The following is a 133,598-nucleotide window of genomic DNA, read 5'->3' on the forward strand; positions in this document are numbered from 1 at the left end:
GTCATGGGGAAGGGAAAAAATAATAACTTACCGGTAATTCAATTTTCCAGATCCATGACAGTACCGCACTAATTCCCGCCCTATCTTGGTAATTGTTGTGTGATGCACAAAAAAAAGTAAAAAATTATATATAGTATATCTAATATATAAAGCTGAATGTGTGTGTGTGTGTATGTATGTATGTATGTATGTATGTATGTATGTCCGGGATTGGCATCTGAACCGTCGCAGCTACAGCCACAAAATTTTGCACAGTCACACGTCTGGACCCCGAGAGCGTCATAGGCTATGTTGTGAGGTGAAATTTTAACCCCGCGCTTTCCAATTCACCAAACAATTTTGCCCCTATCGACATAATGGGGAAAAAGTGAAAGGAAAAGTGTTGGAGGCGTCGCAGCTACAGGCACAAAATTTTGCACAGTCACACGTCTGGACCCTGAGAGCATCAAAGCTATGTTGTGAGGTGAAATTTTAACCCCGCGCTTTCCAATTCACCAAACAATTTTGCCCCTATCTACATAATGGGGAAAAAATGAAAGGAAAAGTGTTGGAGGCAAATTAACAGCTGCCAGATGTGAACAAGGGGGACTTAAAGAATGACAGCGATGGCGCCAAAGAGTATATACTGTACAGTTGCTAAGGTGGGGCCCCAACATGGGATAATCACCACACCACCACGGGGATATGAACACACACACAAAATGCGCCACATACTACCACGTGCTCGAACACATATACCACCCTCAGCGCACATTTCACCACACATACACCAACCTCGCCACATAAAAGTAGAAACACAAAAGTCGCCGCTCAAAACTCGCCACGCGCAAAACTCTCTACATGCAAAACTCGCCACACGTGCAAAACTCACCTCATGGAAAACTCGCCACACGCAAAACTTGCACACGCAGAAAAATTGCCACACGCAGAAAAATTGCCACATGCACAAAAGTTGCAACACATGCAAAAGTTGCCTCACACAAAACTTGCACATACTCAAAAGGCACCACACATAAAACTCGCCACGCGCAAAACTCGCCATGCGCAAAACTTGCTGCACACAACGCTAACCTGTCACATGCAACTCGACACACAAAAAGTTGCTACACGCATGTCGCCACACAAAACTCATCTCACAAAAGTCCCTACATGCATGTCGCCACACGCAACTCAACACACACAACTTGACACACGAAACTCGCCCTAAAACACACACAAGTCTGGTATTATCCTTCAAAAATAAAAATCTGATTAATAAGCAGACAAACTACAAGAGCAACAAATGTACCATATAGGAATCCGGCAGCTGTCAGTCACATGACCAGTCTATTATGTGTATGTGTGAGCTAATATATACTGCCAGGGGGTGGGCTTACTGTTGGCTGGGGATTTATCAGGCTGCCATTTTAGCTTACAAATACTGAGGTAAAAATACTGACCAAATAACGTGTGAACGAGGTCTAATACAGGAGGAGATGACATACAGATATATACTATATACAGGAGGAGATGACACACAGGTATATACTATTTACAGGGGAGATGACACACAGGTATATACTATATACAGGAGGAGATGACACACAGATATATACTATATACAGGAGAGATGACACACAGGTATATACTATATAGAGGAGGAGATGACATACAGGTACATACTACATACAGGACGAGATGACATACAGGTATATACTATATACAGGAGGAGATGACACACAGGTATATACTATATACAGGAGCAGATTACCTACAGGTATATAGTATATACAGGAGGAGATGACATACAGGTATATGCTATGTATAGGAGGAGATGACATACAGGTATATACTATATACAGGAGGAGATGACACACAGATATATACTATATATAGGCGAGATGACACACAGGTATATACTATATACAGGAGATTACATACAGGTATATCTAATATATAAAGCTGAATGTGTGTATGTATGTATGTGTGTATGTCCGGGATTGGCATCTGCACCGTCGCAGCTACAGCCACAAAATTTTGCACAGTCACACGTCTGGACCCCGAGAGCGTCATAGGCTATGTTGTGAGGTGAAATTTTAACCCCGCGCGTTCCAATTCACCAAACAATTTTGCCCCTATCTACATAATGGGGAAAAAGTGAAGGGAAAAGTGTTGGAGGAAAATTGACAGCTGCCAGATGTGAACAATGAGGACTTAAAGAATGAGAGCGATGGCGCCAAAGGGTATATACCGTACAGTTGCTAAGGTGGGGCCCCGACATGGGATACTCACCACACACGGGGATATGAACACAAACACAAAATGCGCCACACACTACCACGTGCTTGAACACATATACGACCCTCAGCACACATTTCACCACACACACACCAACCTCGCCACATAAAAGTCGAAACACAAAAGTCACCACTCAAAACTCGCAACGCGCAAAACTCGCTACATGCAAAACTCGCCATATGCAAAACTAGGCTCACGCAAAACTCGCCACACGTGCAAAACTCACCTCATGGAAAACTCACCTCATGCAAAACTTGCACACACAGAAAAATTGCCACATGTACAAAAGTTGCACCACATGCAAAAGTTGCCTCACACAAAACTTGCACATACTCAAAACGCACCACACATAAAACTCGCCACGCGCAAAACTCGCCATGCACAAATCTTGCTGCACACAACTTGCTACACTAACCTGTCACATGCAACTCGACACACAAAATGTTGCTACATGCATGTCGCCACACAAAACTCATCTCACAAAAGTCGCTACATGCATGTCGCCACACGCAACTCAACACACACAACTTGACACATGAAACTCGCCCTAAAACACACACAAGTCTGGTATTATCCTTCAAAAATAAAAATCTGATTAATAAGCAGACAAACTACAAGAGCAACAAATGTACCATATAGGAAATACGGCAGCTGTCAGTCACATGACCTGTCTATTATGTGTATGTGTAAGCTAATATATACTGCCAGGGGGTGGGCTTCCTGTTGGCTGGGGATTTATCAGGCTGCCAATAGCAACCAATCACAGCTCAGCTTCTATTTTGCTACAGTTAATTAACCTGAGCTCTGATTGGTTAATATAGGCAACAAAGACATTCTCAGTATAACAAAGCTAATATATGTTGTGAAATGCTTCTATTAGCTTAGTTTTTGCCTTTTAATAATTACATTTCTATCTATTTGTTTTGTGGTTTTTGTGTGCAGAATACATTTTTGTTAACACATTCTATTTTGCTAACAGCAGTCATTAACCCGGGCGAAGCCGGGTAGTACAGCTAGTATATTTATATATATATATATTCATAAAAAAGGAACAGCACAAATCTTTTAACTTATCTCTGGGTGCAAATCCTCCAGGTAACCTGTCCACTGGTTATCTCGAATGCATAAAGTTCAAAAAAGAAGGCAGCACTCCATTTTCCAAATAGCTGTGCAAAGTTTAATCAGATCCACATGTCTGGGCGGCAACGTTTCGGCTCAAATGAGCCTTTCTCAAGCAGTTGATACATCATCTTTGTGCATATATATACCTTTTAACATTATCCTTAATTAATGCCAATTGTGCTCAATAAAATGCAATACAATGTAATATGCTTCACCTGTTCCATTTACCCTCTGGTGGTAACTTTATAAAGTGCATGCGTGCTTATGTGCAAAATAAGTGTTCTTAATAGTTTAATCCAACCAAACTTTATACTGTACATGGTATATTCATATTTCGCTTGTTCTTACCCTTGAAGTGACCTGCTGTTAATGGAGGACAACATTTTCCTCGGCGTTCCTACAGATCAACTGCGCATGTCCGGCGCGTCATATAACTATGTCGGGCTGTAGACCAATCCTAAGTGTCAGTACACCGGCACACGCACAAAAGCGCTATGATTCGCCATCTTTGTAGTGGCCTGTCTATTCTCTTATGTTAATCCAGCATATACTCTGAGACTGGCGCACGCATCGTCAATCTGTTGAGAAAGAAAAAGGATGACAAGGGACAACCCTGGCGAGGACCCCTCCTGATCAGAAAAAGCCCTGAAAAGAAGCCATTGTAGCGAACGTAAGCTGAAGGGTAGCTATAGAGAGCTCGGACCCATGAAAGAAAGTGGTCCGGGAACTGCAATGTTTGCACAACTGCAAACAGTTACGGCCAAGAAACGGAATCAAAAGCCTTTTTAATATCCAGCGATAAAAATATACTCGCTATGCCACGTTGCTTACAGAGGTGCAGTAAATGGGAGACTCTACGTATATTATCCGAGGCCTGTCTACATGAGACAAAACCCACCTGGTCTTTGTGTATTAAAGATCCAAGGCCAGAGTTTAGGAGTTGAGAAAGGATTTTTGCTTAAAAAAAATAAAGGTCTATATTAATGAGGGATATTGGTCTATAGTTAGACCATAGTAAATGGTCAGAATTCGGTTTTGGTAGCATAGATATTGCTGCCGTTAACCCCTTCACCCCGAAGCCTGTTTTCACCTAAGTGACAGGGCCAATTTTTAGAATTCTGACCACTGTCACTTTATGAGGTCATAACTCTAAAACGCTTCAACGGATCCTGGTGATTCTGACATTGTTTTCTCGTGACATATTGTACTTCATGATAGTGGTAAAACTTCTTTGATATGACTTGCATTTATTTGTGAAAAAAACAAAAATTTGTCGAAAATTATGAAAATTTAGCAATTTTCAAACTTTTAGTTTTTATGCCCTTAAATTAGAGAGTTATATCTCATAATATAGTTAATAAACAACATTTCCCACATGTCTGCTTTACATCAGCACAATTTTGGAAACATAATTTATTTTTGTTAGGGAGTTATAAGGGTTAAAAGTTGACCAGCGATTTCTCATTTTTGCAACAAAATTTGCAAAACCATTTTTTTTACGGACCACCTCACACTTGAAGTGACTTTGAGGGGTCTATATGACAGAAAATGCCTAAAAGTGACACCATTCTAAAAACTGCACCCCTCAAGGTACTCAAAACCACATTCAAAAAGTTTATTAAGCCTTCAGGTGCTTCACATGAATTTTTGGAATGTTTAAAAAAAATTGAACATTTAACTTTTTTTTCACAAAATTTTTACTTCAGATCCAATTTGTTTTATTTTACCAAGGGTAACAGGAGAAATTGGACCAAAAAAGTCGTTGTACAATTTGTCCTGAGTACGCCGATACCCCACATGTTGGGGTAAACCATTGATTGGGCACATGGCAGAGTTCGGAAGGGAAGGAGCGCCATTTGACTTTTCAATGCAAGATTTGCTGGAATTAAGATTGGAACCCATGTCGCGATTGGAGAGCCCCTGATGTGCCTAAACAGTGGAAACCCCCACAAGTGACACCATATTGGAAAGTAGACCCTCTAAGGAACTAATCTAGATGTGTGGTGAGCACTTTGAACCTCCAAGTGCTTCACAGAAGTTTATAATGTAGAGCGGTAAAAAAAAATTCATATTAATTTTCACAAAAAATGATATTTTTGCCCCAAATTTTTTATTTTCCCAAGGGTAACAGGATAAATTGGACCCCAAAAGTTGTTGTGCAATTTGTCCTGAGTACGCTGATACTTCATATATGGGGATAAACCATTGATTGGGCACATGGCAGAGCTCGGAAGGGAAGGAGCGCCATTTGACTTTTCAATGCAAAATTGGCTGGAATTGAGATCGGAACCCATGTCGTGTTTGGAGAGCCCCTGACGTGCCTAAACAGTGGAAACCCCCACAAGTGACACCATTTTGGAAAGAAGACCACCTAAGGAACTTATCTAGATGTGTGGTGAGCACTTTTAACCCCCAATTGTTTCACTAAAGTTTAGAATGTAGCGCTGTGAAAATTAAAAAATCATTTTTTCTTTCCACAAAATGATGTTTTAGCCCGCAATTTTTTTTTCCCAAGGGTAACAAGAGAAATTGGACCACAAAAGTTATTGTCCAATTTGTGCTGAGTACGCTGATACCCCATACATTGGGGGGAACCACTGTTTGGGCGCACGGCAGAGCTCGGAAGGGAAGGAGCGCCGTTTGAAATGCAGACTTAGATGGATTGGTCTGCAGGTGTCATGTTGCATTTGCAGAGCCCCTGATGTACCTAAACAGTAGAAACCCCCCACAAGTGACCCCATATTGGAAACTAGACCCCCCAGGGAACTTATCTAGATGTGTTGTGAGAACTTTGAATCAACAAGTGTTTCACTACAGTTTATAACGCAGAGCCGCGAAAATAAAAAATATATTTTTTTACACGAAAATTATATTTTAGCCCCCACGTTTTTATTTTCCCAAGGGTAACAGGAGAAATTAGACAACAAAAGTTGTTGTCCAATTTGTCCTGAGTACGCTGATACCCCATATATGGGGGGGAACCACTGTTTGGGCGCACGGCAGAGCTCGGAAGGGATGGAGCGCCGTTTGAATTGCAGACTTAGATGGATTGGTCTGCAGGTGTCATGTTGCATTTGCAGAGCCCCTGATGTACCTAAACAGTAGAAACCCCCCACAAGTGACCCCATATTGGAAACTAGACCCCCCAGGGAACTTATCTAGATGTGTTGTGAGAACTTTGAACCAACAAATGTTTCACTACAGTTTATCATGCAGAGCCGGGAAAATAAAAAATATATTTTTTTCCACGAAACTGATATTTTAGCCCCCACGTTTTTATTTTCCCAAGGGTAACAGGACAAATTGGACCGCAAAAGTTGTTGTCCAACTTGTCCTGAGAGCGCTGATACCCCATATGTTGGGGGAAACCACTGTTTGGGCGCACAGGAGAACTCGGAAGGGAAGGAGCACTGTTTTAGTTTTTCAAAGCAGAATTGGCTGGAATTGAGATCGGACGCCATGTCGCGTTTGGAGAGCCCCTGATGTGCCTAAACAGTGAAAACTCCCCAATTCTAACTGAAACCCTAACCCCAACCCTAACCCCAGCCCTAACCCTAGCCCTAACCCTAGTCCTAACCCTAGCGCTACTTTCACACTAGCGTTTTTTTGCATACGTCGCAATGCGTCGTTTTGGCGAAAAAACGCATCCTGCAAAGTCATCTGCAGGATGCATTTTTTCCCCATAGACTAACATTAGCGACGCATTGCGACGTATTGACACACGTCGCAACCGTCGTGCGACGGTTGCGTCGTGTTGTGGCGGACCGCCGGCAGCAAAAAACGTTACATGTAACTTTTTTTGTGCCGACGGTCCACCATTTCCGACCGCGCATGCGCGGCTGGAACTCCGCCCCCACCTCCCCGCACCTCACAATGGGGCAGCGGATGCGTGGAAAAACAGCATCCGCTGCCCCCGTTGTGCGGCGCTTGCACAGTATGCGTCGGTACGTCGGGCCGACGCAGCGCGACGGCCCTGTACCGACGCTAGTGTGAAAGTAGCCTAACGGGAAAATGGAAATAAATATATTTTTTACAATTGTATTATTTTTCCCTAACTAAGAGGGTGATGAAGGGGGGTTTGATTTACTTTTATAGCGTTTTTTGGGCGGATTTTTATGGTTGGCAGCCATCACACACTAAAAGACGCTTTTTATTGCAAAAAAGTTTTTGCATCACCACATTTTGAGAGCTATAATTTATCCATATTTTGGCCCACAGAGTCATGTGAGATCTTGTTTTTTGCGGGACGAGTTGACTTTTTATTGGTACCATTTTCGGGCACATGACATTTTTTGATCGCTTTTTATTCCGATTTTTGGGAGGCGGAATGAACAAAAACCAGCAATTCCTGAAATTCTTTTAGGGGGGGGGCGTTTATACCATTCCACGTGTGGTAAAATTGATAAAGCAGTTTTATTCTTCAGGTCAGTACGATTACAGCGATACCTCATTTATGTAATTTTTTTATGTTTTGGCGCTTTTACACAATAAAAACTATTTTATAAAAAAAAATAATTGTTTTTGCATCGCTTTATTCTGAGAGCTATAACTTTTTTATTTTTCTGATGATGATGCTGTATGGTGGCTTTTTTTTTTGCGGGACAAGATGAAGTTTTCAGCAGTACCATGGTTATTTATATCCGTCTTTTTGATCGCTTGTTATTCCACTTTTCGTTTGGCGGTATGAGAATAAAGCGTTGTTTTTTGCCTTGTTTTTTTTTTTTTTTTTTTACGATGTTCACTGAAGGGGTTAACTAGTGATATAGTTTTATAGGTGGGGTCGTTATGGACGCGGCAATACTAAATATGTGTACTTTTATTGTGTGATTTTTTTTTAATTTAGATAAAGAAATGTATTTATGGGAATATTTTTTTTTTTTCTTTATTTAGGATTTTTTTTTTTTTTTACACATGTGGACATTTTTTTTTTAAACTTTTTTACTTTGTCCCAGGGTGGGACATCACAGATCGGTGATCTGACAGTGTGCACAGGGCTCTGTCAGATCACCGATCTTGGAGGCACGTTAGAGGCTTGCCGGCGCCTGCTATGAGGAATTCTCAGCAGGCGCCGGCAAGCAGGGTCATCTCATGACCCGGAAGGAGTCCCGCGGCCATCTTGGATCCCGGAGCAGCAGGGTAATAAGAATGCATACAGCAGTGCCTTTTGGTAGACTACAACTGGAGTTGGGGGAGACATCTTGGAAAAAGTTATATTGGTTAGAATCACTCGGGTGAATGAACGGGTTAGAGAATTGAACATAGTGAATAAACTGTTTAATTCAGGGTAAGGGAAACTAGTAGAGGAAAAGGAAGCATCCTGAAGTATGGCAAAGCACAAAATGCTGAGCTGCAGTGTATTATAACACTGTGGGGTCATGTGAGATAGTCAGGGACAACGCAGCGTAATTTAGACTAAATAGAAGTGAAAAAGGATGGATTAAGGGAAGCTGGATTTAGAAAAGGACAAAGCTGTTGAAGGGAGCTATATACGCAACTATCGGGAGTTTTACGCCACTATAATTTGTTTCGTATTGATAGGACGCGGAATATGAGAGGTGAATCAGACCAAGACTCAAGACGCAGAGAGTTGAGAATGGGCCTGACACAACTATAAGGTTAAAGACTTCAACATAAAACAATGCTTTCACTATGTGACTATAATAAGCTACAAAGGTTATAATTAAGCAGAAAAGAATGTCAGATAAAGTCTTGAGTGTCCAATTGCAAAAGTCCATATATTTATCCGTCCTGAAGGTAAGAACGACAAGCGAGAGGCAGACGTAGGCTTGGAAGAAAGCTGGAACTCTCGTGAGAATGGGAATCCCCAGCGGTATTTGATGTTGTTAGAGCGGAGGATTTCCAGGTATGGTTTCATTGCCCAACTCTTTGCGATTGTAGGAACCAGGTTGGGAAAGCATTCATAAGAATGGCCTTGAAATTTCAAAGGAGCTGAATATTCCTTGCCGCCTGTAGAAGCTGCTCTTTTGTTTTGTAAAAGTGTAGTTTGAGAATAATGTCTCGTCGAGGACCATCTTGTTTACGCTTATTCAGGGCTCTGTGAATCCGGTCCATTTCAAGACGTTCAATGGAAGTTCCGTGTAAAAGCTCTTGGAACAGAGCCGTCGCCGTGGACTGGAGGTCGATGATGGATTCAGGCAGCCCCCTAATACAAATATTGCATCTGCGAGCGCAGTTTTCAAAGCCCTCTAATCTGTTGTTGAGAGTGTCAATCTCATCATGGAGCATCTCTATTTCCTTTTCTTGGGTGGAGAGGGTTACTGAAGTGGAATCCATTTTATCTTCGATGTCAAAAGTACGATTTCCCAGTTCTTTAATCTCTTTGGAAAATTATTTCTGACATTTTAGATAGCTCCAAGTGTAGGATGGACTGGAATTGTGAGAGCAATGCTGCTTGGTCCAGACAATTAGTGTTTGTAACCCTAGTTGTAGAAGCCGGTATCATTTTTGAGTCAGCACCGTCGGGTACAGAGGAACTAGATGATTCAGTCGGAGAGCTGGGTCTAGAAGGCCCAGTAAGGTTTAGTTCCATTAGTGAAGAGGACCTATGGCTAGGATTCACGGGGTTGGTTTTCCGTGGCTTAGGTATGAGGACAAATTAGCACTGTAAGGGACTCCGATAGATTATATCCAGCTAATGGTGAATGAACTCAAAAGAAAAACATATTTCGCGTTATCGCTAACAAGGTATAGGGGTGAGTTTAAGACATTTCAAAAGTCTCCTAACCTAGGGCCAAACAGGTCCAGTATGGGTAGCTTGCTTAAATACAATATAGTAATTTTAATATGACAGCTGAGAAAGTTTAACAGGATCCTGAAGTAAATTGATGGTGTAGTAACAGCATGTCGCCACAAGGTGTCAGTAGAGTACTATTCATGCAGCTGAAGTACATATTATGGCTCTGTCTGCTCAAATAAGTTGGTCAGAGCTTGTCTCTACTGCCCCCTCCTGGATCACTCTCGGAAGGAAATTACTGCTCCAATCACCCTCTTCAATATGGCGTAGGAAGGAAGCCCACCACGTGGGGCAGCCGACCAGCGCTTCCCACGCCGCAGCACCACCACCACCGCCGGGAGAAGCAGCCAAGACCAGAGGGATCCCCGTGGCTGGCACAGAGGACCTGAAAAGTCAGCTCCAAGGGAGCAAAAGGTATATGGCTGGGTAGGAGTGAGTGGTATAGTTGGAGGCAGGGCCACACAGGGCCGGAGGCAGAGAACAGACTGCAACTTCAATGCTGCAGACAGCTAAGGCAGCCAGGAGGGCCCGTTGCAATAGAAGGGAGTCCATCCAAGGGTCACGAGAGACAGCCGCAGCAACCAGCGCACGTACTGGTAACCCGCTGGGGATCTCCTTGTGCGTGCTGTGCAGGTCAGGGCTGAGGGGGGGGAAGATGGCGCACAGCTCAGATTGTGTTCTCCGAGGTCTGCGTTCCCAGCACCAAGGAGACCTCGTGGAACTGAGCGGTTAAAGCCAACCACTTGCGGAATGGTCCAGGAGTTTATAGTCTAAAGTCTGGGAGGGTATTTGAGCAGAAAATGGTCCAGAAAGGGAAAATATTGGCAATACAGACGGAGCTCTGGTGTCTTGCATCTTCTCTCTCAGGCTGCCAGGTCACGCCCCCCCCCTGCCACCTGTTATTCAACTGGGTATTATACACTCACCGGCCACTTTATTAGGTACACCTGTCCAACTTCTTGTTAACACTTAATTTCTAATCAGCCAATCACATGGCGGCAACTCAGTGCATTTAGGCATGTAGACATGGTCAAGACAATCTCCTGCAGTTCAAACCGAGCATCAGTATGGGGAAGAAAGGTGATTTGAGTGCCTTTGAACGTGGCATGGTTGTTGGTGCCAGAAGGGCTGGTCTGAGTATTTCAGAAACTGCTGATCTACTGGGATTTTCACGCACAACCATCTCTAGCGTTTACAGAGAATGGTCCGAAAAAGAAAAAAAATCCAGTGAGCGGCAGTTCTGTGGGCGGAAATGCCTTGTTGATGCCAGAGGTCAGAGGAGAATGGGCAGACTGGTTCGAGCTGATAGAAAGGCAACAGTGACTCAAATCGCCACCCGTTACAACCAAGGTAGGCCTAAGAGCATCTCTGAACGCACAGTGCGTCGAACTTTGAGGCAGATGGGCTACAGCAGCAGAAGACCACACCGGGTACCACTCCTTTCAGCTAAGAACAGGAAACTGAGGCTACAATTTGTACAAGCTCATCGAAATTGGACAGTAGAAGATTGGAAAAACGTTGCTTGGTCTGATGAGTCTCGATTTCTGCTGCGACATTCGGATGGTAGGGTCAGAATTTGGCGTAAACAACATGAAAGCATGGATCCATCCTGCCTTGTATGGAGCATCTTTGGGATGTGCAGCCGACAAATCTGCGGCAACTGTGTGATGCCATCATGTCAATATGGACCAAAATCTCTGAGGAATGCTTCCAGCACCTTGTTGAATCTATGCCACGAAGAATTGAGGCAGTTCTGAAGGCAAAAGGGGGTCCAACCCGTTACTAGCATGGTGTACCTAATAAAGTGGCCGGTGAGTGTAGATGTATCAGGCCTAGATTCCGTTGCTACACAGGCGGCATGGGCGATATACCATGTATACCCTTTTCTCCCTTCATCTTTTCTTTCCTTCCCTGAGTCTTAGAAGGGTCATCTAGGGCTGCAGGGAGAGCCGAGAAGCGGGGGCGCCATTATTTTTGTGTTCCCTAGGGTGCCAACCTCCACTGATAGGCAAGAGGTAATATAGGGCATAGTGTAGGGCATTGGTAGTAATATCCCATTTTTGAAAATCATTTTGTCTATGTGTATGTTGTCTGTTCTCTAGGATGATTATGTCCTTTTTATATTCAATAAAGATTTGAATTTTTTTTTTCTATGATAAAACACTATATGAGAGACAGCACTGATCTTTTCTGGTTAGATTCTTTCCATATAGATAGTAAACATGACATGGCTGGAGTCAGTGATCTGACCACTACTTATTTGGTGCTTATTGGTAGCTATTGCTTTATGGATTTTATGTTTTCCATAACAGTGTTTTATAGTCAAAAATCTATGGTTAACTGTAAAGTAATTTTCCTTTCTTATTTAATTATACGACTGTCTGTTATATCTTTTTGTACAATTTGTCAATAACATTGTTTCTCCCCTTCTGAGTTATTTTTGAGGGTCGATAAAATATGATTTTCCAGTAATTCATTTTTCAAGCTATAGGTATAATGAATTTTCTCTGTGTGGCATTTTCCAGCAGTGTCGGCACTAGCTTTCCTGGGGTTCATGTGAGGTTGTTACATCATGTGAAACTTGCCACCAATCAACACTGGTGTCACCATCCCCACCTTCGGACAAATCAATCATCACAAAGTCGGAGAACAGCTGACCACCCTGGCTTCCAGTTGATATTCAATACGTCCAAAAGGGGAAGAACAGTAAAGCTGGCACTTATTGGGAGCAGGGCTCGTGTGATTCAACAACCTCATGTGAGCCTCGGGAATGTGAGTCCTGACACCACTGCATCTGCACAGGCACGGAAGCGGAGATGAGTGTTTTATTTTACAAACATGAGGAATGACAAGGGGTTTGCTGTTGGTTAAATCACTTCTAACATAATGAACATTAAAAAAAAGCTTCTCCCCTGTGTGACTGCTCTGATGTTTATTAAGAGTTTATTTTCAAGCAAAATAGTTACCACATTAAGATTATAAAAAAAGGCTTCTCCCCTATGAGATTTTTCTGGTGACTAAGAAAAGATGATTTCTTCACAAAACATTTTCCACATTCTGAACAGAAAAAGGTTTCTCCCCTGTGTGGGTTCGCTGATGTTTGTGAAGACTTGATTTCTCTGAAAAACATTTCCCACATTTTGAACATGAAAATGGCTTCACCCCTGTGTGAGTTCTTTGGTGTCTATGAAGTTGCGATTTCACGTTAAAACATTTCCCACATTCTGAACATGAAAAAGGCTTCTCTCCTGTGTGGGTTCGCTGATGTTTGATAAGACATGATTTCACGTTAAAACATTTCCCACATTCTGAACATGAAAATGGCTTCTCCCCTGTGTGGGTTCGCTGATGTTTGAGAAAACTTGATTTCACTGTAAAATATTTTCCACATTCTGAACATGAAAAAAGCTTCTCCCCTGTGTGAATTCTCTGGTGTTTGAGAAAACTTGATTTCTCTGAAAAACATGTCCCACATTCTGAACATGAAAATGGCTTCACCCCTGTGTGACTGCTCAGGTGACCAAGAAGAGATGATTTCTTCACAAAACATTTACCACATTCTGAACATGAAAATGGCTTCACCCCTGTGTGAGTTCTCTTATGTGAATCAAGATTTGACTTAGCTACAAAAGATTTCCCACATTCTGAACACACAAATGGCTTAAACCCTGTATGAGTGCTTCGGTGTCTATCAAGATGCGCTTTCCGGGTAAAACATTTCCCACATTCTGAACATGAAAAAGGTTTCTCCCCTGTGTGGGTTCGCTGATGTTTGATAAGATTTGATTTCCATGTAAAATATTTCCCACATTCTGAACATGAAAAAGGCTTCTCGCCTGTGTGGGTTCGCTGATGTTTGATAAGACATGATTTCGCTGTAAAACATTTTCCACATTCTGAACATGAAAATGGCTTCTCCCCTGTGTGAGTTCTCTGATGTGCGATAAGATGTGATGTATTTGTAAAACATTTCCCACATTCTGAACATGAAAATGTCTTCTCCCCTGTGTGAGTTCTCTGGTGACTAACCAGATGCAATTTCTTGTTAAAACATTTCCCACACTTGGAACAAGAATAGTTATTCTCTACTTTGTGAATTTTTTGATGTTTAAGAAAATATTTTTCGAAAGGAAAACCATTTCCATATTCTAAACATGAAAATGATATTTCTGCTTTATGAGCAGTTAGTTTTTTAATGCTTATTTTGGGACTTTGATTTTCCTTAGTAGTCGGTAATGAATCAGAAGACAGAAACTGTTTGCTAGAATCAGATGAGAGATCATCGCTGTGAAGGGATGATGGTATATCTGGAGTAATGGCATTCACTTCAATTGTATCCTGTGGAATCTCAAGGTCATCTGATTTAAAAATTGAAGATGTCAGCTGTCCCTCTGTTCTCCTGGTACAGTCATCTGCCAAAAATAAAATTAATTCTTTATTTTGAATAAAATATCCTTGACTTATATTTTTGAACATTTCTACTTAAACTGTCTGTAAAAATAGCAAGTTATGTAAAAATATTGATTTACCAAGACAATAACAGTTTATAGGCTAATTGAAAACCTCATAAGATGCACGAGTAGATCATGGTGCTCAACTGTTTGCTCACTCTGCTTCCCAAATATCGAATAAAAAGCCACCAAACTGTGTTGTAGGCAAAAATACCAATAAAATCTCTAGTCATCTGAAAAAGTGCCCACTCAGGTCCATCATCTGTTAGTGAAAAAAACACGTTTCCTCATTATTAGTGGCTCAAAGTCTTTTGAAACACAACATGACTTCGATAAACCAATCCAGCAATATCGGCTTTGCCGGAAGGTGACAGATACAACATGTTCTCCTCTGGTTCAGTCCTCTGTGCTCAGCTCCAGTCTTCTGTATTAATTAGCTGTAGTGACGGTGGCCCATTTACTGACTACTCCGATTTCACATATTTGCCTTCCAGGTTCTGACCTGGCAGCCTATTCTTCCCATCTCACACAACAGAAGAGCAGGTAACAATGTGGCTCAAGCCTAGAGGTCTCTGAGTAAGTCCAAATCCATGTATATAATTTAAAGGATGATGAGCAAGGCAATCCGTGGGATATGGAAAATGGAGTAGATAGCGCCAAGTCTGTTCGTACTAGACATCTTTTGAGCTGCCAGGTGATCATGAACAATGCCCCGAATACATTGTGTCTCCAAACTATTCCAGCAAGATTTACATTCAAATAGCGCTTCTTCCCTTATTAACCCTGCTATGTGCCCAGACAGTTGATTACAACCGTATATAGGGTACTGTTGGATTCAAGAGAAGTTGAAAAATAATTTGTAATTCACTTTATGATGAATTCCAAAGTTATCACCACATAAAGTGAACCATGTCAAATTTTAAATATAGGACCTGATTAGGAGGATAAAACTGGCTGCGGGAAAATATCAAAATATTTGGTGAACTAACTACAGTAGTCAAAAACTGAGTAGAGACAATAACACATCTACTGAAATGATCAAACTGAACAGTCTTCATCAGTAAAACATGAGTAACAAATTGTGAAACTTCTCTGGAGTAATTACAGTATGTGGCTTGGTAATCCTCACATTTTTTTTGGCTAAGGCTATGTGCACACGTTGCAGATTTAGATGCGGATCCGCAGCGTAATGCACAGCCAATGTTAATCTATGGGAAATGGAGATTTGTTGTGCACATGCTGCGAAAAAATCCAAGCAGAACCGCGTTTTTTTTTCTGCAGCATGTCAATTCTTTTTGCGGATCTGCAGCGTTTCGGCACCCATTGACTTCCAGTGAGTCAGGCACATCCACAGCAAAACTGCAGATGTAAAAAAAGATCTGGGGATTGCTGCGGATGTGGGTGCTTGACAAGCTGCAGATCGGGAGGAGGGAAATGTGTGGGCGGAGTGTGGCAGAGCTATGGGCGTGTATGTGTGTGTGCCGGTGTCTGTGTGAATCTGTGTCTGTGTGTGTGTGTCTGTGTGTAGGCAGGCATCATCCGATGGGACTACTAATCCCATATGGCTATGCCTGCTACAATGACACCATTAGGCAATGATGGGAAAGTAGTCCCGTCATGCAGCTAATGTGTTGAAAGTTAAAAAAAGAACACATATAGTACATACCATATACACCTAATCCCCAAAGCCATCGATCATCTGCAAATAAAATTAAAATAAACTAACAATATACTCCCTGTGTCCAACGTAATCCAATTAATAACGATTGTCCCACGATCTCACGTGGAGAGCAGTCACATCAGCAGATGCGACCGCTCTCCAGGGGCTCCGGTGATACAATGACAGAGATAATCCTCCGCACTGTATCACTTCATCGGTAACAGGTTACCTGAGTTCACCTGTCACTTGCAGCACAACAGCGTGAGAACTTTCTCACGGCTGTAGTGCCGTAAAGTGAACTCCGATGATACACTGCGGGAGGGTCTTCTCCGGTGAGTGTGTCATCTGAGGCCCTATAGAGCGGTCACATCTGCTGATGTGACCACTCTATAGGGGTGATCGTCATGGGACACTCGTTATTAAAGAGGGATTACATCGGAACAGGGAGTATTTGTGTTTGTTTTTTTTTATTTTTTTGCAGGTGATAGATGGCTTCGATTGGAATAAAAAATATGAAAAAATGTGTAGTATTTTAATGAAATAAAAAAAACAGCCAGAAAAAGTGTTTTATTTCATTAATAACTATAGAATTAATAATGGATAGGCATCTTGACACCTCTCCATTATTAACCAGGCTTAATGTCACCTTACAATCAACGGTAATATTAACCCCTTATTACCCCATATGCCACCCCTACACGGCAGTGGGAAGACAGAGGCTTAGTGCCAGAATTGGTACACAGTACAGATGCGCCAATTCTGGGTGCTGGTATTTTTAGCCGGGGGGTGCAATTTCCATGGCCCCTTTCTAGGCTGATATTCATAGCATGGGAAGATCCATGGATATTAACCCCTTCCCAGACTATAAATATTGGCCCCCGGCCGTAGGCTTTCCCTCTCTGGAGCAGAGCCTTGCGCGGGAGCCCATTAAATTTTTTTTATTTATTTATTTTTTTTAAATTAAAGATATTGCGTGCAGATTTTGTGTGTGTCTTTAACTATTTATGTACCATTTTATTAGGTTGATTATTAAACATTGGCCTTGGAATTATCCATCTCCTATCTATAGATCTGTCTGTCTGTGTAAACATTATTCTTCAATGGAGTATGTAAATGAAGAGGTTGGACAAGAAATTACATCACAATTCTTTTTTTTTTGTTAATAGATCTCTATTTAGCTTACAAAAACGCATACAAATCTGCATGAACAAAAAAGCATGAAAATCCGCATCAAATCTGCACCTGCATTTTCTGCCAAGAGAAGAAGAATCTGCACCGAAAATTTCAGAGGCAAATCTGCAACGTGTGCACATACCCTTACAGTAATGAAACATGTGGCCACGGGGACTCAAACATGTCATTCCAGAATAGAGAAATTAAGAGTTTACAGGAAAAAAAAATGTTAAACAATTTTTTACTGTATAATGACTTGTACTTAAGGCAAAAATTCAAAAAGTATTAACTAAAAAAATTTAATTTAAAGCAAACCAAATTATTATTTTTTTTTTTTAATTGGAAATTTCAGTGTACCGTATTTTCCGGCGTATAAGACGACTTTTTAACCCCTGAAAATCTTCTTAAAAGTCGGGGGTCGTCTTGCACGTCGGGAATCGCCTTGTACGCCGGGTGTATATGGTGGGTGGGTGGGGGGGGGGGGGGGAGTGGTCCTGATGACGACGAGGGGGCGTCTCACAGGAAAGGGAGTATCCCCCATTACCTTATCGTAGCGCTGCAGCGTGGGGTCTCTGTGCTGGGAGCGGTGGCTGCTGTGCTGTGGTGCGGCGGCTCCTCTTCTGCAGTGTGGGGCCTCTGGTGCTGTGGGGCGGTGGCGTATCTTCATGCAGTCGGGGCTCCTCCGGCATCTCAAAGCCTGGAAGCCCCGCCGGCAACTCCATCGGTGTAATGCGGTGGCCTCCGGGAAAATGGCCGCTGCTTAGATTCAGATCTCGTGTCCCGAGATTTCGGGACGAGATCTGAATCTGAGCATGCGCAGCCCCCAGCGGCCATTTTCCCGGAGGCCACCGCATCGCACCTATTGAGCTGCCTCCGGGAAAATGGCCGCTGCTCAGATTCAGATCTCGCCTCCCGAGATCTCGGGACGAGATCTGAATCTGAGCAGCGGCCATTTTCCCGGAGGCCACCGCATTGTACCGATGGAGTTGCCGGCGGGGCCTCCAGGCTTTAATGAGATGCCGGAGGAGCCCCGACTGCATAAAGATACGCCGCCGCCGCCACCCCACAGCACAGAGGCCCCACACTGCAGAAGAGGAGCCGCCACACCACAGCACAGCAGCCGCCGCTCCCAGCACAGAGACCCCACGCTGCAGCGCTATGATAAGGTAATGGGGGATACTCACTTTCCTGTGAGACGCCCCCTCGTCGTCATCAGGATCACTCCCCCCCCCCCCAAAAGGCACATATTCACCGGCCCTATAAGACGACATAGGGTGTATAAGAAGACCCCCGACTTTTAACAAGATTTTATTTTTTAACTGGTAAAGTTGGGGGGTCGTCTTATACGCCCAGTCGTCTTATACGCCGGAAAATACGGTAATTTACGAAGAAAGCAAGAAGTGTCAAAAATGAGTGACTCCGATATCCCTTGGATTAGACATAACGGATGTCTTCCTACACATTCTGTTCAAATTGTCATGCAGTGGTACTTCTAAACTCAAAGCTATACAATAAGTGCCAAAAATTACAAGCAGGGTCATCCATACACTCTTCATGGCATCAACTGTAGTGCCCCATAAAAAAATGAAGAAAGTGTACTTGTGGCACTTCTACACTCATAAAAGGCTTTGCACACAGAAAAATGTGATAAGGAGGGTAATAAAGTCATTGACAGATCTTTGAAGACAACAACTGTCGTGCATCATTCAGATATTGAAGATTAAAAACACTATGTGCTGCTGTCATTTGGTGGTGTGGAACAGCCAGGTCTAATTCCAGCTTTGTTCATTTCTATCAGAGTGAGCCTGTCAGTAGTTTCTGTTGACAGGCGAAAGCGTCTGTCTGTTATGGGAAGCAAAAAACCTCCAAGGCATAGAGGGACAGATCATGTCAGGTGTCCATCTTGGAGACCCAATATCTGAAAGTGACAGAGGAATTATGGAGTATGCTGGTTTTGTGAGCCAGGTATTGTTTGACCATATTTAAAAAACTTTTCCATCCTTGTCAAAAATACCCAGTCATCAGGGTCTCGACGCTGGGAGGATGTCATGAAATTGGGCCAGGCCATTGACAGTGTACCCCTGCACCTGCTTTACCTGGTGTGTCTCCCTTGCCTTTCCTCCTTGGTTGGGCAAGCTTCCCCATCCTTCTAGCATTGTCTGATGGAAATTTTGTCAACATCTTTTCCTTCTGGACTTCTGGGATAGCATTATTTTAGTAGACCTTTCCACATCAGGAGGGAGAGATGCAAAGTTCTCCTTGTAGAGTAGGTCTAGCAGGGTGTACAACCAGTACTCTTTTCTGGCCAAAATGAATATAACACGAGGATCACGGTAAAGACAGCAGAACATAAAATGTGCCGAGTTCCCTATAGCCAACACTTCCCTGTCTCCACCATGATGACTACTCCCCATCTCCTCCAATCTCTTCCTACTCATTCCCCTTAGCCCATTCATGTATGAAACTTGTGTGTGTACTAGCCTCTGTTGTGCTCCTGTTCCTCCTCACTGTTAGTCAATCGACACTGAGAACATTAAATGAGGCTGGGCTGGGTAGTATCTCCATGTCTCATGTCTTCCTTCATCTCCACCTGGTCTGCTTTGTCAGCAGCAATTGTTTAAGTTCAGTTAGAGAAAGTGTGGTGAAGTGACTGCAGCGGTCACAGGCAATAGGCTGCTAGGGTCAGCGTGAGTATGTTACTCAAGGCAGTGCATTGTCAAAAAACCCTTCCATGCAAATCCATCTGTAGGCTTGGGAACCTCGAGATGGACATCGGTGCCTTTAGGCACTCTAAGCCTACAGAGCTACAGGGAAAGATGGACTTAAACTCTCAGAGGCGGGAGGTGATGGAATTCGGGTGCAATGCTTGTGATGTAGAAGAATTCCTAGTGCCAGCAGAGTTAGCAAGAGAGATGCTCTGCCCATACCGAGTACTAGGGCTAAAGTTAAGTCCGGCACCTGTGGGAAAGACCTTAACCAGTAGGACCCTATCCTATATGCCAGATTGTAATGACCGGAAGCTGCAAAGTTTGACTGTTTTAACAAATTCAATGTCCCCTGGATTGTTTGTTGCGAAGGTTCTGGAAGAAGGGAGCATGGAGTCAGTGGAGGCATATGGGCCACAAGTAATTATGATGCACCCCACACACAGCAGCACTCTGGGACTGGTATATGCTTTGCCTGCAGGGTGCCAGAGTGTGCAGAAGCCGCAGCTCACCCACAACTACCTCAATCAGTCACCTTACACAAGCATGGTACATGTGTGAGCTTGCCAACCTTCAGAATCTCCATCAGGTTACACCCATTATCACACACCACCATAGGTGGTTGTAGGGTCTGGGGCGAGAGCCTCAGATCTGTCTGGTCTGTTATGCTTTTCAATAACTCTGCAGCGGTGCACGGTTTGTCTCCTAGACAAATTAGCTTCAGTGGAGTATGTTTCCGCTATGCTAAGGCAGTGCTGTAGAGCTTCCAACTTTTGGCTGATGTGGACAACGTGCTCTGATATAGCAAATCAAAGATGGTAGATGAGCAATAGCGGCTGCAGGAACTGGAGTAGGAAGTGGAGAAAACCCCGATAGTAGGGCCAGCAACGCTCCGTTTCAGAAGAATATGTGCCATGCCAGGGTGGGACTTGGGCCCAGCCTCCACCATATTCACCCAGTTTGCCATCAGGCAAATGTAGGATCCCTGAGCACAAGCGATTGTCCACTTAATGACCAACACGTCAACAAACACAGTAAACACACTGGTAAAGGCAAGGGTGCTAATAGTGGACACGTGCTGGTATAAGATGGGTATGCCACACCAGGACAAATAGTGGCGGCTGGGGACTGAGTAGCGAAGGACCAAATGTGTACACCTGTAGCAGGCCGTTTTTTAAATTTATTCATAACTAACGCAATTTCACACAAACCAAGTTCTACAGTATATATGACAATAGTTAGTTTTGGAAAAACCAAATTTGTAGACCTGCAGCAGGACAATTTTTCTTTTTATTTCAAACAAACAAAATTTCACCCAAAGCAGGTTATACAGTATGTATGACAAAAGAGTAAAGTTTTGGAGCAAACTTATTTGGGGAATTGTACCAGGCCAAATTTTTTTAAAATTTTATTTTAAAACACCGTAATATTACACAAAGCATGTTAAACTGTATGGATGACTAATTGAATCCAGAATTTCTTTTAACGTTCCGTATTTACTAGCGTATAAGCCGACCTGAGTATAAGCCAAGGCACCTAATTTTACCATGGAAAACTGGGTAAGCTTATTGACTCGAGTATAAGCCAGGTATGCATTGTCCTTTCATCCCTGTCCTGCTCTGTGTGGCTTCCCCCCATCCTTGTAAGCATGGCTGGGATCCCCCCCATCATTGTATAAATGGCTGAGCACTCCCCACCCCATCCTTGTATACATGGCTGTGCTCCCCCGATCCTTGTATGCTTGATGGCTGGGCTTCCCCATCCTGCCTCGTCCTCCTCACGCAGTCACTGCAAGTGCCTGCATCTCCGTTGGCACAGCACGGCAGCTCTCCTGTGCTGAGCGGTCACATGGTACCGCTTATTAAATTAATGAATATGCGCGTCACGCCTATGGCAGTGTAGACGTGTGCATATTCATCACCTTAATGAGACCTGGTTTATTCCTTCGTGGTTCCAGGAAAGCATTCGGCTCCTGCCCCCCCTTTCCCCCGCTGTTGTGCAAACTTTGTCTGGCTCTGAAAATCCTCTGGTCACTGCCTCAGGAGTCTCACATGGTTCCATCATCTTTGTTGTCCACTAAGAAAGTTACACTGTATGGATGACTAATTGAATCCAGAAAAAGTTTTGAACACTTTTTTTGGAGTGTTATATAACAAAATGTACAACAAAGCACGTAATACACTATGAATCACAATATATAAAATATTTTCACACAAAAAAAAAAATATATATATCAACTACCACAGCTATATATTGAGCTACTCACTGCTTACAGTCTGTATTCAGCCACGCCCCCTGCTCCTGCAACTTTCTCTTCCTCCATAGGCTAAATGCAGATTGAATCTGATACAAACTTCAAACCACAAGATTAGAAGGGCTGTTGGCATGATGGTTCAGCTTCAGCACCAGTATCTACACTACAGGACTCTGATTCGTTGTACTGTGCACGCTCACGCCTGGACAAGCACTCTCTCCCTCAAATAACAACTGTCACCGAGCTGTGCAATGGCGTCAGTGTGACGAGCCTGACGCTGCCTACCTTTTATAATAACCCCTTGATTATGTCACAAAGCCAGGAATTAGCGTAATGCCACTACCAAGATGGTACAGTGAAACACAGGCAGTCTCCGCATGCTTTTTGGCTGTGTAACAGGCAACACACATGCGGGGTGGGGATTATAGGGTGAAAAATCGAGCAACGGCTAATGCTCACCGAGTAACGAGCACATCCGAGCACCCAGATAATCAAGTGATATCCGAGTATCATAGAGCACATTCGCTCATTCCTAATCGGGATTCTAGGAAGCCAACAGCATCATTATCCTCTGTTTTCTATTAGAGGACCATCATAATATTTTTCTTCAACTGATTTCCTAACTTGTCAGCACGTTCTACGCACACTGTTATTTGGCTTTGTAGTTTACAGATCTGGTCAGGTAACGTCAGAATCTTCTAATCTCACGAGGTAGGTGGATCCTCCAGGTTGTAAGTTCAATTGGAAAGGGCTTCCACAAAATCATTTGAACATTGTTGGATGGAGGAGAATGTTCTACTCTAGAGGCAAAATGGTGATCACATGATTGTGATACGGCCGAACTACTCCACTGATAAAGTAGACACAGCCGGTGACTGGGAAGAATCTGTGACTTGTCTGCATTTAGGGGGTCAGTCACTACTCACCTGGGTAGTCATATTTAGGAATCTCCTCTTTACACCGCTCATCACCCTTCACATATGTCTCTGTAGTATTAATATGGGTCAGATCTTCACCCTGAAACAAATATTGTAAATGTCACAGATGGAGAAGTCACTAGTGATGAGCAATTAGGCTAGTTTCTCGAGTTATCCGAGTATGCTCGAGTATCAACCAAGTATTGCCGATGCACGGATGCGATGCTAGGAACCCTGCCCAACATGTTGCGTGACAAAGAAAGATGCAGGGATTACCTGCTATACACTGTTAACCTGTAGCCATGTTTATTGGAAGTATTAAAGCCATGAAACCTGCGGGGCAGGGATCCGAGCTTCGCATCCGAGCACCTACAATATTTGGTTGAGACTCGAGCATGCGTGGATAACTAAAGTAACGAGCACACTCGCTCATCACTAGAAGTCACATCTATGATCAGCTCTAATCCTGCCATCTCCACCGTTCTCATTACACAAGTATAAAACATATAATACTGGTGGATAAAACAAGACTGAGCACAAGACCTTCACAGCCGTCTACAAATCATAGGGGAGATCTCATGACACCTTCTCTCCATCTACCTGATGATCCTGAGGAACATTGGGATCTTCCTGTTTACAGGCCGCTGGAAGAAGAGGACGGGGACATCTCTCTGGTGTTGTCCTCTTACTGGATAGATCTGGAGAAAACACATACAGGGACTGAATTCATTCTTTACATACATATAATTATAAACTGTGTGTATTTAGTCCTGTCTATTACCTGGTGATGTGAGGGGCTGGGGAACCTCCATCATGACGTCCTTGTACAGATCTCTGTGTCCTTTTAAATACTCCCACTCCTCCATGGACAAATAGACAGAGACATCCTGACACCTTATAGGAACCTGACACATACAATGATACCGTCATCCCCCCGATCCCTTCATAGTGTTACTGTATAATGTCCCAGCATTGTCACCTCTCCAGTCAGCAGCTCAACCATCTTGTAAGTGAGTTCTAGGATCTTCCGGTCATTTATCAGGAGATGAGGTGGAGGCCCCGTGATTGGGCTCAGTGGTCTTCCCCATCCCTCAGACACCAGATCCTGACAGCGCGCACTAGAGGTCTTCTTCACTACCATGTAATCCTGGTTATGGAGAGACACATTAATAAATCTCACTACAGACATTTCCAGTCATCACCTCTCCAGTTCTGTCCATCTGTTATTCCCATAGATAAGAATGATGTAATGTGATGTCATCAGAATCTCTCACCTCTCCAGTAAGCCGGAAGAGGATCTCTAGGGTGAGGTGTAATATTCTCTCAGCCATCTGGTCCCTGTCCATATCCATTCTTGATTAATTCAGAAAAACTCTCTTAATATACAAGATGTCCACTGAGAGGATCTGATATTATAGGGAAATGAATAAGAAGAAAATGAGCCAAAGTCACATCATAAAGAAAGACATCAAGGGCAAGCATACCAGGAGATAGAATGTGTAGGTGTTGTATTCTCTAGTCCTGTATGGACTGGAACACAAGTTGAATTACTAAGACATCTCCTCCATGCTCCCAATCACTGGCTACGTTGGCCACTGCATCGGCAACTTATTGGCTGTAGGAATCATAAGTTTGTTGGGACTGACCAGGATGTGTTCCAAAAGACCGGAGAAGATGGAGGTCTGCAGAGACCAGCTATGGCTGTGAAAAGTCATCATGTCATCTAGACAAGATTGAGATCGAAAGAAAGACGACTCCAGAAAAGATGTAATCCATAAGATACCTGGATGTAAATCTTCATTGTATGGTCCGCAGTGTGATAATGGTTGTTAACAACAACTCCATGCATCTTCTTACCATTTTTAAAAGACATACTGGGAGTTGAAGGGTTGGAAATTCATGTGATACAATTGTTTATGGGGCTGAATTGATATTACAATTGATTGCTGTGCTAAGGTTAGTTCTTGTATTCAAGTACTCTTGGTTCTTGTCATGTATTTATATACCTACTAGATGGTGGCCCGATTCTAACGCATCGGGTATTCTAGAATGCACAGCCACGCAGTATATAACACAGCCCACGCAGTATATAGCAAAGTGGGCACCATATTCCTGTTAAAAAAACTATTAAAATAAAAAATATTTATATACTCACCTTCCATCGGCCCCTGGATCCAGCCGAGGCCTTTACCGATGCTCCTCGCGACGCTCCATTCCCAGTAATGCCTAGCGTCAATAACCCGTCATCATGTAGCGGTCTTGCGAGACCACCACGTGATCTCGGGGCATTGTAGCAATGCATTCTTGGGACCGGAGCACGAGGAGCGGGAAAGGGTGCTGCGGACTTCGGAAGGTGAGAATATAATTATTTTATTTTTTTTATTATTATTATTTTTAACATTATATCTTTTTCTATTGATGCTGCATAGGCAGCATCAATAGTAAAAAGTTGGTCAGGGATGGTCGCGGCCAGACGGGCGCGACCAATCAGCGAAGCGTGGTTTAAGTCCCGCGCCATAACCAGTGATGACGTAGCGGTCTCGCGAGACCGCCAAGTCATCTGGGTAATTTCGCAATGCATCACTGGGAACGGAAGCTGCCGAGAGCATCACGAGGAGCGGGAAAGCTGCGGACGGAAGGTGAGAATAGCATGATTTTTTTTTTTTTTTTTTAATTATTTTTAACATTATATCTTTTTAATATTGATGCTGCATAGCCAGCATCAATAGTAAAAAGTTAGTCCGGGATGGGGCGACACACTGGCGCTGACTGGAGGGGAGTAGGAAGGGGACACTGATTGGAGGAAAGTAGGGAGGGGCCAATTCACGGCCGGACTAAGCCTGCCGCTGATTGGTCGCAGCCGGCAGGCTGCGACCAATCAGCGACGCGGGATTTCCGTTACTGACAGACAGACGGAAGTACCCCTTAGACGATTATATAGATATAAGGTGGTTCTGGTGACATATTCACGCACTGATGGTGGGTCTGTTCATACCTGGGTATTTAGCCAGCTCTCTGCCTCAGATTAGTGCAAATTGTAGCTTCTTGCTCACTGTAGTAGGTTTGCCTTGTTTCACTGTGCTCTGTTCTCTGTCTATAACTTACCCTCCTGGCTCCTGACTTCAGACCTTTTGATTACCCAGCCTTGCGGGTTGTCCATGAGTAGTGACTAGCATGACAAATATACAGGACTGTCTCTTGCCTATCTTCATTTATTTCTCTCCTTTTAGATTTTTCAGATTGCCATTTGTGGACTATGATGAAATCTGTGGACTCCATCGAACCAGGATGGATTTTTTAAAACATTTTTTAAAAATGCGATGAACTAAGAAGGAGGGGAGTTGTTTTTTTAAATAATAAAATATTTTTGAGTGTTTTTTTTTCTTTCACCTTACTGGGTTAGTTATAGAGGTGTCTGAAAGATGTCTCTTCGAAACTAACCCCTGGGATTGATGCCAGCTGACATAAACCCCCCAAAATATTCCCCCGACTGCCAACGCAATTGGGAAGAGCCACGCAAAGTGGCAGAATTAGCGCATCTAATGTAATGCACCACTTCTGGGGTGGCTGAAAGCTGATATTTTTAGGCTGGGAAGGGGCCAATATCAAAGGAACTTGCCAGCCTGATAATATCAGTCCCCAGCTGTATGCTTAACTTTGGCTGGTTACAAAAAAAAAATTAAAAATAAGGGGGACCCCACATCACTTATTTAAATTAATTTAATGGGATTAAAAAAGGTTAAATACACCCTATAGTGTAACATGAAAGGCACCAAATAAAGCAACTTTATAATTATTTAGGTGGGCGGACATTAAACTAAGCTCTTCCTCCTATAACAACTCTCCCTGCTTCCTGAGGAAGGTGTGCCGACCATAATGTCACAGGGACTTCTATAAGCGCAACATGGCTACAGAATTACTGTGTACGGGGGACAATCCCTGCATGTTTATTGGCTGTCTAACAGTCACAAATCAAGAGGGTCAAGAACTGGAGCACCCGCGGGACTCGATAGAGTAACGGGCGCACCCCGATGCATGATCGACTAGTGAAGAGGGCGGTCATCACTGGTATCTACATTATTGTGCTGGAGCAGAAGTAGGAGAGAAATTATCACATTTTGTGAGAACTTCTTTAGGCTTCTGTCCTCTCATCCTGCAGTTGTCTGAATGGATCTAATGTGGACTTGGAAACCAGTTAAGGCTACTTTCACACTAGCGTTAACTGCAATCCGCCACAATGCGTCGTTTTGCCGAAAAAACGCATCCTGCAAAAGTGCTTGCAGGATGCGTTTTTTCCCCATAGACTAACATTAAGCAACGCATTGCGACGGATTGACACACGTCGCAACCGTCGTGCGACGGTTGCGCCGTGTTGTGGCGGACCGTCGGGACCAAAATACGCTACATGTAACGTTTTTTGCTCACGACGGTCCGCCCCCACCTCCCCGCACCTCACAATGGGGCAGCGGATGCGCTGGAAAATGCATCCGCTGCCCCCGTTGTGCGGCGGAGACGCTAGCGTCGGGAACCTCGGCCCGATGCTAGTGTGAAAGTAGCCTAAGGCTGCTTTCACAATAGCGTCGTACGACGCACGTCGCAATGCGTCGTTTTGGAGAAAAAAACGCATCCTGCAAAATTGCCTGCAGGATGCGTTTTTCTCCATACACTTGCATTAGCGACGGATTGCCACACATTGCATCCGTCGTGCGTCATCGTGTTGTGGCGGACCGTCGGCACAAAAAAAAGTCACATGTAACGTTTTTTTGTGCGTTGTGTCTGCCCTTTCCGACCGCGCATGCGCGGCCGCAACTCCGCCCCCTCCTCCCCGGACATTACAGTGGGGCAGCGGATGCGTTGTAAAACTGCATCCGCTGTTCCGGTGTGTTTTTTTTTTCACAGTATGTGTCGGTACGTCGCATTGCAACGTGCGTCATACGACGCTAGTGTGAAAGTAGCCTAAGCTGCATTCTGTCCACAGCTGTTTCGTAACTGTTCACACCACACAGACTCCAAAAGAATCTCAGTGCTGAAGAGGTTAATGTCCCCCACACCCAGTAATGAGGAATCTCCAGAGCCTACCTCCAGCAACAGAACCCTCCACATAGAGAATAATGGAGCCTCCAGCACCGACCTCCACCCAGAGCCGCACTCCACATAGAGAATAATGGAGCCTCCAGCACCGACCTCCACCCACAGAGCCGCCCTCCACATAGAGAATAATGGAGCCTCCAGCACCGACCTCCACCCGCAGAGCCGCACTCCACATAGAGAATAATGGAGCCTCCAGCACAGACCTCCACCCGCAGAGCCGCACTCCACATAGAGAATAATGGGGCCTCCAGCACCGACCTCCACCCGCAGAGCCGCACTCCACATAGAGAATAATGGAGCCTCCAGCACCGACCTCCACCCGCAGAGCCGCACTCCACATAGAGAATAATGGAGCCTCCAGCACAGACCTCCACCCGCAGAGCCGCACTCCACATAGAGAATAATGGGGCCTCCAGCACCGACCTCCACCCGCAGAGCCACACTCCACATAGAGAATAATGGAGCCTCCAGCACCGACCTCCACCCGCAGAGCCGCACTCCACATAGAGAATAATGGAGCCTCCAGCACCGACCTCCACCCCCAGAGCCGCACTCCACATAGAGAATAATGGGGCCTCCAGCACCGACCTCCACCCGCAGAGCCACACTCCACATAGAGAATAATGGAGCCTCCAGCACCGACCTCCACCCGCAGAGCCGCACTCCACATAGAGAATAATGGAGCCTCCAGCACCGACCTCCACCCGCAGAGCCGCACTCCACATAGAGAATAATAGAGCCTCCAGCACCGACCTCCACCCGCAGAGCCGCACTCCACATAGAGAATAATGGAGCCTCCAGCACCGACCTCCACATAGAGAATAATGGGGCCTCCAGCACCGACCTCCACCCGCAGAGCCGCACTCCACATAGAGAATAATGGGGCCTCCAGCACCGACCTCCACCCGCAGAGCCGCACTCCACATAGAGAATAATGGAGCCTCCAGCACCGACCTCCACCCGCAGAGCCGCACTCCACATAGAGAATAATGGAGCCTCCAGCACCGACCTCCACCCTCAGAGCCGCACTCCACATAGAGAATAATGGAGCCTCCAGCACCGACCTCCACCCGCAGAGCCGCACTCCACATAGAGAATAATGGGGCCTCCAGCACCGACCTCCACCCGCAGAGCCGCACTCCACATAGAGAATAATGGGGCCTCCAGCACTCACCTCTATGGTGGTGACTTGACTAGAACGGACTAGTTGATTTCTTGAGGTAATGATGTCACCGGAAGGGGCGGGGCCTCCTGCAGTTAGTCCTAGTGATGGAGTTCGGGTAGCAGGAAGCTGTGTTTTATGTTGAGGCTGCTGGAGAAGAGCAGGTGATAATGAGGAGCTGCCCATGGACCCTTGTATAAGGGAATGAGGACAGAGGACTGAGTGTGAGGCTCAGGATGTCATTTGGAAAAGGGTCGCTGTTACTTTAGTGGGGCTGCAAAGGGAAGATGATTAGGGGCTGTGGGTGGATGAGGGGCTTTGAGGAGAAGGAGGGGCTGTTGGAAGAGGGGGCACGATGAGGGGCTTCATGATGGGCAGTCCAGCTCTTCTTGCACATTGTGCTACTTTTCCCACTGTGCTCGCTCCAGTCCCTTCACTATAAAGTCTGGGCCTCATTATACAGCTGTACAGGGGCCTAGTGGAGGCTTTTTAGCCATTTCTCAGACTGTAGCTCCTGGGAACAGGCCCTCACTCCTTATCTGTAGTGCTGACTTGTGTTATTTTCTAAAATCCATGGACTCACCTGTAATGCTCTTGATCGATCATGCAGAAGAGTCGGGGAGAATGACGCCTGCAGCGAGCGGCCCCGGACCTCAGTGAGTGACAGGACACCGCTCGCTAAGCGCAGCAGAGGTCCGGAGCCCGCTCGCTGCAGGTGTCATTCTCCTCTGCTCTTCTGCATCATTGGTCGCAAGGATTACAGTGGGGGACATTTAGGACAGGTGAGTATGACGTGTGAAAGAGCCCTAATAAGTGCGATTTAAAAAAAAAAAAAATATATATGTATATAAAATTGTCCACAAAAGTACAATCTATTTAAATCTAAAATTAACATGATCTGTAAAAACTATAAAAGAAAAAAACAAACATTTTATTTAATGCCAGAATTGTGGGGTTTTGGTCACAATGCCACAAAAAATGCATTAAGAAGCAATCAAAGCGTTCCATGTGCCCAACATTTAATATATAGAAGTCTCATGTTTTGGAAAATTGCAACTCGAAGTAATTTTTTTTGTTATGAATTTCTCAATTTTTTCACACCAATAAAATAAAAATCACAGAAGCCCACACAACATTTTTTATTTTCCCGCTGACAAAGTCAAAGTTACAGCTTTAGGCCTCTTTCACAGATCCGTGTCTTTGGGACGTGTGGTGACAGTTCTGACTCATAGCGGAGACAGTGACACACGTAGACCCTTTCAAATGGATGAGTCTATACACATCAGTGTGTATCCACAGACCATGTGTCCATATGCCCCACATGTAGACATGTCCGTTTTTTACAGTCCGCATGGACGGCAAAACGTCCCTCACACGTGCACATGGAGAACACACATGGATGTCATCCCTGTGACACGTGCCGGGGAAGAAGCGCTACAGTAAGTTGTATGGTAAATTAAGACACAGCCAGAATAAAGTCCTTTATTATAAATAAAGCAAAACACACTTTTACTTTTTTATTTAAAAATAACAAACACAGTTATACTCACGTAACGCCTAGTTCCACCGAAAACTAAGTAAAAATCCCCCACCTGCTTTCATTGCTCTGACTTGAATGTAAGGCCGGGGTCACACTTGCGAGTTCAATGCGAGAAACTCAGAGTCTCTCACATCAAGTCCTGGCACTGCCGCCGACACTCTGGAAGGAGCGTTCAGCTGTACAGAAATTCATGCAGCCTCACACTCCGGTCCCGAGTGCTGGCGGCAGTGCGGGGACTTGATGCGAGTTTCTCGTATTGAACTGGCAAGTGTGACCCGGGCCCAACTCTCTTCATCATCCCCTAATTGCGCCGATTGTCAGCAGAGCAGGGGAGAATGATGAGAGCCGTGTTCCGCACCTGGCACCGGTGCTTACTGTAACACTTACTTCTTCACTGCCAGCCAGCTGTGTGGTACTAATGCGGCATGTGTGCCGCAAGTATTAGGCCGGGATCATATGGGCGAGAAACTCGCACAAGTGTCGCATCTCAATATGTGGCACTGCCGCCGGCACTTGGGATCGGGGCTTGCGGCTGCATGTATTTGTATGCAGCCTCACACTCCGGTCCAAGTGCCGCATATTGAGATGCGAGACTCGAGCAAATTTCTCGCACGTTTGATCCCGGCCTTACACACATGGACACGGATATCTCTGGTACCGGTTTTCTGGTACCGGAAATAAATGGACGTGTGAAACCGGCCTTAGAAGAAGGGGAGTGAAAAATGAAAGAGCAGAAAAAAAACTCCGTAGCTTTCCATGATTGCACACTTAAGGGGTTATAGAGGCCTGTGTGTGAGTCAGTGCTGCTGACTTCTTATACTATTATTGTACATAGACCGGGATCTGTCCACAGTATCTGTCTGCCTCAGTTTTATATTACTGTCCCACTGTAGAGCAGCAGGATCTACAGAAATTATCGAGAGGTAGAAATCCTCCTCCTGTTATTAACCGAAGGCCCGAGTCACACTAGACCGTAATAAGGACGAGTGCAATGCGATAAAAAAATCGTATAGCACTCGGCCCAATGTTAATCTATGGGCCAGCTCCTATTATCCGTTGTTTTCTCGGCCATATTCAGGATCCGTAGATTTCACAGTATAAGTATAGTCAATTAGAGTATACAATCCTGTATTCACCGCCAACCTCTAATATATCAATATAAAATTAGATTTTTATTCATTAATTCTACAAATACAATAAATACCCAATTGTGAGTAAACACCACCACCAACTTAAAATACAGAGGCACCCAGGGGAGGCGCCTGTCCCTATATATAGCCTATAGGTACCTTCACACTAAACGATTTACCAACGATCACGACCAGCGATACGACCTGGCCGTGATCGTTGGTAAGTCGTTGTGTGGTCGCTGGGGAGCTGTCACACAGACAGCTCTCCAGCGACCAACGATGCCGAAGTCCCCGGGTAACCAGGGTAAACATCGGGTTACTAAGCGCAGGGCCACGCTTAGTAACCCGATGTTTATCCTGGTTACCATTGTAAAAGTAAAAAAAACAAACAGTACATACTCGCCTTCTGCTGTCTGTCACACGTCCCTCGCCGTCTGCTTCCCGCACTGACTGTGAGTGCCGGACGTAAAGTAAAAGCAGAGCACAGCGGTGACGTCAGCGCTGTGCTCTGTACTGCCGGCACTCACAGTCAGTGCGGGAAGCAGACGGCAAGGGATGTGTGACAGACAGCAGAAGGTGAGTATGTACTGTTTGTTTTTTTTACTTTTACAATGGTAACCAGGGTAAACATCGGGTTACTAAGCGCGGCCCTGCGCTTAGTAACACGATATTTACCCTGGTTACCACTGTAAAACATCGCTGGCATCGTTGCTTTGGCTGTCAAACATGCCGATACACGCCGATCTGACGACCAAATAAAGTTCTGAACTTTCTTCAACGACCAGCGATATCACAGCAGGATCCTGATCGCTGCTGCGTGTCAAACACAACGATATCGCTATCCAGGACGCTGCAACGTCACGGATCGGATCGCTATCGTTATCGTTGCAAAGTCGGTTAGTGTGAAGGTACCTTATCTCACCCTGCCTGACAACGGAGGTTGGCACCCTATATCCTGCGCTCTGGCGCCCCCACTCGGCGACGGCTCTCCCTGTCTGCCCTATTGCGCTCAACAGTGGCAGGGGAGTGAAAAAGGATGCCTAAAGGGTGAGAAAGATAGTTGTAAGGAGATATACTGTTTGTCTTTGAGTCCTATAATAGTGCTAGCTAGAGATGGTCACATCACTAAGCTAGCTATAGTTTGTTATATAGACCTCCACTTCTATTAATAAACTTATATATATATATATATATATATATATATATATATATATATATATACTTGCTGTATTGATAACTCTTCTTGCATGTATGCCTAACTGCTGATTAAACAGTCCACAGTAACCAAAGCGGATATTCTCAAAATAAAGACCTATTGTCTATAGATAGACGAAATGGAACAGAAGATAGTGAGAGAAATATTTTATCTTTACAGTCATATGAAAAAGTTTGGGCACCCCTATTAATCTTAAGCTTAATGTTTTATAAAAATTGTTTTTTTTGCAACAGCTATTTCAGTTTCATATATCTAATAACTGTTGGACACAGTAATGTTTCTGCCTTGAAATGAGGTTTATTGTACTAACAGAAAATGTGCAATCTGCATTCAAACAAAATTTGACAGGTGCATAAGTATGGGCACCCTTATCATTTTCATGTTTTAAATACTCCTACCTACTTTTTACTGACTTACTAAAGCACTTTTTTTGGTTTTGTAACCTCATTGAGCTTTGAACTTCATAGCTAGGTGTATGCAATCATGAGAAAAGCTACTTAAAGTGGCCACTTGCAAGTTGTTCTCCTGTTTGAATCTCCTCTGAAGAGTGGCATCATGGGCTCCTCAAAACAACTGTCAAATGATCTGAAAACAAAGATTATTCAACATAGTTGTTCAGGGGAAGGATACAAAAAGCTGTCTCAGAGATTTAACCTGTCAATTTCCTGCCCTCCCCCTACATTCTGCGACTGTGCCTGTAGATTAATAAAGAGAAGTCGCACATTTACACCTCGTACACACACGGCTCTGCTACATCCACACTGTAAACCCCTCCTGACCCCACACAGAAACTTCCCCTCATCCAGCACCATGACAACCAGCACAGCAGAGTCCTGCATACACTGAGGCCCCTGATCATGTGACCCCTGACTCCTCCCCTCCGGTGACCTCATCACAGGTCCTGTGCGGCTCTGCGGGTGGAGGTCGGTGCTGGAGGCTCCATTATTCTCTATGTGGAGGTCGGTGCTGGAGGCTCCATTATTCTCTATGTGGAGTGCGGCTCTGCTGGTGGAGGTCGGTGCTGGAGGCTCCATTATTCTCTATGTGGAGTGCGGCTCTGCGGGTGGAGGTCGGTGCTGGAGGCCCCATTATTCTCTATGTGGAGTGCGGCTCTGCGGATGGAGGTCAGTGCTGGAGGCTCCATTATTCTCTATGTAGAGTGCGGCTCTGCGGGTGGAGGTCGGTGCTGGAGGCTCCATTATTCTCTATGTGGAGTGCGGCTCTGCGGGTGGAGGTCGGTGCTGGAGGCTCCATTATTCTCTATGTGGAGTGCAGCTCTGAGGGTGGAGGTCGGTGCTGGAGGCTCCATTATTCTCTATGTGGAGTGCGGCTCTGAGGGTGGAGGTCGGTGCTGGAGGCTCCATTATTCTCTATGTGGAGTGCGGCTCTGCGGGTGGAGGTCGGTGCTGGAGGCTCCATTATTCTCTATGTGGAGTGCGGCTCTGCGGGTGGAGGTCGGTGCTGGAGGCCCCATTATTCTCTATGTGGAGTGCGGCTCTGCGGGTGGAGGTCGGTGCTGGAGGCTCCATTATTCTCTATGTGGAGTGCGGCTCTGCGGGTGGAGGTCGGTGCTGGAGGCCCCATTATTCTCTATGTGGAGTGCGGCTCTGCGGATGGAGGTCAGTGCTGGAGGCTCCATTATTCTCTATGTAGAGTGCGGCTCTGCGGGTGGAGGTCGGTGCTGGAGGCTCCATTATTCTCTATGTGGAGTGCGGCTCTGCGGGTGGAGGTCGGTGCTGGAGGCTCCATTATTCTCTATGTGGAGTGCAGCTCTGAGGGTGGAGGTCGGTGCTGGAGGCTCCATTATTCTCTATGTGGAGTGCGGCTCTGAGGGTGGAGGTCGGTGCTGGAGGCTCCATTATTCTCTATGTGGAGTGCGGCTCTGCGGGTGGAGGTCGGTGCTGGAGGCTCCATTATTCTCTATGTGGAGTGCGGCTCTGCGGGTGGAGGTCGGTGCTGGAGGCCCCATTATTCTCTATGTGGAGTGCGGCTCTGCGGGTGGAGGTCGGTGCTGGAGGCTCCATTATTCTCTATGTGGAGTGCGGCTCTGCGGGTGGAGGTCGGTGCTGGAGGCTCCATTATTCTCTATGTGGAGTGCGGCTCTGAGGGTGGAGGTCGGTGCTGGAGGCTCCATTATTCTCTATGTAGAGTGCGGCTCTGCGGGTGGAGGTCGGTGCTGGAGGCCCCATTATTCTCTATGTGGAGTGCGGCTCTGCGGGTGGAGGTCGGTGCTGGAGGCCCCATTATTCTCTATGTGGAGTGCGGCTCTGCGGGTGGAGGTCGGTGCTGGAGGCTCCATTATTCTCTATGTGGAGTGCGGCTCTGCGGATGGAGGTCAGTGCTGGAGGCTCCATTATTCTCTATGTAGAGTGCGGCTCTGCGGGTGGAGGTCGGTGCTGGAGGCTCCATTATTCTCTATGTGGAGTGCGGCTCTGCGGGTGGAGGTCGGTGCTGGAGGCTCCATTATTCTCTATGTGGAGTGCAGCTCTGAGGGTGGAGGTCGGTGCTGGAGGCTCCATTATTCTCTATGTGGAGTGCAGCTCTGAGGGTGGAGGTCGGTGCTGGAGGCTCCATTATTCTCTATGTGGAGTGCGGCTCTGCGGGTGGAGGTCGGTGCTGGAGGCCCCATTATTCTCTATGTGGAGTGCGGCTCTGCGGGTGGAGGTCGGTGCTGGAGGCTCCATTATTCTCTATGTGGAGTGCGGCTCTGCGGGTGGAGGTCGGTGCTGGAGGCTCCATTATTCTCTATGTAGAGTGCGGCTCTGAGGGTGGAGGTCGGTGCTGGAGGCTCCATTATTCTCTATGTGGAGTCCGGCTCTGCGGGTGGAGGTCGGTGCTGGAGGCTCCATTATTCTCTATGTGGAGTGCGGCTCTGCGGGTGGAGGTTGGTGCTGGAGGCTCCATTCTCTATGTGGAGTGTGGCTCTGCGGGTGGAGGTCGGTGCTGGAGGCTCCATTATTCTCTATGTGGAGTGTGGCTCTGCGGGTGGAGGTCGGTGCTGGAGGCTCCATTATTCTCTATGTGGAGTGTGGCTCTGCGGGTGGAGGTCGGTGCTGGGGGCTCCATTATTCTCTACGTGCAGTGCGGCTCTGCGGGTGGAGGTTGGTGCTGGAGGCTCCATTATTCTCTATGTGGAGTGTGGCTCTGCGGGTGGAGGTCGGTGCTGGAGGCCCCATTATTCTCTATGTGGAGTGCGGCTCTGCGGGTGGAGGTCGGTGCTGGAGGCTCCATTATTCTCTATGTGGAGTGCGGCTCTGCGGGTGGAGGTCGGTGCTGGAGGCTCCATTATTCTCTATGTAGAGTGCGGCTCTGAGGGTGGAGGTCGGTGCTGGAGGCTCCATTATTCTCTGTGGAGGTCGGTGCTGGAGGCTCCATTATTCTCTATGTGGAGTGCGGCTCTGCGGATGGAGGTCAGTGCTGGAGGCTCCATTATTCTCTATGTAGAGTGCGGCTCTGCGGGTGGAGGTCGGTGCTGGAGGCCCCATTATTCTCTATGTGGAGTGCGGCTCTGCGGGTGGAGGTCGGTGCTGGAGGCTCCATTATTCTCTATGTGGAGTGCGGCTCTGCGGGTGGAGGTCGGTGCTGGAGGCTCCATTATTCTCTATGTGGAGTGCGGCTCTGCGGATGGAGGTCAGTGCTGGAGGCTCCATTATTCTCTATGTAGAGTGCGGCTCTGCGGGTGGAGGTCGGTGCTGGAGGCTCCATTATTCTCTATGTGGAGTGCGGCTCTGCGGGTGGAGGTCGGTGCTGGAGGCTCCATTATTCTCTATGTGGAGTGCAGCTCTGAGGGTGGAGGTCGGTGCTGGAGGCTCCATTATTCTCTATGTGGAGTGCAGCTCTGAGGGTGGAGGTCGGTGCTGGAGGCTCCATTATTCTCTATGTGGAGTGCGGCTCTGCGGGTGGAGGTCGGTGCTGGAGGCCCCATTATTCTCTATGTGGAGTGCGGCTCTGCGGGTGGAGGTCGGTGCTGGAGGCTCCATTATTCTCTATGTGGAGTGCAGCTCTGAGGGTGGAGGTCGGTGCTGGAGGCTCCATTATTCTCTATGTGGAGTGCAGCTCTGAGGGTGGAGGTCGGTGCTGGAGGCTCCATTATTCTCTATGTGGAGTGCGGCTCTGCGGGTGGAGGTCGGTGCTGGAGGCCCCATTATTCTCTATGTGGAGTGCGGCTCTGCGGGTGGAGGTCGGTGCTGGAGGCTCCATTATTCTCTATGTGGAGTGCGGCTCTGCGGGTGGAGGTCGGTGCTGGAGGCTCCATTATTCTCTATGTGGAGTGCGGCTCTGCGGATGGAGGTCAGTGCTGGAGGCTCCATTATTCTCTATGTAGAGTGCGGCTCTGCGGGTGGAGGTCGGTGCTGGAGGCTCCATTATTCTCTATGTGGAGTGCGGCTCTGCGGGTGGAGGTCGGTGCTGGAGGCTCCATTATTCTCTATGTGGAGTGCAGCTCTGAGGGTGGAGGTCGGTGCTGGAGGCTCCATTATTCTCTATGTGGAGTGCAGCTCTGAGGGTGGAGGTCGGTGCTGGAGGCTCCATTATTCTCTATGTGGAGTGCGGCTCTGCGGGTGGAGGTCGGTGCTGGAGGCCCCATTATTCTCTATGTGGAGTGCGGCTCTGCGGGTGGAGGTCGGTGCTGGAGGCTCCATTATTCTCTATGTGGAGTGCGGCTCTGCGGGTGGAGGTCGGTGCTGGAGGCTCCATTATTCTCTATGTAGAGTGCGGCTCTGAGGGTGGAGGTCGGTGCTGGAGGCTCCATTATTCTCTATGTGGAGTCCGGCTCTGCGGGTGGAGGTCGGTGCTGGAGGCTCCATTATTCTCTATGTGGAGTGCGGCTCTGCGGGTGGAGGTTGGTGCTGGAGGCTCCATTCTCTATGTGGAGTGTGGCTCTGCGGGTGGAGGTCGGTGCTGGAGGCTCCATTATTCTCTATGTGGAGTGTGGCTCTGCGGGTGGAGGTCGGTGCTGGAGGCTCCATTATTCTCTATGTGGAGTGTGGCTCTGCGGGTGGAGGTCGGTGCTGGAGGCTCCATTATTCTCTACGTGCAGTGCGGCTCTGCGGGTGGAGGTTGGTGCTGGAGGCTCCATTATTCTCTATGTGGAGTGTGGCTCTGCGGGTGGAGGTCGGTGCTGGAGGCCCCATTATTCTCTATGTGGAGTGCGGCTCTGCGGGTGGAGGTCGGTGCTGGAGGCTCCATTATTCTCTATGTGGAGTGCGGCTCTGCGGGTGGAGGTCGGTGCTGGAGGCTCCATTATTCTCTATGTAGAGTGCGGCTCTGAGGGTGGAGGTCGGTGCTGGAGGCTCCATTATTCTCTATGTGGAGGTCGGTGCTGGAGGCTCCATTATTCTCTATGTGGAGTGCGGCTCTGCGGATGGAGGTCAGTGCTGGAGGCTCCATTATTCTCTATGTAGAGTGCGGCTCTGCGGGTGGAGGTCGGTGCTGGAGGCTCCATTATTCTCTATGTGGAGTGCGGCTCTGCGGGTGGAGGTCGGTGCTGGAGGCTCCATTATTCTCTATGTGGAGTGCAGCTCTGAGGGTGGAGGTCGGTGCTGGAGGCTCCATTATTCTCTATGTGGAGTGCAGCTCTGAGGGTGGAGGTCGGTGCTGGAGGCTCCATTATTCTCTATGTGGAGTGCGGCTCTGCGGGTGGAGGTCGGTGCTGGAGGCCCCATTATTCTCTATGTGGAGTGCGGCTCTGCGGGTGGAGGTCGGTGCTGGAGGCTCCATTATTCTCTATGTGGAGTGCGGCTCTGCGGGTGGAGGTCGGTGCTGGAGGCTCCATTATTCTCTATGTGGAGTGCGGCTCTGTGGATGGAGGTCAGTGCTGGAGGCTCCATTATTCTCTATGTAGAGTGCGGCTCTGCGGGTGGAGGTCGGTGCTGGAGGCTCTATTATTCTCTATGTGGAGTGCGGCTCTGCGGGTGGAGGTCGGTGCTGGAGGCTCCATTATTCTCTATGTGGAGTGCAGCTCTGAGGGTGGAGGTCGGTGCTGGAGGCTCCATTATTCTCTATGTGGAGTGCAGCTCTGAGGGTGGAGGTCGGTGCTGGAGGCTCCATTATTCTCTATGTGGAGTGCGGCTCTGCGGGTGGAGGTCGGTGCTGGAGGCTCCATTATTCTCTATGTAGAGTGCGGCTCTGAGGGTGGAGGTCGGTGCTGGAGGCTCCATTATTCTCTATGTGGAGTCCGGCTCTGCGGGTGGAGGTCGGTGCTGGAGGCTCCATTATTCTCTATGTGGAGTGCGGCTCTGCGGGTGGAGGTTGGTGCTGGAGGCTCCATTCTCTATGTGGAGTGTGGCTCTGCGGGTGGAGGTCGGTGCTGGAGGCTCCATTATTCTCTATGTGGAGTGTGGCTCTGCGGGTGGAGGTCGGTGCTGGAGGCTCCATTATTCTCTATGTGGAGTGTGGCTCTGCGGGTGGAGGTCGGTGCTGGAGGCTCCATTATTCTCTACGTGCAGTGCGGCTCTGCGGGTGGAGGTTGGTGCTGGAGGCTCCATTATTCTCTATGTGGAGTGTGGCTCTGCGGGTGGAGGTCGGTGCTGGAGGCCCCATTATTCTCTATGTGGAGTGTGGCTCTGCGGGTGGAGGTCGGTGCTGGAGGCTCCATTATTCTCTATGTGGAGTGCGGCTCTGCGGGTGGAGGTCGGTGCTGGAGGCTCCATTATTCTCTATGTGGAGTGCGGCTCTGCGGGTGGAGGTCGGTGCTGGAGGCTCCATTATTCTCTGTGGAGTGCGGCTCTGTGGGTGGAGGTCGGTGCTGGAGGCTCCATTATTCCCTATGTGGAGTGCGGCTCTGCGGGTGGAGGTCGGTGCTGGAGGCCCCATTATTCTCTATGTGGAGTGCGGCTCTGCGGGTGGAGGTCGGTGCTGGAGGCTCCATTATTCTCTATGTGGAGTGCGGCTCTGCGGGTGGAGGTCTGTGCTGGAGGCCCCATTATTCTCTATGTGGAGTGCGGCTCTGCGGGTGGAGGTCGGTGCTGGAGGCTCCATTATTCTCTATGTGGAGTGCGGCTCTGCGGGTGGAGGTCGGTGCTGGAGGCTCCATTATTCTCTATGTGGAGTGCGGCTCTGCGGGTGGAGGTCGGTGCTGGAGGCTCCATTATTCTCTGTGGAGTGCGGCTCTGCGGGTGGAGGTCGGTGCTGGAGGCTCCATTATTCTCTATGTGGAGTGCGGCTCTGCGGGTGGAGGTCGGTGCTGGAGGCTCCATTATTCCCTATGTGGAGTGCGGCTCTGAGGGTGGAGGTCTGTACTGGAGGCTCCATTATTCTCTATGTGGAGTGTGGCTCTGCGGGTGGAGGTCGGTGCTGGAGGCTCCATTATTCTCTATGTGGAGTGTGGCTCTGCGGGTGGAGGTCGGTGCTGGAGGCTCCATTATTCTCTACGTGCAGTGCGGCTCTGCGGGTGGAGGTTGGTGCTGGAGGCTCCATTATTCTCTATGTGGAGTGTGGCTCTGCGGGTGGAGGTCGGTGCTGGAGGCCCCATTATTCTCTATGTGGAGTGCGGCTCTGCGGGTGGAAGTATGTGGTGATTCTTCATTATTGGGTGAGGGGGACATTAACCCCTTTAATACTGAGACTCTTTTGGGGTCTCTGTGTGGTGTGAACAGTGATGTTACAGCTGTTATAGCTGGTTCCCAAGTCCACATTAGATCCATTCAGACAACTGCAGGATGTGAGGACAGAAGCCCAAATAAGTTCTCACAAAATTATTTTTCTCCTTATTTAATAACCGGCCAAGTTAAATCAGACAGCTAGGGGCTGATATCAGGCTGGCAAGGTCCCTGGATATTGGCCCCTTCCCAGCCTAAAAATATCAGCTTTAACCCCCCCCTAGAATTGGTGCATTACATTGGATGCGCCAATTCGGCCACTTTGCCTGGCTCTTCTCGATTGCATTGGTGCGCTGGCAATCGGGGAAATATTTTGGGGGATTTATGTCAGCTGGCATCAATCCTAGGGGTTAGTGTTGGAGAGACATCTGTCAGACACCCCCATTACTAATCCAGTAAGCTGAAAGAAAAAACACTCAGAAAAATATTTCATTTTTAAAAAACAACTCCCCTACCCCCTAGTTCACCAAATTATTGAAAAAAAAATAAAATAAAAGCCATGCCAATTTTCAGGAGTCCACGAAATCCAACATAGTCCAAAAATATCAACCTGAAAAACCTGTAAAGAGAGAATTAAATGAATATACAGGTCCTTCTCAAAAAATTAGCATATAGTGTTAAATTTCATTATTTACCATAATGTAATGATTACAATTAAACTTTCATATATTATAGATTCATTATCCACCAACTGAAATTTGTCAGGTCTTTTATTGTTTTAATACTGATGATTTTGGCATACAACTCCTGATAACCCAAAAAACCTGTCTCAATAAATTCGCATATCAAGAAAAGGTTCTCTAAACGACCTATTACCCTAATCTTCTGAATCAACTAATTAACTCTAAACACATGCAAAAGATACCTGAGGCTTTTAAAAACTCCCTGCCTGGTTCATTACTCAAAACCCCCATCATGGGTAAGACTAGCGACCTGACAGATGTCAAGAAGGCCATCATTGACACCCTCAAGCAAGAGGGTAAGACCCAGAAAGAAATTTCTCAACAAATAGGCTGTTCCCAGAGTGCTGTATCAAGGCACCTCAATGGTAAGTCTGTTGGAAGGAAACAATGTGGCAGAAAACGCTGTACAACGAGAAGAGGTGACCGGACCCTGAGGAAGATTGTGGAGAAGGACCGATTCCAGACCTTGGGGAACCTGAGGAAGCAGTGGACTGAGTCTGGTGTGCAGGAAATGGGCTACAGGTGCCGCATTCCCCAGGTAAAGCCACTTTTGAACCATAAACAGCGGCAGAAGCGCCTGACCTGGGCTACAGAGAAGCAGCACTGGACTGTTGCTATGTGGTCCCAAGTACTTTTTTCTGATGAAAGCAAATTTTGCATGTCATTCGGAAATCAAGGTGCCAGAGTCTGGAGGAAGACTGGGGAGAAGGAAATGCCAAAATGCCTGAAGTCCAGTGTCAAGTACCCACAGTCAGTGATGGTGTGGGGTGCCATGTCAGCTGCTGGTGTTGGTCCACTGTGTTTCATCAAGGGCAGGGTCAATGCAGCTAGCTATCAGGAGATTTTGGAGCACTTCATGCTTCCATCGGCTGAAATGCTTTATGGAGATGAAGATTTCATTTTTCAGCACGACCTGGCACCTGCTCACAGTGCCAAAACCACTGGTAAATGGTTTACTGACCATGGTATTACTGTGCTCAATTGGCCTGCCAACTCTCCTAACCTGAACCCCATAGAGAATCTGTGGGATATTGTGAAGAGAAAGTTGAGAGACGCAAGACCCAACACTCTGGATGAGCTTAAGGCCGCTATTGAAGCATCCTGGGCCTCCATAACATCTCAGCAGTGTCACAGGCTGATTGCCTCCATGCCACGCCGCATTGAAGCAGTCATTTCTGCCAAAGGATTCCCGACCAAGTATTGAGTGCATAACTGAACATTATTATTTGATGGTTTTTTGTTTGTTATTAAAAAACACTTTTATTTGATTGGACGGGTGAAATATGCTAATTTATTGAGACAGGTTTTTTGGGTTATCAGGAGTTGTATGCCAAAATCATCAGTATTAAAACAATAAAAGACCTGACAAATTTCAGTTGGTGGATAATGAATCTATAATATATGAAAGTTTAATTGTAATCATTACATTATGGTAAATAATGAAATTTAACACTATATGCTAATTTTTTGAGAAGGACCTGTAGACAAGAGACAATCTTTCGTTCACCATCATAGTACAACCTATGGAGCCTTGTTCTGAGATCAAAGCATCATAGGTCACTATGGTTCTCACAGTACAGCCATTCCCCCAGACAGTATAATGTTCCAACAATACCGTTAGTCACTCCTCATGGACAACCCGCAAGGCTGGGTAATCAAAAGGTCCGAGGTCAAGAGAGTACGTCATAGACAGGTGATAAAAAAAAAATCGTCAGTTCAGTGTCCAGGGGTCGAAATACCAGTAAGATAGCGGATCTAGCAAAGGTTGAAAATATACAGATTCAGAGCACGGTCCCAGGTCAGGCATCAAGCACAGTGAAACAAGGCAAACATTTACCAGAGAGCATGAAGCTACAATTTGCACTATTCTGAGGCAGAGAGCTGGCTAAATACCAAGGAAATTATCTGAACCACCATCAGTACATGAATACATGAACAGACCCACCATCAGTACTTGACTACACCACCAGAACATCATCATTAAATTGATACATCACCAGAACCTCAATCAGTACTTGACTCTGTCACCAGATCCACCACAAGTATATGAATACATGACCAGAACCAAGAGTACTTGAATACAAGAACCAAGCTTAGTACAACAAATAATTGTAATATTAATTCAGCCCCATAAACCATTGTATAGCATGAATTTACAACCCTACAACTCCCAGTATTTCCTTAAAAATGGTAAGCAGATACATGGAGTTGTTATTAACAGCCATCATCACACTGTGGACCATACAATGATTATTTACATCCAGATATCTTATGGATTATGTCTTCTCTGGAGGTCGTCTTTCTTTCCATCTAGATGACATGATGACTTTTCACATCCACAGCTGGTCTCTGCAGACCTCCCATCTTCTCCAGTCTTTTGCAGTACATTCTGGTCAGTCCCAACAAACTTACCGTATATACTCGAGTATAAGCCGAGAATTTCAGCCCATTTTTTTAGGGTGAAATTGGCCCTCTCGGCTTATACTCGAGTCATACCCAGGGGTCGGCAGGGGAGATGGCGCAGCAGCTGTGTAATCATACTCACCTGCTCCTGGCGCAGTCCCTTGTTCACCGTCGCCGGCAGCTTCTTCCTGCAGTGAGCGGTCACATGGTTCCGCTCATTACAGTAATGAATATAGACCCCACTCCACTCCCATAGCAGTGGAGTCGCATATTCATTACTGTAATGAGAGGTACCATGTGACCGCTCAGTACAGGAAGAAGCTGTCAGCGCCGGAGAACCAGGGACTGCGCCAGGAGAAGGTGAGTTAAACGCAGTGCGCGATATTCACCTGCTCCCCGTTCCACCGCCGCCAGCCACCGCTGCGTCTTCTCCGTCCTGTGCACTGATGCTCAGGTCAGAGGGCGCGATGACTCGATTAGTGTGCGCGCATCCCTCTGCCTGAACAGTCAGTGCAGAGGACAGGGAAGATGCATCAGCGGGCGGTGGAACGGGGAGCAGGTGAATATAGAAAGTGCCGGGGACCTAAGCGACGAGAGGTGAGTATGTGATTTTTTTTTTTTTTTTTTTTTTATCGCAGCAACAGCATATGGGGAAAATGTGTACATGGAGCCTCTTATGGGGCATAATCAATGTTTGTGCAGCTTTATATGGGGCAAATATCTTTATGGAGCATCTTATGGGGCCATAGTCCGCATTTGTGCAGCATTAAATGGGGCAAATGTGTCTATGGAGCATCTTATGGGGCCATTGTTAACCTTTATGCAGGATTATATGGGGCATATTTTAATATGGAGCATCTTATGGGGCCCATCATAAACTTTATGGAGCATTATGTGGGGCTCCTGATTCAATATGGATATTCAAAAACACTTAACCTACTGATGTCTCAATTAATTTTACTTTTATTGGTATCTATTTGTATTTTTGACATTTACCAGTAGCTGCTGCATTTTCCACCCTAGGCTTACACTCGACTCATTAAGTTTTCCCAGTTTTTGTGGCAAAATTAGGGGTCTCAGCTTATACTCGGGTCGGCTTATACTCGAGTATATACGGTATGATTCCTACAGCCAATAAGTTGCTGATGCAGTGGCCAACATAGCCAGTGATTGAATCTCACGGTTTACAGTATCACCTCTATGCTGACGACACACAGATCTACATCTCTGGACCAGATATCACCACCCTACTAACCAGAATCCCTCATTGTCTATCCGCTATTTCATCCTTCTTCTCTAGATTTCTAAAACTTTACATGGACAAAACATAATTCATCGTCTTTCCCCCATCTCACGCGACCCCCCAACGAATCTATCCATTTCAGTAAACGACTGCCCACTCTCCCCAAGCTCGCTGTCTCTGGGTAATCCTTGACACTGATCTTTCTTTCAAACCACATATCCAAGCCCTTTCCACTTCCTGCCGCCTTCAACTCAAAAATATTTTGCGGATCCGTACATTCCTAAACCAAGAATCTGCAAAAACCCTAGTCCATGCCCTCGTCATCTCCTGCCTCGACTACTGTAACCTCCTGCTCTGTGGCGCAGCCCTCCAATCTATTCTAAACTCAGCTGCCCGACTAATCCACCTGTCCCCCCGCTATTCCCTGGCCTCTCCCCTCTGTCAATCCCTTCACTGGCTCCAAATTACCCAGAGACTCCAGTACAAAAGCCTAACCATGACGTACAAAGCCATCCACAACCTGTCTCCTCCATACATCTGTGACCTCGTCTCCCGGGACTTACCTACACGCAACCTCCGATCCTCACAAGATCTCCTTCTCTACTCACCTCATATCTCCTCTTCCCATAATTGCATACAAGATTTCTCTCGTGCATCCCCCTACTCTGGAACTCTCTACCACAACATATCAGACTTTCACCTACCATCGAAACCTTCAAAAAGTGCCTGAAGACCCACCTCTTCCGGCAAGCCTACAACCTGCAGTAACCACTGATCGACCAAACCACTGTATGACCATCTCTGCCCTCACCTACTGTATCCTCACCCATCCCTTGTAGATTGTGAGCCCTCGCGGGCAGGGTCCTCTCTCCTCCTGTACCAGCTGTCACTTGTATTGTTCAAGATTATTGTACTTGTTTTTATTATGTATACCCCTCCTCACATGTAAAGCGCCATGGAATAAATGGTGCTATGATAATAAATAATAATAATTATAATTGGTAGCATGGAGGAGATGTCTTAGTCAGCAATTCAACTTATGTTCCAGTCCATACAAGACTAGAGAATACAGTATCTAAACGTTCTGCCTCCTGATATGTTTCCCCTTGTTGTCATTCTTTATGATGTTACATTGGCTCACTTTTTTCTTATTCATTTCCCTACAATATCAGATCCTCTCAGTGGACATCTTGTATACTGAGACAATTTTTCTGAATTAATCATCAAGGATGAATATGGACAGGGACCAGATGGCCGAGAGAATATTACACCTCACCCTAGAGATCCTCTTCCGGCTTACTGGAGAGGTGAGAGATTCTGATGACGTCACATTACATCATTCCTATCTATGGGAATAACAGATGGACAGAACTGGAGAGGTGAGGACTCTGGAAATGTCTGTAGTGAGATTTATTAATGTGTCTCTCCATAACCAGGATTACACGGTAGTGAAGAAGACCTTTAGTGAGCGCTGTCAGGACCCTGTGTCTGAGGGATGGGGAAGACCCCTGAGCCCAATCACAGGGCCTCCACCTCACCTGATACCTGAGAACTTCAATGACCAGAAGATCTTAGAACTCACCTATAAGATGATTGAGCTGCTGACTGGAGAGGTGACACTGCTGGGAATGCTGGGACATTATACAGTAATGCTATGAAGGGATCGGGGGGGATGACGGTATCATTGTATGTGTCAGGTTCCTATAAGGTGTCAGGATATCGCCGTCTATTTCTCCATGGAGGAGTGGGAGTATTTAGAAGGACACAAAGATCTGTACAAGGACGTCATGATGGAGGTTCCCCAGCCCCTCACATCACCAGGTAATAGACAGGACTAAATACACACGGCCTATAATTATCTGTATGTAAAGAATGAATTCAGTCCCTGTATGTGTTTCCTCCAGATCTATCCAGTAAGAGGACAACACCAGAGAGATGTCCTCATCCTCTTCTTCCACAGGACTGTAAACAAGAAGATCCCAGTGTTCCTCAGGATCATCAGGTAGATGGAGAGAAGGTGACATGAGATCTCCCCTATGATGTGTAGATGGCTGTGAAGGTCTTGTGCTCAGTCTTGTTTTATCCACCAGTATTATATGTTTTATACTTGTGTAATGAGAACGGTGGAGATGGCAGGATTAGAGCTGATCATAGATGTGACTTCTCCATCTGTCGGTGACTTTTACAATATTTGTTTCAGGGTGAAGATCTGACCCATATTAATACTACAGAGACATGTGTGAGGGGTGATGAGTGGTGTAAAGAGGAGATTCCTACATATGACTACCCAGGTGAGTAGTGACCACTAAATACAGAGAAGTCACAGATTCTTCTCAGTCACCGGCTGTAGCTACTTTATCAGTCGTGCAGTTCTTTTAAATCACATAGTTTTTATTAAAGCATATGACACGCCAGTAACACAGTCTGACACAATTTCCAGACAGGTACAATGAATACAAAACTAATTAATACATTTTCATTTTACTAAACAACACCCTTACCCCCTAACCAACCCCCCCTCTCCCCTCCCTCCCCCAATCACTTGCCCTTTATCCAGTAAAACCATCTGACAACATCACCTCATGAAAAGTGAGACTAAGCTTTACAAAAGCACATTACGTGTAGAATTCCCTCCAGAAGCAACTAAACGACCCCCATTCTACTCTGCATTAACTCAGTACACAACACGCCTGGGTAATCCATCCATCCATCCGCCCCACACATTTTCACATTTTGTATTCTGACCTCTCTTGATGTAGATATTCCTTTCCATAAGGACAATAAAATTTATTTTGTTAATTCCTTTTTACCTGGTGGTTTTTCATCCAACCAAATAAGCTTCCTCGCAGCATACAACAATCTTGCAATAATCAACCTTCCACATTCATCCGTAGCAATATCATCCATACAGCCCAGAAGGCAAGTCAGCGGGTTACACACCACATCTACTCCTGTCACCTCCTGGATCAAATTAAGCACCTTCACCCAAAAGGGCTGGAGGCGAGCACACGACCACATCATATGTAGCAGATCGGCACCTTCCTTACCGCACCTTGGGCATTTTGAGTCACCTCTCAGTCCTGCCTTCCTCATCCATACCGGGGTCCTGTACACCCTATACACCAGGTATAACTCCGACACCCTCTTAGCCTCACTCAAGGAAGCCCTGGGGATGTACTGTAGTATGGACTCTCACTGGGACTCCGACAAGGAGCCCACGTCCGCCACCCATTTTTCCTTTATCCTTATCGGGTGCTTCAATATAAAGTTATCCAGCAGATCCCTGTACATTAAAGTAATAAACCCCCTCGTGCTCCTCCGAGGCCCAATAAGATTCCACAAGCTATGGGACTGCAGAATCACACGCGACCCCTTGTTTTGACAATTTAGGGCATGTCTCACCTGCAGATACTGAAAGAACGACTTCTGAGTTACTCATTCCTAAGTGTCTCGAATGTTTTAATAACCTCACCATCAAGCAACTGAGACACGAACCAAATGCCAATGCGCCTCCACTGACCAAACTCCCACAATCTCATGAGCTCTGCCAACCTAGGATCAAACCAAATTGGCGCATATCTCATAAATTCCGTTACTCCCCTCCATTGCTTAATTTTCTGCCAGACTTTCCCCATCATAACTATTGTAAACTATACAATCCAAGCTGAAAAAGGGGAGCAAATGCCAGTGGTAAAATTTCAATCACTTTATTGACAATAATTTTCAAAAAAAACATTTTTTTTTACAAGTTAAAAAATGAAGATACAAGTGCACAATACAGCTGCCCAACCGGGTAGCAACCCCTATATATTACATCAATGTCTCCACAACTTGCCAGCCATATGGCTCAGATACACAAATAGGGTTATTATTCATGTTACTATAGATGGCAACCAAATTACTCCAGAACAAGTATGTTCTATAAAGTAGGGTGGCCTATCCCAGCAGGGCCGGCGTCAGCACCCGACGCACCTGGGCAAGTGCCAGGGCCCTGGCGAGACAGGGGGGCCCACTCATGCTGTCTGGGATACAGCCGAGATGTCACCACAGGCCATGTATTCATAGGCCAGTGCACCGTCCTCCTGCACGGAGCTTCTGTGGGGAGGGAGAGCTAAGACCCAGGCGGCACCTACATACCTAAGCTGTGATGTGAGGTACCATAAGTCGTTTCAGCACCCTTTGTGTGTGCTGCTCCTGTGATGATGGCTCCTGTCAGCTCCTCCTGCTCTTGTCGGCAGTCCCAGCAGAGGAGAGGGCAGGCAGGTGTCTGCTGGGATAGTGCTGCTGGGAGCAGGAGGGCTGCATCTGATACTGTGGAACATCTCATTCCCTCCAGCATAAAGCAGTGTATGTGAGGTGTGTGTATAGTGTGTGGTATGTGTAGTGTGTGCTGTCTGTGAGCTATGTGTATGTGTTGTAAGAGTCATGTCGGTCTGGTAGTCGGGGGCAGGTATATCTCGCCCAGGTATTTGTCCTATGTGAATTAGGCCGCTCGGTATCTTCAGGATACCGAGGGGTTAATAAGTGCAGGAATAAAGGCTGACCAGCTGGAGGTTTCAGGTGTCAGCCTGGGGCACACAGAATGCCTGTCTGTGTGAGACAAACGTGAGTGAGAGCTGTGCTCATGATCTATGTAATGTTAGCTGGGAGGGAGAAGCCCCCCCAGTTGTTAGATAGCAACGTATTTGTTTAGTTAGCGCCGGACAGGCTAGGATTTATTTTTATGTTTTGTTTTCTGTATTTGCTTTCACTTTAATAAACCTGACCTGAGGTCAGTCAACTTGGAAACCTGCTGTCGCCTCAGAGTTCAATGCACAAACCACGTGACCTTTGACCCCAGCAAAGGCGATCCCGGAGTGTTTTGTCACATTGTGGTGGAGAACGCGGGCAACGCGTGGCACAGGCGACAGTATGGAAGACGTGGTGAAAGCCCTAGTACAGTCCACTGCCATACAGCAGCAGGCCACTGCGGCACAGCAGGAAGCTAATCGCTTGATGGCCGCACAGCTGAAGGAGTTACTGGACATGACGGCTGCAGACCGCCAGCTTCTCCAACAGGTGGCGCAACGCTTGGTGAGCATGCCTGAGGTTGACCCGGAAGCAGAGTCCAGGAGGATCCATGTGAGTCGATACTGGCAAAAGCTGACCGCAGAAGATGACGTCGAGGCGTACCTGACAACGTTTGAGCGGACAGCGTTGAGAGAGAAGTGGCCGAAGGAACGATGGGCCAATCTAATTGCTCCGTTTCTCTCCGGTGAGGCCCAAAAAGCTTACCATGACTTGGACCCGGAAGTCGCTCAGGACTTTGAGAGGCTGAAAGCTGAGGTCCTGGCCCGGCAGGGTGTGACGACGGCTGTCCGTGCACAGAGGGTACATCAGTGGACCTATCAGCAAGATAAACCGCCGCGATCGCAGATGTTCGACCTGATCTACTTGATAAAGAAATGGCTGCAACCCGAGGTACTGACAACTCCGGAGATAATCCAGCGGGTCGTTCTGGACAAGTACCTGAGAGTACTACCACCGGCGCTGAAAAAGTGGGTGAGCCAAGGAAATCCCGCGACAGCGGATCAACTGGTGGACTTGGTGGAGCGTTATTCCGTGGCGGAAGGACTTCCTGATGATACCGCTACTACCCGAACTGTTCCTCCTCCTTGTGAAACCGGTAAGACTGTTCCAGGGACTGCGGGGGAAGGAAAATTGCCAAAAACTGTGGGGGAGGAACACGGGACTGCTCGCACCCCGAGACCAAGGGTGTCGGACTCTGGTTTCAATAGGGGGCTTGTTAGGTGTTTCCGTTGCCATGAGAAGGGCCATGTTTCTGCGAACTGTCCTGTTACCACTGAACCCATGCAGTGCGACGTTACGAACTCTAAGAAACGCATGTCTTTGGTTACACGGCTAGTAAGTGTGAATGCGGGTCAAAATGATACAGTAAAACATCTGTGTGAATTGTCTGTAGATGGGAAAAATGTTGTGGCATTACTAGACTCTGGAAGTGTGGTGACTCTAGTGAAAGCTAGTCTGATAGCACGTCCAACTAGTCCGTCTGACAAGTTTTCTGTAACGTGTGTGCATGGTGACACCTGCTCATATCCTACAGCGGTCATATGTATCTCCACTCCCTATGGGTCTGTGCAACACAAAGTGGGACTCGTTCCCGCATTGTTACGGGATATAATCTTGGGCAGGGATTTTCCTCTTTTCTGGCAGTTGTGGGAGAATCAGTTGCTCCTTCACGGTAGCTGTGACCGTGAATCTTCTCCCATGCTACCTGGAGGTCCCGAGCTCCTGGAGGAGACCCCACAGGAAGATGCTGCTGGGGAGATTAGTGAATCTAACCTTCAGTACCCCTTCTCAGTTATGGCGGGGGAAACTGAGGAAACTCAGCGAGAGGCGGAGGCAGACAGCCATCCCGCACCCTGCCTACCAGATTTGGGAGTCCAGTTGGATGACTTCCACAGCGAACAAATGAAAGATCCTACCCTGACTCAGGCTAGGAAAAATATAAAAATGATAGATAGTGTACCCGTAGAACCTGACACTAGGCTAGCGTACCCGTACATGGTTCTTGAAAATGAATTACTCTACCAGGTAGAAAAAAAAGAGGAAGACACTGTGCAGCAGTTAGTGGTACCCAAACCTTATCGGCGGAAGGTACTGGACCTGGCCCACGGACATATAATGGGGGGACATCTGGGGGTACAAAAAACCACAGAAAGAATATTGCATTGTTTTGTGTGGCCTGGAATACACAATGATGTGCGTAACTATTGTGAGTCCTGTCCAGAGTGCCAAATCTCGGCACCTAAACCTCGGTACTGTAGCCCTTTGGTACCCCTCCCTATCATTGGGGTTCCTTTTGAGAGAATTGGGATGGATTTGGTTGGGCCCCTTCCCCGGTCCGCACGTGGGCACCAACATATCCTCGTCATCATGGACTATGCCACTCGCTACCCGGAAGCCATCCCTTTGCGTAACACTGCTACCAAAACGATCGCCAAAGAATTGGTGCAAGTGTTTAGTCGGGTAGGAATTCCAAAACAGATACTCACCGACCAGGGGACTCTCTTTATGTCGAGGGTAATGAAGGAGCTCTGCAGACTCTTACAAATAGATCCGTTGCGTACATCTGTCTATCACCCTCAAACAGATGGGTTGGTTGAGCGGTTCAATAAAACCTTAAAACAGATGCTCCGGAAGGTGATAGACAAAGATGGGAAGAACTGGGATTACTTGTTACCCTATTTGCTGTTTGCCATTAGGGAAGTTCCCCAGTCTTCCACAGGGTTCTCGCCTTTCGAGCTATTATACGCCCGTCGTCCCCGTGGACTGTTGGACGTCGCAAAAGAAACCTGGGAAGGTCAAGTCACTCCCTTTAAAACGGTGATAGACCATGTAACGCAAATGCAGGACCGTATTGCTGCTGTCATGCCCATTGTTAGGGAACATATGTTACAGGCCCAGGGAGCCCAGAGGCTAAGTTATGATAGAGGCGCCAAGGTCCGTACGTTTGCACCCGGGGATAGGGTGTTGATCCTAATCCCTACGGTGGATAGTAAATTTCTGGCGAAATGGCAGGGCCCCTTTGAGGTCATGGAACGAGTTGGAGAAGTGAACTATAAAGTGCACCAGCCTGGTAAGAGAAAACCAGAACAGATTTATCATGTGAATCTGATAAAACCCTGGAAAGACCGCGCTGCCCTAACAGCGGTTCTGCCCCGTCCGGCTTGCTCACCTACCGTACCGGAGGTGCAGATTGCCGAGACTCTCTCTGAACGACAAAAATCTGAGGTTAAGCAGTTTTTGTTACAGAACCAACAGTTTTTCTCGGGAAAAACCTGGCCAGACTAGGCTAGTGAAACATGAGATTGTCACAGAGCCTGGTGTCACAGTTCATGTGAAGCCGTACCGGATTCCGGAGGCACGCCGTGAAGCCGTCTCCCGGGAGGTGAGGGCAATGTTGGACTTAGGAGTCATTGAAGAGTCGCACAGTGCCTGGTCCAGTCCAATCGTGTTGATACCTAAGCCGGATGGCTCTATACGGTTTTGCAATGACTTTAGGAAACTGAATGCGGTTTCTAAATTTGATGCCTACCCTATGCCCCGGGTCGATGAGTTGATCGATCGGCTGGGTAAAGCCCGATACATTACGACCCTGGATCTAACAAAGGGGTACTGGCAGATCCCTCTGGCCGAGGCGGCCAGAGAGAAGACAGCATTTGCTACACCGGAAAGGCTGTTCCAGTATATCTACATGCCGTTTGGACTTCACGGAGCCCCAGCAACGTTCCAGAGATTGATGGATCGAGTCTTGAGGCCCCACAGGCAGTACGCTTCTGCCTACCTAGACGACATCATAATTTACAGCGTGGACTGGGAAGCTTACCTCCGGAAGGTACAGGCGGTGATTGATGACCTGAGAGACGCAGGCTTAACGGCAAACCCCAAGAAATGTCACATCGGCCTTAAAGAAGCCCGATACTTGGGCTACGTGATTGGCAGAGGAGTGGTTAAACCCCAGATCGACAAAATACAGGCAATTCAGGGCTGGCCGCAACCAGTGAACAAGAAACAAGTTCAAGCTTTCCTGGGCATTGCCGGCTATTATCGCCGGTTCATACCCAACTTTGCGGCCATGGCTACCCCCTTGACGGATCTTACCAAAGGGAGGGATTCCGTCATGGTAAGATGGACCTCAGCGGCTGAAGAGGCCTTCCACAGTCTGAAACGGGCTTTGTGCTCTCAGCCCGTACTAGTGACTCCTGATTTCAGCAGCGAGTTTGTGGTGCAAACTGATGCTTCTGATACTGGTGTCGGAGCTGTACTTTCCCAGGTAAGGGACGGAGTCGAACACCCGGTCCTCTACCTCAGTCGGAAACTGAATGTACATGAGCAGAGGTATGCCATGATTGAAAAAGAGTGCCTAGCCATCAAATGGGCTCTCGACTCCCTCAAATATTACCTGGCAGGTAGGAAGTTTAGGCTGGTCACGGACCATGCCCCTCTCAAGTGGATGCATCTCCACAAGGACCGTAATAGTCGGGTAACCCGGTGGTTCCTTGCCCTGCAGGCTTACTCTTTCACGGTGGAGCACCGCCCCGGGGTGCAGATGGGGAACGCTGATGCCCTGTCCCGAGTACACTGTTTCGAGAGTATTCTTGCTCGACCTGAGTGGTCTGAGCAGGGGGGGAGGATATGTAAGAGTCATGTCGGTCTGGTAGTTGGGGGCAGGTATATCTCGCCCAGGTATTTGTCCTATGTGAATTAGGCCGCTCAGTATCTTCAGGATACCGAGGGGTTAATAAGTGCAGGAATAAAGGCTGACCAGCTGGAGGTTTCAGGTGTCAGCCTGGGGCACACAGAATGCCTGTCTGTGTGAGACAAACGTGAGTGAGAGCTGTGCTCATGATCTATGTAATGTTAGCTGGGTGGGAGAAGCCCCCCCAGTTGTTAGATAGCAACGTATTTGTTTAGTTAGCGCCGGACAGGCTAGGATTTATTTTTATGTTTTGTTTTCTGTATTTGCTTTCACTTTAATAAACCTGACCTGAGGTCAGTCAACTTGGAAACCTGCTGTCGCCTCAGAGTTCAATGCACAAACCACGTGACCTTTGACCCCAGCAAAGGCGATCCCGGAGTGTTTTGTCACATTGTTTATATGAATCACATGTATCAAATGAGCATTTGTTGTGCAGCATGTGTCTGCCATGTATGTATGTGTGTGTGCCATGTATGTATGTGTCGTGTGTGCCATGTATGTATGTGTGCCATGTATGTATGTGTGTGTGCCATGTGCATGTGTGTTCCATATACGTATGTTCCATGTACTGTATGTATGTGTGTGCCATGTACATGTACTGTATGTATGTACCATGAATATGTGTGTACCATGTACGTGTGTGAGATATGTACATGTACTGTATGTATGTGTGTGCCATGTACGTGTGTGTGTCATGTACGTGTGTGTGTCATGTACATGTACTGTATGTATACATTTTTGCACATGTCACTTATTTGGGTCAGTCATCAGCACTACAAATCGACAGTGAATTCAAAACAATGGGACAACGAATACTGATGTGTTGTGATGCTGCAGCCTGCAACCCATTTTGCCCTTTTACAAATGTTCTACGTTAATACTTTCTAATGTTTACTTTAAGACTGTGTGCACACATTCAGGATTTTTTGCTTTTTTCCCCGCGTTTTTCTCTATAAAAACGCAAAAAAAGGCTTACATTAAGCATCCTATTATTAGAATGCAATCTGCAATTTTTGTGCACATGCTGTGGTTTTTTTCCGCGGCGGAATCGCATTCTGGAAAAAAACGCAGCATGTTCATACTTTGTGCGGAATCGCAGGGATTCCGCACACCTAGGAAAGCATTGATCTGCTTACTTTCCGCATGTGGCTATGCCCACCGTGCGGGAAGTAAGCGGATCATGTGCGGTTGGTACCCAGGATGGAGGAGAGGAGACTTTCCTCCAGGCCCTGGGAACCATATAATTGTTAGAAAAAAAAAGAATTAAAATAAAAAATCATGATATTCTCACCTTCCGGCGTCCCGACAGCCTTCCCGCTCCTCGCGATGCTTCCATTCCCAATAATGCATTGCGAAAATGACCTGTGATGACGTCGGTCTCGCGAGACTGCTACTTCATCTGGGGTCATTGCCGCAATGCATTATTGGGACCGGAGCATCGCGAGGAGCGGGAAAACTGCCGGGGATAGGCAGCATAAGCAGCATCAATAGTAAAAAGTTGGTCACACTTGTCAAACAATGTTTGACAAGTGTGACCAACCTGTCAATCAGTTTACCAAGCGATGCTACAGATCGCTTGGAAAACGCAAGCATTCCGCAAGCTAATTACGCTTGTAAAACGCTAGTGTTTAGCGGGAAAACGCATGCGATATACCCGCAGCAGGAGTTACGGAATTGCCGTGGAAATTTCCGCAGCAATTCTGCAACATGTGCACATAGCCTAAAAAGTTTTCCACAAAAATTGGCATATAAGGGGTTGACTTATATAAAGCCCCTCTGCTGTATGGTATTGTAGAATTTACAATAGCTATCACTCATGTAAGAAGTGAATTCTGGCATTGGACTATACCTGTATTTCTCTGCTGTATCTGTGATTCATGAATCGTGGTATGTGTTAAAGGGGGGGCCCAGTGAGACTCTTTCGCCCGGGGCCCTCAAAAACCTGGAGCCGACCCTGTATCCCAGCCTACATCCTTTCTTTTAAATGTGTTCCCGGAAGGTCACTTAAATATATTACCCTGATATCATAGCTAATAAAGAGACTAGCGCTTTTATGCAATCGTTATAAGGCACAGAAATGGCTATATAAATACATATATCTCCTCAATAAAAAATGCCACTATATCGCTAATTGCTGTCATATAAGGTATAAATATTTGGAGTATGTGACTCAAATATAATCTATCAAATAAATTGCATAGGGCTTGTTCAAAATCTAATACAAAACATATATTGCACATGTGCTCAAATAAGTAAGGTAAACACCTCCAGTATGGCAATAATAGCAGTAGTCACACATAAGAGCAGGAGATCAATTTAAATTAACATAAATGAAAGGGGTCTACGACCTGGTTAAGCAGCGTAGGTCCCCGACGCGCGTTTAGCTATTTCCTGGGGCGGTTTCCATGTATGTGGGTGTACTTGGCATGCTTTTATATTCCCACAAATCAGTGGTGGCAGCGGTTGGAATGTGGCACTTCCGCAGACAGACCGGGCATGACGTCAACCCCCAGTCAGCGTCACGTGCCGCTGGCCCACACACCTCCACCCGACGCGTCAGGATGAGGGGGCAAAGCCAGCCGCCGTGTAGATGCATCTCGAGGGAGACACATACCCGGAAGTCTGCAGAAGCGCTCACCGCTGTGAAGATGCTGAAGCTGAATGTTATTGTCCTGCGTTATGCCGGTCATCACTGTAAACCAGGGATAACTGCGAAAATGACTATTTGAATAAATACTAATAAATAAATAAGTGTATATGTGTCATTCTATCCTCCCATATTATCTTTACACGATGTATTCTCCGGAATGTATTTATTAGCTATGATGTCAGGGTAATATTTTTAAGTGACCTTCCCGGAACACATTTAAAAGAAAGCATGTAGGCTGGGATAGGCCACCCTACTTTATAGAACATACTTGTTCCGGAGTAATTTGGTTACCATATACACTCACTGGCCACTTTATTAGGTACACCTGTCCAACTTCTTGTTAACACTTAATTTCTAATCAGCCAATCACATGGCGGCAACTCAGTGCATTTAGGCATGTAGACATGGTCAAGACAATCTCCTGCAGTTCAAACCGAGCATCAGTATGGGGAAGAAAGGTGATTTGAGTGCCTTTGAACGTGGCATGGTTGTTGGTGCCAGAAGGGCTGGTCTGAGTATTTCAGAAACTGCTGATCTACTGGGATTTTCACGCACAACCATCTCTAGGGTTTACAGAGAATGGTCCGAAAAAGAAAAAAAATCCAGTGAGCGGCAGTTCTGTGGGCGGAAATGCCTTGTTGATGCCAGAGGTCAGAGGAGAATGGGCAGACTGGTTCGAGCTGATAGAAAGGCAACAGTGACTCAAATCGCCACCCGTTACAACCAAGGTAGGCCTAAGAGCATCTCTGAACGCACAGTGCGTCGAACTTTGAGGCAGATGGGCTACAGCAGCAAAAGACCACACCGGGTACCACTCCTTTCAGCTAAGAACAGGAAACTGAGGCTACAATTTGTACAAGCTCATCGAAATTGGACAGTAGAAGATTGGAAAAACGTTGCTTGGTCTGATGAGTCTCGATTTCTGCTGCGACATTCGGATGGTAGGGTCAGAATTTGGCGTAAACAACATGAAAGCATGGATCCATCCTGCCTTGTATGGAGCATCTTTGGGATGTGCAGCCGACAAATCTGCGGCAACTGTGTGATGCCATCATGTCAATATGGACCAAAATCTCTGAGGAATGCTTCCAGCACCTTGTTGAATCTATGCCACGAAGAATTGAGGCAGTTCTGAAGGCAAAAGGGGGTCCAACCCGTTACTAGCATGGTGTACCTAATAAAGTGGCCGGTGAGTGTATAGTAACATGAATAATAACCCTATTTGTGTATCTGAGCCATATGGCTGGCAAGTTGTGGAGACATTGATGGAATATATAGGGGTTGCTACCCGGTTGGGCAGCTGTATTGTGCACTTGTATCTTCATTTTTTAACTTGTAAAAAATGTTTTTCTTTTTGAAAATGTATTGTCAATAAAGTGACTGAAATTTTACCACTGGCATTTGCTCCCCTTTTTCAGCTCGGATTGTGCATAGCTGTGGTAGGTTTGTTTTTTTTTTGCGTGAGAAAAAATTAATACATTGTGATCCAAAGTGCATTACGTGCTTTGTGAAACATTTTGTTGTTATATAACACTCCAAAAAAGGGTGCAATTTTATTGCTGGATTAAACTACTTACCCATAAGGCTACTTTCACACATCAGGTTTTTGCCGTCATGTCGGTTCCGGCGTCTCGCCGCAGCGCTGGACCCGGCATAAAATGTGAAAAACTGATGGAACGTGTCTGGTGGAAAACCGGATCCATTCCATCGGTTTTGCTTCCATTTTTTGATGGATCCGGTTTTTAAGAATGCCCCTGGGAGGCTCCCAAATGTGACTGGCCACTGAAAACCTATATATACAGTGTTCCTACAGCCCATCTGTGACAGGTTGTAGAGGAGCAAATGTTTTGAGAGCAAGATGGATATCGTTATTGTGAATATTATGAAGATCAACGTGGATTTCGCTGTGGAGGCGAATCGCTTGAAAACAATTGTTCTGGAGAAGGAGCGTGAGAGACAACGCATCATGCGTCTGCGGTGTTTGTGGATCCACCCCATTACGGCACAGAGAATGACACGTGGGGTGTTTTCTACACTGTACTTGGAGCTTCGAGGAGATCCAGAGACTTTTTTCTCATATGTGCGAATGAAGGCGGAGAACTTCGATCTATTGGTCGACCGAATTGGAGATCTCATCCGAAGGAGTGACATGTATTGCCGATTCTCCATTTCACCGGCGGAGCGCCTGATGGTCACTCTTCGGTAAGCCATTTTTATTGTATTTCGTCCTGTAAAGCACACTTTAATGTTGTTGCTGGTATTTTTTTTAGAATAGTTATTAGTGTTATTTTTTATGAATAATTTTTATTGTATCTCCTACTGTTAAAGCTGACTTCTAACTATAATGTTATTGCTGTTATTTTGTAATATTTTTTGCCTTGCTTTTATTCACAGATTCCTTGAAACTGGAGAATCCCTTTTGTCACTACATTTTCGATTGGGAATTTCCACCATATCGGGAATTGTCAAGCACACCTGCCGTGCATTGTGGGATTCTTTGCACGGCGAATTTACACCACATCCCACAATTGAGAGTTGGTTGGAAATAGCCGAAAAATTCCACCAAGTTTGTCAGTTTCCCAATTGCTTGGGTGCAGTGGACGGCAAACATATCCGCATCGTGAAACCGGCTGGGTCAGGATCAGAATATTTCAACTATAAAAAATTCTTCTCCATTGTGCTGATGGCCATCGCAGATGCGGAATACAAATTTATAGTGGTGGATATTGGGGCGTATGGCCACTCCATTGATTCCCAAGTTTTCAAATTGTCTGCAATGGGGCGTCATCTGTATGGAAACACCTTCCAATTCCCCCCCAGACCACTGCCTCAAACCTCTGGGCCACCAATGCCTTTTGTATGTTTAGGGATGAAGCCTTCCAGCTGTTGGAACACCTGCTGAAACCCTACTCCAGTATTGGATTAACGCAAACTAAAAGAATTTTTAATTACCGCACGCAGAATGGTGGAGTGCGTATTTGGGATTTTGACCGCCAAATGGCGAGTTCTATTGACAAGTATAAACTTGAAGACTGAGACTGTTGACGAGGTGGTGAAAGCGTGTGTAGCCCTGTAAAGGGATGAGCGAACATACTCGTTACTCGAGATTTCTCAAGCATGCTCGGGAGTCCTCCGAGTATTTTTTAGTGGTCGGAGATTTAGTTTTTATTGCCGCAGCTGAATGATTTACATCTGTTAGCCAGCGTAAGTACATGTGGGGATACCCTAGCAACCAGGCAACCCCCACATGTACTTATGCTGGCTAACAGATGTAAATCATTCATCTGCGGCAATAAAAACTAAATCTTCGAGCACTAAAAAAAAAAAATACTCGGAGGACCCCCGAGCACGCTCGAGAAATCTTGAGTAACGAGTATATTTGCTCATCACTAGTCCTGCACAATTATGTGATATGCAAGGAACATATTTCCATGGAAGATCACTCTGAAGAAACCACCTTGGCTGATTATCACAACATTACGTATAGAAGTTCTGTGTCAGTTTCCCGAATGAGGGACAAATTTGCAGAATACTTTATTTCACCTGAAGGAAGAGTAGACTGGCAGGATGAGAGAGTTTGAACAATTTGTCTTGTACCTTGTAACCAAAAGTATGTTAGATTTTTTTTAACCAAGTTGTGTACCTGTTTGGGTTATACCCAAATTATTTTACCTTCTTTTACCCAAGTTATGTACCTGTTTGGGTTATATCCAAATTATTTTACCTTGTTTTACCCAAGTTGTGTACCTGTTTGGGTTATACCCAAATTATTTTACCTTCTTTTACCTAAGTTGTGTACCTGTTTGGGCTATACCCAAATTATTTTACCTTGTTTTACCCAAGTTGTGTACCTGTTTGGGTTATACCCAAAGTCTTTATCCTTTTAACCACATTATTAAACCTTGTTTTACCCAACGTATTTAACCTTATACCTTTTAAATAAAAGACACATTTTTTTAAACAGTTTTATTAAACTAAATTTTTTAACAAATATAACTTGATAAGTTGAAAAAGTTCGGGGTGGAGATATTTCTGGAGGGCTGTCAGATTGGGACACTTCTACATTGGGAGTGTGGAGAGAGGAATGTGGGCGTGAAGGTTGGAGGGGTGGAGTGGATGGATTTGGAGGCAGAAGAGGTGATGGATGGAGAAGAGGGTCGGGATAGTGACATGATGGGTGAAGGAGACTGATGGTAGTGGGCAGGGAGAGGAGGCGCAGATGATGTTGGTGGGAACTGGTATGGGGCGGGAGGTTGGTACGGGTCAGGGGCAGGATGCTGGGACGGGGCAGGGGAAGGATGCTGGTAGGGGGCACGGGCAGTATGATGTTACAGGGCACGGGCAGGATGCTGGTACAGGGCAGGAGCAGGATGCTGGTAGTGGCTGGAGTGAGGGACAGTTGCTGAAGGGGGGGGGCAAGTGCGGAAGGGGGGCCAGATGTGGTGGCTTGGGAGGTAACAAGCGCTAGAGCAGACTGGCATGATTGCATTACTTGCATCTGCTGATCAGGAGATAGCTTATCCATGCGCTCGAGTACCGACCGGCAATAAGTGTGGTTCGGTGATTGACTTGTATCGGAATGCATCCGTAGTAGAAGTGTATGTAACTCAAGAATACTTTTGTTTATCAAATTGAAACCTGCAGTCATTTGCTCCGACAAGTTTCAGACAGTTCTGAAAGGATGCATTCAGGTGCAAGAACTCGGGCCCATAGCTCTGTGCCTGACCCCTCTGGTGCTGCCACCCCGAAGCCACAGGTGTACTAGAGGTGGCAGCATCAGAGGGGTGGGGTAAAGGAAAAGCTATATCCTCACCAGCAGATTCATGCAACGCAGGCGGCCAGGATGCTCCAGCGCTGGTGGCTGGGACCGAGGGATCAGATGTGAGGCAAGGTTGGGAAGGTGCACAGGGTCCGCGACTGTCGAAGTGTCTCGCAGTGACAGACTCCTGAGGGATCGCCCCAGAAGGGTTCAACTCAGCTGCAGGCTCCCGAGTGCTGCCGACGGTGCTGTGGAACAAAGAGAAAAAAATATATAATTATTATATTGATATTGCATGGCCCTGGCTGAAACACCAAAAAAGGGTTAAACCTGTAAACATTTGTTATTAAATGGGGTGGGTAATATTTACCTTTGGCTCACCATCATTGACCTGAGGAACGACAGGGCTTGGGCATATTTATATCTGCTCCCCTGAAAAGTGAAAGCACAATTAGTATACAACACTTTAAATCCAGCAACATAACTCAAATTTCGTGCTTGATTCTGGGCCCGAACATCGAGGTCCTCCCAGTTGTCTACAAGATGTTGGCAGACATGCTCCCAGAGTCGACGGGTCACAATTACATCAGCGTGGCTACGGTCACCCATGTTCCACAGCGGCTCCCTCTCTCGGATTAGATCGATGAGGAGATCGATATTTAGCCCGACCTCCTCACCGTCCGACTCAGGAGCAAGCTGTGAAGGAAAAAAAAAAAACATTAGATTCAAAACAACATAAAGTTTAAAAGAAAATAAATAAAAGGTGCTTACACGATGACGACCGCCCTGACTCTCACGCCGACGACCGCCCTGACTCTCACGCCGACGACCCTGGGAGCCGCTCTGAAGACCTCTGGATCGAGCACCAGAATCAGAAGACTATAAGAAAAAAAAAAAAAAACTTGTGCTTGTATGTTGGCTATTTATGTGTTGTGTGCACTGTGATGTCTATAATGTTCAGTTTGTGTGTGTTGTATGTTGTGTGATGTCTGTAATGATCAGTTCGTATGTGTTATGTGCCTTGTTCTTTCTGTAAGGATGTTTTGTTTTTATGTGTTGGGTGTAGTGTGAGGTTGTGGTTCTGCGATGCATGCAATGATCCCACTTCTGTGTCTATTTAAACAGTCGCTGCTGACAAACATGAAGCTTTGCATGCAGACCATGTGGAGATGGAGGAAGACATGAGACAGGGAGTTACTACCCAGCCCAGCCTCATTTAATCTGTCCAGTGCTGAATGGCTAACAATGAAAAGGTGGAGGAGAAGGAATAGGATACGTGATTGGGCTGAGGAGGGGAATGAGTAGGAAAAGATAGAGGAGATGGGGAGTAGTCATCATGGTGGAGACAGGGAAGTGTTGGCTGTAGGGAACTTGGCACATATGGCAGACTTTATATACCACTGCCTTTCCTGTGACCCTCGTGTTATATTCATTTTGGCCAAAAAAGAGTACTGGTTGTACACCCTGCTATACCCACTCTACAAAGAGAACTTTGCATCTCTCCCTCCTGAGGTGGAGAGGTGTACTAAAATGGTGCTATACCAGAAAGCCAGAAGGAAAAGATGTTGACAAAATTCCCATCAGACAACTCTAGCAGCAGGGGGCAGCTTGCCCAACCAAGGAGTAAATGTGAGGGAGACACCCACCAGGTACAGCAGATGCAGGGGTACGCTGTCAAAGACCTGGCCCAATTTAATGACACCCTCCCAGCGTCCATGCCATGTTAACTGTTTTTGACAAGGATGGAATAGTTTTTAAATATAGTCAAGCAATAACTGGCTGACAAAACCAGCATACTCCATAATTCCTTTGTGACCTTCAGATATTGGGTCTCAAAGCTGGATGCCTGGCATGATCTGTTCTTCTATGCCTTGGAGGTGTTGTACTGCCCTGCAGCTAGCGTCTTGTCTGAACAATCTTTTAGTGCCTCGGGGGGGGGTGAAAACAGACAGGCACTTTCGCCTGTCAACACAAAGTCTCAAACTCACTCTGATAGAAATGAACAAAGCCAGGATTAGACCTGGCATTTCCACACCACCAGATGACAGCAGCACATAGTGTTTTTTTAATCTTCAGTATTTGAATGAGGCCCGCAAGTTTTTGTGTTCAAGGGTCGATCAGTGACTTTATTACCCTCCTTATCACATTTTTCTGTGTGCAAAGCCTTTTATAAGTGTTAAAGTACCACAACTACACTTTGTTCACAATATTTGAATAAGGTAGTACAGTTGGTACCTTGAAGTGTGTATTAATGACCCCGCTTGTAATTTTTGGAACTTGGCTTATAGCTTTATGAGTTTAGAAGTACCACTGCTTGACAATTTGAACAGAATGTGTAGGAGAACCTCCCTTATGTCTAATGTAAGTGAGATCTCTAATTTGTATGTAACCCCTTCTCATGTACAGCACCATGGATTCAATCAGTTTCAGTGTACTTTAACCCCTTCCTGACATCAGACGTACTATCCCGTCGAGGTGGGGTGGGCCCGTATGACCGCCGACGGGATAGTACGTCATCACCGATCAGCGGCGCTCACGGGGGGAGCGCGGCCGATCGCGGCCGGGTGTCAGCTGCATATCGCAGCTGACATCCGGCACTATGTGCCAGGAGCGGTCATGGACCGCCCCCGGCACATTAACCCCCGGCACACCGCGATCAAACATGATCGCAGTGTACCGGCGGTATAGGGAAGCATCGCGCAGGGAGGGGGCTCCCTGCGGGCTTCCCTGAGACCCCCGGAGCAACGCGATGTGATCGCGTTGCTGCGAGGGTCTCCTACCTCCTTCCTGGCTGCAGGTCCCGGATCCAAGATGGCCGCGGCATCCGGGTCCTGCAGGGAAGGAGGTGGCTTACCGAGTGTCTGCTCAGAGCAGACACTTGGTAAGCCTGCAGCCCTGCACAGCAGATCGTCGATCTGGCAGAGTGCTGTGCACACTGCCAGATCAATGATCTGTGATGTCCCCCCCTGGGACAAAGTAAAAAAGTAAAAAAAAAAAATTTCCACATGTGTAAAAAAAAAAAAAAAAATTCCTAAATAAATAATAATAAAAAAAAATATATTATTCCCATAAATACATTTCTTTATCTAAATAAAAAAAACAAAACAATAAAAGTACACATATTTAGTATCGCCGCGTCCGTAACGACCCAACCTATAAAACTGCCCCACTAGTTAACCCCTTCAGTAAACACCGTAAGAAAAAAAAAAAAAAAACGAGGCAAAAAACAACGCTTTATTACCATACCGCCGAACAAAAAGTGGAATAACACACGATCAAAAAGACTGATATAAATAATCATGGTACCGCTGAAAACGTCATCTTGTCCCGCAAAAAACAAGCCGCCATACAGCATCATCAGCAAAAAAATAAAAAAGTTATAGTCCTGAGAATAAAGCGATACCAAAATAATTATTTTTTCTATATTTTAGTTTTTATCGTATAAAAGCGCCAAAACATAAAAAAATGATATAAATGAGATATCGCTGTAATCGTACTGACCCGACGAATAAAACTGCTTTATCAATTTTACCAAACGCGGAACGGTATAAACGCCTCTCCCAAAAGAAATTCATGAATAGCAGGTTTTTGGTCATTCTGCCTCACAAAAATCGGAATAAAAAGCGATCAAAAACGGTCACGTGTCCGAAAATGTTACCAATAAAAACGTCAACTCGTCCCGCAAAAAACAAGACCTCACATGACTCTGTGGAGCAAAATGTGGAAAAATTATAGGTCTCAAAATGTGGAGACGCAAAAACTTTTTTGCTATAAAAAGCGTCGCTGGTTTCACACTTGCGTTTTTGTCTGCAGCGTTTTTTGCACAAAAAAAGCATGCGTTTTTTCCCTATATTTAACATTGAAAACGCATGCGGTTTTTTTGTACGCGTTTGGTCGCGTTTTCAAACGCATGCGGTTTTTTTCTGCATGCGTTCATTTTCAGAAATACAACCTGCAGTATTTTCTTGCGTTTTTAAGCACATGCGTTTGTTTGCGTTAAAAACGCATGCATTTTTATCGAAAAAAAACAAAACACACTGAAAAGCCACCCACCACCATCAAGGTGATAAAGGGATCCAAACCCTAACCCTAACTCTACCCCTAACCTCACCCCTAACCGTTTAATGAACATTTTCTGACAGTCATAGTGCCACGTATTTCAGTGCCACGTATTTCAGTGCCACGTATTTCAGTGCCATGTATTTCAGTGCCACGTATCACGTATTTCAGTGCCACGTGTTTCAGTGCCACGTATTTCAGTGCCACGTATCACGTATTTCAGTGCCACATATTTTAGTACCACGTATTTCAGTTGCACGTATTTCAGTTGCACGTATTTCAGTGCCACGTATTTCAGTGCCACGTATTTCAGTGCCACGTATTTCAGTGCCACGTATTTCAGTGCCACGTATCACGTATTGCAGTGCCACGTGTTTCAGTGCCACGTATTTAAGTGCCACGTATCACATATTTCAGTGCCACGTATTTAAGTGCCACATATTTAAGTGCCACGTATTTCAGTGCCACGTATTTCAGTGCCACGTATTTAAGTGCCACGTATTTCAGTGCCACGTATTTCAGTGCCACGTATCACGTATTTCAGTGCCACGTGTTTCAGTGCCACGTATTTAAGTGCCACGTATCACATATTTAAGTGCCACGTATTTAAGTGCCACGTATTTAAGTGCCACGTATTTAAGTGCCACGTATTTAAGTGCCACGTATTTAAGTGCCACGTATTTCAGTGCCACGTATCACATATTTCAGTGCCACGTATTTAAGTGCCACGTATTTCAGTGCCACGTATTTCAGTGCCACGTATTTCAGTGCCACGTATTTCAGTGCCACGTATTTCAGTGCCACGTATCACGTATTTCAGTGCCACGTGTTTCAGTGCCACGTATTTAAGTGCCACGTATCACGTATTTCAGTGCCACGTATTTCAGTGCCACGTATTTCAGTGCCACGTATTTCAGTGCCACGTATTTCAGTGCCACGTATTTCAGTCACGTTTAGGGTTAGGGGTAGGGTTAGGGTTAGGGCTAGGGTTGGAGGTAAAGTTAGGGTTGGGGCTAAAGTTAGGGTTGGGGCTAAAGTTAGGGTTAGGGTTTGGATTACATTTACGTTTGGATTAGGGTTGGGATTAGAATTATGGGTGTGTCAGGGCTAGGGGTGTGGTTAGGGTTACCGTTGGGATTAGGGTTAGGGGTGTGTTTGGGTTAGGGTTTCAGGTAGAATTGGGGAGTTTCCACTGTCCAGGCACATCAGGGGCTTTCCAAGCGCGACATGGCGTCCAATCTCAATTCCAGCCAATTCTGCGTTGAAAAAGTAAAACAGTGCTCCTTCCCTTCCGAGCTCTCCCGTGCGCCCAAAAAGGGGTTTACCCCAACATATGTGTTATCAGCGTACTCGGGACAAATTGAACAACAACTTCTGGGGTCCAAGTTCTCTTGTTATCCTTAGGAAAATAAAAATTTGGGGGGCTAAAAATCATTTTTGTGGGAAAAAAAAGATGTTTTATTTTCACGGCTCTGCGTTATAAACTGTAGTGAAACACTTGGGTTCAAAGTTCTCACAACACATCTAGATAAGTTCCTTGGGAGGTCTAGTTTCCAATATGGGGTCACTTGTGGGGGGTTTGTACTGTTTGGGTACATCAGGGGCTCTGCAAATGCAACGTGACGCCTGCAGACCAATCCATTTAAGGCTGCATTCCAAATGGCGCTCCTTCCCTTCCGAGCTCTGTCATGCACCCAAACAGTGGTTCCCCCCCACATATGGGGTATCAGCGTACTCAGGACAAATTGGACAACAACTTTTGGGGTCTAATTTATCCTGTTACCCTTGTGAAAATACAAAACTGGGGGCTAAAAAATCATTTTTGTGAAAAAAAAAAGAATTTTTATTTTCACGGCTTTGCGCTATAAACTTTAGTGAAACACTTGGGGGTTCAAAGTTCTCAAAACACATCTAGATAAGTTCCTTGGGAGGTCTAGTTTCCAATATGGGGTCACTTGTGGGGGGTTTGTACTGTTTGGGTACATCAGGGGCTCTGCAAATGCAACGTGACGGCTGCTGACCAATCCATTTAAGTCTGCATTCCAAATGGCGCTCCTTCCCTTCCGAGCTCTGTCATGCGCCCAAACAGTGGTTCCCCCCCACATATGGGGTATCAGCGTACTCAGGACAAATTGGAAAACAAATTTTGGGGTCCAATTTATTCTGTTACCCTTGTAAAAATACAAAGCTGGGTGCTAAAAAATCATTTTTGAGAAAAAAAATAAAAATTATTTTCACGGCTCTGCGTTATAATCTGTAGTGAAACACTTGGGGGTTCAAAGCTCTCAAAACACATCTAGATAAGTTCCTTAGGGGGTCTACTTTCCAAAATGGTGTCACTTGTAGGGAGTTTCAATGTTTAGGCACATCAGGGGCTCTCCAAACGCAACATGGCGTCCCATCTCAATTCCAGTCAATTTTGCATTGAAAAGTCAAATGGCGCTCCTTCCCTTCCAAGCTCTGCCATGCGCCCAAACAATGGTTTACACCCACATATGGGGTATCATCGTACTCAGGACAAATTGCACAACATTTTTTGGGGTCCAATTTCTTCTCTTACCCTTGGGAAAATAAAAAATTGGGGGCAAAAAGATCATTTTTGTGAAAAAATATGATTTTTTATTTTTACGGCTCTGCATTATAAACTTCTGTGAAGCACTTGGTGGGTCAAAGTGCTCACCACACATCTAGATAAGTTCCTTAGGGGGTCTACTTTCCAAAATGGTGTCACTTGTAGGGAGTTTCAATGTTTAGGCACATCAGGGTCTCTCCAAACGCAACATGGCGTCCCATCTCAATTCTAGTCAATTTTGCATTGAAAAGTCAAATGGCGCTCCTTCCCTTCCAAGCTCTGCCATGCGCCCAAACAATGGTTTACACCCACATATGGGGTATCATCGTACTCAGGACAAATTGCACAACATTTTTTGGGGTCCAATTTCTTCTCTTACCCTTGGGAAAATAAAAAATTGGGGGCGAAAAGATCATTTTTGTGAAAAAATATGATTTTTTATTTTTACGGCTCTGCATTATAAACTTCTGTGAAGCACTTGGTGGGTCAAAGTGCTCACCACACATCAAGATAAGTTCCTTAGGGGGTCTACTTTCCAAAATGGTGTCACTTGTAGGGGGTTTCAGTGTTTAGGCACATCAGGGGCTCTCCAAACGCAACATGGCGTCCCATCTCAATTCCAGTCAATTTTGCATTGAAAAGTCAAATGGCGCTCCTTTCCTTCCGAGCTCTGCCATACGCCCAAACAGTGGTTTACCCCCACATATGGGGTATCAGCGTACTCAGGACAAATTGTACAACAACTTTGGGGGTCCATTTTCTCCTGTTACCCTTGGTAAAATAAAACAAATTGGAGCTGAAATAAATTTTGTGTGAAAAAAAGTTAAATGTTCATTTTTATTTAAACATTCCAAAAATTCCTGTGAAACACCTGAAGGGTTAATAAACTTCTTGAATGTGGTTTTGAGCACCTTGAGGGGTGCAGTTTTTAGAATGGTGTCACACTTGAGTATTTTCTATCATATAGACCCCTCAAAATGACTTCAAATGAGATGTGGTCCCTAAAAAAAAATGGTGCTGTAAAAATGAGAAATTGCTGGTCAACTTTTAACCCTTATAACTCCGTCACAAAAAAAAATTTTGGTTCCAAAATTGTACTGATGTAAAGTAGACATGTGGGAAATGTTACTTATTAAGTATTTTGCGTGACATATGTCTGTGATTTAAGGGCATAAAAATTCAAAGTTGGAAAATTGCAAAATTTTCAAAATTTTCGCCAAATTTCCATTTTTTTCACAAATAAACGCAAGTTATATCGAATAAATTTTACCACTAACATGAAGTACAATATGTCACGAGAAAACAGTGTCAGAATCGCCAAGATCCGTCAAAGCGTTCCAGAGTTATAGCCTCATAAAGGGACAGTGGTCAGAATTGTAAAAATTGGCCCGGTCATTAACGTGCAAACCACCCTTGGGGGTGAAGGGGTTAAATTTTATATTTTTTTTAGTAAATACTTTTTAAATTTTGCCTTATATGCAAGTCAATATACAGTAAAAAATAGTTTCTTAACATTTTTTTCCCTGTAAACTCTAATTGCTCTTTTCTTGAATGACATGTTTGAGTCCCTACGGTTGCATGTTTCGCGATTGTTAGACGACCGCAAAACATGCGGGGATTACTAATTCACTTAGTCTAGTTACTCCAGAGAAGTTTTACCATTAGTTACTCGTGTTTTACTGACTGTTGAGTTTGAAGATTTCAGTAGATGTGTTATTGTCTATACTCAGTTTTTGACTATAGTAGTTGGTTCCCAAAATAAATTGATTTAACCACTTCCCGCAGCCAGTTTTATCTTCCTAATCAGGTCCCATATTTCAAATTTGACATGTCACTTTATGTAGTGATAACTTTGGAATTCATCAAAAAGTGTAATAGGAAACAAATGGACCTTAGAAATTATTTTCCAACTTCTCTTGAATCTAACTATACCCTATATACAGTTGTAATCCACTGTATGGGCACATGGCGGGGTTAAGAAGAGAAGGCGCGCCATTTAGCTATTTGAATGTAAATCTTACTGGAATAGTTTGGAGACACAATATATTGGGGGCACTGTTCATGGTCACCTGGCAGCTCAAAAGATGGCTACTACAGACAGGATTAGCGCTATCTGCTGCGTTTTCCATATCCCAGGTATTGCCTTGCTCATCATCCTTTAAAGAATATACACGGATTTGGACTTACACGTTGTTACCTGCTGTTTTGTTGTGTGAGATGATGTAGAGTGAATATAAAAATGGAAATTTTGAGTCCATATTGAAATATACAGAATGAATTCAGACCATGACAGCAGCATTGCTGGTCATAAATTTACAGACTGACAATTCTCATAGGGACACAATTTCGAGAACTGTTTACTTATTGTCTGAAAGCGTTTACCTCGCAAATAGTTCTATGTTTCTCTGTTTGTTATTGTAAAACATGAAGGTTTATTTAACCTCTTACTTTGGTGGACTTATCTAGTCCTTGTGGGCTTTTATATTCTATGGGTTTATTGCTCATTGTCTGATGTTTGCCTGGTATCTCTGTGTCATTTTATCCCAAAAGCTGGCCATTAGAGGGCAGAGACTGAAACCAGAGTTACACAGTGTAAATCACTACATAAGGCCAGAGAAACATGACTAAAGGTACCTTCACATTAAGCGACGCTGCAGCGATAGCGACAACGATGCCGATCGCTGCAGCGTCGCTGTTTGATCGCTGAAGAGCTGTCACACAGACCAACGATGCCGAGGTCCCCGGGTAACCAGGGTAAACATCGGGTTGCTAAGCGCAGGGCCGCGCTTAGTAACCCAATGTTTACCCTGGTTACCAGCGTAAAATGTAAAAAAAACAAACAGTACATACTTACATTCGTGTCCCCCAGCGTCCGCTTCCTGCACTGACTGAGCGCCGGCCCTAACAGCAGAGCGGTGACGTCACCGCTGTGCTGTACTTTCACTTTACGGCGCTCAGTCAGTGTGGGAAGCGGACGCCGGGGGATGCGAAGGTGAGTATGTACTGTTTGTTTTTTTTTACATTTTACACTGGTAACCAGGGTAAACATCGGGTTACTAAGCGCGGCCCTGCGCTTAGTAACCCGATGTTTACCCTGGTTACCAGTGTAAAACATCGCTGGTATCGTTGCTTTTGGTGTCAAACATGACGATACACGCCGGTCTGACGACCAAATAAAGTTCTGAACTTTGTTCAACGACCAGCGATATCACAGCAGGATCCTGATCGCTGCTGCCTGTCAAACTAAACGATATCGCTAGCCAGGACGCTGCAACGTCATGGATCGCTAGCGATATCGTTTAGTGTGACGGTACCTTAAGGCTAAGTTATTATTATTATTATTATTATTTATTGTTATAGCGCCATTTAATCCATGGCGCTTTACAAGTGAGGAGGGGTATACATAATAAAAACAAGTACAATAATCTTGAACAATACAAGTCATAACTGGTACAGGAGGAGAGAGGACCCTGCCCGCGAGGGCTCACAAACTACAAGGGATGGGTGAGGATACAGTAGGTGAGGATAGAGCTGGTCATGCAGTGGCTTGGTCGATCGGCGGTTACTGCAAATTGTAGGCTTGTCGGAAGAGGTGGGTCTTCAGATTCTTTTTGAAGGTTTCGATGGTGGGCGAGAGTCTGATGTGTTGTGGTAGAGGGTTCCAGAGTAGGGGTGATACGCGAGAGAAATCTTGTATACGATTGTGGGAAGAGGAGATAAGAGGGGAGTAGAGAAGGAGATCTTGTGAGGATCGGAGGTTGCGTGTAGGAAAGTACCGGGAGATGAGGTCACAGATGTAAGGAGGAGACAGGTTGTGGATGGCTTTGTACGTCATGGTTAGGGTTTTGTACTGGAGTCTCTGGGCAATGGGGGGCCAGTGAAGGGATTGACAGAGGGGAGAGGCCGGAGAATAGCGGGGGGACAGGTGGATTAGTCGGGCAGCAGAGTTTAGAATAGATTGGAGGGGTGCGAGAGTGTTTGAGGGGAGGCCACAGAGCAGGAGGTTGCAGTAGTCAAGGCGAGAGATGATGAGGGCATGGACTAGGGTTTTTGCAGATTCTTGGTTGAGGAATGAACGGATTCGTGCAATATTTTTGAGTTGAAGTCGGCAGGAAGTGGAAAGGGCTTGGATATGTGGTTTGAAGGAGAGATCAGCGTCAAGGATAACCCCGAGGCAGCGAGCTTGTGGGACTGGGGAGAGTGGGCAGCCATTTACTGTAATGGATAGGTTCGTTGGGGGGGTCACGTGAGATGGGGGAAAGATGATGAATTCTGTTTTGTCCATGTTACGTTTCAGAAATTTAGCGGAGAAGGATGAAATAGTGGACAGACATTGAGGGATTCTGGTTAGTAGGGAGGTGATATCTGGTCCAGAGATGTAGATCTGTGTGTCATCAGCATAGAGGTGATACTGAAAGCCATGAGATTCTATGAGCTGTCCCAGGCCAAAGGTGTAAATGGAGAAGAGCAGGGGCCCAAGGACTGAACCTTGTGGGACTCCGACAGAGAGGGGGCGAGGTGAGGAGGTGGTGTGTGAGTGGGAGACGCTGAATGTCCGGTCTGTTAGGTATGATGAGATCCAGGATAGGGCCAAGTCTGTGATGCCAAGGGATGAGAGGGTCTGTAATAATAGGGAATGGTCCACTGTGTCAAAGGCAGCCGACAGGTCGAGGAGGAGGAGAACAGAGTAGTGTCGCTTGCTCTTGGCGGTTAAGAGGTCATTGGTGACCTTAGTTAGGGCAGTTTCAGTGGAATGGTGTGACCGGAAGCCAGATTGTAAGCGGTCAAAGAGGGAGCAAGAAGAGAGATGGGAGGACAGTTCAAGATAGACGTGTTGTTCCAGTAGTTTTGAGGCATAGGGGAGAAGTGATATAGGGCGATAGCTAGATACAGAGGATGGGTCAAGAGAGGGCTTTTTGAGGATAGGTGTGATGGAGGCATGTTTAAAGCTTGAGGGGAAAACACCAGTTGTTAGTGATAGGTTGAAGAGATGGGTTAGGGTTGGGATGAAGATTGTGGTGAGGTTTGGGATGAGGTGGGTTGGGAGCGGGTCAAGTGCACAGGTGGTGAGATGCGATCTTGAGAGTAGAGTGGTGAGTTGATCTTCTGTAATGGTGGAGTAGTTGGTTTTGGAGGTGGAGGGTAGGGAAGTTGGGAGGAAGGGCTCTGGGGCTTGTTGACCAAAACTGTCTCTGATGTTATCAATCTTCTGCTTGAAGAATGAGGCAAAGTCTTCAGCAGAGATAAGTGAGGAGGGAGGAGGTGCTGTGGGACAGAGGAGAGAATTGAAGGTGTTGAATAACTGTTTAGGGTTGTGAGACAGGGAGGATATGAGAGATGAGAAGTAGGTTTGTTTAGCTGTGGCGAGTGCGGTCTTGAAAGTAGTGAGGGACTGTTTGAATGCGATTAAGTGGTCGTTGGAGTGGGATCTTTTCCATCTGCGCTCAGCAGCCCTGGAAGCTCGCCTCAGTTCTTTGGTCAGGCTGGTGTGCCAGGGCTGTCTGTTGATTTTGCGAGCTTTGGTATGTGTAAGTGGGGCAGCAGATTCCAAAGCTACAGCTATCGTGGTGTTATATAGAGCGGCAGCGTCATCCGCATTGTGTATGGAACTTATGTCTGTGAGAGGGAGGAGGGATTCAGAGAATGAATGTAGGTCAAGATGTTTAAGATTTCTGCGAGGGTGTGAAAGTTCACACGTTGCAGAATTGCCGCGGAAATTTCCGCGGCAATTCTGCGCCTCTTGCCGCGGGTATATCGCATGCAGAATTAGCATGCATATACCGGCAGAAAACTAGCGTTTTGCAAGCATAATTAGCTTGCAGAATGCTAGAGTTTTCCAAGCGATCTGTAGCATCACTTGGAAAACTGATTGACAGGTTGGTCACACTTGTCAAACATAGTGTTTGACAAGTGTGACCAACTTTTTACTATAGATGCTGCCTATGCAGCATCAATAGTAAAAGATAGAATGTTTAAAAATAATAAAATAATAAAAAAAATGGTTATACTCACCTGCAGACCTCAGCGGCGTCCGTTCCTATAGCTGGTGTGCGGTGAAGGGCCTGCGATGACGTCGCGGCTTGTGATTGGTCGCGTGAGCGGTCACATGCGGTCTCGCGACCAATCACAAGACCGCAACGTCATTGCAGGTCCTTCACCGCACAGCAGCTATAGGAACCGAAGCGGCAGCATGCAGCGGAGAGGCCGGAAGACTGCGGGGGACATCGAAGGTGAGTATATCACTATTTTTTATTTTAATTCTTTTATTTTTTACCAATTATATGGTGCCCAGTCCGTGGAGGAGAGTCTCCTCTCCTCCACCCTGGGTACCAACCGCACATGATCTGCTTGCTTCCCGCATGGTGTGCACAGCCCCATGCGGGAAGTAAGCAGATCAATGCACTCCTATGGGTGCAGAATCGCCGCGATTTCACAATTTTAATGAACATGCTGCGTTTTTTTCTGGAATGTGATTCCGCTCAGGAAAAAAATGCAGCATGTGCACAAAAAATGCGGAATGCATTCTATTACATAGGATGCTTAATGGTAGCGTTTTTTCGCGGTTTTATAGCGTTTTTATAGCAAAAAAAGCGAAACAAACACGAAAAATATGCTACGTGTGCACACAGCCTAAAACTGAAGCAGAAAGTTGGGTACCTGTGCTTATACGTGTACAGTGTTGTGATACCTGCATAGGTGGGGAATGCCCATGTAGTGTTGTGAATTTCCCATGAGTTCTCTGTCTTTGTGTTACTTCTCTGATATTCAAGACGGATGATGTTTAAGAGCTTCTTGGTGATATGTACTTACCCTTTGTATGCTAAAATATACAAAAGTGCATGCAATCATACTGTTCCTTTAATTTTGTACTTTGAAATAAAATTGTGCTATATCGCAATTAGCAGCCTTCTTTAAAGCCGTATCTGAACCTTAGTGTTAAAAACTTAGCAATACAGATGGGAAGAAGAATATTAAGGTTGCCGGGTCAGAACCAGGAAGGCAGAAAATAACAAATCAGAAGACTCAAGAGTAGTCAGTAAACGGGCTAGGATTACAACAGGTGATTAATACAGAAGCCTGGAGCAGAGCACAGGAGACTGAACCAGAGGAGAAAAAGCTTGTATCTGGCACCTTCCGGCAGAGCTGATATTGCTGGATTGGTTTACAGAAGCCATGTTGATTTTCAAAAGACTTTGAGCCGCTAATAATGTGGAAACCTGTTTTTCCACTGACAGATGATGGACCTGAGTGGGGACTTTTTTCAGATGACTAGTTTTTCTAGGTATTATTTTTGCCTATATTTTCAGGAATAGCATTTGAATAACACTATTAGAACCACCAGGGCTAATCAAATATAAGCATGAAGAGTCTCCTTTAACCTCTTAACCCCTGGAGCTTTATTCGGTTTTGCGTTTTTGTTTTTTTGCTCCCCTCATTCCCAGAGCCATAACTTTTATATTTTTCCATCAATATGGCCAAGTAAGGGCCTATTTTTTGAAGGACGAGTTGCACTCTTGAACGACACCATTGGTTTTACCATGTCGTGTAGTAGAAAACGGGAAAAAAATTCCAAGTGCTGTGAAATTGCAAAAAAAAAGTGCAAGCCCACATTTTTTTGTTTGTTTTTTTTTTGCTTGGTCCTCTAAATGCTAAAACTGACCTGCCATTTTGATTCTCCAGGTCATTACGACGTTTTAGATTATACCATTTTGGTGCAGATACGTATTTTTGATCGCTTGTTATTGCATTTTAATGCAATATTGCAAAGACCAAAAAACATAATTCTGGCGTTCTGAATTTTTTTTCTCGCTACACCGTTTAGCGATCAGGTTAATCCTCTTTTTTAAGTGATAGATCGGGCGATTCTGAACTTGGTGATACCAAATAAGTGTAGGTATGCTTTTTATTATTATTGTTTTATTTTGATTTGGGCGAAAGGGGGTGATTTGAACTTTTTTTTATTTTTTTCATATTTTTAACCCCTTCCCGACCTTTGACGCATACGCTGCGTCATGAAAGTCTGTGCCTTCCCGACCTATGACGCAGCGTATGCGTCATGGAATGATCGCGTCCCTGCAGATCGGGTGAAGGGGTTAACTCCGATTTTACCCGATCTGCAGAGACAGGGGGAGTGGTGCTTCAGCCCAGGGGGGGTGGCTTCACCCCCCCGTGGCTACGATCGCTCTGATTGGCTGTTGAAAGTGAAACTGCCAATCAGAGCGATTTGTAATATTTCACCTAAAAAACTGGTGAAATATTACAATCCAGCCATGGCCGATGCTGCAATATCATCGGCCATGGCTGGAAATACTTAAGTGGACCCCCCACACCCCACCGATCGCCCCCCCAGTCCTCCGTTAGTCCTCCGGTCCCCTCCGTCCGCCTGCCGGCTCCCCCGTCCTCCTGTCCGCTCCCTCCTTGTGTGAATAAAGCCCCCCTGTGGTCCGATCACCCCCCTGTGCTCCGACACCCCCCCCCCACCACCCCTTCATACTTACCGATCCTCCCGGTGTCCGGCCGTCTCCTCGCTGGGCGCCGCCATCTTGGAAAATGGCCGGCGCATGCTCAGTGCGCCCGCCGAATCTGCCAGTCGGCAGATTCCTTACAGGTACATTTTGATCGCTGTGGTAGGTTCTATCACAGCGATCAAAATAAAAAAAATAATAAATAACCCCCCCCTTTATCACCCCCATAGGGACAATAATAAAATAAAGAATTTTTTTTTTTTCCACTAGGGTTAGGGTTAGAACTAGGGTTAGAACTAGGGGTAGGGTTAGGGTTACGGGTAGGGTTAGGGGTAGGGTTATGGCATGTGCACACAGAGCGGATACGCAGCGGATCCGCAGCGGATCGGCCGCGGATCCGCAGCGGATACGCAGCGGATACGCAGCGGATCGGCCGCGGATACGCCGCGGATACGCAGCGGATCGGCCGCAGATCCGCAGCGGATCGGCAGCGGATACGCAGCGGATACGCAGCGGATCGGCCGCGGATTGGCAGCGGATCCGCAGCGGATCCGCAGCGGATCGGCCGCGGATACGCAGCGGATCGGCCGCGGATACGCAGCGGATCGGCCGCAGATCCGCAGCGGATCGGCAGCGGATACGCAGCGGATCGGCCGCGGATACGCAGCGGATACGCAGCGGATACGCAGCGGATTGGCCGCGGATTCGCAGCGGATTGGCCGCGGATCCGCAGCGGATTGGCCGCTGCGAATTCGAAGCAGTTTTCCATCAGGTTTACAGTACCATGTACACCTAAGGAAAACCAAATCCGCTGTGCCCATGGTGCGGAAAATTCCATGCAGAAACGCTGCATTGTATTTTCCGCAGCATGTCAATTCTTTGTGCGGATTCCGCAGCGTTTTACACCTGTTCCTCAATAGGAATCCGCAGGTGAAATCCGCACAAAAAAACACTGGAAATCCGCTGTAAATCCGTAGGTAAAACGCAGTGCCTTTTACCTGCGGATTTTTCAAAAATGGTGCGGAAAAATCTCACACGAATCCGCAAAGTGGGCACATAGCCTTAGGGTTAGGGTTGGAATTAGAGTTAGGGTACCGTCTCACAGTGGCACTTTGGTCGCTACGACGGTACGATCCATGACGTTGTGTCTGACACGCAGCAGCGATCAGGGACCCTGCTGAGAATCGTACGTCGTAGCAGATCGTTTGGAACTTTCTTTCGTCGCTGGATCTCCCGCTGTCATCGCTGGATCGGTGTGTGTGACAGCGATCCAGCGATGCGTTCACTTGTAACCAGGGTAAACATCGGGTTACTAAGCGCAGGGCCGCGCTTAGTAACCTGATGTTTACCGTGGTTACCAGCGTAAAAGTAAAAAAAAAAAAAAAAACGTACATACTCACATTTCGGTGTCCTTCAGGTCCCTTGCCGTCTGCTTCCCGCTCTGACTGTCTGCCGGCCGGAAAGTGAGAGCACAGCACAGCAGTGACGTCACCGCTGCGCTCTGCTCTCACTGTATGGCGGCACTCAGTCAGAGCGGGAAGCAGACGGCAAGGGACCTGAAGGACACCGAAATGTGAGTATGTACGTTTTTTTTTTTTTACTTTTACGCTGGTAACCACGGTAAACATCGGGTTACTAAGCGCGGCCCTGTGCTTAGTAACCCGATGTTTACCCTGGTTACCTGGGACCTTGGCATCGTTGGTCGCTGGAGAGCGGTCTGTGTGACAGCTCCCCAGCGACCACACAATGACTTTCCAACGATCACGGCCAGGTCGTATCGCTGGTCGTGATCTTTGGTAAATCGTTATGTGAGACGGTACCCTTAGGGTTGGAATTAGGGCTAGGGTTGGAAATAGGGTTAAGATTAGGCTTGTGGTTAGGGTTAAGGATAGGGTTAGGGTTGTGTTGGGGTTACAGTTGTGGGTAGGGTTGGGATTAGGGTTAGGATTAGGGTTGGATTTAGGGTTACGGGTGTGTTGGGGTTAGGGTTGTGGTTAGGGGTGTGTTGGGGTTAGGGTTGTGATTATGGTTATGGCTACAGTTGGGATTAGGGTTAGGGGTGTGTTGGGGTTAGTGTTGAAGTTAGAATTGAGGGGTTTCCACTGTTTAGGCACATCAGGGGTCTCCAAATGCAACATGGCGCCACCATTGATTCCAGCCAATCTTGCGTTCAAAAAGTCAAATGGTGCGCCCTCCCTTCCAAGCCCCGACGTGCGCCCAAACAGTGGTTTACCCCCACATATGGGATACCAGCGTACTCAGGACAAACTGGGCAACAACTATTGGGGTCCAATTTCTCCTGTTACCCTTGCAAAAAAAAAAAATTACTTGCTAAAACATAATTTTGAGGAAAGAACAATTATTTTTTATTTTCACGGCTCTACGTTATAAACTTATGTGAAACACTTGGGGGTTGAAAGTGCTCACCACACATCTAGATAAGATCCTTTTGGGGTCTAGTTTCCAAAATGGGGTCACTTGTGGGGGGGTTTCTACTGTTTAGGCACATCAGGGGCTCTGCAAATGCAACGTGACGCCCGCAGACCATTCCATCAAAGTCTGCATTTCAAATGTCACTACTTCCCTTCCGATCCCTGACGTGCGCCCAAACAGTGGTTTACCCCCACATATGAGGTATCAGCGTACTCACAACAAACTGAGCAACAAATATTGGGGTCCAATTTCTCCTGTTACCCTTGTGAAAATAAACAATTGCTTGCTAAAACATCTTTTTTGAGGAAAGAAAAATTATTTTTTATTTTCACGGCTCTGCGTTGTAAACTTCTGTGAAGCACTTGGGGGTTGAACGTGCTCACCACACATCTAGATAAGTTCCTTGGGGGGTCTAGTTTCCAAAATGGGGTCACTTGTGGGGGGTTTCTACTGTTTAGGCACATCAGGGGCTCTGCAAACGTAACATGATTCCCGCAGACCATTCCATCAAAGTCTGCATTCCAAATCGTCACTACTTCCATTCCGAGCCCCGCCATGTGCCCAAACAGTGGTTTACCCCCACATATGGGGTATCAGCGTACTCAGGAGAAACTGGACAACAACTTTTGGGATCAAATTTTTCCTGTTACCCTTGGGAAAATTAAAAAATTCTGGGCTAAAAAAATATTTTTGAGGAAAGAAAACACATTTTTTATTTTCACGGCTCTGCGTTATAAACTTCTGTGAAGCACTTGAGGGATCAAAGTGCTCACCACACATCTAGATTAGTTCCCTTGTGGGTCTAGTTTCCAAAGTGGGGTCAATTGTGGGGAGTTCCTACTGTTTAGGCACATCAGGGGCTCTGCAAATGCAACGTGACGCCCGCAGAGCATTCCATTAAAGTCTGCATTTCAAAACATCACTACTTCCCTTCCGCTCCCCGACGTGTGCCAAAACAGTGGTTTACCCCCACATATGGGGTATCAGCGTACTCAGGAGAAACTGCACAACAACTTTTGGGGTCCAATTTCTCCTGTTACCCTTGGGAAAATAAAAAATTGTGGGTTAAAAAATCATTTTTGAGGAAAGAAAAATAATTTTTTATTTTCATGGCTCTGCGTTATAAACTTCTGTGAAGCACTTGAGGGATCAAAGTGCTCACCACACATCTAGATTAGTTCCTTGGGAGGTCTAGTTTCCAATATGGGGTCACTTGTGCGGGAGCTCCAATGTTTAGGCACACAGGGGCTCTCCAAACGCGACATGGTGTCCGCTAATGATTGAAGCTAATTTTCCATTCAAAAAGCCAAATGGCGTGCCTTCCCTTCCGAGCCCTGCCGTGCGCCCAAACAGTGGTTTACCCCCACATATGGGGTATCATCGTAGTCAGGACAAACTGGACAACAACATTTGGGGTCCAATTTCTCCTATTATCCTTGGGAAAATAAAAAACTCCGGGCTAAAAATCATTTTTGAGGAAAGAAAAATATTTTTTTATTTTCATGGCTCTGCGTTATAAACTTCTGTGAAGCACCTGGGGGTTTTAAGTGCTCACTATACATCTAGATTAGTTCCTTGGGGGGTCTAGTTTCCAAAATGGGGTCACTTGTAGGGGAGCTCCAATGTTTAGGCACACAGGGGCTCTCCAAACGCAACATGGTGTCCACTAACGATTGGAGCTAATTTTCCATTGAAAAAGTCAAATGGCGCGCCTTCCCTTCCAAGCCTTGCCGTGCACCCAAACAGTGGTTTACCCCCACATATGAGGTATCGGCGTACTCAGGAGAAATTGCCCAACAAATTTTAGGATCCATTTTATCCTGTTGCCCATGTGAAAATGAAAAAAATGAGGCTAAAAAAAATTTTGTGTGAAAAAAAAGTACTTTTTCATTTTTACGGATCAATTTGTGAAGCACCTGAGGGTTTAAAGTGCTCACTATGCATCTAGATAAGTTCCTTGGGGGGTCTAGTTTCCAAAATGGGGTCACTTGTGGGGGAGCTCCAATGTTTAGGCACACAGGGGCTCTCCAAACCTGACATGGTGTCCGCTAACGATGGAGATAATTTTTCATTCAAAAAGTCAAATGGCGCTCCTTCCCTTCCGAGCCTTACCATGTGCCCAAACAGTAGTTTACCCCCACATATGAGGTATTGGCGTACTCAGGAGAAATTGCCCAACAAATTTTAGGATCCATTTTATTCTGTTGCCCATGTGAAAATGAAAAAATTGAGGCTAAAAGAAAATTTGTGTGAAAAAAAAAGTACTTTTTCATTTTTACGGATTAATTTGTGAAGCACCTGGGGGTTTAAAGTGCTCACTATGCTTCTAGATACGTTCCTTGGGGGGTCTAGTTTCCAAAATGGGGTCACTTGTGGGGGAGCTCCAATGTTTAGGCACACGGGGGCTCTCCAAACGCGACATGGTGTCCGCTAAAGATTGGAGCCAATTTTTAATTCAAAAAGTCAAATGGCGCTCCTTCCCTTCCGAGCCCTGCCGTGCGCCCAAACAGTGGTTTACCCCCACATATGAGGCATCAGCGTACTCAGGACAAATTGGACAACAACATCCGTGGTCCAGTTTCTCCTTTTACCCTTGGGAAAATAAAAAAATTGTTGCGAAAAGATCATTTTTGTGACTAAAAAGTTAAATGTTAATTTTTCCCCTATTTGTTGCTTCTGCTGCTCTGAAACACCTGAAGGGTTAATAAACTTCTTGAATGTGGTTTTGAGCACCATGAGGGGTGCAGTTTTTAGAATGGTGTCACTTTTGGGTATTTTCAGCCATATAGACCCCTCAAACTGACTTCAAATGTGAGGTGGTCCCTAAAAAAAATGGTTTTGTAAATTTTGTTGTAAAAATGAGAAATCACTGGTCAAATTTTAACCCTTATAACTTCCTAGCAAAAAAAAAATTTGTTTCCAAAATTGTGCTGATGTAAAGTAGACATGTGGGAAATGTTATTTATTAACTATTTTGTGTCACATAACTCTCTGGTTTAACAGAATAAAAATTCAAAATGTGAAAATTGCAAAATTTTCAAAATTTTCACCAAATTTCCGTTTTTTTCACAAATAAACTCAGAAATTATCGACCTAAATTTACCACTAACATGAAGCCCAATATGTCACGAAAAAACAATCTCAGAACCGCAAGGATCCGTTGAAGCGTTCCTGAGTTATTACCTCATAAAGGGACACTGGTCAGAATTGCAAAAAATGGCAAGGTCATTAAGGCCAAAATAGGCTGGGTCATGAAGGGGTTAAACTTTTTTTTTTACTTTTGCCATGCTTCAATAGCCTCCATGGGAGAAGCCTCTTCTGAGCCCCGATGACGTGACGGGGGTCAGCGGTGCGCACATTTCCGGCATGATGGCCGGAAGTGCTTGTTAAATGATGCTGTCAGTTTGACAGTGGCATTTAACTAGTTAATAAGTGCTGCGCCGATTCTTTGGAATGCACTATGTTGTGAATTCCGTTCTCGGGCTCCCTCCTGTGGTCATGAGTGGTACTGTGTGAGTTCTGTTCTTGGACTCCCTCTGGTGGCTTTTAGCGATATGGCTGTCAGTAGCTGGGTTCCAGCTGCCTCATTTTCTACTATGCTGGCTCCTATTTAACTCCACCTGGACCTTTACTTGTGGCCTGCTGTCGTTGTATTCAGTACTGGTCCTGATCTCTCTTGGACTTCACTAGTGACCTGTCTCCTCCTGGAGAAGCTAAGTCTTGCTAGTTCATGTTTGCTCATTGTTTTCTTGAAAATGTTTCTCAGTATATGATGAGTTCAGTCCAGCTTGCTTATATGTGATTTTCTCGCTTGCTGGAAGCTCTGGGGTGCGGAGTTGCACCCTTCACATCGTGAGTCAGTTTGGGGGTTCTTGTATTCTCTGCGTGGATATTTTTGATAGCATTTTATACTGACCGCACAGATTCCTTGCTATCTTCTGACTATTTAGTGTTAGCGGGCCTCATTTGCTAAAACCTGTTTTCATTTCTACGTTTGTATTTTCCCCTTAATTCACCGTTATTATTTGTGGGGGGCTGTCTAAACTTTGGGGTAATTTCTCTGAGGCAAGTGAGGCTTTGCTTTCTCTCTAGGGGTAGCTAGTTTCTCAGGCTGTGAAGAGGCGTCTAGGATTTTAGGAACGCTGCTTATAGTGTGTGTTGATAGGATCAGGGTTGCGGTCAGTAAAGTTCCCACATCCCCAGAGCTTGTCCTAATTTCTGGTTTACTTATCAGGTCAGTTTCTGTGATCCTAACCACCAGGATCATAACAGCACTACCCAGGTTAATACGATTAATCCCCAATCCCCACAGTTTTAAGCATTTGTTCAGACTGGCCTACCGCCTCAACGCATTAACCTAACTATCCCTGTGTGGCCTAATAAAAAAAAAAAAAAAAAAAAAAAATAAATAATAAATAAAAATAAATAAATAAAAATAAACATAATCAGGTTCCTCTCATCATGTTCTCATACACTTTATGCAGTTAATAGCACTCTGTGTCTGTACAGCTACATACTTAGGCTGTTAACTGGTTCACCTTTACATGAACACCCGAGCCTTACACTATGGCTGGTCCAAATAACTAAAGCAATTGTTACCATCCACCTCTCGTGTCTCCCCTTTTCCTCATAGTTTGTAAGCTTACGAGCAGGACACTCACTCCTCTTGGTATCTGTTTTGAACTGTGATTTCTGTTATGCTGTAATGTCTATTGTCTGTACAAGTCCCCTCTATAAGTTGTAAAGCGCTGCGGAATATGTTGGCGCTATATAAATAAAAATTATTATTATTATTATAATATGTGCAGGGGATCGTGATAACGCCCGCAAATATTGCGGGCACACGTCAGCTGTTCAAAAGAGCTGACATGCCCCATCTGTGATGCGGGCTCACCGCCGGAGCCTGCATCAAAATGGGGATTCTGCCATCAGACGTACTATTCCGTCCGATGGCAGAAAGGGGTTAATACTAAAGTGCTCGTTCTCATTAAAAAAGGTTTGGTCTTACCCATCCACAGTGTTCTGTCAGTAGTCAGATCCAAGGATCTGTCGGTATCCAGGTCCAAAATGACAGGAGCTTTTGCTGGTATATAAGAGAATGGAGGATGACTATCCTTCCCTGTTGTGCCACTGTATAGCTCCCGTCCTTATAAGGACAGTACCCAAGTATAGTCTGCTACTGACATCCCACCAAATGTATGTCCTAAATTCATTATCTTATCTTCTTATGTATCAAAGATTCATTATCTTCCCAATGCATTTCTTCCCCAATAAGGGGGAGTCATCGGGATAGGTGAGACCAAACCTTTTTTTAATGAGCACTGTTTAGCACAAGCACTTTATACATTGTTGGTTGTTTGTCCGGGGTTGCAATATTTTATAATGGAAACAATAAAGGTTATGTTTTATACAGTATTACGGGAGACTCTCCATGCTTATATTATTTTTGCCTACAATACAGTTTGGTGGCATTTTATTCGATATTTGGGAAGCAGAGTGAACAAACAGTTGAGCTCCACGATCTACTCATGCTTCTTATGAGGTTTTCTATTAGTCTATGAGCTATCATTCTCTTGGTATGTCAGTATTTTTACATAACTTGCTATTTTTACAGTTTAAGTAGAAATTTTCAAAAATATAATTTAAGGATATCTTATTAAAAATTAATAATTTATTTTATTCTTGGCAGATGACTGTACCAGGAGATCAGAGGGACAGCTGACAACTACAATTTTCAAAACAGATGGTCGTGAGATTCCACAGGATACAATTGAAGTGAATGCCATTACTCCAGATATACCATCATTAATTCACAATGATGATCTCTCATCTGATCCTTTCAAACAGGTCCTGTCTAATGATTCATTTCCGACTACTAAGGAAAATCAAAGTCTCAAAATAAGCATTAAAAAACTAATTGCTCATAAAGCAAAAAAATCATTTTCAGGTTTGGAATATGGAAATAGTATTCCTGTAGAAAAATCTTTTCTTAAACATCAAAAAACTCACGCAATAGATAATAACTATTCTTGTTCCAAATGTGGGAAATGTTTTAACAAGAAATCACATCTGGTTATTCACCAGAGAACTCACACAGGGGAGAAGCCAATTGTATGTTCAGAATGTGGGAAATGTTTTGTAGCTAAATCAGCTCTTGATATACATCAGAGAACCCACACAGGGGAGAAGCCATTTTTATGTTCAGAATGTGGGAAATGTTTTACACGGAAATCAATTCTTGTCAAACATCAGAGAATCCACACAGGGAAGATGCCATTTTCATGTTCAGAATGTGGGAAATATTTTAATGATAAATCAGATCTTGGTGTACACCAAAGAACTCACACAGGGGAGAAGCCATTTCCATGTTCAGAATGTGGAAAATGTTTTAAAGATAAATCAAGTCTTGTCAAACATCAGAGAACTCACACAGGGGTGAAGCCATTTTCATGCTTAGAATGTGGGAAATGTTTTACATTAAAATCAAGTCTTGTCACACATCAGAGAAATCACACAGGGGAGATGCCATTTTCATGTTCAGAATGTGGGAAATATTTTAAGAACAAATCAGATATTGGCATACACCAAAGAAATCACACAGAGGAGAAGCCATTTTCATGTTCAGAATGTGGGAAATGGTTTAAGAAGAAATCACATCTTAATAGACATCAGATAACTCACACAGGAGAGAGGCCATTTTCATGTTCAGAATGTGGGAAATGTTTTACAGAGAAATCAAGTCTTGTCAAACATCAGGTAACTCACACAGGGGAGAAGCCATTTTCTTGTTCAGAATGTGGGAAATGGTTTACACAGAAATCAAGTCTTCTCAAACATCAGGTAACTCACACAGGGGAGAAGCCATTTTCTTGTTCAGAATGTGGGAAATGGTTTACACAGAAATCAAGTCTTCTCAAACATCAGAGAGCTCACACAGGGGAGAAGCCATTTTCATGTTCGGAATGTGGGAATTGTTTTACATATAGATCACATCTTATCACACATCAGATAACTCACACAGGGGAGAAGCCATTTTCATGTTCAGAATGTGGGAAATGTTTTACTCAGAAATCAAGTCTTCTCAAACATCAGAGGACTCACACAAGGGAGAAGCCATTTTCATGTTCAGAATGTGGAAAATATTTTACAGTGAAATCATGTCTTATCAAACATCAGCGAACCCACAGAGGGCAGAAGTCTTTTTCTGTTCAGAATGTGGAAAATGTTTTGTGAAGAAAACCTCTCTTCTTAGGCTGGTTTCACATTTGCGGTCGGGAGGGCGGCGAATGACAGCGTACTTCCCCCCTTCTTCCTCCATGAAGGCCCGCCTACTTCTGTATGCGTCCTGCATTGCCCTGCATACCTGTCTTTAACATTGGGTATGCAGGGACATGCGTTGTATGCGGATATGTAAATTTTGCGGTTTCGTGCAGTCGCTGCACACCTCAAATCGGCGCATGCGGATGCATCCGCATACAACGTATGTCCCTTATACCCAATGTTAAAGACAGGTACGCAGGATGCATACAGAAGTAGGCGGGCCTTCAGGGAGGAAGAAGGGAGGAAGTATGCTGCCATCCACAGCCTTCTCGAACACAAATGTGAAGCTAGCCTTCGTCACAAGAAAAGTCTCATAGGGAAGAAGCCTTTTTGATATTCTTAATGTTGTAACTATTTTGTTTTGAAAATTAGCTTTTAATAAACATCACAGCAGTCATAGAGGGGAGAAGCTTTTTTTATGTTCAAAATGTTGGAAATAATTAACTGTCAACAACCCCTTGTCATTCTGTTTGGCCTCAGTAAAATAAAAACACTCATCTCAGCTTCCATGCCGGCGCTTGCATCAGACGACCACTGCTCTTATTCAGTGCCGTCTGTACTATCCCCGCCTTTGGATGTATTGAATATCAACTGGAAGCCAGGGCTGTGGCTTCTCTCAGACTTCCTTACCATGTTTGATTTGTCCGAAGGTGGGGATGGCGACGTCAGTGCTGATTGGGGGCAGGTTTCACATGATGTAACAACCTCACATGAATCCCGGGAGCGCAAGACACCGCTGGAAAATGCCACACCGAGACAATCCATTCCCATACCCAGAGTGTGAAAAATCAATGACTGGAAAATCATATTTTATTGACCGTGAAAAATAACTCGGACGGGGAGAAACAATATATGTTATTGACAAATTGTACAAAAAGATATAACAGTCATATAATTAAATGAGAACGGGAGATTACTTTACAACTTACCATAGTTTTTTGACTGTAAGACACAGTTATAGAAAACATTAAAATCCATACAGCCACACCTGCCTATAAGCCCCAAATCAGTAGTGGTCAGATCGCTGACTCCAGCCATGTCCTGTTTACCATCTATATGAAAAGGTAAAATTGCGATAAAAACATAGCGGCGATCTTGAACTTCTACGGTCTTCAGGAGGGAAGATATTGTTAATATTGGTAATTTTATAAAATCCTGAAGGGCTGAGAACATCCCACCACCCGGCCCACGTGAGGTCATCAAGGAGGGGAGTCTGGGTGTAACTTAGGTGCTGATAAAAGGTCAAGGCTAATTATGATCTGGGTTCATAGAGAAAGATATTTATCAGTGTATGTACGATCCCGTTCACTGGACGTTCCCAATCGCAGTGCTCTCCTTCACTAAGCCAAATCATCTCTGTGATCACTATAGTAAGTTTCCTGTTTTAATCTTGTTTATTTCATGTTCTGCATATGATGTATTGTTTGTCCCCTTTGTAAAATCTTTTTTATAAATCAGATACATTTTTCTTGAATTTTTCTACATACAACAAGACAACAATCATCCAAACCCCCTCCCCCTCCATTATCCGGACCACATAGCAATTAGCAAGTATCTTATTATATTAATCAACATATCGAAGCTGGATACGGCAATCTGTACGCTCATGTGAAAATAAACATTATGAAAGATACCGTATATACTCAAGTATAAGCCGAGATTTTCAGCCCAAATTTTTGGGCTGAAAGTGCCCCTCTCGGCTTATACTCGAGTCATGATCGGTGGTGGGGTCGGCGGGTGAGGGGGAGAGGGCGCTGAGGCATACTTACCTTGTTCCGGCGTTCCTGACGCTCCCCCTGCCCGTCCCACTGTCTTCAGTGCAGCAGCCTCTTCCCCTGAGCGGTCACGTGGGACCGCTCATTAGAGAAATGAATAGGCTGCTCCACCTCCCATAGGGGCGGAGCCGCATAATTCATTTCTCTAATGACGGTGCCGGTGACCGCTGACAGAGGAAGAGGCTGCGGCACCGAAGACCAGCTGTCCGGGGGAAGGAACGGGACGCCGGGAGCAGGTAAGTATCGCATATTCACCTGTCCTCGTTCCACACGCCGGGCGTCGCGCCATCTTCCCGGCGTCTCTCCGCACTGACTGCAGGCAGAGGGCGCGATGACGCATATAGTGTGCGTGCCGCCCTCTGCCTGATCAGTCAGTGCAGAGAGACGCCGGGACGGGACGCCGAGGAGCAAGAGAGGTGAGTATGTCATTTATTATTTTATTGCAGCAGCAGCACAGCTATGGGGCAATAATGGACGGTGCAGAGCACTATATGGCACAGCTATGGGGCAATAATGGACGGTGCAGAGCACTATATGGCAGAGCTATGGGGCAACGGTGCAGAGCACTATATGGCACAGCTATGGGGCAATAATGGACGGTGCAGAGCACTATATGGCAGAGCTATGGGGCAACGGTGCAGAGCACTATATGGCACAGCTATGGGGCAACGGTGCAGAGCACTATATGGCACAGCTATGGGGCAACGGTACAGAGCACTATATGGCACAGCTATCTATGGGGCAACGGTGCAGAGCACTATATGGCACAGCTATGGGGCAACGGTGCAGAGCACTATATGGCACAGCTATCTATGGGGCAACGGTGCAGAGCACTATATGGCACAGCTATGGGGCAACGGTGCAGAGCACTATATGGCACAGCTATGGGGCAACGGTACAGAGCACTATATGGCACAGCTATCTATGGGGCAACGGTGCAGAGCACTATATGGCACAGCTATGGGGCAACGGTGCAGAGCACTATATGGCACAGCTATGGGGCAACGGTGCAGAGCACTATATGGCACAGCTATGGGGCAACGGTACAGAGCACTATATGGCACAGCTATGGGGCAACGGTGCAGAGCACTATATGGCACAGCTATCTATGGGGCAACGGTGCAGAGCACTATATGGCACAGCTATGGGGCAACGGTGCAGAGCACTATATGGCACAGCTATGGGGCAACGGTGCAGAGCACTATATGGCACAGCTATGGGGCAACGGTACAGAGCACTATATGGCACAGCTATGGGGCAACGGTGCAGAGCACTATATGGCACAGCTATCTATGGGGCAACGGTGCAGAGCACTATATGGCACAGCTATGGGGCAACGGTGCAGAGCACTATATGGCACAGCTATGGGGCAACGGTGCAGAGCATTGTATATATGGCATAGCTTTATGTGGAGTATCTATGGGGCCATAATGAACGGTATGGAGTATCTATTTTTAATTTTGAAATTCACCGGTACCTGCTGCATTTTCCACCCTAGGCTTATACTCGAGTCAATAAGTTTTCCCAGTTTTTTGTGGCAAAATTAGGGGGGTCGGCTTATACTCGAGTATATACAGTAAATCCCAAGTCTTCAAGTTATTTAGATTTCTCCTGAAACAGTAAGGACATTATGGGAACAGATTTTATATGCTTCACTCCAAGGACCTTAATCAGACATATCTCTCTGGATACAAGTAATAATATTACCCAGCTATCGCCAATTAAGGACATAATATCCATGTCTTGGTTAATTTTCCGATCCTCCCATATTTTACAGTATTTATGCAGGGCTCTCCTCTTTTTATATACTCCTTCCAGACGTAGCAGTAGATTCATTTTTTCCAAAAATTCCCTAAAAGTAGCTGGCGCCCTGTCCAACCAGTGTGCTGCTATAATTTTCCTGGCTTGATATAATGTTCTTTTAAGTGCCAACTTTGTTTGCAAGGCCATCCACAAAGCCCAAGACTCGTGGATGGCCAGTAAAGGTCTCAAAGAAGAAAAGATAACGACATGGCCCCCTTGTTCACCTGATCTGAACCCCATAGAGAACCTGTGGTCCCTCCTAAAATGTGAGATCTACAGGGAGGCAAAACAGTCCACCTCTCGGAACAGTGTCTGGGAGGAATCTGCCGATTCATGTATCTAATCCTATCTTGTGTGATACTGACTGCTGAGCCACCAAGTATTGTGTGATCTACAGTATATGGCAGTGTTGTCTGCAAAAAGGGGACACATTCTAGGTGGTTCTGGCTGAGCACCTGCACACGGGTCTGGGGTAATAGAGGGGCAGGTACAGTCAGGGGAGGGCTGGTGAGGGGTCTCATTTTTACTGTTACTATATGGCTACATTTCCCCCCAGCGTCACCCCGGTCTGCGCCTGTCACCTCACTTTCACACATCGCCAGGACAGGATGGAAAAGGATGCTGCTGTCACCCTGCTCCTCCACCATATATCTCCCTCTGTGACCCCCATAGACCAGCACACTGCTCTCCTGAAATACTCTGTGCTGCTGTCACCCTGCTCCCTCCACCATATATCTCCCTCTGTGACCCCCATAGACCAGCACACTGCTCTCCTGAAATACTCTGTGCTGCTGTCACCCTGCTCCTCCACCATATATCTCCCTCTGTGACCCCCATAGACCAGCACACTGCTCTCCTGAAATACTCTGTGCTGCTGTCACCCTGCTCCTCCACCATATATCTCCCTCTGTGACCCCCATAGACCAGCACACTGCTCTCCTGAAATACTCTGTGCTGCTGTCACCCTGCTCCTCCACCATATATCTCCCTCTGTGACCCCCATAGACCAGCACACTGCTCTCCTGAAATACTCTGTGCTGCTGTCACCCTGCTCCTCCACCATATATCTCCCTCTGTGACCCCCATAGACCAGCACACTGCTCTCCTGAAATACTCTGTGCTGCTGTCACCCTGCTCCTCCACCATATATCTCCCTCTGTGACCCCCATAGACCAGCACACTGCTCTCCTGAAATACTCTGTGCTGCTGTCACCCTGCTCCCTCCACCATATATCTCCCTCTGTGACCCCCATAGACCAGCACACTGCTCTCCTGAAATACTCTGTGCTGCTGTCACCCTGCTCCTCCACCATATATCTCCCTCTGTGACCCCCATAGACCAGCACACTGCTCTCCTGAAATACTCTGTGCTGCTGTCACCCTGCTCCTCCACCATATATCTCCCTCTGTGACCCCCATAGACCAGCACACTGCTCTCCTGAAATACTCTGTGCTGCTGTCACCCTGCTCCTCCACCATATATCTCCCTCTGTGACCCCCATAGACCAGCACACTGCTCTCCTGAAATACTCTGTGCTGCTGTCACCCTGCTCCCTCCACCATATATCTCCCTCTGTGACCCCCATAGACCAGCACACTGCTCTCCTGAAATACTCTGTGCTGCTGTCACCCTGCTCCTCCCCCATATATCTCCCTCTGTGACCCCCATAGACCGGCACACTGCTCTCCTGAAATACTCTGTGCTGCTGTCACCCTGCTCCTCCACCATATATCTCCCTCTGTGACCCCCATAGACCGGCACACTGCTCTCCTGAAATACTCTGTGCTGCTGTCACCCTGCTCCTCCCCCATATATCTCCTTCTGTGACCCCCATAGACCGGCACACTGCTCTCCTGAAATACTCTGTGCTGCTGTCACCCTGCTCCTCCACCATATATCTCCCTCTGTGACCCCCATAGACCAGCACACTGCTCTCCTGAAATACTCTGTGCTGCTGTCACCCTGCTCCTCCACCATATATCTCCTTCTGTGACCCCCATAGACCGGCACACTGCTCTCCTGAAATACTCTGTGCTGCTGTCACCCTGCTCCTCCACCATATATCTCCCTCTGTGACCCCCATAGACCAGCACACTGCTCTCCTGAAATACTCTGTGCTGCTGTCACCCTGCTCCTTCCACCATATACCTCCCTCTGTGACCCCCATAGACCAGCACACTGCTCTCCTGAAATACTCTGTGCTGCTGTCACCCTGCTCCTCCCCCATATATCTCCTTCTGTGACCCCCATAGACCGGCACACTGCTCTCCTGAAATACTCTGTGCTGCTGTCACCCTGCTCCTTCCACCATATACCTCCCTCTGTGACCCCCATAGACCAGCACACTGCTCTCCTGAAATACTCTGTGCTGCTGTCACCCTGCTCCTCCACCATATATCTCCCTCTGTGACCTCCCATAGACCAGCACACTGCTCTCCTGAAATACTCTGTGCTGTTGTCACCCTGCTCCTCCCCCATATATCTCCCTCTGTGACCCCCATAGACCAGCACACTGCTCTCCTGAAATACTCTGTGCTGTTGTCACCCTGCTCCTCCCCCATATATCTCCCTCTGTGACCTCCATAGACCAACACACTGCTCTCCTGAAATACTCTGTGCTGCTGTCACCCTGCTCCTCCACCATATATCTCCCTCTGTGACCCCCATAGACCGGCACACTGCTCTCCTGAAATACTCTGTGCTGTTGTCACCCTGCTCCTCCCCCATATATCTCCTTCTGTGACCCCCATAGACCGGCACACTGCTCTCCTGAAATACTCTGTGCTGCTGTCACCCTGCTCCTCCACCATATATCTCCCTCTGTGACTCCCATAGACCAGCACACTGCTCTCCTGAAATACTCTGTGCTGCTGTCACCCTGCTCCTCCACCATATATCTCCCTCTGTGACCCCCATAGACCGGCACACTGCTCTCCTGAAATACTCTGTGCTGCTGTCACCCTGCTCCCCCCACCATATATCTCCCTCTGTGACCCCCATAGACCAGCACACTGCTCTCCTGAAATACTCTGTGCTGCTGTCACCCTGCTCCTCCACCATATATCTCCCTCTGTGACCCCCCCATAGACCAGCACACTGCTCTCCTGAAATACTCTGTGCTGCTGTCACCCTGCTCCTCCACCATATATCTCCCTCTGTGACCCCCCCATAGACCGGCACACTGCTCTCCTGAAATACTCTGTGCTGCTGTCACCCTGCTCCTCCACCATATATCTCCTTCTGTGACCCCCATAGACCGGCACACTGCTCTCCTGAAATACTCTGTGCTGCTGTCACCCTGCTCCTCCACCATATATCTCCCTCTGTGACCCCCATAGACCAGCACACTGCTCTCCTGAAATACTCTGTGCTGCTGTCACCCTGCTCCTCCCCCATATATCTCCCTTTGACCCCCATAGACCAGCACACTGCTCTCCTGAAACACTCTGTGCTGCTGTCACCCTGCTCCTTCCACCATATATCTCCCTCTTTGACCCCCATAGACCAGCACACTGCTCTCCTGAAATACTCTGTGCTGCTGTCACCCTGCTCCTCCACCATATATCTCCCTCTGTGACCCCCATAGACCAGCACACTGCTCTCCTGAAATACTCTGTGCTGTTGTCACCCTGCTCCTCCCCCATATATCTCCCTCTGTGACCCCCATAGACCGGCACACTGCTCTCCTGAAATACTCTGTGCTGTTGTCACCCTGCTCCTCCCCCATATATCTCCTTCTGTGACCCCCATAGACCGGCACACTGCTCTCCTGAAATACTCTGTGCTGCTGTCACCCTGCTCCTCCACCATATATCTCCCTCTGTGACCCCCATAGACCAGCACACTGCTCTCCTGAAATACTCTGTGCTGTTGTCACCCTGCTCCTCCCCCATATATCTCCTTCTGTGACCCCCATAGACCGGCACACTGCTCTCCTGAAATACTCTGTGCTGCTGTCACCCTGCTCCTCCACCATATATCTCCCTCTGTGACTCCCATAGACCAGCACACTGCTCTCCTGAAATACTCTGTGCTGCTGTCACCCTGCTCCTCCACCATATATCTCCTTCTGTGACCCCCATAGACCGGCACACTGCTCTCCTGAAATACTCTGTGCTGCTGTCACCCTGCTCCTCCACCATATATCTCCCTCTGTGACCCCCATAGACCGGCACACTGCTCTCCTGAAATACTCTGTGCTGCTGTCACCCTGCTCCTCCACCATATATCTCCCTCTGTGACCTCCCATAGACCAGCACACTGCTCTCCTGAAATACTCTGTGCTGCTGTCACCCTGCTCCTCCACCATATATCTCCCTCTGTGACCCCCATAGACCAGCACACTGCTCTCCTGAAATACTCTGTGCTGCTGTCACCCTGCTCCTCCCCCATATATCTCCCTTTGACCCCCATAGACCAGCACACTGCTCTCCTGAAACACTCTGTGCTGCTGTCACCCTGCTCCTTCCACCATATATCTCCCTCTTTGACCCCCATAGACCAGCAAACTGCTCTCCTGAAATACTCTGTGCTGCTGTCACTCTGCTCCTCCACCATATATCTCCCTCTGTGACCCCCATAGACCAGCACACTGCTCTCCTGAAATACTCTGTGCTGCTGTCACCCTGCTCCTTCCACCATATATCTCCCTTTGACCCCCATAGACCAGCACACTGCTCTCCTGAAACACTCTGTGCTGCTGTCACCCTGCTCCTTCCACCATATATCTCCCTCTTTGACCCCCATAGACCAGCAAACTGCTCTCCTGAAATACTCTGTGCTGCTGTCACTCTGCTCCTCCACCATATATCTCCCTCTGTGACCCCCATAGACCAGCACACTGCTCTCCTGAAATACTCTGTGCTGCTGTCACCCTGCTCCCTCCACCATATATCTCCCTTTGACCCCCATAGACCAGCACACTGCTCTCCTGAAACACTCTGTGCTGCTGTCACCCTGCTCCTTCCACCATATATCTCCCTCTTTGACCCCCATAGACCAGCACACTGCTCTCCTGAAATACTCTGTGCTGCTGTCACCCTGCTCCCTCCACCATATATCTCCCTTTGACCCCCATAGACCAGCACACTGCTCTCCTGAAATACTCTGTGCTGCTGTCACCCAGCTCCCTCCACCATATATCTCCCTCTGTGACCCCCATAGACCAGCACACTGCTCTCCTGAAATACTCTGTGCTGTTGTCACCCTGCTCCTCCCCCATATATCTCCCTCTGACCCCCATAGACCAGCACACTGCTCTCCTGAAATACTCTGTGCTGCTGTCACCCTGCTCCTCCCCCATATATCTCCTTCTGTGACCCCCATAGACCGGCACACTGCTCTCCTGAAATACTCTGTGCTGCTGTCACCCTGCTCCTCCACCATATATCTCCCTCTGTGACCCCCATAGACCAGCACACTGCTCTCCTGAAATACTCTGTGCTGCTGTCACCCTGCTCCTCCACCATATATCTCCTTCTGTGACCCCCATAGACCGGCACACTGCTCTCCTGAAATACTCTGTGCTGCTGTCACCCTGCTCCTCCACCATATATCTCCCTCTGTGACCCCCATAGACCAGCACACTGCTCTCCTGAAATACTCTGTGCTGCTGTCACCCTGCTCCTCCACCATATATCTCCCTCTGTGACCTCCCATAGACCAGCACACTGCTCTCCTGAAATACTCTGTGCTGTTGTCACCCTGCTCCTCCCCCATATATCTCCCTCTGTGACCCCCATAGACCAGCACACTGCTCTCCTGAAATACTCTGTGCTGCTGTCACCCTGCTCCTTCCACCATATATCTCCCTCTGTGACCTCCATAGACCAGCACACTGCTCTCCTGAAATACTCTGTGCTGTTGTCACCCTGCTCCTCCCCCATATATCTCCCTCTGTGACCCCCATAGACCGGCACACTGCTCTCCTGAAATACTCTGTGCTGTTGTCACCCTGCTCCTCCCCCATATATCTCCTTCTGTGACCCCCATAGACCAGCACACTGCTCTCCTGAAATACTCTGTGCTGCTGTCACCCTGCTCTTCCACCATATATCTCCCTCTGTGACCCCCATAGACCAGCACACTGCTCTCCTGAAATACTCTGTGCTGTTGTCACCCTGCTCCTCCCCCATATATCTCCTTCTGTGACCCCCATAGACCGGCACACTGCTCTCCTGAAATACTCTGTGCTGCTGTCACCCTGCTCCTCCACCATATATCTCCCTCTGTGACTCCCATAGACCAGCACACTGCTCTCCTGAAATACTCTGTGCTGCTGTCACCCTGCTCCCTCCACCATATATCTCCTTCTTTGACCCCCATAGACCGGCACACTGCTCTCCTGAAATACTCTGTGCTGCTGTCACCCTGCTCCTCCACCATATATCTCCTTCTGTGACCCCCATAGACCAGCACACTGCTCTCCTGAAATACTCTGTGCTGCTGTCACCCTGCTCCTCCACCATATATCTCCCTCTGTGACCCCCATAGACCAGCACACTGCTCTCCTGAAATACTCTGTGCTGTTGTCACCCTGCTCCTCCCCCATATATCTCCTTCTGTGACCCCCATAGACCGGCACAATGCTCTCCTGAAATACTCTGTGCTGCTGTCACCCTGCTCCTCCACCATATATCTCCCTCTGTGACCCCCCATAGACCGGCACACTGCTCTCCTGAAATACTCTGTGCTGCTGTCACCCTGCTCCTCCACCATATATCTCCCTCTGTGACTCCCATAGACCAGCACACTGCTCTCCTGAAATACTCTGTGCTGCTGTCACCCTGCTCCCTCCACCATATATCTCCTTCTGTGACCCCCATAGACCGGCACACTGCTCTCCTGAAATACTCTGTGCTGCTGTCACCCTGCTCCTCCACCATATATCTCCTTCTGTGACCCCCATAGACCAGCACACTGCTCTCCTGAAATACTCTGTGCTGCTGTCACCCTGCTCCTCCACCATATATCTCCCTCTGTGACCCCCATAGACCAGCACACTGCTCTCCTGAAATACTCTGTGCTGCTGTCACCCTGCTCCTCCACCATATATCTCCCTCTGTGACCCCCATAGACCAGCACACTGCTCTCCTGAAATACTCTGTGCTGTTGTCACCCTGCTCCTCCCCCATATATCTCCCTCTGTGACCCCCATAGACCAGCACACTGCTCTCCTGAAATACTCTGTGCTGTTGTCACCCTGCTCCTCCCCCATATATCTCCTTCTGTGACCCCCATAGACCAGCACACTGCTCTCCTGAAATACTCTGTGCTGCTGTCACCCTGCTCCTCCACCATATATCTCCTTCTGTGACCCCCATAGACCAGCACACTGCTCTCCTGAAATACTCTGTGCTGCTGTCACCCTGCTCCTCCACCATATATCTCCCTCTGTGACCCCCATAGACCAGCACACTGCTCTCCTGAAATACTCTGTGCTGCTGTCACCCTGCTCCTTCCACCATATATCTCCCTCTGTGACCCCATAGACCAGCACACTGCTCTCCTGAAATACTCTGTGCTGCTGTCACCCTGCTCCTTCCACCATATATCTCCCTCTGTGACCCCCATAGACCAGCACACTGCTCTCCTGAAATACTCTGTGCTGCTGTCACCCTGCTCCCTCCTCCATATATCTCCCTCTGTGACCCCCATAGACCTGCACACTGCTCTCCTGAAATACTCTGTGCTGCTGTCACCCTGCTCCTTCCTCCATATATCTCCCTCTGTGACCCCCATAGACCAGCACACTGCTCTCCTGAAATACTCTGTGCTGTTGTCACCCTGCTCCTCCACCATATATCTCCCTCTGTGACCCCCATAGACCAGCACACTGCTCTCCTGAAATACTCTGTGCTGTTGTCACCCTGCTCCTCCCCCATATATCTCCTTCTGTGACCCCCATAGACCAGCACACTGCTCTCCTGAAATACTCTGTGCTGCTGTCACCCTGCTCCTCCACCATATATCTCCCTCTGTGACCTCCCATAGACCAGCACACTGCTCTCCTGAAATACTCTGTGCTGCTGTCACCCTGCTCCTCCACCATATATCTCCCCCTGTGACCCCCATAGACCAGCACACTGCTCTCCTGAAATACTCTGTGCTGCTGTCACCCTGCTCCTCCACCATATATCTCCTTCTGTGACCCCCATAGACCGGCACACTGCTCTCCTGAAATACTCTGTGCTGCTGTCACCCTGCTCCTCCCCCCATATATCTCCCTCTGTGACCCCCATAGACCAGCACACTGCTCTCCTGAAATACTCTGTGCTGCTGTCACCCTGCTCCTCCACCATATATCTCCTTCTGTGACCCCCATAGACCAGCACACTGCTCTCCTGAAATACTCTGTGCTGTTGTCACCCTGCTCCTCCCCCATATATCTCCCTCTGTGACCCCCATAGACCAGCACACTGCTCTCCTGAAATACTCTGTGCTGCTGTCACCCTGCTCCTCCCCCATATATCTCCCTCTGTGACCCCCATAGACCAGCACACTGCTCTCCTGAAATACTCTGTGCTGCTGTCACCCTGCTCCTCCACCATATATCTCCCTCTGTGACCCCCATAGACCAGCACACTGCTCTCCTGAAATACTCTGTGCTGCTGTCACCCTGCTCCTTCCACCATATGGCTCCCTCTGTGACTCCATAGACCAGCACACTGCTCTCCTGAAATACTCTGTGCTGCTGTCACCCTGCTCCTTCCACCATATATCTCCCTCTGTGACCCCCATAGACCAGCACACTGCTCTCCTGAAATACTCTGTGCTGCTGTCACCCTGCTCCTCCCACCATATATCTCCCTCTGTGACCCTCCATAGACCAGCACACTGCTCTCCTGAAATACTCTGTGCTGCTATCACCCTGCTCCCTCCACCATATATCTCCCTCTGTGACCCCCATAGACCAGCACACTGCCCTCCTGAAATACTCTGTGCTGCTGTCACCCTGCTCCCTCCACCATATATATCCCTCTGTGACCCCCATAGACCAGCACATTGCTCTCCTGAAATACTCTGTGCTGCTGTCACCCTGCTCCTCCACCATATATCTCCCTCTGTGACTCCATAGACCAGCACACTGCTCTCCTGAAATACTCTGTGCTGCTGTCACCCTGCTCCCTCCACCATATATCTCCCTCTGTGACCCCCATAGACCAGCACACTGCTCTCCTAAAATACTCTGTGCTGCTGTCACCCTGCTCCTCCCACCATATATCTCCCTCTGTGACCCCCATAGACCAGCACACTGCTCTCCTGAAATACTCTGTGCTGCTATCACCCTGCTCCCTCCACCATATATCTCCCTCTGTGACCCCCATAGACCAGCACACTGCCCTCCTGAAATACTCTGTGCTGCTGTCACCCTGCTCCCTCCACCATATATATCCCTCTGTGACCCCCATAGACCAGCACATTGCTCTCCTGAAATACTCTGTGCTGCTGTCACCCTGCTCCTCCACCATATATCTCCCTCTGTGACCCTCCATAGACCAGCACACTGCTCTCCTGAAATACTCTGTGCTGCTGTCACCCTGCTCCCTCCACCATATAACTCCCTCTGTGACCCCCCATAGACCAGCACACTGCTCTCCTGAAATACTCTGTGCTGCTGTCACCCTGCTCCCTCCACCATATATCTCCCTCTGTGACCCCCATAGACCAGCACACTGCTCTCCTGAAATACTCTGTGCTGCTGTCACCCTTCTCCTCCACCATATATCTCCCTCTGTGACCCCCCATAGACCAGCACACTGCTCTCCTGAAATACTCTGTGCTGCTGTCACCCGGCTCCTCCACCATATATCTCCCTCTGTGACCCCCATAGACCAGCACACTGCTCTCCTGAAATACTCTGTGCTGCTGTCACCCTGCTCCTCCCCCATATATCTCCCTCTGTGACCCCCATAGACCAGCACACTGCTCTCCTGAAATACTCTGTGCTGTTGTCACCCTGCTCCCTCCTCCATATATCTCCCTCTGTGACCCCCCATAGACCAGCACACTGCTCTCCTGAAATACTTTGTGCTGCTGTCACCCTGCTCCTCCACCATATATCTCCTCTGTGACCCCCATAGACCAGCACACTGCTCTCCTGAAATACTCTGTGCTGCTGTCACCCTGCTCCTCCACCATATATCTCCCTCTGTGACCCCCATAGACCAGCACACTGCTCTCCTGAAATACTCTGTGCTGCTGTCACCCTGCTCCTCCACCATATATCTCCCTCTGTGACCCCCATAGACCGGCACACTGCTCTCCTGAAATACTCTGTGCTGCTGTCACCCTGCTCCTCCACCATATATCTCCTTCTGTGACCCCCATAGACCGGCACACTGCTCTCCTGAAATACTCTGTGCTGCTGTCACCCTGCTCCTCCACCATATATCTCCCTCTGTGACCCCCATAGACCAGCACACTGCTCTCCTGAAATACTCTGTGCTGCTGTCACCCTGCTCCTCCACCATATATCTCCCTCTGTGACCCCCATAGACCAGCACACTGCTCTCCTGAAATACTCTGTGCTGCTGTCACCCTGCTCCCTCCCCCATATATCTCCCTTTGACCCCCATAGACCAGCACACTGCTCTCCTGAAATACTCTGTGCTGCTGTCACCCTGCTCCTCCACCATATATCTCCCTCTGTGACCCCCATAGACCAGCACACTGCTCTCCTGAAATACTCTGTGCTGCTGTCACCCTGCTCCTTCCACCATATATCTCCTTCTGTGACCCCCATAGACCGGCACACTGCTCTCCTGAAATACTCTGTGCTGCTGTCACCCTGCTCCTCCACCATATATCTCCCTCTGTGGCCTCCATAGACCAGCACACTGCTCTCCTGAAATACTCTGTGCTGCTGTCACCCTGCTCCTCCACCATATATCTCCCTCTGACCCCCATAGACCAGCACACTGCTCTCCTGAAATACTCTGTGCTGCTGTCACCCTGCTCCTTCCACCATATACCTCCCTCTGTGACCCCCATAGACCAGCACACTGCTCTCCTGAAATACTCTGTGCTGCTGTCACCCTGCTCCTCCACCATATATCTCCCTCTGTGACCTCCCATAGACCAGCACACTGCTCTCCTGAAATACTCTGTGCTGTTGTCACCCTGCTCCTCCCCCATATATCTCCCTTTGTGACCCCCATAGACCAGCACACTGCTCTCCTGAAATACTCTGTGCTGTTGTCACCCTGCTCCTCCCCCATATATCTCCCTCTGTGACCCCCATAGACCGGCACACTGCTCTCCTGAAATACTCTGTGCTGTTGTCACCCTGCTCCTCCCCCATATATCTCCTTCTGTGACCCCCATAGACCGGCACACTGCTCTCCTGAAATACTCTGTGCTGCTGTCACCCTGCTCCTCCACCATATATCTCCCTCTGTGACCCCCATAGACCAGCACACTGCTCTCCTGAAATACTCTGTGCTGTTGTCACCCTGCTCCTCCCCCATATATCTCCTTCTGTGACCCCCATAGACCGGCACACTGCTCTCCTGAAATACTCTGTGCTGCTGTCACCCTGCTCCTCCACCATATATCTCCCTCTGTGACTCCCATAGACCAGCACACTGCTCTCCTGAAATACTCTGTGCTGCTGTCACCCTGCTCCTCCACCATATATCTCCTTCTGTGACCCCCATAGACCGGCACACTGCTCTCCTGAAATACTCTGTGCTGCTGTCACCCTGCTCCTCCACCATATATCTCCCTCTGTGACCCCCATAGACCAGCACACTGCTCTCCTGAAATACTCTGTGCTGCTGTCACCCTGCTCCTCCCCCATATATCTCCCTTTGACCCCCATAGACCAGCACACTGCTCTCCTGAAACACTCTGTGCTGCTGTCACCCTGCTCCTTCCACCATATATCTCCCTCTTTGACCCCCATAGACCAGCAAACTGCTCTCCTGAAATACTCTGTGCTGCTGTCACTCTGCTCCTCCACCATATATCTCCCTCTGTGACCCCCATAGACCAGCACACTGCTCTCCTGAAATACTCTGTGCTGCTGTCACCCTGCTCCTTCCACCATATATCTCCCTCTTTGACCCCCATAGACCAGCACACTGCTCTCCTGAAATACTCTGTGCTGCTGTCACCCTGCTCCCTCCACCATATATCTCCCTTTGACCCCCATAGACCAGCACACTGCTCTCCTGAAACACTCTGTGCTGCTGTCACCCTGCTCCTTCCACCATATATCTCCCTCTTTGACCCCCATAGACCAGCACACTGCTCTCCTGAAATACTCTGTGCTGCTGTCACCCTGCTCCCTCCACCATATATCTCCCTTTGACCCCCATAGACCAGCACACTGCTCTCCTGAAATACTCTGTGCTGCTGTCACCCAGCTCCCTCCACCATATATCTCCCTCTGTGACCCCCATAGACCAGCACACTGCTCTCCTGAAATACTCTGTGCTGTTGTCACCCTGCTCCTCCCCCATATATCTCCCTCTGACCCCCATAGACCAGCACACTGCTCTCCTGAAATACTCTGTGCTGCTGTCACCCTGCTCCTCCCCCATATATCTCCTTCTGTGACCCCCATAGACCGGCACACTGCTCTCCTGAAATACTCTGTGCTGCTGTCACCCTGCTCCCTCCACCATATATCTCCTTCTGTGACCCCCATAGACCGGCACACTGCTCTCCTGAAATACTCTGTGCTGCTGTCACCCTGCTCCTCCCCCATATATCTCCTTCTGTGACCCCCATAGACCAGCACACTGCTCTCCTGAAATACTCTGTGCTGCTGTCACCCTGCTCCTTCCCCATATATCTCCCTCTGTGACCCCCATAGACCAGCACACTGCTCTCCTGAAATACTCTGTGCTGCTGTCACCCTGCTCCTCCACCATATATCTCCCTCTGTGACCCCCATAGACCAGCACACTGCTCTCCTGAAATACTCTGTGCTGCTGTCACCCTGCTCCTCCACCATATATCTCCTTCTGTGACCCCCATAGACCGGCACACTGCTCTCCTGAAATACTCTGTGCTGCTGTCACCCTGCTCCTCCACCATATATCTCCCTCTGTGACCCCCATAGACCAGCACACTGCTCTCCTGAAATACTCTGTGCTGCTGTCACCCTGCTCCTCCACCATATATCTCCCTCTGTGACCTCCCATAGACCAGCACACTGCTCTCCTGAAATACTCTGTGCTGTTGTCACCCTGCTCCTCCCCCATATATCTCCCTCTGTGACCCCCATAGACCGGCACACTGCTCTCCTGAAATACTCTGTGCTGTTGTCACCCTGCTCCTCCCCCATATATCTCCCTCTGTGACCCCCATAGACCGGCACACTGCTCTCCTGAAATACTCTGTGCTGTTGTCACCCTGCTCCTCCCCCATATATCTCCTTCTGTGACCCCCATAGACCGGCACACTGCTCTCCTGAAATACTCTGTGCTGCTGTCACCCTGCTCTTCCACCATATATCTCCCTCTGTGACCCCCATAGACCAGCACACTGCTCTCCTGAAATACTCTGTGCTGTTGTCACCCTGCTCCTCCCCCATATATCTCCTTCTGTGACCCCCATAGACCGGCACACTGCTCTCCTGAAATACTCTGTGCTGCTGTCACCCTGCTCCTCCACCATATATCTCCTTCTGTGACCCCCATAGACCAGCACACTGCTCTCCTGAAATACTCTGTGCTGCTGTCACCCTGCTCCTCCACCATATATCTCCTTCTGTGACCCCCATAGACCGGCACACTGCTCTCCTGAAATACTCTGTGCTGCTGTCACCCTGCTCCTCCACCATATATCTCCCTCTGTGACCCCCATAGACCGGCACACTGCTCTCCTGAAATACTCTGTGCTGCTGTCACCCTGCTCCTCCACCATATATCTCCTTCTGTGACCCCCATAGACCAGCACACTGCTCTCCTGAAATACTCTGTGCTGCTGTCACCCTGCTCCTCCACCATATATCTCCCTCTGTGACCCCCATAGACCAGCACACTGCTCTCCTGAAATACTCTGTGCTGCTGTCACCCTGCTCCCCCCACCATATATATCCCTCTGTGACCCCCATAGACCAGCACATTGCTCTCCTGAAATACTCTGTGCTGCTGTCACCCTGCTCCTCCACCATATATCTCCCTCTGTGACCCCCATAGACCAGCACACTGCTCTCCTGAAATACTCTGTGCTGCTGTCACCCTGCTCCCTCCACCATATATCTCCCTCTGTGACCCCCATAGACCAGCACACTGCTCTCCTGAAATACTCTGTGCTGCTGTCACCCTGCTCCTCCCACCATATATCTCCCTCTGTGACCCTCCATAGACCAGCACACTGCTCTCCTGAAATACTCTGTGCTGCTATCACCCTGCTCCCTCCACCATATATCTCCCTCTGTGACCCCCATAGACCAGCACACTGCCCTCCTGAAATACTCTGTGCTGCTGTCACCCTGCTCCCTCCACCATATATATCCCTCTGTGACCCCCATAGCATACCTCCCAACTTTTGAAGATGGGAAAGAGGGACAAAGTTTGCGGCGCGCTTCGCGCGCCGCGGCAAATTTTAGGCCACGCCTCTGACCACACCCATTCATAATTAGTCACACCCATATCCACATCCCAACCACACCCATTTAGCACTGCCGATCACAGTTTCATATACAATAATTATAAACAAAAAAATATGGCCACACAGTGCCCCATACTGTACGATGACCACACATGACGCTCCATAATATATAATGACCACACATGACGCTCCATAATATATAATGAACACACATGACGCTCCATACTGTATAATGAACACACATGATGCTCCATACTGTATGACCGCACATGATGCTCCATAGTGTATAATGACCGCACATGATGCTCCAGACTGTATAATGACCGCACATGATGCTCCATACTGTATAATGAACACACATGATGCTCCATACTGTATGACCGCACATGATGCTCCATAGTGTATAATGACCGCACATGATGCTCCATACTGTATGACCGCACATGATGCTCCATACTGTATAATGACCGCACATGATGCTCCATACTGTATGACCGCAAATGATGCTCCATACTGTATAATGACCGCACATGATGCTCCAGACTGTATAATGACCGCACATGATGCTCCAGACTGTATAATGACCGCACATGATGCTCCAGACTGTATAATGACCGCACATGATGCTCCAGACTGTATAATGACCGCACATGATGCTCCAGACTGTATAATGACCGCACATGATGCTCCATACTGTATGACCGCAAATGATGCTCCAGACTGTATAATGACCGCACATGATGCTCCAGACTGTATAATGACCGCACATGATGCTCCAGACTGTATAATGACCGCACATGATGCTCCAGACTGTATAATGACCGCACATGATGCTCCAGACTGTATAATGACCGCACATGATGCTCCAGACTGTATAATGACCGCACATGATGCTCCAGACTGTATAATGACCGCACATGATGCTCCATACTGTATAATGGCCGCACATGATGCTCCATACTGTATAATGGCCGCACATGATGCTCCATACTGTATAATGACTGCACATGATGCTCCATACTGTATAATGGCCACACATGATGCTCCATACTGTATAATGACCGCACATGATGCTCCATACTGTATAATGACCGCACATGATGCTCCATACTGTCTAATGGCCGCACATGATGCTCCATACTGTCTAATGACCGCACATGATGCTCCATACTGTATAATGACCGCACATGATGCTCCATATTGTATAATGACCACACATGATGCTCCATACTGTATAATGACCGCACATGATGCTCCATACTGTATAATGGCCACACATGATGCTCCATACTGTATAATGACCGCACATGATGCTCCATACTGTATAATGACCGCACATGATGCTCCATACTGTATAATGACATACAGGCACGCAGCTCACACACAGGCACGCAGCTCACACGCACGCAGCTCACACACGCACGCAGCTCACACACGCACGCAGCTCACAAACACATGCAGCTTTGACACAAATGCATCACACACGCAGCCATCACACACACACGCAGCCATCACACACACACACGCAGCCATCACACACACACACGCAGCCATCACACACACACACACGCAGCCATCACACACACACGCAGCCATCACACACACACGCAGACATCACACACACACACGCAGCCATCACACACACACACGCAGCCATCACACACACACACACACACACACGCAGCCATCACACACACACACACACACAGCCATCACACACACACGCAGCCATCACACACACGCAGCCATCACACACACACAGCCATCACACACACAGCCATCACACACACACAGCCATCACACACACACAGCCATCACACACACACACACAGCCATCACACACACACAGCCATCACACACACACGCAGCCATCACACACACACGCAGCCATCACACACACACGCAGCCATCACACACACACGCAGCCATCACACACACAGCCATCACACACACACAGCCATCACACACACACAGCCATCACACACACACAGCCATCACACACACACAGCCATCACACACACACAGCCATGACACACACACACAGCCATCACACACACACAGCCATCACACACACACAGCCATCACACACACACACGCAGCCATCACACACACACACACGCAGCCATCACACACACACACACACGCAGCCATCACACACACACAGCCATCACACACACACACGCAGCCATCACACACACACACGCAGCCATTACACACATCACACACACACAATCTCCTCTGTGATGCAGGGGCGGCTGATGTCCATGTGCAGCTCTCTGCTGAAGTCTTCAGTCTCCTGCTCACAGCTCTGCACTATCCCGGCACCTCCCCCGTCTCTCCTTCTCTGCCGGGATAGCAGCTAAGAGCAGAAGCCGGAGCTCCGTGCACACACAGCCAGAGGTAGTGAATCGCTGACCTTTCTTCTTGATTGCTGCAGGCTCTCTCCTTCAGCGTGGCAGCGCCGCACAGGGGGCGGGAGGGGGGGGGTGTTGCGCGGGCGGTCAGGAGGCAGCTTTTATAAAAAAAAAAAAAAAAAACAGGCTGGCTCTCTCTACGTCCCGGAAGTGGGCGGGGCTTCACCGGCGGCCGCAAATTCGGGATTTTAAATGCCCGAAGCGGGACAGCGGGACCCCGGTGCCAAAGCGGGACTGTCCCGCTGAAATCGGGACGGTTGGGAGGTATGCCCATAGACCAGCACATTGCTCTCCTGAAATACTCTGTGCTGCTGTCACCCTGCTCCTCCACCATATATCTCCCTCTGTGACCCTCCATAGACCAGCACACTGCTCTCCTGAAATACTCTGTGCTGCTGTCACCCTGCTCCCTCCACCATATAACTCCCTCTGTGACCCCCCATACACCAGCACACTGCTCTCCTGAAATACTCTGTGCTGCTGTCACCCTGCTCCCTCCACCATATATCTCCCTCTGTGACCCCCATAGACCAGCACACTGCTCTCCTGAAATACTCTGTGCTGCTGTCACCCTTCTCCTCCACCATATATCTCCCTCTGTGACCCCCCATAGACCAGCACACTGCTCTCCTGAAATACTCTGTGCTGCTGTCACCCGGCTCCTCCACCATATATCTCCCTCTGTGACCCCCATAGACCAGCACACTGCTCTCCTGAAATACTCTGTGCTGCTGTCACCCTGCTCCTCCACCATATATCTCCCTCTGTGACCTCCCATAGACCAGCACACTGCTCTCCTGAAATACTCTGTGCTGCTGTCACCCTGCTCCTCCACCATATATCTCCCTCTGTGACCCCCCATAGACCGGCACACTGCTCTCCTGAAATACTTTGTGCTGCTGTCACCCTGCTCCTCCACCATATATCTCCCTCTGTGACCCCCATAGACCAGCACACTGCTCTCCTGAAATACTCTGTGCTGCTGTCACCCTGCTCCTCCACCATATATCTCCCTCTGTGACCCCCCATAGACCGGCACACTGCTCTCCTGAAATACTTTGTGCTGCTGTCACCCTGCTCCTCCACCATATATCTCCCTCTGTGACCCCCATAGACCAGCACACTGCTCTCCTGAAATACTCTGTGCTGCTGTCACCCTGCTCCTCCACCATATATCTCCCTCTGTGACCCCCATAGACCAGCACACTGCTCTCCTGAAATACTCTGTGCTGCTGTCACCCTGCTCCTCCACCATATATCTCCCTCTGTGACCCCCATAGACCAGCACACTGCTCTCCTGAAATACTCTGTGCTGCTGTCACCCTGCTCCTCCACCATATATCTCCCTCTGTGACTCCCATAGACCAGCACACTGCTCTCCTGAAATACTCTGTGCTGCTGTCACCCTGCTCCTCCACCATATATCTCCCTCTGTGACCCCCATAGACCAGCACACTGCTCTCCTGAAATACTCTGTGCTGCTGTCACCCTGCTCCTCCACCATATATCTCCCTCTGTGACCTCCCATAGAACAGCACACTGCTCTCCTGAAATACTCTGTGCTGCTGTCACCCTGCTCCTCCACCATATATCTCCCTCTGTGACCCCCATAGACCAGCACACTGCTCTCCTGAAATACTCTGTGCTGCTGTCACCCTGCTCCTCCACCATATATCTCCCTCTGTGACCCCCATAGACCAGCACACTGCTCTCCTGAAATACTCTGTGCTGCTGTCACCCTGCTCCTCCACCATATATCTCCCTCTGTGACCCCCATAGACCAGCACACTGCTCTCCTGAAATACTCTGTGCTGCTGTCACCCTGCTCCTCCACCATATATCTCCCTCTGTGACCCCCATAGACCAGCACACTGCCCTCCTGAAATACTCTGTGCTGCTGTCACCCTGCTCCTCCACCATATATCTCCCTCTGTGACCCCCCATAGACCAGCACACTGCTCTCCTGAAATACTCTGTGCTGCTGTCACCCTGCTCCTTCCCCCATATATCTCCCTCTGTGACCCCCATAGACCAGCACACTGCTCTCCTGAAATACTCTGTGCTGCTGTCACCCTGCTCCTCCACCATATATCTCCCTCTGTGACTCCCATAGACCAGCACACTGCTCTCCTGAAATACTCTGTGCTGCTGTCACCCTGCTCCTCCACCATATATCTCCCTCTGTGACCCCCATAGACCAGCACACTGCTCTCCTGAAATACTCTGTGCTGCTGTCACCCTGCTCCTCCACCATATATCTCCCTCTGTGACCTCCCATAGACCAGCACACTGCTCTCCTGAAATACTCTGTGCTGCTGTCACCCTGCTCCTCCACCATATATCTCCCTCTGTGACCCCCCATAGACCAGCACACTCCTCTCCTGAAATACTCTGTGCTGCTGTCACCCTGCTCCTCCACCATATATCTCCCTCTGTGACCCCCATAGACCAGCACACTGCTCTCCTGAAATACTCTGTGCTGCTGTCACCCTGCTCCCTCCACCATATATCTCCCTCTGTGACCTCCCATAGACCAGCACACTGCTCTCCTGAAATACTCTGTGCTGCTGTCACCCTGCTCCTCCCACCATATAACTCCCTCTGTGACCCCCATAGACCAGCACACTGCTCTCCTGAAATACTCTGTGCTGCTGTCACCCTGCTCCCCCCACCATATACCTCCCAGAATCCTTGCTGCCTGCCATCCTCGGTGTCTGTCTACTTGTCAGTATAACTTTGCAGTCACCAACAAAATGGCTCCGCACTGTGTTCCTAAATGTCATGGTCTCTTATCCCTCAGGCCTCTTTCACACTTCCGTCAGTAAGGGGCTGCCGTAAACCTTCGGCCCGACGTACCAACGGATGTTGTGCACAATTTTGCAGAACGTGGGCAGCGGATGCAGTTTTACGACGCATCCGCTGCCCATTGTGAAGAGAGGGGAGGAGGGGGCGGAGTTTCGGCTGCGCATGCGCGGTCGGAAATGGCAGATCCGAAGGACAAAAAAAGTTACATTGAACTTTTTTTGTCACGACGGAACTCTAAAACACGATGCATCCGTCGCAATCTGTCGTCTATTAAAGTGTATGGCAAAAAAACGGATTCTGCGGGCACATTTGCAGGATCTGTTTTTTTGCCATAACGACGGATTGCGACGGAGCCCTGAAAACGGAAGTGTGAAAGAGGCCTTAGCAAACACCCAGGAGGGGAGGAGAGGAGACATCTCCCCCATGTTTGCAGACTCCGCCCATATTTTCTGCAGTGCAGTAATGTGAGCTAGTTGTACACTAGGTTTTTGTCAAATTTCAGTAGCTGCTCCCCCTAGTGTTTAAAAGTGGAAATACCAAACCTTTTAAAATTATTTTTCATATTTTACTAAATTATAAACAAATGATGATAATTTAAGACATTTTAAATATTTACATTTTTTCAATTGCTGAATTTTTTTTTTTTTTTATGGTACCTTTCTACCATAGAAAACAATAAATGGTTATGGGTTCTCAGCGGAGTACTGTTTATGCCATGCGTGTCTCAATTTAAGGTACTGAAAAAAGGCCAGTCTCACATGTCCAGATAATTCCGGTACCGGAGAAAACGGTACCGGAGTTATCCGTGTCCGTGTGCTCACGTAGACTATCCGTGTGGGATCCGTGTGATGTCCGTGTATTGCAACAATTTTTACAATTTGAACCCTATGACAGGAAAAACGCACACGGACAGCACACGGACAGCACACAGACAGCACACAGACAGCACACAGATGGCATACGGGCAGTACACGGACCCATTGACTTTAACCCCTTCATGACCCAGCCTATTTTGGCCTTAATGACCTTGCCATTTTTTGCAATTCTGACCAGTGTCCCTTTATGAGGTAATAACTCAGGAACGCTTCAACGGATCCTTGCGGTTCTGAGATTGTTTTTTCGTGACATATTGGGCTTCATGTTAGTGGTAAATTTAGGTCGATAATTTCTGAGTTTATTTGTGAAAAAAACGGAAATTTGGCGAAAATTTTGAAAATTTCGCAATTTTCACATTTTGAATTTTTATTCTGTTAAACCAGAGAGTTATGTGACACAAAATAGTTAATAAATAACATTTCCCACATGTCTACTTTACATCAGCACAATTTTGGAAAGAAATTTTTTTTTTGCTAGGAAGTTATAAGGGTTAAAATTTGACCAGTGATTTCTCATTTTTACAACAAAATTTACAAAACCATTTTTTTTAGGGACCACCTCACATTTGAAGTCAGTTTGAGGGTTCTATATGGCTGAAAATACCCAAAAGTGACACCATTCTAAAAACTGCACCCCTCAAGGTGCTCAAAACCACATTCAAGAAGTTTATTAACCCTTCAGGTGTTTCACAACAGCAGAAGCAACATGGAAGGAAAAAGTGAACATTTAACTTTTTAGTCACAAAAATGATCTTTTAGCAACAATTTTTTTATTTTCCCAAGGGTAAAAGGAGAAACTGGACCACAAAAGTTGTTGTCCAATTTGTCCTGAGTACGTTGATACCTCATATGTGGGGGTAAACCACTGTTTGTGGGCACGGCAGGGCTCGGAAGCGAAGGAGCGCCATTTGACTTTTTCAATGAAAAATTGGCTCCAATCTTTAGCGGACACCATGTCGCGTTTGGAGAGCCCCCGTGTGCCTAAACATTGGAGCTCCCACACAAGTGACCCCATTTTGGAAACTAGACCTCCCAAGGAACTAATCTAGATGTGTGGTGAGCACTTTGAACCCTCAAGTGCTTCACAGAAGTTTATAACGCAGAGCCATGAAAATATAAAATTATTTTACTTTCCTCAAAAATGATTTTTTAACCCACAATTTTTTATTTTCCCAAGGGTAACAGGAGAAATTGGACCTCAAAAGTTGTCGTGCAGTTTCTCCTGAGTACGCTGATACCCCATATGTGGGGGTAAACCACTGTTTTGGCACACGTCGGGGAGCGGAAGGGAAGTAGTGACGTTTTGAAATGCAGACTTTAATGGAATGCTCTGCGGGCGTCACGTTGCGTTTGCAGAGCCCCTGATGTGCCTAAACAGTAGGAACTCCCCACAATTGACCCCACTTTGGAAACTAGACCCCCAAGGGAACTTATCTAGATGTGTGGTGAGCACTTTGAACCCCCAAGTGCTTCACAGAAGTTTATAACGCAGAGACGTGAAAATAAAAAAATGTGTTTTCTTTCCTCAAAAATATTTTTTTAGCCCAGAATTTTTTAATTTTCCCAAGGGTAACAGGAAAAATTTGACCCCAAAAGTTGTTGTCCAGTTTCTCCTGAGTACGCTGATACCCCATATGTGGGGGTAAACCACTGTTTGGGCACATGGCGGGGCTCAGAAGGGAAGTAGTGACGATTTGGAATGCAGACTTTGATGGAATGGTCTGCGGGAATAATGTTATGTTTGCAGAGCCCCTGATGTGCCTAAACAGTAGAAACCCCCCACAAGTGACCCCATTTTGGAAACTAGACCCCCCAAGGAACTTATCTAGATGTGTGGTGAGCACGTTCAACCCCCAAGTGCTTCACAGAAGTTTACAACGCAGAGCCGTGAAAATGAAAAATCATTTTTCTTTCCTCAAAAAAGATGTTTTAGCAAGCAATTGTTTATTTTCACAAGGGTAACAGGAGAAATTGGACCCCAATATTTGTTGCCCAGTTTGTTGTGAGTACGCTGGTACCCCATATGTGGGGGTAAACCACTGTTTGGGCGCACGTCAGGGCTCGGAAGGGAAGTAGTGACATTTGAAATGCAGACTTTGATGGAATGGTCTGCGGGCGTCACGTTGCATTTGCAGAGCCCCTGATGTGCCTAAACAGTAGAAACACCCCACAAGTGACCCCATTTTGGAAACTAGACCCCAAAAGGATCTTATCTAGATGTGTGGTGAGCACTTTCAACCCCCAAGTGTTTCACATAAGTTTATAACGTAGAGCCGTGAAAATAAAAAATAATTGTTCTTTCCTCAAAATTATGTTTTAGCAAGTAATTTTTTATTTTTGCAAGGGTAACAGGAGAAATTGGACCCCAATAGTTGTTGCCCAGTTTGTCCTGAGTACGCTGGTATCCCATATGTGGGGGTAAACCACTGTTTGGGCGCACGTCGGGGCTTGGAAGGGAGGGCGCACCATTTGACTTTTTGAACGCAAGATTGGCTGGAATCATTGGTGGCGCCATGTTGCGTTTGGAGACCCCTGATGTGCCTAAACAGTGGAAACCCCTCAATTCTAACTTCAACACTAACCCCAACACACCCCTAACCCTAATCCCAACTGTAGCCATAACCCTAATCACAACCCTAACCCCAACACACCCCTAACCACAACCCTAACCCCAACACACCCGTAACCCTAAATCCAACCCTAATCCTAACCCTAATCCCAACCCTACCCACAACTGTAACCCCAACACAACCCTAACCCTATCCTTAACCCTAACCACAAGCCTAATCTTAACCCTATTTCCAACCCTAGCCCTAATTCCAACCCTAAGGGTACCGTCTCACATAACGATTTACCAACGATCACGACCAGCGATACGACCTGGCCGTGATCGTTGGAAAGTCATTGTGTGGTCGCTGGGGAGCTGTCACACAGACCGCTCTCCAGCGACCAACGATGCCAAGGTCCCGGGTAACCAGGGTAAACATCGGGTTACTAAGCGCAGGGCCGCGCTTAGTAACCCGATGTTTACCGTGGTTACCAGCGTAAAAGTAAAAAAAAAAACGTACATACTCACATTTTGGTGTCCTTCAGGTCCCTTGCCGTCTGCTTCCCGCTCTGACTGAGTGCCGCCGTACAGTGAGAGCATAGCGCAGCGGTGACGTCACTGCTGTGCTGTGCTCTCACTTTCCGGCCGGCAGACAGTCAGAGCGGGAAGCAGACGGCAAGGGACCTGAAGGACACCGGAATGTGAGTATGTACGTTTTTTTTTTTTTACTTTTACGCTGGTAACCACGGTAAACATCGCGTTACTAAGCGCGGCCCTGCGCTTAGTAACCCGATGTTTACCCTGGTTACCAGCGAACGCATCGCTGGATCGCTGTCACACACAACGATCCAGCGATGACAGCGGGAGATCCAGCGACGAAAGAAAGTTCCAAACGATCTGCTACGACGTACGATTCTCAGCAGGGTCCCTGATCGCTGCTGCGTGTCAGACACAACGTCATGGATCGTACCGTCGTAGCGACCAAAGTGCCACTGTGAGACGGTACCCTAACTCTAATTCCAACCCTAACCCTAAGGCTATGTGCCCACTTTGCGGATTCGTGTGAGATTTTTCCGCACCATTTTTGAAAAATCCGCAGGTAAAAGGCACTGCGTTTTACCTACGGATTTACAGCGGATTTCCAGTGTTTTTTGTGCGGACTTCACCTGCGGATTCCTATTGAGGAACAGGTGTAAAACGCTGCGGAATCCGCACAAAATTGACATGCTGCGGAAAATACACAGCGTTTCCGCACGGTATTTTCCGCACCATGGGCACAGCAGATTTGGTTTTCCATAGGTGTACATGGTACTGTAAATCTGATGGAAAACTGCTTCGAATTCGCAGCGGCCAATCCGCTGCGGATCCGCGGCGGATCCGCTGCGGATCCGCTGCGGATCTGCGGCCGATCCGCTGCGGATCCGCGGCAATCCGCTGCGGATTCACAGCCAAATCCGCACTGTGTGCACATGCCCTAACCCTACCCCTAACCCTACCCCTAATTCTAACCCTAATTCTAACCCTAGTTCTAACCCTAACCCTAGCAGAAAAAAAATATATATATATTTTAATTTATTTTTATTATTGTCCCTATGGGGGTGATAAAGGGGGGTCATTTACTTTTTTTTCATTTTGATCACTGCGATAGGCTATATCGCAGTGATCAAAATACTTCTGAAATGAATCTGCCAGCCGGCAGACTCTGCGGGCGCAGTGCGCATGCGCCCGCCATATTATAAGATGGCGGCGCCCATGGAGAAGCCGGACGGACATCGGGAGGCCCGGTAAGTATGAAGGGGGGGTGATCGGATCACGGGGGGGTGACCGGATCACGGGGGGGGGGGACCGGAGCACGGGGGGGGGACCGGAGCACAGGGAGGGGGCACCGGAGCACGGGGGGAGCGGACAGGAGGACGGAGGAGCGGACAGAACGAATTAGGGGGGCGGACCGCGCACCGGAGCACTGGGGGGGCGATCGGTGGGGTGGGGTGGGGTGGGGGCAGATTAGGTTTTCCAGCCATGGCCGATGATATTGCAGCATCGGCCATGGCTGGATTGTAATATTTCACCGTTTTTTTGGGTGAAATATTACAAATCGCTCTGATTGGCAGTTTCACTTTCAACAGCCAATCAGAGCGATCGTAGCCACGGGGGGGTGAAGCCACCCCCCCTGGGCTGAAGCACCACTCCCCCTGTCTCTGCAGATCGGGTGAAATCGGAGTTAACCCCTTCACCCGATCTGCAGGGACGCGATCATTCTGTGACACAGCATATGCGTCACAGGTCGGGAAGGCACCGACTTTCATGACGCATACGCTGTGTCACAGGTCGGGAAGGGGTTAAAGGGTCCGTGTGATCCGTGCGCTCCCACGAACACTGACATGTCTCCGTGTTTTGCAAACTCACTGATATCTGCAGAGACACATTTACTTTAATGTGTCTACGTGAGTCAGTGTCTCCGGTACGTGAGGAAACTGTCACCACACGTAGCGGAGCCACCGACGTGTGAAACCGGCCTTATGTGGTAGCTGGAATTAACCTCTTAACTGCTGAAACCTTATAAAGACTCCATCCAACTGAAGCTGATCTATAAATAGGATCCCTGCTCATCACCGGGGCTAAAGCCCTCTAACCTGAATATTTCCGGCAACTTTGGGTTTTGCCATGTAGGAGTAACTGGAGTAAACCCATCAATATTAACCCCTTTCTGCCATCAGAAGTACTATTCCGTCCATGTGACCTGGGCCCTGATTCCCATTGACGCGATGATGACATTAAAATTCTGACGCCATCTTACCTGGAGGAAGATCGTGTCGGCATCCCGGGCTGTGTCCTCCCCCCGGGCTGTGTCCTCCCCCATCCGGCCTCCCGATCACTGTGATTGGCTGTTCAATTCTGAACAGCCAATCGCAGCCTCTTATTGTTTCAGCCAATCAGATTGGCTGAAGCAGTGAGGTCCCAGCATAGGATCGAGCACCGATGTACTCGATCCTGGGCCGGTGCCTGGCAATGACAGGTATCTGCGAAAACCCCTCGCATTTGCACAATCGACGATGACATCGAATTGTGCCAATCACAGGGCACAGCCATGGTGTTACCATGCTGTGCCCTGCCGGTACGGACCTAGGATCGGTGCTGTAAGAGCCTATCAACACCGGCGCACCAGGGCCACCACTGATTGGTGGGATCGATGTGATGATCGATCCCACCAATGACAGGTCACAGCAGAGGTGTGACCGCTCTCTGACCTGTCTGTGATCTGTCTGACAGCTCTGCAGGAAGGCCGGAGACACACTGGTGCGAGAGACGGCCGAGTCTCGCTAGTTAAAAGCAAGCTGTGGCACCTGCACTCCGGAGCGGAGCTTGCGGCTCCATAGCAATACATGGAGCTGCACGCTCAGCTCCGGAGTGCAGGTGCCACAGCTTGCTTTTAACCAGCGAGACTCGGCCGTCTCTCGCACCAGTGTGTCTCCGGCCGAATCCTCACACTAGCTGAGGATTCCTGCAGAGCGGTCACACTGCTGGATCTCCTGCTGTGCTGTGACTTGTGGTGCCACAGTAGCCTGTGACACCACAATTCTTGCTAAAGAAAGAAGACAGAAGAAAGAAGAGAGACTACATCTGTAAGTGTTAATCCCCGCCCGATCTCTCTTCATCCACCCCAATCCCCTATCCCCCTTTCCTTTCCCGCTCTTTTTACCCCCTCAGTTTACTTATCAGAGCTTGTGCCTGCTGTTTTCCATTTTTGTTTTCACCCCCTTACACCACACCTCCGTGCGCACATCCAGCAGCCACCTCCATGCACACATTTAGCAGCCGCCGAGCGTTGATTGGTGATGCAGTTCACCAATTAACACTCGTGCTCGCTCTTCTTTCTCACCCCCCCTTGCACTACACCCCCGTGCGTACATCCAGCAGTCGCCGATCTTTGATAAGTGACACAGTTTTCTTAGGAGAGCTCTTGCCTGCTGCTTTCCGTTTTTTTCACCCCCCTCTTGTGCCACACCCCCTTGCACATCCAGCAGCCACCGTACTTTGATAAGTGACGCAGTTAATTTATCAGAGCTAGGGTCTGCTGTTTTAGACTTTTATTTTCACAGGCATTTTTTTTCTACCTATTAGCTTTTTTCATCTAGCTTTATCTTTTCAGCAGACAAGTTTGCACCAATCACTATCCCCCCCAACATACAAATACAGTTATAAATAAAGTACACTCAAGCACCATATTCAGACAAAAAATGTTCCGCCCGTCCCGTACGTCCCAACAGCGCTATTCAGTGGAGGAGGCATATGCTTTCTTTGCCTCCGACACTGATAGCGATGGAGAGGATCCCACATTTCCTTACTTTTTGAATTCTTCATCCTCTTCCTCCTTAGCTCCTGCTGAACCACCACGCAGACGTCCCTGGACAGAAGATGAGGCAGCGCCCACTCCTGAAGATGAACCAGCGCTCCCCTCTTCGTACCCTGTATGGACCTCGCCCCCTGAAAATTACGAGCCACTGATTCCTGATTTTGTGGCAGAATCCGGAATCAAGTTTGACACCACTGGCCTCACAGAACTAGACTTTTTCATAGTTTTTTTCTCTGAGGATTTTAATAACCTCATGGTGGAGCAAACTAATATGTACACTCATCAATTTTTGGCGCAAAACCCCGGTTCATCATATACTAACCAGTCTCCTGTAGACACAGTTGAGATTATGCAGTTTTGGGGCCTGGGCCTTTATATGAGGATCCTGTAGAAGCCAGAAATTCGGCAATATTGGAGTGTTGATCTTTTATACAACACTCCGGTGTTCCGAATGGTCATGGCCCGGATGCGTTTTGAGGCCAACCACAAATTCCTGCATTGTATCGATAATGCACAGTGTCCTGCACGAGATGACCCCAACTTTGTCTGTCTGATCAAAGTTCGAACGGTCATCGAACACTTCAATAAACAGTTTGGTGAAGTACTGTACATGCCCAAAAGGGACATCAGCGTGGATGAGTCCTTGGTTCATTTTAAGGGAAGGTGCAGATTCCGTCAGTACCTGACTAGCAAGAGGGCCAGGTACAGAATCAAACTCTATAAGCTGTGTGAGAGTACCTCAGGGTACACCTATAGCTTTAGAGTATACAAAGCGAAGGACACCAGGATTGAACCCCCCCCCCCCCCCCCCGAGTGTCCCACTGGGAATGAGTGGGAAAATTGTGGGATTTGGTGCACCCACTGCTGGATAAAGTTTATCACCTCTACACCGATAACTTTTATTCCAGCATCCCACTCTTTAATCTCCTCTCTGCACGAGGTACCCAGCCTGCGGTACTGTCAGCAAAAATCAGAGAGGCCTCCCGAAAACGCTACTTGGGCAGATACTCAGAAGGGCGACAGCAGATCCCAATGTAGCGACCATCTGCTGTTGGCCAGGGACAAGAGGGATGTCCTTCTCTTGACCACCATACACGGTGATGGCAGCGCCCTCCGCACTGTACGAGGTACCTCTACACAGGTCTGCAAACCAGACTGTGTACTGGGATACAACAAAAACAGGGGGGACATTGATCTCTTTGATCAACTCCTCCAACCGCACAGTGCTTCAAGAAAAGCCAAGGTGTGGTACAAAAAAATGTCCGTACACATAGTACAGATGGCAATGCTCAACGCTTTCCTGCTGTCACGATGTGCACGCCACACCTATACATTTTACCTTCAGTTCCAGGAGGTAGTGGTTAAGGCCCTGATATTTGGCACTCAGGAAGGATCGGGCCCCAGTACTTCCGGAACTGAAGGTGATCTGTTGTGAACTCTATTTTTGGGCTCCCTCTAGTGGTCACAAGCGGTACTGGGTAGTGTTGTCTTTCTGCAGGTTGCTTCATCAGCTGGTTCGTTATCCTTGGTTGGTTTCCTATTTAACCCACCTGGATACTCAGTTCCTTGCCTGCTATCAATGTATTCAGTGCTCTTCAGATTCCTTGTGACTACCTTGCTCCCAGTCTCTCCAAGACAAGCTAAGTTCTTGTTTGTTCATTTTTTGATTATCAGCGTTCATCATGTTTTTTGTCCAGCTTGTTAAAATGTGATTTCTTACTTGCTGGTTGCTCTAGAGGACTGAGTTTCTCCCCCCACACCGTTAGTTGGTGTGGGGGTTCTTGAAATCTCAGTGTGGATATTTTTGTAAGGGTTTTTTACTGACCGCATAGACCCCTTTTCTATTTTCTGCTATCTAGAATTAGTGGGCCTCTTTTGCTGAATCTGCTTTCACCCCTGTGTATGTGCCTTCCTCTTACCTCACCGTTATTATCTGTTGGGGGCTTCTATATCTTTGGGGATTATTTCTCTGGAGGCAAGAGAGGTCTTTCTTTCTCTCTAGGGGTAGTTAGTTCCTCAGGCTGGCTCGAAACGTCTAGGATTTTAGGCACGTTCACCGGCTACCTCTAGTGTGGTTGAATAGGTTCAGTTTTGCAGTCAGTCCAGTTTTCCACCTCCCTAGAGCTTGTCCTATGTTTAGTCACCTTGCTGGAGTAATTTGTGATCCTCAACCACTAAGGATCATAACAGTGCTCGTATGGTACCAGGCCAGCATTTTCCCGGGGGTGGTTCCGCCAACTGGAAGAAAAGGTAAGGCGCAAAAAAAGGTGCTGAGTGTGTTACATAAGGGGAATACGCAAGGACACCATTTATCAGTGCGACACCTGCCCCGAAAAACATGGTTTGTGTATGAAAGAATGTTTCAGACTGTACCACGCCTCCATGCACTACTAATTTACTTTGATTTACAGGAAACAGTAGATTAGTTCCAAGAAGGGGGCATATCTAGACAAGTTCATTGGGGGTCTAGTTTACAAAATGATGTCACTGTTTAGGCACATCAGGGGCTCTGCAAAAGGAGCATGATGCCACAGACCAGTCCATCAAAGTCTGCATTCCAAAACATCACTACTTCCCTTCCGAGCCCTGCCATGCACTCAAACAGTAGTTTTCTCCCATATATGGGATATCAGCGTACTCAGGACAAATTGGACAACAACTTTTGGGGTCCAATTTCTCCTGTTACCCTTGGGAAAATTAAAAATTGGGGACTAAAATTCATTTTTGCAGTTTAAAAAAAATAGGATTTTTTATTTTCACGCCTGGGCATTATAAACTTTAGTGAAACACTTGGGGGCTCAAAGTTCTCACCACACACATAGATAAATTCCTTAGGGGCTCTAGTTTCCAAAATTTGGACACTTGTGGGGGGTTTCAACTATTTAGGTATATCAGGGGCTCTCCAAACGCGACATGGCTTCCGATCTCAATTCCTACCAATCCAATTTTGGTTTGACAAAGTCAAAGGGGGCTCCTTCCCTTCCGAGCCCTGCCGTGCACCCAAACAGTGGTTTCCCCCCTCCCCCACATATGGGGTATCAGCGTACTCAGGAAAAATTGGACAATATTTGGGGTCCAATTTCTCCTGTTACCCTTGGAAAAATAAAAAAATGGGGACTAAACGATCATGTTTGTAATAAAAATATGATTTTTTTTATTTTCACGCCTGGCGTTATAAACTTCTGTGTAGCACTTGGGGGGTTCAAAGTGCTCACCACACATCTAGATAAGTTCCTTAGGGGGTCTACTTTCTAAAATGGCGTCACTTGTGGGGGATTTGCACTGTTTAGGCAAACCAGGGGTTTGCCAAACCAACATCGCGTCCGATCTCAATTCCAGCCAATTTTAGTTTGAAAAAGTCAAAAGGCGCTCCTTCACTTCCGAGCCCTGCCGTGCGCCCAAACAGTAGTTCTACCCCACATATGGGGGGTATCAGCGTACTCAGCACAAATTGGACAACAACTTTCCTCCTTTTACCCTTGGGAAAATGAAAAAATTGTTGCTGAAAGATCATTTTTGTGACTAAAAAGTTAAATGTAAATTTTTTCCTTCCATGTTGCCTCTGCTCCTGTAAACCACCTAAAGGGTATGTGCACACGTCAGGATTTTGTCAGGATTTTGTCAGGATTTTGTCAGGATTTTTCATCAGGTTTTGTAGCCAAACCCAGGAGTGGGTGATAAATGCAGAGAAGTGGTGCATATGTTTCTATTATACTTTTCCTCTAATTGTTCCACTCCTGGTTTTGGCTACAAATCCTGATGAAAAATCCTGACAAAATCCTGACAAAATCCTGACGTGTGCACATACCCAAAGGGTTAATAAACTGCTTGAATGTGGTTTTGAGTACCTTGAGGGGTGCAGTTTTTAGAATGGTGTCACTTTTGGGTATTTTCTGCTATGTATAGACCCCTCAAAGTGACTTCAAATGTGAGGTGTTCCCTTAATAAAAATGGTTTTGTAAATTTTGTTGTAAAAATGAGAAATCACTGGTTACCTTTTAACATAGATTTATCACAATTAATACGAAGCCTTGAAAAATCCCTAAACTGGTTAATCATAGATATAGCATTTAACAATGACTTCTCTGTATCCCCAAGAAATACCAACAGGTCATCTGCATCCAATGCCACCCTTCCTTCCACAGAGCGATGCACAAAGCCCTTTATCTCCCCACTAGTCCGGAGTTTAATAGCCGGGGGTTGTATCACCAATGTGAGCAGGACAGGGGGCAGCCCGGCCTAGTTCCCCTACACAGCGCAAAAGCCTCTGACCTACAACCATTTATTGTAATTCTGGCAGATGGATTGCAGTATAAAAGTTTCACCAGGACAGGAATACAGGACCGAAACCCAAGACCCTCATGACCGACAACAAGTACTGCCACTCCACGCTATCAAAAGCTTTCACCGGGACGAACTTAAAAGAATGAGGAAAAGGAATAAAGAAAAAAATGAACCTAACTTATAGGTCCAAAGATATGGAGAGGAATTATAGATTTCTTATACATCTTGGATAGGAAATGAACATGGAATATATGTAGATAATAGAGGAATGAACACATGTCCCATATAAACAGGTGTATATTATATTCCCTGTGCTTTATAGGTGGGGAATGAACATGGAATATATGTAGATAATAGGGGAATGAACACATATCCCATATAAACAGGGGTATATTATATTCCCTGAGCTTTATAGGTGGGGAATTAACAGGGAAGCTCAGGGAATATAATATACACCTGTTTATATGGGATATGTGATCATTCCTCTATTATCTACATATATTCCATGTTCATTCCCCATCTATAAAGCTCAGGGAATATAATATACACCTGTTTATATGGGATATGTGTTCATTCCCCTATTATCTACATATATTCCATGTTCATTCCCCACCTATAAAGCTCAGGGAATATAATATCCACCTGTTTATATGGGATATGTGTTCATTCCCCTATTATCTACATATATTCCATGTTCATTCCCCATCTATAAAGCTCAGGGAATATAATATACACCTGTTTATATGGGATATGTGTTCATTCCCCTATTATCTACATATATTCCATGTTCATTCCCCACCTATAAAGCTCAGGGAATATAATATCCACCTGTTTATATGGGATATGTGTTCATTCCCCTATTATCTACATATATTCCATGTTCATTCCCCTCCTATAAAGCTCAGGGAATATAATATCCACCTGTTTATATGGGATATGTGATCACTCCTCTATTATCTACATATATTCCATGTTCATTCCCCACCTATAAAGCTCAGGGAATATAATATTAACCTGTTTATATGGGATATGTGATCACTCCTCTATTATCTACATATATTCCATGTTCATTCCCCACCTATAAAGCTCAGGGAATATAATATACACCTGTTTATATGGGATATGTGTTCATTCCCCTATTATCTACATATATTCCATGTTCATTCCTCACCTATAAAGCTCAGGGAATATAATATACACCTGTTTATATGGGATATGTGTTCATTCCCCTATTATCTACATATATTCCATGTTCATTCCCCACCTATAAAGCTCAGGGAATATAATATCCACCTGTTTATATGGGATATGTGATCACTCCTCTATTATCTACATATATTTCATGTTCATTCCCCACCTATAAAGCTCAGGGAATATAATATACACCTGTTTATATGGGATATGTGTTCATTCCTCTATTATCTACATATATTCCATGTTCATTCCCACCTATAAAGCTCAGGGAATATAATATACACCTGTTTATATGAGATATGTGTTCATTCCTCTATTATCCACATATATTCCATGTTCATTCCTCACCTATAAAGCTCAGGGAATATAATATACACCTGTTTATATAGGATATGTGTTCATTCCCCTATTATCTACATATATTCCATGTTCATTCCCCACCTATAAAGCTCAGGGAATATAATATACACCTGTTTATATGGGATATGTGTTCATTCCCCTATTATCTACATATATTCCATGTTCATTCCTCACCTATAAAGCACAGGGAATATAATATACACCTGTTTATATGGGATATCTGATCATTCCTCTATTATCTACATATATTCCATGTTCATTCCCCACCTATAAAGCTCAGGGAATATAATATACACCTGTTTATATGGGATATGTGTTCATTCCCCTATTATCTACATATATTCCATGTTCATTCCTCACCTATAAAGCTCAGGGAATATAATATACACCTGTTTATATGGGATATGTGATCATTCCTCTATTATCTACATATATTCCATGTTCATTCCCCACCTATAAAGCTCAGGGAATATAATATACACCTGTTTATATAGGATATGTGTTCATTCCCCTATTATCTACATATATTCCATGTTCATTCCCCACCTATAAAGCACAGGGAATATAATATACACCTGTTTATATGGGATATGTGTTCATTCCTCTATTATCTACATATATTTCATGTTCATTCCCCACCTATAAAGCACAGGGAATATAATATACACCTGTTTATATGGGATATGTGTTCATTCCTCTATTATCTACATATATTTCATGTTCATTCCTCACCTATAAAGCTCAGGGAATATAATATACACCTGTTTATATAGGATATGTGTTCATTCCCCTATTATCTACATATATTCCATGTTCATTCCCCACCTATAAAGCACAGGGAATATAATATACACCTGTTTATATGGGATATGTGTTCATTCCTCTATTATCTACATATATTTCATGTTCATTCCTCACCTATAAAGCTCAGGGAATATAATATACACCTGTTTATATGGGATATGTGTTCATTCCCCTATTATCTACATATATTCCATGTTCATTCCCCACCTATAAAGCTCAGGGAATATAATATCCACCTGTTTATATGGGATATGTGTTCATTCCCCTATTATCTACATATATTCCATGTTCATTCCCCTCCTATAAAGCTCAGGGAATATAATATCCACCTGTTTATATGGGATATGTGATCACTCCTCTATTATCTACATATATTCCATGTTCATTCCCCACCTATAAAGCTCAGGGAATATAATATTAACCTGTTTATATGGGATATGTGATCACTCCTCTATTATCTACATATATTCCATGTTCATTCCCCACCTATAAAGCTCAGGGAATATAATATACACCTGTTTATATGGGATATGTGTTCATTCCCCTATTATCTACATATATTCCATGTTCATTCCCCACCTATAAAGCACAGGGAATATAATATACACCTGTTTATATGGGATATGTGTTCATTCCTCTATTATCTACATATATTCCATGTTCATTCCTCACCTATAAAGCTCAGGGAATATAATATACACCTGTTTATATGGGATATGTGTTCATTCCCCTATTATCTACATATATTCCATGTTCATTCCCCACCTATAAAGCTCAGGGAATATAATATCCACCTGTTTATATGGGATATGTGATCACTCCTCTATTATCTACATATATTTCATGTTCATTCCCCACCTATAAAGCTCAGGGAATATAATATACACCTGTTTATATGGGATATGTGTTCATTCCTCTATTATCTACATATATTCCATGTTCATTCCCACCTATAAAGCTCAGGGAATATAATATACACCTGTTTATATGGGATATGTGTTCATTCCCCTATTATCTACATATATTCCATGTTCATTCCTCACCTATAAAGCTCAGGGAATATAATATACACCTGTTTATATAGGATATGTGTTCATTCCCCTATTATCTACATATATTCCATGTTCATTCCCCACCTATAAAGCACAGGGAATATAATATACACCTGTTTATATGGGATATGTGTTCATTCCTCTATTATCTACATATATTTCATGTTCATTCCTCACCTATAAAGCTCAGGGAATATAATATACACCTGTTTATATGGGATATGTGTTCATTCCCCTATTATCTACATATATTCCATGTTCATTCCCCACCTATAAAGCTCATGGAATATAATATACACCTGTTTATATGGGATATGTGTTCATTCCTCTATTATCTACATATATTCCATGTTCATTCCCCACCTATAAAGCTCAGGGAATATAATATCCACCTGTATATATGGGATATGTGATCATTCCTCTATTATCTACATATATTCCATGTTCATTCCCACCTATAAAGCTCAGGGAATATAATATACACCTGTTTATATGGGATATGTGTTCATTCCCCTATTATCTACATATATTCCATGTTCATTCCCCACCTATAAAGCTCATGGAATATAATATACACCTGTTTATATGGGATATGTGTTGATTTCCTAATTGTCTACATATAATTCATGTTCATTTCATATCCAAGATGCAGAAGACGTCTATAACTCCTCCCCATCACTTTGGACCTTTAAATTATTATGTTCATTCTTTTTCTTTATTCTTTTTCTTCATTCTTTTTAGTACGTCCCGCTTAGACTGCATCGAGCGAGAGATCTGCCCTCCCCCTACATTCTGCAACTGTGGCTGTAGATTAATAAAGAGACGTCGCAAATTTACACCTCGTACACACGCGGCTCCGCTCTGTGCACCGTACACGCGGCTCCGCTCCGTACACCTCGTACACATACAACTCCGCTCCGTACACCTCGTACACACACGGCTCCGCTCCGTACACCTCGTACACACGTGGCTCCGCACACACATACAGTACGCAGACATGCACACACATACAGTACGCAGACATACACACATACAGTACTCAGACATGCACACACATACAGTACTCAGACATGCACACACATACAGTACGCAGACATGCACACACATACAGTACTCAGACATGCACACACATACAGTACGCAGACATACACTCATACAGTATGCAGACATGCACACATACAGTACTCAGACATGCACACACATACAGTACTCAGACATGCACACACATACAGTACGCAGACATACACTCATACAGTACGCAGACATGCACACACATACAGTACGCAGACATACACACATACAGTACTCAGACATACACACATACAGTACTCAGACATGCACACACATACAGTACGCAGACATACACTCATACAGTACGCAGACATGCACACATTCAGTACAGACATACACACATACAGTACTCAGACATGCACACACATACAGTACGCAGACATACACACATACAGTACTCAGACATGCACACATACAGTACTCAGACATGCACACACATACAGTACTCAGACATGCACACACATACAGTACTCAGACATGCACACACATACAGTACGCAGACATACACACATACAGTACTCAGACATGCACACACATACAGTACTCAGACATGCACACACATACAGTACTCAGACATGCACACACATACAGTACGCAGACATACACTCATACAGTATGCAGACATGCACACACATACAGTACTCAGACATGCACACACATACAGTACTCAGACATGCACACACATACAGTACTCAGACATGCACACACATACAGTACTCAGACATGCACACACATACAGTACGCAGACATGCACACATACAGTACGCAGACATGCACACATTCAGTACAGACATACACACACATACAGTACGCAGACATGCACACACATACAGTACGCAGACATGCACACACATACAGTACTCAGACATGCACACATACAGTACGCAGACATGCACACACATACAGTACTCAGACATGCACACACATACAGTACGCAGACATGCACACATACAGTACGCAGACATGCACACATTCAGTACAGACATACACACACATACAGTACGCAGACATGCACACATACAGTACTCAGACATGCACACACATACAGTACGCAGACATGCACACACATACAGTACTCAGACATGCACACATACAGTACGCAGACATGCACACACATACAGTACTCAGACATGCACACACATACAGTACGCATACACACTCATCCAGCACCATGACAACCAGCACAGCAGAATCCTGCATACATCGGGTCTGATTCCCCCTGCTGGTACATTTGTTTGGAGGCTTCAGCAGGTAACCATCTCTGCTTTTTTTCTCTGTGATTTTTTTTTTATACACTGAGGCCCCGATCATGTGACCCCTGACTCCTCCCCTCCTGTGACCTCATCACAGGTCCTCTGTGGCTTTGCGGGTGGAGGTAGGTGCTGGAGGCAGGGCCGGCTCCAGGTGTTTGTGGGCCCCGGGCAAAAGACTCTCAGTGGGGGCACACACTACGATTCATGATGCACAGGTGCAGCGGAGAAATATAGAAATACTACACAGGGCCTAGCCTTCCCCCTCATCCTTCACATAGGCAGATATGCACAATCATACAATACATAAACACATACAGTACGCAGACATACACACATAGAATAGTCAGACATGCACACACATACAGTACTCAGACATGCACACATACAGTACTCAGACATGCACACACACATACAGTACTCAGACATGCACACACATACAATAGTCAGACATGCACACACATACAGTACTCAGACATGCACACACATACAGTACTCAGACATACACACATACAGTACTCAGACATGCACACACATACAGTACTCAGACATGCACACACATACAGTACTCAGACATGCACACACATACAGTACGCAGACATGCACACACATACAGTACTCAGACATACACACATACAGTACTCAGACATGCACACACATACAGTACTCAGACATGCACACACATACAGTACTCAGACATGCACACACATACAGTACGCAGACATGCACACACATACAGTACGCAGACATGCACACACATACAGTAAAATACACAGACATGCACACACATACAGTACTCAGACATGCACACACATACAGTACGCAGACATGCACACACATACAGTACTCAGACATGCACACACATACAGTACGCAGACATACACACATACAGTATGCAGACATGCACACATACAGTACGCAGACATGCACACACATACAGTATGCAGACATACACACATACAGTACTCAGACATGCACACACATACAGTACTCAGACATGCACACACATACAGTACGCAGACATGCACACACATACAGTACTCAGACATACACACATACAGTACTCAGACATGCACACACATACAGTACTCAGACATGCACACACATACATTACTTAGACATGCACACACATACAGTACTCAGACATGCACACACATACAGTACTCAGACATACACACATACAGTACTCAGACATGCACACACATACAGTACGCAGACATGCACACACATACAGTACTCAGACATGCACACACATACAGTACTTAGACATGCACACACATACAGTACTCAGACATGCACACACATACATTACTTAGACATGCACACACATACAGTACTCAGACATGCACACACATACAGTACTCAGACATACACACATACAGTACTCAGACATGCACACACATACAATAATCAGACATGCACACACATACAGTACTCTGACATGCACACATACAGTACGCAGACATGCACACACATACAGTAAAATACACAGACATGCACACATACAGTACTCAGACATGCACACACATACAGTACTCAGACATGCACACACATACAGTACTCAGACATACACACACATACAGTACTCAGACATGCACACACATACAATAGTCAGACATGCACACACATACAGTACTCTGACATGCACACATACAGTACGCAGACATGCACACACAGTAAAATACACAGACATGCACACATACAATATGCAGATATGTACATACATACATACATACAAGCATGCATGCATGCGCGCGCACACACACAATACGGAGACATGCACAGCACACTCATACAGTAAAATACGCAGATATGTACACACATACAACACCCAGACATGCACACGCGTAAAGTAAAATACAGACATGCACACATACAATACACAGATATGTACATACATATATTTGAAGACAAATACACAAAAATACATAAATATATACAGTCATACACACTGATATACACACAGATATGCACATCATACATGCACATACAGACAGACACAAGCCTCACTCACCTCCCCCTGGCTTGTGGCCCATCAGGCTCCTCTGGCATGTGGCTATGGAGGGCGCGCTGCTTGATGGCCGTCACTTAGGCCTGTCCCACACGTCCAGATAATTCCGGTACCGGAAAAATCGGTACTGGAGTTATCCGTGTGTCCATGAGCTCACGTAGGCCATCCCTGTGGGTACCACACGGAGCGTGCAGGAGACAGCGCTAGAGATATGCGATGTCCCCTGCATCTGGTGCTGAAGCGGCCATTCATATCTTCTCTGCAGCAGCGTTTGCTGGAGAGAAGATATGAAAAATCCTTTTTTTTTTCGTGTTTAAAATAAAGATCCCTGTGCCCTCCCACCTCCCACTCCCTGTGCGCCCGCCCGCTGTTAATAAAATACTCACCCGGCTCCCTCGAAGCGTCCTCTCCGCGCCGCACCTTCTCCTGTATGAGCGGTCACGTGGTGCCGCCCATTACAGTCATGAATATGTGGCTCCACCCCTATGGGAGGTGGAGCCGCATATTCATGACTGTAATGGGCAGCACCATGTGACCGCTCATACAGGAGAAGCCGACGGAGAGGATGCAGCGAGCCGGGTGAGTATTTTAGTAACAGCGGGCGGGCGCACAGGAGGTGGAAGGTGGGAGGGGACAGGGATCTTTATTTTAAACACGAAAAAAAAAAAAAAAGATATGAATGGCGGCTTCAGCACCACGTTGGGGGGACAGCGCTTACTGTAGTGCTGTCTGCTGCACGGCACACGGACTGCACACGGACAGCATCCGTGTGCGGTACGTGTTTTACACGGACCCATTGACTTTAATGGGTCCGTGTAATCCGTGCGCTCCCACGAAATCTGACATGTCTCCGTGTTTTGCACACGGATACACGGTCCGTGAAAACACGCTGACATGTGCAGAGACACATTGATTTTAATGTGTCTACGTGAGTCAGTGTCTCCTGTACGTGAGGAAACTGACACCTCATGTACCGGAGCCACTGACATGTGAAACAGGCCTTAAACAGACATGGCCGTGCACAGTGCACTCTGCAGCTGTGTATCCTACTAATGATGCGGTCGGTCCGGCACTGTGCCTTTAACTTTGCTTGTTTGTCGGCCCGGCCTCGTCATTACTACAGTGCACTGTGCGCAGCCATGTTTGTTTAAGTGACGGCTGAGCTCAATAAGTGCCGAAGCTGCTGGGGGAGCGGCCCGAGCCCCCTGGTGTCCCAGCCACCAGTGGGCTCCCCATTTGCTCAGGGCCCCGGCAGTTGCTCGGGTATGCTGGGTGCTGACGCCGGCCCTGGCAGGAGTCTCCATTATTCTCTATGTGGAGTGCGGCTCTGCGGGTGGAGGTCGGTGCTGGAGGCTCCATTATTCTCTATGTGGAGTGTGACTCTGCGGGTGGAGGTCGGTACTGGAGGCTCCATTATTCTCTATGTGGAGTGCGGCTCTATGGGTGGAGGTCGGTGCTGTAGGCTCCATTATTCTCTATGTGGAGGTCGGTGCTGGAGGCTCCATTATTCTGTATGTGGAGTGCGGCTCTGCGGGTGGAGGTTGGTGCTGGAGGCTCCGTTATTCTCTGTGGAATTCCGCTCTGTGGATGGGGGTCGGTGCTGGAGGCTCCATTATTCTGTATGTGAATATGTGGAGTGTGGCTCTGCGGGTGGAGGTTGGTGCTGGAGGCTCCATTATTCTCTATCTGGATTCGGCTCTGCGGGTGGAGGTTGGTGTTGGAGGCTCCATTATTCTCTATGTGGAGTGCGGCTCTATGGGTGGAGGTCGGTGCTGTAGGCTCCATTATTCTCTATGTGGAGGTCGGTGCTGGAGGCTCCATTATTCTGTATGTGGAGTGCGGCTCTGCGGGTGGAGGTTGGTGCTGGAGGCTCCGTTATTCTCTGTGGAGTTCCGCTCTGTGGATGGGGGTCGGTGCTGGAGGCTCCATTATTCTGTATGTGAATATGTGGAGTGCGGCTCTGCGGGTGGAGGTTGGTGCTGGAGGCTCCATTATTCTCTATGTGGAGTGCGGCTCTGTGGGTGGAGGTCAGTGCTGGAGGCTCCATTATTCTCTATCTGGATTCGGCTCTGCGGGTGGAGGTTGGTGCTGGAGGCTCCATTATTCTCTATGTGGAGTGCGGCTCTGCGGGTGGAGGTCGGTGCTGGAGGCTCCATTATTCTCTATGTGGAGTGCGGCTCTGCGGGTGGAGGTTGGTGCTGGAGGCTCCATTATTCTCTATGTGGAGTGCGGCTCTGTGGGTGGAGGTCGGTGCTGGAGGCTCCATTATTCTCTATGTGGAGTGCGGCTCTGTGGGTGGAGGTCAGTGCTGGAGGCTCCATTATTCTCTATCTGGATTCGGCTCTGCGGGTGGAGGTCGGTGCTGGAGGCTCCATTATTCTCTATGTAGTGTGTGGCTCTGCGGGTGGAGGTCGGTGTTGGAGGCTCCATTATTCTCTATGTGGAGTGCGGCATTGCGGGTGGAAGTATGTGGCGATTCTCCATTACTGCTTGTGGCGGACATTAACCCCTTCAGCTCTGAGACTCTTTTGGGGTCTCTGTGTGGTGTGAACAGTGACTTAACAGCTGTGGACAGAATGCGGCTTTGCTGGTTCCCAAATCCACATTAGAGCCATTCAGACAACTGCAGGATGAGAGGACAGAAGCCCAAAGAAGTTCTCACAGAATGCAATTATTTTTCTCCTTGTTTAATAACCTGCCAAGTTAAATCAGACAGCTGGGGGCTGATATCAGGCTGCCAAGTTCCCTGGATATTGGCCCCTTCCCAGCTAAAAATATCAGAAGTGGTGCATTACATTAGATGCGCCAATTCTGCCACTTTGCCTGGCTCTTCTCGATTGCATTGGTGCGTTGGCAATCGGGGTAATATTTTGGGGAATTTATGTCAGCTGGCATCAATCCTAGGGGTTAGTGTTGGAGAGACATCTGTCAGACACCCCCATTACTAATCCAGTAAGCTGAAAGACAAAAAAACTCAGAAAAATATTTCATTTTTAAAAAACACCTCCGCTACCCCCTAGTTCACCAAATTATTGAAAAAAAAAAATTGAAAAAGCCATGCTGGTTTTCAGGAGTCCCCGAAATCCAACAAAGTCCTAAAATGGCAACCTGAAAAACCTGTAAAGAGACAATTAAATGAATATAGACAAGATACAATCTTTCGTTTACCATCATAATACAACCTATGGAGCCTTGTTCTGAGATCAAAGCATCATAGGTCACTATGGTTCTCACAGTACAGCCATTCCCCCACACAGTATAATGTTCCAACAATACCTCCATCCCCCATACACTGTATATGTGTGACGCTAGTCACTCCTCATGGACAACCCGCAAGGCTGGGTAATCAAAAGGTCCGAGGTCAGGAGAGTACGTCATAGACAGGTGATAAAAAAAAAAAATCATCAGTTCAATGTCCAGCGGTCAAAATACCAGTAAGATAATGGATCAAGCAAAGGGTGAAAACATACTGATTCACAGCACGGTCCTAAGTCAGGCAGCAGTAGAACAGAGCACAGTGAAACAAGGCAAAC

The 133,598-nt window shown here is 46.8% G+C and overlaps 2 protein-coding genes and 1 long non-coding RNA gene across 3 annotated transcripts; 1 reads left to right on the forward strand and 2 right to left on the reverse strand.

Moving 5' to 3' along the window:
* Window positions 1-13,079: 13,079 nt before the first annotated feature.
* On the reverse strand, window positions 13,080-29,670 carry LOC143768066 (uncharacterized). The gene is made up of 7 exons (XM_077256741.1): window positions 29,579-29,670; window positions 24,588-24,719; window positions 24,293-24,460; window positions 24,095-24,218; window positions 23,914-24,011; window positions 23,323-23,413; window positions 13,080-14,565 (listed from the first exon to the last, which is right to left on the reverse strand). The coding sequence occupies exons 2-7, from the start codon at window positions 24,663-24,665 to the stop codon at window positions 13,190-13,192; spliced, it is 1,935 nt and encodes a 644-aa protein (XP_077112856.1). The 5' UTR covers window positions 24,666-24,719; window positions 29,579-29,670; the 3' UTR covers window positions 13,080-13,189.
* Window positions 29,671-34,369: 4,699 nt separating this feature from the next.
* LOC143768054 (uncharacterized) lies at window positions 34,370-88,423 on the forward strand. The gene is made up of 8 exons (XM_077256720.1): window positions 34,370-34,556; window positions 38,802-38,820; window positions 46,552-46,686; window positions 46,816-46,992; window positions 47,077-47,200; window positions 47,284-47,381; window positions 47,580-47,670; window positions 85,269-88,423. The coding sequence occupies exons 3-8, from the start codon at window positions 46,609-46,611 to the stop codon at window positions 86,810-86,812; spliced, it is 2,112 nt and encodes a 703-aa protein (XP_077112835.1). The 5' UTR covers window positions 34,370-34,556; window positions 38,802-38,820; window positions 46,552-46,608; the 3' UTR covers window positions 86,813-88,423.
* On the reverse strand, window positions 61,340-63,103 carry LOC143768090 (uncharacterized). The gene is made up of 3 exons (XR_013213789.1): window positions 62,822-63,103; window positions 62,421-62,746; window positions 61,340-62,298 (listed from the first exon to the last, which is right to left on the reverse strand). It is a non-coding gene; the product is annotated as an uncharacterized LOC143768090 (long non-coding RNA).
* Window positions 88,424-133,598: the final 45,175 nt, after the last annotated feature.

This window comes from Ranitomeya variabilis, chromosome 4, assembly GCF_051348905.1.
Source record: "Ranitomeya variabilis isolate aRanVar5 chromosome 4, aRanVar5.hap1, whole genome shotgun sequence".
NCBI lineage: Eukaryota > Metazoa > Chordata > Amphibia > Anura > Dendrobatidae > Ranitomeya > Ranitomeya variabilis.

Excerpts from the sequence above, each read along its gene's own strand:
- LOC143768066 (XM_077256741.1), bottom strand. The coding sequence starts at position 24,665 with ATGGATATGGACAGGGACCAGATGGCTGAGAGAATATTACACCTCACC. Across the intron at positions 24,219-24,292 it reads TTGAGCTGCTGACTGGAGAG|GTTCCTATAAGGTGTCAGGA; the intron begins GTGACAATGCTG and ends TGTATGTGTCAG. Across the intron at positions 23,414-23,913 it reads ATGTTCCTCAGGATCATCAG|GGTGAAGATCTGACCCATAT; the intron begins GTAGATGGAGAG and ends TATTTGTTTCAG.
- LOC143768054 (XM_077256720.1), top strand. The coding sequence starts at position 46,609 with ATGAATATGGACAGGGACCAGATGGCCGAGAGAATATTACACCTCACC. Across the intron at positions 46,993-47,076 it reads TTGAGCTGCTGACTGGAGAG|GTTCCTATAAGGTGTCAGGA; the intron begins GTGACACTGCTG and ends TGTATGTGTCAG. Across the intron at positions 47,382-47,579 it reads GTGTTCCTCAGGATCATCAG|GGTGAAGATCTGACCCATAT; the intron begins GTAGATGGAGAG and ends TATTTGTTTCAG.